Source organism: Xenopus laevis, chromosome 8L (genome assembly GCF_017654675.1).
Source record: "Xenopus laevis strain J_2021 chromosome 8L, Xenopus_laevis_v10.1, whole genome shotgun sequence".
NCBI classification, from domain to species: Eukaryota; Metazoa; Chordata; class Amphibia; order Anura; family Pipidae; genus Xenopus; species Xenopus laevis.
This window is the reverse complement of record NC_054385.1, coordinates 69,377,500-69,521,678: the sequence shown is the minus strand read 5'-3', so window position 1 is coordinate 69,521,678 and position 144,179 is coordinate 69,377,500. Positions and strand designations below refer to the sequence as shown.

General features: G+C 38.2%; 2 protein-coding genes and 1 long non-coding RNA gene across 6 annotated transcripts in view; all 3 read left to right on the top strand.

Moving 5' to 3' along the window:
- Window positions 1–12,589: 12,589 nt before the first annotated feature.
- Window positions 12,590–22,868, top strand: LOC108698609. Its single transcript, XR_001932683.2, has 3 exons — window positions 12,590–13,131; window positions 14,788–14,994; window positions 22,026–22,868. It is a non-coding gene; the product is annotated as an uncharacterized LOC108698609 (long non-coding RNA).
- Window positions 22,869–50,639: 27,771 nt separating this feature from the next.
- On the top strand, window positions 50,640–128,290 carry ltbp4.L (latent transforming growth factor beta binding protein 4 L homeolog). 3 transcript variants are annotated; one of them, XM_041572931.1, is made up of 33 exons: window positions 50,640–50,711; window positions 50,815–51,112; window positions 55,210–55,406; window positions 85,333–85,548; window positions 86,570–86,805; window positions 88,116–88,218; window positions 90,359–90,433; window positions 95,693–95,815; window positions 96,433–96,597; window positions 99,452–99,625; window positions 99,870–100,049; window positions 100,154–100,279; window positions 103,009–103,134; window positions 103,558–103,683; window positions 106,206–106,334; window positions 106,764–106,889; window positions 107,884–108,003; window positions 108,081–108,203; window positions 110,582–110,707; window positions 111,036–111,158; window positions 112,839–112,970; window positions 113,245–113,370; window positions 114,033–114,164; window positions 115,116–115,241; window positions 115,984–116,127; window positions 116,249–116,455; window positions 119,606–119,668; window positions 121,514–121,642; window positions 122,064–122,207; window positions 122,305–122,457; window positions 123,322–123,852; window positions 125,154–125,303; window positions 126,716–128,290. In XM_041572931.1, exons 2-33 carry the CDS (start codon window positions 50,817–50,819, stop codon window positions 126,862–126,864), a joined length of 5,076 nt encoding a protein of 1,691 aa, XP_041428865.1. In that variant the 5' UTR covers window positions 50,640–50,711; window positions 50,815–50,816; the 3' UTR covers window positions 126,865–128,290. The 3 variants fall into 3 exon arrangements, with proteins under 3 accessions (XP_041428865.1, XP_041428866.1, XP_018085716.1); XM_041572932.1 differs by lacking the exons at window positions 50,640–50,711; window positions 115,116–115,241 and having other exon boundaries at window positions 50,802–51,112; XM_018230227.2 differs by lacking the exons at window positions 50,640–50,711; window positions 50,815–51,112; window positions 55,210–55,406 and adding an exon at window positions 63,891–64,352.
- A 12,655-nt stretch (window positions 128,291–140,945) lies between these two features.
- akt2.L (v-akt murine thymoma viral oncogene homolog 2 L homeolog) overlaps window positions 140,946–144,179 on the top strand; it is a 31,798-nt gene continuing 28,564 nt past the window's right edge. The window contains exon 1 of one of the 2 annotated variants that reach the window (XM_018228622.2): window positions 140,946–141,070. The gene's annotated coding sequence lies outside the window, so the exon portion shown is untranslated. 2 annotated transcript variants of the gene reach the window in all.

Below are 144,179 nucleotides of genomic sequence, written 5' to 3'. Positions count from 1 at the left end.
GCTTACATAGAATATGTGCTTTCTCTGCTGCAAACTCCAAGGAATGCATAGCCCGTACAATGATTTTGGTTAAGTGTCAGGTTTTAAAATAAGTAAAAGAAAAAAAGAACTGATGTGGCACACACTGGTGTAATCATGGCTAGCAGTCAGGGTTTCACTAAAAAAAAGTGGGAAATGGAGGCCTGACAAGAGATCTTTTTTAAAGAATTTAATAGAAATACATTGTTCCTATATGATTCATGTCACCCTCCCCATTTAAAAAAGTCCCTTCCCAGGTCTCAGCTGTAGAGAGTACACCGAGGAGTTTTAACACATATGTAACAATCACTGCCCGGAATCCACTGCAGTCTCTCACGGAGTTTACACAGAGGAGTGAAAGATAGAATATTCTGTCAAGAAGGCTAGATTAGATGGAGGAGAAATGTAGGATCAAAAACCGACTCTTGTGGTTGGTGCAGTCAGTATGGAAAGATGCTGAAGGAGGAATGAGTATATCATCCCTTAAGGGGAAACTGTATTCCTAATGGCGGTTTCTAAACCTGTGCGTCCTCATATGTGGTATATTGAATTAGGGACCATGTAGCAAAATGTTAATATTAATAATGTTGAAGAAATGACGTGTAATCAAAGATGGATTTCCTAAACACAAGGCAGGGATTAGGAATAACCTTTTTAATGAGTTTAGTGAGTAAACTCGATCCTTGAATCAGTAGCTAATCTGAGGAGGGATGAAAAAGAAAAATACAGCTGCTCTGGAAGAAAGTATGTTGGAATGGAATTAAGCCTGGTCTCAATAAGCAGTACGACTGGAATTCGTTTTTATATATGATGATGTAAAATTAGGTTTTATTTTTACATTTTTATTGTAAGTATAGTATAACAAGAATACAAAATATCATATGGGCTTTGTATTGACAGATAAGTGGCTTTTTAACATTGTCTCAAAGCTGTGTTTCAGGAGGTTTGAGGCAAGTGGTAAATGGGATGTGGGGCAGTACTTAGACTAACATCTTGAGCAACAGATCAAGTGGAAAAGTACATGAATTGTTTAAAAGGGAATGTTGATGTCATGAGCAGCCCTGGCTTTACTTCTATGTGTGCATTAGTTGAGCTAGGGCAAGTATTATGGCAGAGTTATTTTGCGGGGTTCCTTTGGGCCTAGTCAGGTTTCAGGGGAAGAAAGTAAATTCATTCTTTTTTTACTTTATTTTATACTGATTTCCATTTATGTGGGAAAAAAAGGTCAAAACTGGCACCCAAGCTTGAAAGTCATGGAAGGGTATTTTTACATTTATTATTATATATTGAGCTTTGCTGGGATGACTTATCACTGTGAATCTGTTTGTATAGGCAGAAGAGAAGGCATGGCTAACTGTGACTGCTCAAGCAATGCTGAATTATATCTTCCAGAAAGTGCTGCTTGTTGCGGTACAGTAACCAGTGAGCAATCACTGTCTGCCCTGGGGAAAGTGCCAGGTGCTCCATGCATCAGGTAACGTTATAGCTCACTTATATAGCACCAACATAATCTGCAGTGCTGTATAAAGGTAACTCTTTATTAAAAAGATTGCTTGGGTGATGCTGATAAGCTCATGGGTGTCCTCCTGCAATACAAATAAAGCTAAGATTTTGTACCAGTATACTGGTATTAACAAAGGTAACATTTACAAATAGAGTGTCTCTGTGTATAGAAAGTGAGAGACATGCTGGACATTTCTGGGAGAGCTTTGCATGCTTATTAAATAACAGGCCTGTGGTTAGTGGCAGAACAAGATGGGGCATCCATGAAGAGTCCCCACTTTATATTTTCTGAAACAAGTATTTCCATAAATGTGAAACTAAATATAAGTATAAAGGTGGTTGGGCGAGTGGTAATTCCACATTTGTGTTAGTGGCCCAAGGCAAAGATCCCACTTGTGTCCCTCCTTAACATATCCCTCCTCTCACCCCAACATTTGTTTTGTTTAGATCAGATCATATAATAAATGATTACATTTCAAATAAAATATTTCATTTAATCCATCCATGCAATGTCACATTTTGTATAATTATGACTGTACTAACATCAGCTCATCTGAAGGTGCGATGTATACATAGGTGCCATCTCAGTCACAAATGGGACTTACTTCACAGCAGTGTTTATCCACCTCATCACAAAATGGAGTATATGCTTCATTCAAACGTTATTGTGTTTAATGGTCAGAGGTGGGCCCTCTCCTTGACCCTGAAAAGAAGAGCAAAGGACCAATTGAAAGAAAAAAAAACTGCATTACTGTGAATAAAAACAGAGGGCTGTCAGGCTGTTTATTATCTGCTCTGCTCCATATCCTTCCCAGCCATCCACAGCTCTAATATTTACTTCACATTCTTTCTCATCTCATTCTTTGCCTTTGATTTCTCCTGAGATCTTAATAAACCCAACAAGGAACCCCATCAAATGCCTTCCAATAATGCAAGTATGGCCAGGCAATTTATCATCCTAACCCTCTGAGATAACAAGAGCAGTGCAGTGCACTAACCCTGAGTCATTTAAAATATATCATGAGTCTACAGTCCTATATTATAACTCAATAACTCAGAGATATGCCGGCAGCCAAGGACTTGTATTGCTAAACTGTGCTCTAATCCCTGATATCACTAAGATAAGCTCTTGTGTGGTCAAATGGGATTTTGTCATTAAAGGAAAACTATACCCCCAAAATGAATACTTAAGCAACAGATAGTTTATATCAAATTGAATGACATATTAAAGAATCTTACCAAACCGAAATATATATTTACATAAATATTGCCCTTTTACATCTCTTGCCTTGAGCCACCATTTCATGACTCCATCTGTGCTGCCTCAGAGATCACCTGACCAGAAATACTACAACACTAACTGTAACAGGAAGAAGTGAGGAAGCAAAAGGCAGAACTCTGTCTGTTAATTGGCTCATGTGACCTTACATGTGGTTTGTATGTGTGCACAGTGAATCGTACGATCTCAGGGGGCGGCCCTTATTTTTTAAAATGGCAATTTTCTATTTATGATTACCCAATGGCACATACTACTAAAAAAGTATATTATTATGATAATGGTTCATTTACATGAAGCAGGGTTTTACACATGAGCTGTTTTACTCAGTATCTTTTAATAGAGACCTACATTGTTTGGGGGGTATAGTTTTCCTTTAATAATGCTCTGCTGTGGTTGAATAAATATATTGTCTTTGTTATTCTATATTACCCCATGCTCCCTAGAATCACTAAGTTTCCCAGTGCTCCCAATCACTAAGATGTACAATGGTCACATCACACTTTACCTATCTTTACCTTTGTTTTTAATTTCCTAGTGCCACAGTTAGTTAAAACTCTATCCAGTGCTATGGTCATTGATAAATTGGCAAATAAGAGATGTGGGGAGCACTACTTACTCTCTTCAGGAGTTGTTGCATAGGTTGGTGCTATTCCTTAGATGTACGGCCACGTCCACATTCAACAATCTATTCACGATCACTTCACCACTTCTTGCAGTGCAAATAATCCTATGCAATGTCTATATAAATATATGTGGACTTTAAATGGACATTAATTGGATGAGATGGATTAGTTGGATATCATAGGTGTTGGATTGGTGGGGTGTTGGAGTGAATTTTAGGACTAATCTGGCTCACTTGTGTAACCTACGAAGGGAGGTGCAAACCCCCCGAAACATTGTTCTGTACTTGGAGTGGTAAAACTGGCTAAAATAAAGAAGTGGTGAAGTGCTTGCCTTTCCTGTGAATAGATCATTGATGAATTGGACCTTAGGAGCATATTTACTCCTCATCTACGTCAGGCATATTTTCACAATGACTGTATATTGTAAGACTGTAAGTATGCTGTTGCAAGTGTAATGTGCTGACATTTTGCTGCTTCTCTGTGAAAATTCACCTGCGTATTTTCCCCATTCAATTCTAGGACAATCCACAAGAGAATTGACACCATGATGAAATGACGCATGAGGCATATAAGCATTAAGGATATGACATAGATGCAAAAGTGTCTTCTCTATCTTTATAATGGTAGTTCACCAGCCAGAACCTGGCATAAATTAGTTGTGTGGTTGATAGACTAGTGAAGTTTCACATTAGCGAAATTGACAAAAAAATGCAAATGTGCGACAAATTAAAGGGGTTGTTCACCTTTACATTGGCTTTTAGTATGATGTAGAGAGTGATATACTGAGACAATGTGCATTTGGTTTTCATTTCTTCTTATTATTATTATTGAATGCTTTTTCATATAGAAGTAAATGGAGGGGGTACAGAAAGGGGGGGGGTACCCACACTTTCTTCATTTTTCATTATTTGTGTTTTTGAGTTATTTAGCTTTATATTCAGCACTCTACAGATTACCCTACCAGCCATGCATTGATTTGAATAAGATACTGGAATATAAATAGGAGATAGAAATATGAGTAACAAAAAGTAGTAATAACTATATAATTGTAGCCTTACAGCACATTATTGATGGAATCAGTGACCTCCATTTGAAAGTTGGAAAAAGTCAGAAGAAGAAGGCAAATAATTAAAAAGCTATAAAAAAATTGCAGTCCATGGGCTTAAAGGAACTTTTCAGTAAAAAAATGAAAACTGGGTAAAAAGATGTCGGACATTCTGTAACTGCTCTTTATAGGTTATTGCTACCTGGGCTGCTGCAGGGGCTTTATTCCTTGTTCTAGTCCTGTCCAGGTATGTCCGATCCAGTGTTCTGTTCTAGTGCTAATATTACCTTGAACCTGACAAAAAAAAAACCCCAGTAGGATTTGATTTGCCATCAGTCTGAATTCAAAGTACCTTTGTAAATAGCAAGCACAAAGTACTGTCTTATTATTATAGAGAATAAGCAAAAAAGGAAGAAACTAAAATTGTTTATATACACAAGACACTGTTGGAAATAATATTGATATATTTTAGAGCTTTATGGGTAACAGGTTTTTGTATAGAAGATCCCATGCCTCTCGCAATGACTTAATGGTCCATAAAATACTAACATTTCATATATTTCTCAATTCTATTTAATGTACCACGGTATACTATTGCTAAGCTGTGCTGTGGTCCCTAGATGTTTTTTTTCCTGATGGTAAGTGCTTTGCGGACAATCATAGCCAAATGGGTCATCTCTTTTGAACAACATTGCGTTACTAATTCTGAGATACTTGGCTGGTTTCTGTGTCCCTTAAGGCCTGATCTAGCAAAATACTTAAGCTCAGCAAACATTGAAATAAAGGGTAGGTGTCACTAAAAGTAGGCCACTAGAATGATAGAGGGTCAGCAATGTATAAAGCTAAAATTCAGATGAGACATAAGGAAGATGAAGACTGTGCATATCACTGAAACATTTATGTTTATACAGATTAACTAAGGCTAAGAGGGCATAATATTTTTGTGGGAAAATTTTTACAGAAAAGGGAAATTGGCTAGTGTAGGGACATAGTTAATCCCTATAATGTGAATAAGTCTCATAGTAGAATGCTCCTAGTCACAAGAGGGCCAGAAACTTACATGTAAAGTATCATTTTTTTGCTGGAAAGTTTAAGATATTCCCTCCTGTGGGTAAGATTCTTTTACTGGTACAGGCACTGCAAATGACAGACATGGCACTGATGTTCCTACAGAACTAAAGGTAGGCTGGGGAAGCTGCTTCTTTAAAAGCCAGTTCAGCTATTAAAAAAAGCTTGACTAAACCCCCATGCCCTATTTTGCCTTATTTATTAATAAAATAACTTCAATAAATTGGATCAGGAAAAAAAACCGATAAAATCGAGCGGAAAACAAAATCGTAAGTTTTTTTTGGACCTTTTTTTCCCAAAGCGCTCAAGTTTTTTTGGTTTTTGCCCAAAAACCCTGAATTTATCGGATTACCGGGCTAACCACAATATCTTTAAATTGGGATGGGGACATCTCCAGGTGTCTTATATATGACCTCGACAGGTCTGAAATTGTGGATTTTTTGGATTTGGGCTTTTTGCACCATTGGGGTATAATCAATCTCGGAAAAAATGTAATTCTAAAGTTTTTGTGCCAAAAAGCCAGACCAGATAAATAACCCCCAACAGTTAAGGACACAAAATGGAAGGCAAGCAGTTCCAATTCCATATATACAGTATGTCAATTACAGACAGATAGACTGTCCAGGAGAATAGGTAAGGTATGGCCCCACCTGAGCTGGGCTAAGAGGAGTGGCCTGGTGGTCCATCACTGCCCAGAGACACCCATTTGTGGCCTGCCAAGCTACAAGGTGTCCAGAAGGTGACAGATGCTTCTGTTTAAAGTGTCAGAGCTGTTTCTGAACTCCAGCCAACCACTTAGATCATACCAGTGAGTGAAGACAGGTCTTGTGCTGTGCCAGCTATGTGGGAGCAACTGCCTGTTTCCCAAGGAGAAGTACTGATTGGTATCTTAAGAGCCCATGGTACTGACCCCCACGTCCCAATTGCAGGTGCTGCTTTACTGTACTAGTAAATATTGTATTTGAAGTATCAGTATTATACATAACCACCAGATGAGCACAATCTGATTGCTGCTGCCATCAATTTCATTATCTCTGTCAGTCACATGGCAAGAAAAACACCCATTATGGGGCAGATGTATTAAAATTCACATTGGGAATTCCTGAGGGATATTCAGCCCTGTCAGATTATATCCGATTTATTAACCCTGACTGTCAGAAGAGTTTTTTTTAATGAATTGGCACATTTATCAAGCCTTTCCTTATTTGACCAATGTGCCAATTCATCTGAATTGATTTGATCACTTAAATAGTGAAAGTCAATTCTTAACAATAGGATGTATAGTTTAGCAGAAGAACCTTTGTGTGAGCATTCATTTATGATACATGCAACATCGGCTTTTGACGTTTTTTGCAAGGACCAGTTTTAGTCTTAAAATTACAATGGCCTATTTTGGGTATTTAGAAGCCACAATTTTGCTACCCTATAACTATGCAGACCATTTTTTCTAAAATCTTTTCAAATATATATGACATTCAATGGTAGGGGTATTTGTCGAGTGTTTGTTCCAGGGGGGGTTTATTTATAAACATAGGCGCTAGAATGCAGTAGTCAAAACAAAGCAATCACCAATTCGTTTTGAACACTCAACTATGAAGTAGGTAATGAAAGCAAATACCTGATTGGTTGCTATTGGCAACTATCTGTCAGTTACCAATTCTATTAGTATTAGTATATTATATTTGGTAGTAGTGACAGAAAAGTCAGCCTCTTTGTACATACCACATACGTTTGGGTTCATTTGGTTTATCACAGCCAGGTATGCTATTAGAAGGATTGTAGAATTTATTCATGTCATGATACCAGAGAACAGTAGGACAAAAGTTGCTGTTAAGTTTAATTGTTTAGTCCATTTCTGAAAATGATGTTAAAGTTTTGCTATTGCTAGTAAGCACACTGTTTTATTTTGTCATTCACTGGTAAACATGCATAAATCTGAACCCAGCAAGCCAGTCACAGCCCTCCCTTACTGCCATTATCTGTTTTTGTTGATATTAACTTCTGTAACTTATATGGAAAACTCTGCATATTCTCCCTCCTTCTTTTACCCCTCGGACATTCTCTTTTCCTGACTATTTCCCTTCTCCAAGTGCCATTCTTTTCCCTACACCTTTTACCTGCTTCTGACATGACAAGCTATAACAGTGTTGGACTGGGATGCCAGGGGCCCACCAGAAAACCTTAGGCTGACGGCATATTCTAAACTATTGGAACCTCACTCAACCTCTTTATTCTCCTAGTGCCTTTATCTGCCCCTTTCAAGTTTTCCACTAGCCCCAAATTCTCCCATGTGGTATTCTGTCTTCCCAAACTATTGCCCTGTCCATACACGTTTCATTCATATTTATCACTTCCCCCCATTTCCCATTTTCTCTCATCAGTGTGCATTTTGCCTCCACAGCTCCACACTGCCAGCATAGAAGGCTGCTGTAGGGAAAACTAACTTTGCCTCTTCCACTCTCCCATTGTAACTTCAGTGGCTTGCAGCTCCTTTAGTGGCTTTCATCTCCATTCAGTGGCTTTTGGTTCCATTCGGTAATTTAAAAGGAGCTCCGTTTGATGGATTTCGGCATCATTCAGTGGCTACCAGCTCCTTTTGCAGCTTTCAGCAGGTTTTGGCTTAAATGTAGAGGAAGCTGACTCCGCTATCTGGGCCGCCCTGTAGCCTGGGCCACCGGGTCTGCTTCCTCTATAGTTATTGCTCAAGAAATGGGAAGGCGGCACTCCAATAAGATAAAAAAGGTGGTTTATTCCAACAAGTCACTGACCAACATCACCTGACCCGTTTCGGGAGTAACTCCCTTAATCATAAGCTTACAGGCAAAGTGGTGTCACTTCCATGTAACAGTGGCCTCTACAGGTCTATTCATAAAATTACAACATATGTGTGACTTAACCCTATAGGTAAACTAATTATTAAAAATTTCTTTATTTAAGCGATTAAAATCTAGTTAATGTCCGTTAAAAAACAACAACAGTATGCTCCAAAAGGAGCCTTTTTTTACCATAAGCTGAGAAATATGCCCATGAATAATTTTTAGATCTCCATTAGGATATATATATATATATATATATACTGTATACACACACACTTGGGAGTATAGGGCTTCCATATTTTTAAAAAATAATATGCTGTTATTTTTCTGTGCCATATATATATATATATATATATATATATATATATATATATATATATATATATATATATATATATATATATATATATATATATAATGTGCTATTCTTTATATAAATCCATATCTCACTAGATAAATGTAATTACACACTAATCTCTCGATCTCTCGTTTATAAAGCTCATGCTGTCTTGACAATATATACAGTGTTTTACTTCTGCTTACCAAACTAAAAGTTGTCCACAAGAAAGGTCACAAAATATCACAAACTGTTCACATTTTGTCATATAATTGAGAAAATGATCCAGAAAACATTTAAATAAATGGATTAAATCTGTGATACCAACATTTTGGAAGCTAGATTTTAATGGCAGCACTTTAGGCACTAGCATGAACTGAAAATTAGCTGGAGGTGGTTACTGTGGAGCTAAGCATCTGTGCATGTCCGTGTCCAGTACACTTAGAAACCTCACAATGAAAGCTTGTACATAAATTTACCACCTTATCAGATTACATTGGACAAGTGTTCTATCAGAGGTACAAGTTTATGTTTGCACATTTTGTGCTAGAACACACACTCCGTGGCAAGATTGCCCTTATTAAGAGAATTTATTTCCTCCTTCACATTCTGGGTTAACCTCGTTAAAATAAAATAAAAAGCTGATATTGATCAGCATCCTATTATATAGAAGCCTTTCCTATAATGTTAAGCAATATATTTGCTAATTGATTTGCAGAGAGAAATACTGCACTGGCTATTAATTACAGCTTATTCACCCCCTCCTCTTTATTTTGACATATACATGGATTCTGGGGTTTACTGTGTAAATAGTGCTGAGGGTGCAGACTGATTTTAATGTAAATATCTGAAAGAAGCATTCAAATAAATTGAATCTCCCAGCCATGTGTCTATTTTTTGCATTAAAACCAAGCTTTACACTTTATTGCCATTGAAAATATTGCACTGCTATAGTTAGGTATTTAAGTCTGTCTTGCTCTGGGTCCCCAGAACAACAGGACACACAAGTAAAGAAAAAATACAACCAGAGAAATGGGAGAAAATAAGTAAATGAGAAATAAAAATGAACAAATCATTTGTGCTGAGCCAATGTAGCATTATTAGGTAGGTAAGTAAGTAAGTATTACTTATTTGTTAATTATTAATACATTTATAAATAATTTAATAATAAATTAATAATTATTAGTATTTATTATTTAAGTTAAGTAAGTAAGTATTGTAGCACATCTATGCCTTAGAACTTATTTATTGTGACTGAAGGCAATGAGCAGGACTATGATCGTAAGGGAACCCTATACTTCTGTCTATAATAATCATGCACAAATAAAATATAATGCAAACTCAGCATCTATAATGATGCACCAGTAACGTAAGTAGCCGTCGCCGGGCCCAGGTGCGATCTTGTTACCAGCTACATTGGTGAATGATCTGCAGGCGGCCCTGATGGGGTGTGGGCTCTGGTCCAATCGCACCCCCTGCTCCCCCTGTAGTTCCACCACTGGATGCATCCATGGTGCAGATGCAAAATACATCAGCATGTGCAAATTATTTGAGGCCCCAGCCTTCTTCCATTGCCTAGGTCACTTGTCCTCAAACGGAGGGCTGAATGACTTAGGGCCTAAGGGCTTGTTAGAGAAAGATTTGGGTAGAATTCACTTCTAGATATACCTTGTGTACCGGTACTGGTCTTTATGTATCTAATTCTGTATGTTCTATGTATGTACTTTATGTGATTTCTTTGTATAAACACATTTATTTTACTGTGCTGTGCACTATGTTGGTGCTCTAAAAATGCATTTTAATAATACTAATAATAAAAGTCAAAATTTAAGGTCAGTTAAGGTGGGGCCATTTATTTGCCTATAGCCCTATTTTTCCTTTGTTATTAGCTAAGGGGGGGTGTCTGACCAAAGGTTAGTCCTGCAATGGGGACTTGAATGGAAAAAGATAACCACCTATAACTTCCTCTTCTCTAAATTATGACTCAAAATTATATAGTAGCTGAGATTTAAGCCTGTTCTCTTACATTCAACCATTTGCCCAAGTAAATCCTCCCTTTTTTCAAGTTAAAGTTGAAGGAAAAAAAACATATGAACCTGTCTCTTATTTCCCCCAGGGAAAAAAAAATCCTTCCTGACTGTGAAGCAACTGAACCAGTCTCTGGATCGCATTATACCAAGAGACATAATATCAGTTGCGTTGTATTTTCTGATTCCTGTATTTCCAGTCTTGAACCTTTTTTAAACATTGTGCAGTTGAATAAAATGAGACGTATGTATTTCTGCTTTGTGCTTGTGTGCCAGATCATAGAACATTCAAAATCTGCACTGATCATGTTCATGGTATTCTATATACAGCTGATGCAGTTTTGGCAGAAATATAAATATATAGTATGCACAATTATACACACACCATCATACATAATTCACATATTTATTTTTATGTTAACATCCTTAATTTAATTATGTTCATGTAATTATGTGTAATATTTATTTATGTTGAGAGCGTTTACATGTGTGATAGCAGGTACATCACTGCCTCTACACCAGAAACATCTTTACACGTATGTCTAGGCATGTGTGCCTGTAAAAGTATGATTTTGTGCGTACTGAGGCCTAGTTGAAATTCAGAGCATCATTCCCAGGAGAAGGTTGCTAAGCAACAAGGTCCCCTCATCACAACGAAGCCAGATGCAATAAGCTGACATGGATGGGGGAGGAAAGGGAGGGTGGTAGTGCTGGGGGTGAACAGTAATAGGAATTCCCAGTGATTTCTCTACTCAAAATTGATCACATACCAATGTTCGTAGAGGGGAGAAAAAAAACAACGTACAAGATTCAAATACAATTCTCCCCCTGACAACAGAAAAATAACAAATTATTTTAATTAATGACTTACAACTGGCCTTAACAATAAGTCAGTGATAAAGAAATGTTTCTTAATATCTATATTTCTTCTATTGATATGTAATATTTAGCATAATACATAACAGGCTACCCTGTAATTTGGGAAGTGATTGAGATTACAAAACATATTAGCCTGGTCATCAATTGGATCATCCTGCAAGTATTAACTCATACTGGAATCTTTAGTAGATCTAAAGGTATAAATATAAACCAAATCCTGCTAGGCATTTTGTACAATTGGTAAGGGATGGTATAACTGTCCTGATTTCATATGCATGCAATGTATACTTGTAATTTATTTACCAAAATGTCAAATTGCTTGATAACAAAGCAAACAATGGGAATGCAAGCTACAGGGATTTGATAATAAGCATACACTATTGAATATAAAATATGTGCTATAAATGCTGTCGGATTCTGATTGGTGGTAGGTTTCCAGTTTATACTCACTTGCTGCTCAGAGGAACAGACTCACTTAGCTTTGGCACAAGAGCAGTTAAGAATGATTAGCAGAGGAAGGTTGGCATTGCTTTGCAGAAAACTGATAGAAGCTAGGAAAGGAGTTGCAGAATAAATCAGAAGGGATGGTAAGACAATTTGAGGAGGAGGTGGGCGGATTGAAAAAAGAAATGAACACAAAATAATGAGTTGCAATTGACAGGAGCTGAGTAGAGTATTGGGAGGTAAAGATAGCGAGGGGAGGGATGAAGCTATTAGGAGAGAGGAGGGGTAAGGCAAGAAAACAGGTTGCTAGGAACAAGAGCAAGAGACAGAAAGAGAGAGAGACGATGAGAAGAAGGAAAAGGAGATTTTGGAGAAGGGAGAAAGGGGTGGGGAGCATGTGAGCTAGCAAGAGAGGAAAGGGGATATAGTAAAAGCGTAAAAGAGGGTATATTGAGGCTAAAGAGTATATGATGAATATAAGAGTATAGGAGTTGAATAAATTTGGATCTGAGCTGATGAGGACAGAAAGGGACTTGTAGAGGCAGGGATGAAATAGAAAGATGATAGAGAGGGGGGTAACAGCAAACCCTGGAGGAAGCAGATAGATGAATAAGATATTCTAAAGAGAGAGTGCGGGAAAGCAAATTAAGAGAGAGTTCCCAATGTTAGCAGAGAAACAGATCAAGCTTTGTGCTTATCATACCCATTCCTCCCAAGAAAGCTACTCTTCTAGAGGAGGAGGATCTCGGAGGAGAATCCAACCACCTGTGTAAGTGTACTGAGTAAGGAGCTGTTCTGAAAACCAAGGTACTGGATTGAATGGCCTGACCAAAAAGCTTTTCCTACGCTTAGAATTATGCATCTGTAAGTGACGGAATTTTCACAACCAACAAGGAATACTCTGCTGATATGTAACGTTTGCAAGATGTTTCATATCCCTGCATGGATGTTGCAGAAGAGGGCAAAGATGCACGGTACATTATAAGCAGGCAGGCAGAAGACTGCACACGTATTTGCACAAGGAGCTTTTCAATTCTAGCAAAGTCTGCTGATTTTATGACTGGTAGTGCAACAATTCTGCCATAGCATTTGGTAAGCATTAATATTAAGTAACAATGCTTCTGTGTAAAACTAAGTCATTTCATTTAAGTGCATACATGGTGTAAATGGTGCCTTATTTGTTGAATCAGATATGAATCAGTCTGTGTGCTTTGACAAAGCTTTCTATTATGCCCCTAGTAACTGTACAGTATGTATTTGCAAAGACTTCTCTGGCTCATAGGGTGTTCTTTACATGTATGTTATTAAACATTTTTTTTCTAATTGTACCTGTATAAACATATGCTTTTGCGTGTATATCTGCCCTTGTTTTCAGAGAGGCTTTTATAATATCTCAAATATAAATATGTTATTCATTTCCATATATCTACTAGTACCTATATCATTTCCCCAGCTGAATATAGATACTAATAATCTGCTCATACTTGCACAATAAATATAGATATAATAAATCTCCTTGTGTAAGAATTGTTACTACATGTCACAGGTATGAGTCAGACCATCAGAAATCCACATGTTACTTTTGGGAGTACAGTTAAGATACTTAGGGGCTACTGTGGTTTTCAGAGTCCCAGGAATGTATAGTTGAACCCACTATATACTCCTGATGACTGCATTGGTCACTAGTATTTAGTAATAATATGTCTCTGTCTGAATTATTCTTATTGCAAAAAGAGCAACAAAGAAACACATCAAATCAAAAGCAAATTCTACTCTAGGTTTGTCACCATTTAGAAGCCACAAATCTTTTCTTTAAAGGCTATGGTATAACTGGGGTTTTAATAATCAATAATTATGCAATTTGTCCCAGGTTTCTTCCAATTCACCCAGGTGCAAGTTTGAGGGTTGGTTACAGGTTCTGAGCTGCAGTTGGGGCGAGTTGAAGCTTTCTGATCGAAAGCTTAGTGGGTATATCTATCAAAGAGTGAAGATCACCACAGTACACTTGAGTGAAATTCCGCCACTCTCCATTCATTTCTATGGGATTTTAAAAAGAGTATTTATCAATGGGAAAAAGTGAAAATTCACCCTTTGATAAATACGCCTTTCAAAATCCCATAGAAATGAATGAAGAGTGGTGGAATTTCACGCTGGAGGATTGTGCGACCTCTAACTTCACTTTTTGATAAATATACTCCAAAAGACTCACCACAATTGCACAGCTGCATACCTATCACCTGTAAACATGACCATCAAAACAATTGTGCAGGTGGCAGTTGCAGTTGCACACCATGCTAAGTAACTGAAGATAATTTCACATGTATTTTCCTAGTATTAAATTCATCTAAACAACTTTCAAAGGCTTCATAGCCCAAATAATATTAAATTAACATATTTACTTCTCTACAGCTGGTGGCTAGCAATACATCCTACGTTGGGAAAAGTTATGACTCCAAGTTCAATGATATCTTCTCCTAAATATACATTAACTCTGCCCCCTCTCACTGAATAGCTCTGAGTACCTTCCTTTGCAAGATATTCTCTCCTTTATCTTCTCAAGGAATAAGCCATGTGAGCAGTTAAACATTCCTCTATATACGTGGAAGTGAGCCATTTTCAGCAGCTCATCTGGATGACTTTATGTAAAGAACACCTTTCTAATAGTATTCAGCATAAACTGTTGTAAGGGTGCATCTGAAGAAACATAGTGGTGTTTTAAACCCCCTCCTCCTTTTCCTTTTTCACCAGATGTTCAGAAATTTTGACCAGTATTAAAAGATTATCTGTGCATGTTTCTGGAAGGAGTTTTGAATAAAAGAAGAGGATTTGGTGAATTAAGAATTGCCTTACACTGCATAAATCTTATTTAAGAAGTTAGAGAAGAGTGGAAACCATGCCAAAGAGGATACCAGCTGCCAGAATGAAATCATTCCACAGAACCTGACACATTGTATGGTATGTAACCATTGGATTTTTTTTTATACATTACCGATCGGATTAATCAAGTAAATACACAGTTCTTTATTGAAAGCTGACCATTTTTATACAAGTTTAAAAGGCCTATTTATTTAAAAGAGTAAATGTTGCAATCTTTTCTCTACTTAAAGGCAATTATATATATATCCATAACTGATATTAGGTCTCTGAGGGTGATGAAACTTTAACAACTTGCCTAACTCAGCCATATAATACAAGACTCTTTGGAAATCAACTTTCAAACTACATCTACTGCTAACGTCTGTTTAACATATTATTAAAAAACACTTGTCACTAAGCCACTGACATTTAGGGGCACATTTACTTAGCTCGAGTGAAGGAATAGAAGAAAAAAAAACTTCGAATTTCGAATGTTTTTTTGGCTACTTCGACCTTCGACTACGACTTCGACTAAAAAATCGTTCGACTATTTGACCATTGGATAGTACTGTCTCTTTAAAAAAAAATTCGGCCAAGTACTTCGCGACCTAAAACCTACCTAACATCAATGTTAGCCTATGGGGAAGGACCCCATAGGCTTCCTAACAATTTTCTGATCGAAGGAAAATCGATCAATCGATGGATTAAAATCCTTCGAATCGTTCAATTCGAAGGATTTAATCGTTCGATCTAACGTTTTTTTCCTTCGATCGATCGATCGTAGGAAATGCGGTAAATGTGCCCCTTAATCATAAGGAATACTGCCCATTTTAACATTAGTCTTAAACCCTCTTAAAGGAGAACTAAATGCCATATTTTATATACTGAACCTATTGCACTAGCCTAAAGCTTCAGCTTCTCAATAGCAGCAACTAGGACTTTAAACTTGTCACAGGGGGTCACCATCTTGGAGAGTGTCCGCGACACTCACACGCTCAGCACATGCTCTGAGCAGCTGCTGAGAAGCTAAGCTTAGGGCCATCACAAATTATCAAGCAGAAAATGAGGTTGGTCTGTAATATAAGTTGATGCTACAGGGCTGATTATTAAATTCTGATGCTAATTGCACTGGTTTCTGTGTTGCCATGTAGTAATTATCTGTATTAATTATTAACCAGCCTTATATTGAGACATTTATATTCTATGTGTACTGTATATTGTGAGTCGGTCCCTAAGCTCAGTAAGTGACAGCAGCAGAGAGCATGTGCAGTGAATCAGCAGAAAAGAAGATGGGGAGCTACTGGGGCATCTTTGGAGACACAGATCTTCCCTGCTAAAGGGCTGTGGTTGCATTGGGCTGGTACAGAAGCTTAGAACATAATGTACAACATTTCTAGCCTACAGTACTTCTTTAGTTAAGCTTTAGTTCTCCTTTAAAGAAGTCAAGGAAGAATACATTTTCTGTTGAAAAGGCACTATCCCCTATATGTAATAAAAGGAACTGAGTTTGCCCAGTAGCAATAACCCTTAAGTAATGTATACAATCTTTGCTTTTAAACAGGTGACCAGTAAATTCTACCTGCTAATTGATTGCTATTTGTTACTGCACCTGGGCAAACATTTTTCTTGGGTCTATAGTGTGTATAGGGTTACTTACAGCGTCATCAAAAGTGTCAGAGAATTCCCCTTAATGTAATGTTTTCAAGATTTCCCAGCAAGTCCAGTTGCTTTAGACATTTAAAATGTGTATCATGGGAAATGAGGGCATGTGCTGGTTATTTTCTGCCAAAGGTAAATGGTTTATATATTAAAGTGTCCCCTTAGGTCCCAGATGATGGATTCTGACAGGGAAGCAAGCCAAAGCTGCCAATAATCAATACTAATGCAGGAAGTACATCTTTCCATTTACAGCTCCTCATCTCCTATATTAGAAGCAAGAGCATGATGGCAATGGGAGTGGGAGTCAAATATACTTCTACATTTCTAATAAATAAGCTTAAGTTGCCATATTGTTTTAGGTAAACATGGTGTGCTTGTGTATGTGGTATGTAATTAAAGGAGGGGATGATATATTTTAAAATCACATTGCAAACAAAATCACTGAGCAAAGGTGCATCGCGGAAAAGCTGTTGGAACAAAACAATATACACTTTTCAATGTAAAAAAAAAAAGATTAACATAAATCCAATATATAAGGTTGTAAAATGAACTGATGTGATGATCTGATAAGATGAGAATGAACTGAGATGAATACTGGAGCTAAATTCTGTCTCTTCATACATTGACTCTCCTGAGATGAAGTAAATATAAATTAGCCCAACTTTGTACATGCAAATAATTCTATATGATTTTATTTACACAATAGCCTTTTCAAGCTTTTCATGTAACCACCTTTGCCAGTACCTCTCCCATAGCTCTAGCCTCTCATTTTGTTGCATTTTTATTTGTGTTTGGTCCCACTTGTAGTACATATTCAAAATAAGCACAATTTTTCCCAAATCTGACCCAGACTCTAGACTAAACAGAATCTGAGAGACTCTGGAGGATGGGTGTGTGTTCTGTTTTCTCTTCTTTACAAGTTTTCTGAAAAGCTGTATCAATTTACTTTACACAGGATTCTTCCAAATGTTGCAACAAAGAAGCAACAATGTTCATACATTGTAAAATCTGTGGGATTATTGTCATCAGGACATTATAAGTGATGCCATCAGAAATAAATGTGCAAAGTCACTATTCCCTTGGCATGATCCAATGTTTGTGTCATTACAGATTACAAGTCTGTCCCTAGTGGGGTTGAATTGTGACCAATGACTAATCAAGGTTCCTGTATGGCAGATCTGCCCAGTGTTTGTAAATGAGCCTTATGGGGTTATGTAATAAAAGGCACTAAGTTTGCCCTGAGGTAGTAACCTATAGCAACCAATCAGCAGTCGAAAAGAAACATTTTATTGGTTACTGTGGGTTACTGCTCCTGGGCAGACTTAATGCCTTTTATTACATATAGGGTATACATATGTCGATTATTCGACATACATGTAATTTGATTACAACTCTGCCAATCCCTGCACTGACTTGCTACGTTGCAGAAAAAATTCTAATTAATGACCCTAACATTTAAAGCACTTTATAACTCTGCCCAACCTTACATCTCTGAATTCATCTCTATACACTATACTCACCCAACTGCTTACTACACTCCTCTACTGACCTGCTACTCAACTCTTCTCTTATTACTTCCTCACATGCTCACATTCAAGACTTTGCAAGGGCTGTACTCTTCCTCTGGAATACTCTCCCGTGGTCTGACTTCCTCCAAACCTTTTTGCTTTCAAAAGATCTCTTAAAACGCACTTATTTAGAGAAGCCTACTCTCACTCTGCTTAACTACCAAATGCAATACCACATACAGTACTACATCTCTAACCCACTTCATTCTGATCTTGCCCACTCCCACACCTGTGTCTTATTGCCTTCCCTTTAGATTGTAAGCTCTTTTGCACAGGGCCTTCCTCACCTTTTGTACTGGTGTTGGTTGTGATGTATGTAACTTCATATGTTCTACGTGTGTAATTCATGTGATTAAGCTGTGTAAACATATTTACTTTTTACTTTACATGTAAATAATAATAATAATTAGAAGCCAATATATTATTATGGTACTTTGGGTAAAAGATAAATAAAACAGCAAAGAAATTTTTATTATTAGATTTAGACTTTCCCTTACCTGACAGTTTTTGTTCCCTTTTGACTCAGCAGTGGAATTCTTGCTTTTAATTGCTCTGGTGTTGGCACAGCCGGGAAATCACTACATTAAAGAAAATTAAGGTATTGTTTAACGAACCAGAACATAGGAAGTACTTGAATGAACATGTATATCGCAGATGTATAAACCTGATGGCTTGTATGGATCCAGAGGAGTAGCTATAGAGAAAGTAGAGCCCTCGACTGCTGGGGCCCCCAGCTTATGTTTGGGAAAAAATGTTTTTTTCCCACAGTGCTTTAGAACCCAGTAACTACTAATAATGCCAATGCATGGATCTGTAGGAGTTTACAAACTTCAGTATAGCTGTTCAGTATAGCTATGCTGTTCAGTAAAGTGGAATGAGAGAGCTAGTGTGAGAGAGTGAGAGCTAGTTGGCTAACGCTCACTCTAGGCTACTAAGCTCTGATATTATAACAAGATCAGCATTGATTCACAATGATATATAGTAGCCATGTGATAAATAGCTGGTCCAAATTATTGGGAAGGCAGATCACATAAAAAACAGATGAAGCACAGAATTTTGGACATCTTTTGATGCAGTCAAAGGAATAATCTGCATTACTGATGAATAGCAAGATGAATAATTAAACATTTCAAGTCCCGGGAAAGGAGTGGCAACCAGTACTACATTTTATAAGCAGTGAATAAATGGTTATTTTTATGCTTATAAGTAAACACATCAAGCAACGTTTTAGCCATGTTTCAATAAAGAATGGGGTTTTACTTGTTGGTGGTCTACAGAAACACATTAGTGTGCTGGATCAGTCATATACATACCTGAACTTCCCCTACAGCAGGAGTGCCCATACTTTACTAATGCGAGATCTACTTTTAGTGATGTTGTCCCATTTTGATCTATATCCATAATAGTATTGTTTGCATTTTTTATTACTTAAATATTATATTTATGGGAAAACTTACATTGCTATATTTAAGAATGTAATTATTTATTATGTGTTATTGTTATAGTATTGTATAATTATTTTAATTATTTATTATTCTTATTAACTACTTCTGATGTAACCTTAACAGAATAAATATCTGAGTAAAACTAGAGGGTGATTTAGTCAAGTTTTTTGTTGACAGTGTCTTGTTTTGTGGCATTTTTTAGTAGTTTAAGGCACAAAATGTCTCAATGTCCTAAATATATAGATAATGGGTTGAGTGCAGAGGACCTCTTGTATTTGTCTATATGTATTTTGTGGTCACAGCCTCATTGCACCCCCGCCTTCTGGTTTTAAAAATCTGTGAAACATGTTTCATTCACTATTGGATTGCTGTTGTAATAACATTTATTGGTAACTACAAAAAAAGCTTATCACCCTCTAAGTGAAACAAACACTGGGAAACAAAGTAAAATACTTAAAAAGAATGAGACAACACACACAAAGGCACATGACCAGCACCAGTTGGAATGGGGCATGTGTCTCTATTCCTTTCCAGTTCTGAATTTAATTTAAACATGTTTTGGGTGGAAAACTAGCAGACAAGGTGGTAATAATTAATTGAATCTGTTCCATCATTCATTCTATCACAGTGATAGATAACACGTGGCCCTTTACACGTTGTTGAATTACAATTTACATCATTCAGTTGTCAGTGTGTTTCTGAGTGTTGTAGTTCAGCAACATCTGGTTATCCACCATATAGCTTTGCAACTTCCCTCAGTTCCCTGAGTTATTCCTGAGATGTATTAGCATAGATTACAATTATTTCTATTAGTGGCAGTTGTTCTTATTAGAGGCTTTCATTGCCAGAATACCAGGAACAGACTTCAAGACAAATCATTTAGTTGTACATGCTAGTGCAAGGTTGCCATGTTCAAGGAGTTTGCTCTGAGTATAGAGATTTTTCTTCTAAATAATTTTACAGAATAATTGCATTATTCAGCAAAGACTGTTTGCTAAATAGTGTAATACTTTGTAATGTTTACTATGAAAGAAAACCATGTAATAAACAGTTAAACCTGTATTTATCTGGTGTTTTTAAAGCATCAAACAGAAGTGACTTTCTGTACCACTTAACATGCCTAAAAGAGAAACTTAGATTGGATGAGGATCATGGCAGCATATCTGTTTCCTTATGTCCAGCTGTAATTATATGTTATCCCAGCTGACATTACTATTAGTCAGCCAAATAATCCATGCTCTGGAAGAAATGGAAGTTGTTTCTCTGCCTCTTAAATTTCTACTACCTAGTAAAATTGTGTATTTCAGGCACTGAACATGAGAAGTAATAGCAGTGCAGACTAATCTCATCCGCTAGCCTGCTATGAAATCTCAGACTCCATTAAAGCATCTTTCTTCTCTAGCCAATTGCACTGCTAGGAGTAAGACTTGGCCTCTAAAGTGAAAATAAAAATATATTCTGTTATCTTTTATAATAGATCTGCAGGCCAGCGAATGATAACGGCATATTTCCCAGAAATACTTTAAAGGGATACTGTCATGGGAAAACATGTTTTTTTCAAAATGAACCAGTTAATAGTGCTGCTCCAGCAGAATTCTGCACTGAAATCCATTTCTCAAAAGAGCAAACAGATTTTTTTATATTCAATTTTGAAATCTGACATGGGGCTAGACATATTGTCAATTTCCCAGCTGCCCCAAGTCATGTGACTTCTGCTCTAATAAACTTCAATCACTCTTTACTGCTGTACTGCAAGTTAGAGTGATATCACCCCCCCCATTTTTCCCCCCAGCAGCCAAACAAAAGAATAATGGGAAGGTAACCAGATAGCTGCTCCCTAACACAAGATAACAGCTGCCTGGTAGATCTAAGAACAGCACTCAATAGTAAAAACCCTTGTCCCACTGAAACACATTCAGTTACATTGAGAAGGAAAAACAGCAGCCTGCCAGAAGGCACAAGTCACATGACTGGGGGCAGCTGGGAAATTGACAAAATGTCTAGCCCCGTGTCAGATTTCAAAATTGAATATAAAAAAATCTATTTGCTCTTTTGAGAAATGGATTTCAGTGCAGAATTCTGCTGGAGTATTAACTGATGCATTTTGAAAAAAAATGTTTTCCGATGACAGGATCCCTTTAACTTTTTGCTTTAGACAAAATCAGTTCTGCATATTTCCACATTCATTTTCAAAATTGTCTATTCCCTGCTGTCATGGATGATCATAGAGTAGAATAATTATATTTAAAGAAAATCAGGAAATTAAAAGTGAAACCACCTTCTTATCCTCTGCTGATGGTGTTCCAGTGTATCTCTTTGCAAATGTTACAGTATTACTAAAATCAAACTTTTAACAATTTCTCCAGTGAGAATTAATTCACTTGTAATTTCATTGTGTTACATAGGCTGCTCCACTTTGAACTTTTGATCACTCATTGTTATTATCTCTTTACTGCAGGTGTTATTCAAAATAAGTGTGCAGCAAATTAGACTGAAAATGACACCAAGTGGCCGGCGAGAGGCATTGAATCCCATTATTCAAGTGGAATCTAATGAAGACCGCGAGGAACGTGTTCTGGCTATGTTGGGGATCATTGGGACAATCTTGAATCTGCTGGTCATCATCTTTGTCTACATATACACCACTATATAAAGAGATGGAGTGTAGAGCCAACTGCTGTTTAACTGTAGACCAGTGTGACAGTGAATGGTGACCCATGTAGCAAGGCTACAGCCAAAATGCAGAACATACATATAATTTATCGAAACCTAGAACTACCCACACACCATCATCAGGTGACAATGGATAATTCTGATAAACAACTCCATTGTGAGCTAAAACATTATACTACAAACAATATGAAGGTGTGCCAAAAGCCTGTGAAGTCAAATGTATGTTTAAATACTTTACTGCTGCAGGTAATTTCTTCAAAATTAACAGATTTAAGCACAACTGGGATCAGAAATGCTGCATCCTGCAAACCATCTCAATATTCAGCAGGCATCTCCAATGGATGTGAACAAATTCTTAAAATGACTCGGAAATGCTCAGCTCTGAGATGTTTGGAGCACTAGAAATGATCTTTATGGATCTAATTTAGCCGCTAGTGCAGGTTTGAGTTCTACCAGGCCTTTGCTTGCTTTGCTTCTGTATCAACATATTGTGCATAATTTTTTGAAAGTTAAAACATTTTTGAGACACAGCGGTGTCCCTTATCATGCACAGAACAAACTGAATGTCCTACTGCAGATGATGTGTTGTTGGGACAACAGCAAAAAATAAATATGACAGCAAACGTTTTGTACAGTGATGCTGGATTTCACTGCAGGATCTGAAGCTCTTAATAATCTATTCTTTATTAAATACTGTTCCTTCAGAGAAGATACAATAGTGTTTATAAAACACCATCACACCCATGGATAGACTTTGGTGTTAGGCAAGAGCACTCCAAGGGCAGTAGGTATGATATTAGCTTGTATAAATAGCCAACTAATTGTTCACTGTGCAAAAATGTTAAGTATCGAAAATGTGATACATTTGCAAGGGCTTCCAAGTTTAATTTAAAAGAGACTGTGCAATTACAGTATTGTTAAAAAATCGTCTTGAATTAAAGCAGTAAGGGCACTTTAATGAGTAAAAAAACAACAACAAATGTTAATGGGATCCTTAGATGTGTAACTTGTGAATGAGATCTGAATACAGTTACAGACTAGCAATGCCAATTTAACCACCTACAGTATGTGTATTCAGGTTCCCCCCCTGAAAGATTCTTAAACTGAAGCTGTAGCCAGCAATACAATTTATATGTGCCTTTCTGAAGTGCTTTCATTTATTTCCAGTAATAAATACAGGCCTTCCAAACCATATATAAGTATGTGGTCTATTATCCAGAGAGCTCAGATAAACCGTTTCCCCACAGGGTTCTTTTTTGAACAATCAATTCTTAATTTTCATTGATTGGCTTTGTCTCTGTAACAGTAAAAGGGATACATTTAAATGTGCCACCACATTTGATTGGTGATCCTAGTTCAGCTCTGCTACTGGATTGGTGCTTGGACATTATAGACAAGGCGTTGCTCATGCACAAAGCCTGCAGATGTTCTGCAAGTCACCCCCCTTCCACTTCAGTTCTTCAGGGGCAAGCAAAAATTATTTTATCAAGTAACAACCAGACAAAAACTACTTTCATTGTGACACCTAATTATCCTGCAATAGATGAAAATCTATTAATAAAAAAAGACCACCTTGTATTGGATAGACTAAAGGTGAGCCACATTCATATCAGTGGTGTCATCTCATCTAGGCTCAATGTGATAGTCCGTACCAAAATTACCATGATGTACCAATGCAGAACCCACAGATTGCCAGTCTGGGCCTGCCTGATGTCTCTCTACTCTACTAGCCATCCTACAGCATTGTACCCCTACCAGATTATGGGCCAAATTCAATTCAGTGAGAAAAAGTTATCTCATGGTTTATCACATGAAAAGTAGAGAACAAGATTTAATTCAAGGAGAAAAAACTTTTCTCCAAATTCAGTTCCAATTTTTTCCCATAGACTTCAATACAGATTTCACGTGATACACTGTGAGATAAGTTTTTCTGAATTGAATTGCATCTCAAATTGAATCTCGTCCATGATTTTTCACATGATAAACCCTTTTCTCACTGAATTGAATCTGGCCCTGTGTTGCAAATAATGTTACTAATAGGGTAACAGCTCTAAACAGTATCTAGTAACAACAATGGTATTTTCAGCAAAGCAAAGGGCTTTTCTAATACAAGGGGTCTTGGTTAAAGCAATGTGTAAAGTATATACTGAGCTTTTGGGCCTTTATCAGGGTGACAGTGGATGTCACCTGCTGCACCTTGATTTCTCAGGGAAGAGGAAAAAATATCCTAAATATTTTTTATAGGAATAGTAATGGTTGAGATGAAAAAGTGTAACATTCAGGGTTTTAAGGAGTGTATTCATAGGAATTAAGACATGAGACATGAATGATGTTCTCTCTAAAGTGGGTCATGTACAAGGTGTCACTGTAGGTTATCCAATGCTCACCCCATAAAGGGCCGTTAGTTGACCATAAATATAGATGGTTTGCACTACCTATAAGTTTTGCTCTCTGGTCATAAATGTCTAATCAGGAAAGCCCTGCTTATATTAAATAAATGTATTTCCACTGTATGAACATTCATCATACCTATATCCCTCTAAATTGGTCTTTGGAACCAAACCCAATATACATAACGGGTTGTAACTAGTGAGCTGGGATCAAAAGTGATCTCCTGCAGCTCCCACCAGTGGCCATGGCATCCATTACCTTAACAGATTTAGATCCCTCACTTTATAGAGCAGAGAATAAGACCCCCCCCCAAACTCCATGCAGTTTAACCAAGCACCTGGTAAGGCAGTAAAGCTACAGTGTTTGCTGGATCAAGCATTCCCTTAATGTAAGAGGAGATTTTATTTTTATAAGAATAAAATGAATGAAGTTTCTTTTCTCCCTTGTAGCATTTCTAAATCAAATTACTATATTACTTTTTCTTCCGTCCATCTTTTCTTTGCTAATAAATGAACAGAAATATTGTAAATATTATAACAGTCATGGAAGAAACAGTGGTATTTGAAGTTCTTATTGACACTCGGTGTTAAGGCATAATATTATGTAACATTGAAAATGGTTAACTGCGCAGCATGTCATTGTCATTTAAAAACAATAAAGATAATAATACTAAAAGATTTTTTTAGCCTTAAACAAAAAAAATGGAGTCATCTAACATGAACATTTTAGCTTTATGCATAGAGCTGCTTTAAGCATGCGCTGATATACCATGTCTTTGCACATTCATACTAAATTCAATATCTGTTTTCCAAAGTAAAGTTGAGCCAAAAAAAGTGAAAAAACAAAACCAAATTAGAGAATGGTAAAAACTAGACACTTCTAGAAAATTGACCGAGAAGATCGACACTGACTGCATTTCATTTAACTGCAATAAGTCTGCAGTCAGGGCCTCCCAGAAACGAAAGCGTTATTAGAAGTGTTTTTACATTTTCAAATCATTTAATAAATGTGAGAAGGAATGTAATAAAAGTTGGTAGCACAAAAAATATTCGCAGTGCAAACATTTATGCCTTTGTGGGAGCAAATTTTTATTCGTGTGAATTTCTATAACATTTGCGAACCCGAAAACTGTTTAGTGACCACTTCTAAACTTTATGAAATTTCACGCAAATCCATGGCTGATGAAAAAATTCACTCATCACTAACTGGAAGAGCAGAATGTAAAAAAGAACCTGCTCTACAATTCCATTTCTGCCAATGCACTATATACTAGCAGATATGGAACATATTCAAAAAAGACTTTAAAATAGGCCTGAGCCCATAACAAAACTATATCCAAATAAATATTGGATATAGGTTGGATCATCTGTATCCAAAATTATTTAGCAAATTTTGTTTACATCCCAAGCAAATTAATGCACCATACTGACCCATATCTATATTATACTGCCTTTCAATGAAAAGACTAATTATTTGCTGACATTTCCACAGAGAGGTGTTTGAAAATTACAGCATGATCACAACTAGCAGACTAAGGGAACATTGATTATAGCTGAATCTTCCTTTGGAACATTCAGTAACATCAGCTTCTCATGTAATTGCCAATAATTGATCTCTACTATTTTGCTGACAAGTTGGGAAACCTTATTTATAAGTATAACACAGGGAAAGTTCAATGCACAGTTTGCCATATGTGTTCACAAATCCAACACAGGTTTCCAGAGGAGCAAGAAGGTAAAGAATTTGCTTTATAGATTAGACTGACAAAAAATGCAGAGCCAGGCCAAGAGGTTCTGACACCCAAGGCAAATTCCTCTTGCACATATTCCTGCACACCACCTCACTCACTTGCCTGTCTAAATGCTGCCTCACTATAACATTGCTGTTTGCACCACCCAATAGTCACTACAGCCTCCCCCCCCCCATCATAACATAATGTATTACAGATATGGGACCCATTATCCTAAAGCTCGAAATTATGAGAAATTCATCTTCCATAGACTCCATTTAAATGAAAAACTTCAAACATTTAAAAATGATTTATTTTTTTCTCTGTAATAATAAAACAGTATATTGTACTTGATCCCAACTGAGATATAATTAATCCTTAGTAGTGGCAAAATTATCCTAATGGGTTAAATTAATGTTTAAATGATTTTTAGTAGAGTTAAGGTATGAAGATCCAAATTATGAAAAGACACCTTATCCAGAAAAGCCTAGGTCCCGAGCATTGACACATATATAATATTATATTTAACAAGCAAATGGTGATGGCACTCTCGGGATTAGTAGAGAAGACAACTTGGAGATAAAATAAAAGATTTTATTAATCCAACGTTTCGGTCCCACACAAGGACCTTTCTCAGAGAAACACAGTGCAGTGATAGACATTGTAATTTATAGCCAAAGTGAGGCTGAGTGATGATAGAGCCCACCCACATTGCTGACATCATAATGATGGCACACCGTGACAATAAAAAAACCCACTGGTTATAACACTGGGCCCTGAATGTTGTTACCCTTATAAAGGCCAACTCGAGCACCCAAACACCCCCAAAATAGGGGTTGCAAGGTGGCTGGGCGACCATGGCATCAAGATGCCTGTTAAAGTAGAGGTGGGCATCAGATTATGACAATACACACATAACTCTCCTTTGCCCACAGAAGTAATAATAGTCCTATGATCCATAGCCTCAGGAATATTTGTAGTAACGCCAAATACCATAACAGGTGTTATAGCTGTATTACCCAGCGGTGCCCACGCTCAGGGCCTACCGTGGAATAGGATAAATGCCCGTGTGGCCCGGATGGGCCTACCCACGGCAAAGGCTAGGTCCTAAGGTCACCAGCAAACGTGTGTTTGTCGATTATCCCTGCCCACATACATGTAACCTCAATGGTCCGACATGCCCCACAGCATTGTAGCAGGTGCATCAAGTGCCTTGGCCAACTGTCAAAATCAGGAGCCTCTTACGTGTGCCCTAAACCAAACGAGTCTTAAAACAATAGTGTGGGTCAGCCAAGAAATGCAAAGCCATATATACAAAATTGAATGGTCCACCCCAGATACTGCAACACAGTCATGTACACATATAGAATTGAGCACAAAGGGGTATTCAAAGTCCAGCAATTAGAGTAGTAACTCAATATGATGACTGATGGAAAGTCCATGGGAGCACTGCAGTGGAAAACAGATCATAACCGCAGAAGTCCTAAATAAAACAACCCAGTGGTAGTGACTCCTTGAGGCCCCTGGGTGTTAGCGTGTCCATCGCGATTCCCTACGTAATAGTGCATTGTCCCTGTCCCCCCATCTGTTCAGGGGTGGCTGATGGTCGATAGCCATACACTTAAAGGTGGGAAGACCATGGCCATTGTTATGTTTTGGGTAGCCGAGGATGAGTAGAGTATAACAGTGCTTTATTCGCAGAGTCATGCAGGCATTATACAACATTAAGCTTTTACTTTCACTTTTAGGCTACCAGGATGTATGCACAGTAACTCTTGTAGACAGTGAAACCTGCAGGCCATTAGTATAAACACCACATATTCCCCCTATAGTAGGAAAGCATTTGGACAACTATAATAAACAGCAACAATTAAACAGTATGCATTTTAAAACAATATTATACATTCTTCACATAACAAAGTCCTTGGTCCATGCAGGTAGTTTTCTGATTCTCTCATTCACAATGTACAAGTCACATTTTGCAGTATTTGATTCAAATTGTACAGTCACTGGCAAGCAACCAAGCACAGGGATTGGATCCTTTAAGTAACTGACCAGTTTCAGGGCAGGTGCAACAAGTGGATCTTTTGTAAAGTATTTCGAGAAAATATCCTTTGGTAGTATAGAAACAGCTGAACCTGTATCAAGCATCAGGTTAATGGAGTGTCCCTTGTCAGCAGAAGCAGTACTGACACTGACAGTGCATATAAACTTGTCTGGAATAAATGTACCAGCTTTATCCACTCTTAATACTGTGACATTTGTAGTGAACATCTTTTACAGAACATACGGCAGATCTTAGCAAAATGTCCTACTTTTGTGCAGTTGCGGCAATGTGTAGCTTTTGCAGGACATGTAACATGATTTGCAGTGTGTTGTGTTGAACCACAGCAAAAGCAGTATTTTCTATTTGTATTTGCTGCACGGTTTTGCAGTGTAGATGAATCCCTTTCGTTAGCACTGTATTTTGCCTGTGATTGTGCATCATTAAGCCACAGTGTTGAATTCACAATCTGTACATTCCCAGCAGTTCCCTGGCTGAGCGTTTTAGCCTCTGCCACTGCTGTTTCAATTTGGCCAGCAACTGTAATAGCCTTTGCAAGGGTTAAATCCTGCTCTAGGAACATTCTCTCTCTAATGCGAGGTGAGTTTGTTTTTCCACTATTTGGTCTCTTAGCATTTCATCTGTTAGATTCCCAAACTCACAGGTAACAACCAGCTCTCTCAAAGCTGCTACAAATTGTTCTGTGGATTCGCCATTATGTTGTCCACGGCAGAATTTATATCTTTCAGCAACCACATTTACTCTTGGCACAAAAAAGTTCTTTATAGCAGTAACAGCAATTTCATAAGTATCATCAGGTAAAACCCTGAGTTTTGCAGTAAATGGCGTGGGATTTTAAATTGTTCTGTTCTTTCGATTTAATCCTATCGGTAGTTGAGCAAGTGGGCAAGGAGCCATCGACTATTAGGGATGAGATTAAACACTTTGAGGAACAATACTTGGACCCTTTAAAAAATGACAATACCACTGATTGGCTCACAAAAATACAGACTTTAATTGAAAAACAAAAAAAAGATCTCACCAATTTCAAGCAGACTAAACTCAAAAACAAAAAGGTATATGGTTGGTTCATTAGTCTAAATAAGACCAATCGCAGGGGCCCCCTCATGAGGAGGAAACGTCTCCCCAAGTCCTTACAGGCAGTAGACAGCTCCGATCAATCGACCGATTCTGATTCCGGCACCACGAAGCAGGAGAATGTGATTTTCAACTTGAGTCACCATGTGCTGTCTCCTGGTGAGATCTCCTTGCTGAATAAGGGTCTTACTTTTGTTCCTAATCAAAAACCAGACACCATTGACTTTTTAATTGACATCCACTGCTTCCAAAGGAAACTTAAGCCCAAAGAACACTTCAGGGATAAAGCGGAAAAGTCTACTCCTCCTTTCAGGAGTAAGAGCAATTTCGATCCACCCAATACACCAGCAGCCATAAAACTTTCACTAAGGTGTTGAACAATGAAGCTGCCAGGATCACCCAACAGAATTGTGGGTTCCCCAACCTCTCACACCTAGAGAGGGAGGCCATTGGGTTAAGAGGGACAAGAACTTGGTGATCAGAGCAGCTGACAAGGGAGGTGCTATCGGGCTACTTGACTATAAATTTTATTGTGAAGAAATATTGTCACAACTCTCGGACCTGTCTACATACAAACCCCTGGCTGGTGATCCTACCCACAAATTCAAACGAGAGTTGGACGGCTAGCTGAACATGGCACACGGGGCGGGTTGGATCGATACTAGTACCTTACACTACATGCAGACGTAGTATCCACGGACCCCCAATATCTACACGTTGCCTAAAATACACAAGTCTGAATCAGCACCCCCGGTTAGGAGCATTATCTCAGCAGTAGGCTCATTGTACCAGCCTGTTTCCACTTTAATTGATTCGTTTCTGCAGTACCATGTAGTATCCATGCCGTCCTACACACAGGACTCCACTCATGTAATTAGGAAACTATATGATCTTGGTGACATCCCTGCAGATTACCTCTTAGCCACCATGGATGTTAAGAGCTTATACACCGTTATTCTGCATGACCAATGCATTGGGCCTACTACAATTGCTCGAACTTACACTAACCAGGAATTTTTTCCGCATTGAAAACTCTTTTTATTTACAGATCTCCAGGACCGCGATGGGCAGTGCCCTGGCACCTTCTTACGCCAACCTATTTATGCTGAGCTTTGAAACCGCAAATATATCACCACTGTTGGGGGACCTCCATCTACATTGACAATCTATTTCTTGTCTGGAATGACAGTGAATCACCTTTGAATGATTTTCACAATAGCCTCAATGCCCTTGACACCCCCATCAAATTAACTCCTTGCTACCATGAACAAGAAATCAACTTTTTGGACCTACATATATACAAAAAGGAGGGTGGACTAGGCACTAAGCTATTTCATAAACCAACTGATCGTAACTCTTTGCTCCATGTATCCAGTAACCACCCCCCGACCATGGTGAGGGGTATTCCATACTCTCAATTTATGAGGGTCATTAGGAACAACAGCGACCCCCACTCTGCTCGGGTTCAACTGCACACCATGTATGACAAATTCCTGGAGAGGGGCTACACACGGAGTCTTCTTGACACACAACTCAATAAAGCCATGCGACTGTCACAGGCCTCCCTACTCAGTAAAGAGATGACTAAACCCAAGGATTCTATGCCACTGATTTTATACCACCACGTATACGGCTGCAGCGAATACTTTTTCCAAAGAAATCAAATCTAACTGGCCCATGATCTCCATGAACGACTCTTTGTCTCTTTTTCAGGCACCCACTCCTATGATGGGCTACAGACGAAACAGAAACCTCAAGGATATCTTGATGGTCACAGACTTTAAGGGGCATGGGAATAGTCAATCAGATTGGCTCTCCACGCATAAGAAACTGGGATGCTACAGATGTCAGGACTGCATCACCTGTCGATGTTTACTGAGTGGGCCAGACTTCCCACACCCATACACTGGCAAAAGACTGAAAATCACACACAGACTCACCTGTACCTCCATTTACGTAGTGTATATTATCATCTGCCCTTGTGGCCTGTACTTCGTCGGGAAGACTACTACTACATTAAGAGAATGGATCCGTAATCACCGCTCGGCTATCAGTAAAGCCCTAAAGGAGGGTAAAGCCACTCAACCAGTAGCCAGACATTTTCTAACCCATGGACTTCCCACCTGTAAGTGTGTGGCTATCGACCATCAACCGCCCCTGAACAGAGGGAGGACAGGGACAATGCACTATTACATAGGGAATTGCGATGGATCTTTAAACTGGACACTCTAACACCCAGGGGCCTCAATGAGTCACTACCACTGGGTTGTTTTATTTAGGACTTCTGCGGGTATGATCTGTTTTCCACTGCAGTGCTCCCATGGACTTTCCATCAGTCATCATATTGAGTTACTACTCTAATTGCTGGACTTTGAATACCCCGATATGTGTACATGACTGTCTTGCAGTATCTGGGGTGGACCATTCAATTTTGTATATATGGCTTTGCATTTCTCGGCTGCCCCACACTATTGTTTTTAGACTCGTATGGTTTAGGGCACACGCAAGAGGCTTCTGATGTTGACAGTTGGCCAAGGCACTTGATGCACCTGCTACAATGCTGTGGGGCATGTCGGACCATTGAGGTTACATGTATGTGGGCAGGGATAATCGACAAACACACTTTTGCTGGTGACCTTAGGACCTAGCCTTTGCCGTGGGTAGGCCACACGGGCATTTATCCTAGTCCACGGTAGGCCCTGAGCGTGGGCACAGCTGGGTAATACAGCTATAACACCTGTTATGGTATTTGGAGTTACTACAAATATTCCTAAGGCTATGGGTCATAGGTCTATTATTACTCCCGTGGGCAAAGGAGAGTTATGTGTGTATTGTCATAATCTGATGCCCACCATGGGCTCGCCCACCTTTACTATAACAGGCATCTTGATGCCATGGTTGCCCAGCCACCAAACAACCCCTATTTTGGGGGTGTTTGGGTGCTCGAGTTGGCCTTTATAAGGGTAACAACATTCAGGGCCCAGTGTTATAACCAGTGGTTTTTTTTATTCTCACGGTGTGCCATCATTATGATGTGTGTGGGCTCTATCATCACTATATATAAATTACAATGTCTATCACTGCACTGTGTTTCCTTGAGAATATTTTATTTTATCTCCAAGTTGTCTTCTCTACAAATCCTGAGAGTGCCATCACCTTTTGCTTGTTATAATTTTATATGCATATAATAATCTAATCTACTATTAGGGTGTGCGGCCCATACATGTTGCCTTTAATATTATATATAAGTAGACATTTATCTGATAATCTGCTTCATTAGATTCTTCTCATTGCTTTTATTTTTCAGATTAAATTTAAAACTAAAAAAATACCACAGTAATGATGTTGTATGTTTTACTAGGGCAATGTAGACTTGTAATTAGGTTACAGTTTCTATGGCACTGTCACAGAACCTAAAACACAAAGCTCTTGGCGGACTGAGAAAAATCAAAACTTTGCATTATCAGTGAATCTCTAAAAATTTAATTTTTCTCCACAAAAAAATACGAGTTTTCCCCCTAAAAACCTCAACCAGAGAAATTAGAGGTTTAATAAATGGGCCCTTAAAGTCAAATAACTTCAAATGTATGAATTCATATTCCTGGGTTTGGTGTACCCCTAGTTAAATCATGTATCATTTATCGCACTGCAAATCAGTTAGATCCGAGTAGCAGCAATTAGCACAAATCACTTTAACTGAGACGAGTATACAAGAAAACACATTTCATTATGACACAAATTAAAGTGACACTTTCAACAAGCAATTTCCATTTTAAAACTGGTATTTACAAAATGTAAATAATTCAGAGGAATGATCATTATACAATTACTTATTTTAAAAATGTTTTACTTTGCTCTACTGGGCACTCTGTGCTACGACATTTGAATACATATGAACAGTAAGAACCCTGATCTTTGTAAACTTTAAAGAGAGTTGGATGTACTAGGCCCAGATAGTCATAGGCACAGTTGGCAGCTAATCCCTTTGTTAAATGGATTGCAGATTATAGTCTGGATTTTGTACAACACATACATAAAAAGAACTTCACCAAAGCAGCACAAGAAGGAATCTATTGCTTTTCTGACAGGGGTGTAACTGCAGAGGAAGCAGACACTGCAGCTGCAGGGGGGCCCAGGAGGTATAGGGACCACATGAGGCCCTAATTAATGAGCAATTTCAATATATATTGGTGAATATTTGCTGTGGGCCCAGTAACATCTAGTTATGCCACTGTTTTCTGCCAAGACCTGTAAAGAGGAAGTATCAAGTAAAATTGTTATTCTGAACTTTAAACTACAGGTATGGGACCCGTTATCCAGAAACCATTATCCAGAAAGCTCCAAATTACAGAAGGCCATCTCCCATAGAGTTAAAAGAAAATAATTCTTGTTTTTAAAAATAATAAAACAGTACCTTGTACTTTATCCGAAATAAGATTGGGTTTAATAAATGTTTCAATGATTTTTAATAGACTTACAACAAAGGTTGTAACTCCAAGCAACCTTCGGCAACAACTTTCACAGGGTCTCGTGTTGGGTGTCGCTGCACTGCACGCCTACCCTTTATATTTGAATGATGATGTGTGTATACATGACAGAATATGCCATGCATTGCTGGCACACAATAAACTTTGTGTAAATAAGGCAAATAAAAAGGGTTTTGTAAAAGGTTAGAGAACAAACTCTATTCTGAGTCTTTGATACTGCACTGATTTGGAAGCTGGGAGGGTAGTGATATGTGTGCTTTAAAATCAAGAGAGACTTCCTGCTATGAGAGGGTGACAGAAATCAGACCATAGGACAGCTATTACCTACTTAGCTGATAATGACTTTATACAGCAATGCCAATATCCCTTTGTTTGATTATACAGACGCACAGTGGCAGAAACTACTCTTACAACCTGTCGGGGCAAATCTATTAAAGGGCGAAGTGGCTGACGCTAGCGAAAACTCACCATTGTGACGTCATTTCATTACTTCGCTGATTTGCTAACGGGTGCTGGCGTAAATTCGCTAGCGAAGTGGACCTGCTCTAGCACTACTTCGCACCCTTACGCCAGGCGAAGTTGCGCTATGGTGAAGGGCCGTAACTACGCTAATTCACTAACTTGCGGATTTTACTGAATGTTACCTCTTGCGCCAGACTTGCCTTTGCCACCTCAGACCAGGCAATAGAGTAGATAGGGCTTGCTTAAAAAAAAGTTGAAATTTTTTTCTAAGTCCCAAAAAATGTAGCGTCTTTTACTTTTTTAAGGGTGATAGGCTGAAAAAGATCGTAAATTTTTTTGGGGGCACCTTCCTTCCACCCTACATTTGCTTACATATGGCACCTAAACTATACAGTGGGCACATGTATAGGGCAAAATAACAACTCTATGTTATCTTATGAAGCTTTCCCAGCTTGTGTAGTGTAATGTATTTGCTACTACATATACGTCCATTGTACATTAACTTGGCTCCGTATGCAAATTTGGCATCGCTAGCGTAACTTCACTTTGCCTGACGAATTAACGGTAGCACAACTTCGCTACCTTTCGTCTCCCTGATAGCAACTTCAGATTTTAGTGAATTATCGGCACCCTGGCGAAACTTCACCTGGCGAAGTGTGGCGAAGCCAACACTGGCGCAACTTCGAAGGTAAGTAAATTTGCCCCATAGTCTTTTAACTTGTCTGTAGGGAGCATAGGGGGTATGACATGTTGTTTATGTTACAATGTAGGTGTACCATTAATGAACAGCTATGTCAACCAAATGCAACTCCCACCACTCAATAAACTGTTGCTCTATCTACCATCATACTCACTGAGTCTGTATTTTCCTGTGGTGACAGATCAAAAACTGTATATACATGTTGCACAAGTTGCTTCCAAGTCATTATAGGTGTTGGCGAGGGAAAGACATTCTGCCCTCAATCTGTTGCACTTTAGTTGCCACAGACAAAGTTTGGCTACGATACCAAGAGGGCAAGGACAACGCCTTGCAACTCATACAATGGCAGTAGTAACAGTAGAAGTATTAATGCTACAAGCTAATAAGATTTCTATGCATTAATTCAACGAGTGCAAATTTGCATCCACCAAGAGCTGCATCTGCTAACAGTAAATAAGCCCTTATAAGTTTCAAGTAGAAAACATGAATTTTAATTAACCAAGCACAGGTTTATCACACATTTGTAGAAATGGCTAGACAACACCAGATCACTGGGCATTTCCCTTTTCCATCTGTTGCACTTAATTGCGAATCAGCCTTACATCTCTTTATCCTATCGAAGGTAATCGGACCAGTTTGAGACTAAGGTTTTAGGTCCCTAGGGTGGGAGCTCATGAAACCATGTGTGAATAGTATGGATTGGTCTTTTGATGATTCATGATGGTCTTTGCCCCTCACCCTTCTTTCAGTCTTCCTTACAGGCAGCTACGATTGGATAAACCGCTTCTAAGCCATAAGAAAATAAGGGAATAAATAGGAAGTAGGCTGCCTATATTAAGGGGCCCAAAGAGTGCTTCAAAACATATCTGCAGGCTTGTAAGTCATTTATATTATACCATAAAACCAAATAATCTTTTACTCTGTCCCCATCTTTTCTGTCAGTAGTTCAAAAGAAGCATATGTAATATTTTCTAACACTTGGGCTACTAGATAAGGTTAAATAGGAAGTTCTAAACGGGCATATAATTATGTTTTAGTGGAATATATTTCTGTTTGCAGCTGTTTATGATGTAGCAGGTATTTACTTTTGTAATTGGTAGGCATATTATTAAAATTAGCTTCGGCAGGTTGTCATGTGGGATGTACCATAAAACAACATTTCCCCAGGCTAAATTAGGGTACCTATGTTTGCCAAGGTTTATGCCTAAGCCTGATACCCAGCCCACACATTCTGAGCCCCATGCAAACGACAATTTGTTATTTTTTTATTCTACATTTGTAATTTATCAGGATGGGCTTTGTATGTTATCCAGCTTCCTCCCTCACTCCAAAAACATACAGGCAGGTTAATTGCCCTACTGTGTGTAAATGTGATAGGGACCTTAGAACAGGGAATGATGTCAATGATCCTATGATAAGATCTGCGGAATATAGTTGATGCTATATAAATAACAAGAAATAAATAAGTATCACAGATAAACTCCTCAAAGACGTTGCTTGTCTAATCTTGGGTTGACGTATGCATTTATATCAAATAATGCTTTTATTTATCACCCTCAATGACGTTCTACTGCAGTGGGCCATAAAGAGTTACAGTAGACTGAACAATTTCTCCTGCCTCCCACCAATTAAAATGAAGGGATGCACCATTTCATATAGCAATCAATGCAGCACAATCAGTATTGTCTTGTTACAATCTTCCCTACAAAGAGAATCTCGTTAAATCAAGCAGAAAACTTTCACAATGTGTCTCCCTTGTCGCAATAACTCACATTGACCAAGAGAGATGTGTCAAATCCCAAATGGTGATATTTCACTTCAGGGAAAGCAACAGAAATTGATTTTCACTGGAAGATCCAACCAGAAACTGATCAATAAATTCGCAGCCAAGAATTTACACCTGCTGGTAGCAAACATTTTCAAGGCAACATTCCAGATTCATGGACCTAATAGTCAATTTACCTCTCTACATAAATGTATTTGACTCCATGGACCTTTATGAAATGATCTAATGAAAATTATGGTTTGTTCCCTTAGACCTTTAGGGTCAGATTCAGGGTCGTTAATTTTTGTGTTTTACACGATCTTTTACTTAAATGTAAATAAAAGCCTGAACACATGAAACCCAACCTAAAAACTGAAAATACTACATTTTTATATTTTTCCACAACAAAAAATTGTAAAGTTGTAAAAATAAATTTCTGATTTACATAAATTGCTGCAAAATACTAAAATGTATAAATCTGGCTGTTACACCGCTTTTGACATATTTCTTCCCTGTCCTTGTTAATGAGTCATTCACATAAAATGCAATTAATCTTATCTGTGTTGTGAAAACGAGGCTCTGATGAGTATATCTAGAACCCCCATCCACATAGCAAGCCTGGGCTTCTGTAATTTGCCAAAAAGAAATTGTGACACGAATACTAGGAAATTAAGTATTATGCTTGTGTATTTTTCAGTAGTAACGTAAAACATTTTCCCAATGAATGCACTGCTTAAAACAATATTACCTTTGTTTTCAGACAAATTAAACACTATTTTTCAGATAACAGTATGTCTTTAAAGGCCATGACTGATGGGGAGACTTTTTCTCCCACAATAAATTTGCGGTACTTGTGGGCAACAAATCTCCTGAAAAATGCTTCTCCCCTAGCAATAATTGAAAAAAGATGGTAAAACCGAGAAGTCCCAATGAGAGGCAACTTTGGAATAACTAAGCAACGCACACATTTTATCCACAGGCAATTTCAATTACTGCTGGCGGAGAAGCATTTTCAGGTGATTTGACGCACGGGTGACAAATCTCCCACTTGGCTATTATCCAAAAGGTGTAATATATTAAAACGGAAGTTTAGATGTGTATGTCCAGAGAGGCAATGTGATTTTAAAATGTACTCTTCAAAGCAAGCACATATAACAAATATGCAGATAAAAATAAGACCTAATTTCCATTGATAAATAGAAGGTAGAAATAGTTCATATGAGATCACAAATGCAACCTATATAACATGGCCCAGGGCCCCAGGGACAAAATAGATTGGAGTTTTTTGTGGCGCCATTTATCTGTTCAAACTAATATGACAGTCAAATGATGTGTTTGAATTTTTTTTTGAACATAATACATTGGGTGTCAATGTATTACCATACATTTTTGCAGTGGTTTTGCAAAACTATTTGCTGATGGCAAAATGCAGAATTTTGTAGCGAACACATACCTGACAAAAACATTTGCTCATCTTTATTTATTAAGCCTTTCTTCCGTCCTGTTGTTATATAGGAGCCATGTTACTGTTAAAAACGGAAAAATATTACTGCTTGGGGAACCTGCCACCTTGTGGTTAAGTTCTGTTTAATTATTTTTTCCAAATACTGTATCTATGAGAAAAGCAATTTGGTTGACGAAACACCATCCTTAATGATATGCAGAGCAGAAGGAATTCTGGGAAAACCCATAATTGCTCCTAAAATGATCATTTGCCTGGAATACCATGCTAGTTGAAACTGATCAGATTTCCAGGTACAGTACAGACCATTTTCTCCCTCAATGGGCTTATCAGTGCAGTACATGGATTTGAGATCAGCATACGTAGAGCCAGGGAAGTGGATCCATGAGAATTGTAGTTGGGAGTCTGACCCAGTGGGTGAGTTTCAGCTTCTAGGGAATTCCATATATAAATGGACATTTTAGAGCAATAATGTGGCTTTTCCCCAGAATTCCTTCTGCTTTTCATATATGCTTTTCATATACTGTAGCACATTTTTTATAAATGTTACAAGATTTCATATAGATTAGTGTTTTCCAAAATTATCCACATTGTGGGTCATATATTTATTATAGATGGTGTTTAAAAGACATTATTATGAGGTAATTCAATTAGGTAAAGGAGGAACTGTGAGGTCTGTGAGGTCTAGAGGCAATTTATCCAATCTGTGACCTCTATTTGGTAAATTATGGGGCATAAAATGCAAATACAGTTTTAGAGAATAGTGATCTGAGGGGGGGAGTAGTGATGGGCGAATTTATTCGCCAGGCGCAAATTTGTGGCGAATTTGCGCAATTCGCCGGCAGCGAATAAATTTGCAAAATGCCTGCGAAAATTCGCAGCAACAATTCGCCGGCGGTAAAAAAAATTTTTCCAAAAAAACGGACGCCAGCGTCAAAAACGCAGTTTCGCGAATTTTTCGCCGTTTTGCAAAATTCGCAAATTTTTCAGCGAAACGGCGCAAATTCGCCCATCACTAGGGATGTAGCGAACCGCCGATTTGATGTTCGCGAACACCGGCAAAAAATGCGAACAGTTCGCGAACTGTTCGCGAACTTCGAACATCCGAAAATCGTTCGATTCGAACGATCGAAGGATTTTAATCGTTCGATCGAAGGATTTTCGTTCGAATCGAACGATCGAAGCCATTCGATCGAATGATTTCATTCAATCCAATGGCTTCGATCGTTCGATTCGAACGAAAATCCTTCGATTTTAGCGATCGAAGGAATCGAATGGTCGAATGGTCGAACGATTTTTGACGCGAACGCCTATTGGCGAACGTCGCGCGACGTTCGCGAACATTCGGCGGACGCGAACTAGTTCGCCGGCGAACAGTTCGCTACATCCCTACCCATCACTAGGGGGAGGGATAAATTAGTTATTTGCTACATGGCCATGAGCTCAGTCCACACTTAAGGTTCAATATGCAGTCACTTTGCTTGCTCATAAGACTAGTGATTACATTGGGAACTCAGGTGTGACTAAAATGACTGGGATATAAATGACTGGGATATATATACATTATGGTATTACCATGTAGATTGGAAGTACTATGGGTCAGGGACATCCTTCCAACAGTCTGTTAACACTTGCTACTTCATCTTAGTTACTCTTTTTTCATCATTTTATTGTTTTTTCTATCTGTCTATACTGTTAATGAGTTGCACATGCACAGTGCTGTGTATATAGCACTTGTGTATATGCAATATAGAGAAACACACATTAGCTGCAGGAGTCATTTCTGTAATGTAATGTTCTCTCATGATTTTTATGGTGAAGTTTTTATTCCTAAATTACACTGTTTACAATGCAAATAATTCACATTACCATATAAATTTTCATTTCTAATCCAACAAGTGTATTTTTTTTTAGCTTTAATGTAATGTTGGTGTGTAGGCAGCCATTTTGCCTGGTCATGTACTTTCAGAAAGAGAAAGTGGAACTGCTTTCTGACAGGCTATTGCTTCTCTTACTTAATGTAACTGAAGGAGTGACAGTGGGGATTTTTACTATTTAGTGTTGTTTTTATATCTACCTGGTTACCTTCCCTTTGTTCTGTGGATGGGCTGCCTGCTGGGGGGAAGGGAAGAATGTGATATCACTCTAACTTGCGGTGTAGCAGTAAAGAGTGACTGAAGTTTATCAAAGCCAAGTCACATGACTGGAGTCATCTGGGAAACTGACAATACATCTATCCCCATGTCATATTTCAAAATTAGATATAAAAAAAATCAGTTGCTCTTTTGAAAAATGGATTTCAGTACAGAAGTATGCTGGAGCAGTACTATTAATTGATGCATTTTGAAAAAACATGTCCCATGACAGTATCCCTTTAACAGGAAGGAAACCCAATAACACAGTAAGATAAAGTAGCAGAGAAAACAGAACAACAGATTCAACATATAGCCTTATACAAAAGAATCTAGTACTAGAACACCATCAGCAGATTCAACAGGAAATATGTGCACATTTACTTTTTCTCATATTTAACAGCACTAAATAAGGAAAGGGTATACATACATACTGTACTTAGAAGTGAATCTGAAAGTTATCCTTTCTCTCCATACTGATCCCTTGCCTTCATTATCACTTGGATCATCTGTGATTACAGCTCATGCGAAAGATTATAAAAAAAAAAATATATATATATATATATATATATATAGATGTGCTTTCTATCAGATACCTCGATTTGGTTTGGAAAGCAAGAATTTATGACCCAAATTGAACAAAAGACAATTTTTCAATATTCTGATTATCTACAGTAGCACAGCAAGACTTTGCAGTGGTATATGCATAGGATATTGGAATGTGCAGCGGAAATTACATAAATACACGAATGAGGGAGCACACAGTAGGTCAAATGCTTCCTTGGCCTTTGAATGTAACCTGGATTCAGTTCTGGAGTCATATCCTTATTACTTGTATTCATTCAAATTGCAAATATACCTCAGTCATGAAAAAAAAAAAATCAGACTGAAAGACAAAAAATGAAGTATACAAAGACAGACAGAAAATAGAGGTGTATTTGTGTTTCATATATTTCATGTAACCTTTTTTCTGCAATGGGAATAACTGGCAGGAAATGACACGGCTTTGTTCTACCATTGTCCCTCCATATTGACATATAAATACTGTCAACTATTTATACACAGAATCAATTCAGTGGTGGTGTCCATTTGGCTAGCATATCCTTCCTTCTTTATCTGCTTTGTAAAATAGAGATGGAGATCTATAGATGGGCTCATCTTTAAACACTAGGCAAATTTGCAGCTGGGCAGTAACCCATAGCAACCAATCAATGATTTGATATTTTGAGCCAGCTGCAGGAAGAATAATGGAGGCAAACATCTGATTGGTTGCCATAGGTTACTGCCAGGCTGCAAATTTGCCCAGTGTTAAAAAAAAATAACCCCCCACTTAATATGCCAATGTGTTTTCCCACTGCAAAGCATATAAGACTGTACAGGAATTTGAGTGTGAAGGATTTTGTGCCACTCTCTGCTCCCCATTCCATAGCACGCTGCCTCCTCCCCTTCCCCCCTTAGATTGGGTTTCTTTGTTCAAATGCAGCGTGGCTGAAAGCGATTGTGAGGTTTTATTTCATCCGCCCCCTTTGTGCCTTTGTACCCACATAACTACCAACTGCTGCCACCCCCTCCTTTTCCTAAGCAGTGTGGGAACAACCATATTCTGGCACAAAGTGGCAGGGGATGAAGGATCTGCTGTCAGACTGAGGTCTTTACATTGCACTGTTGGTATGGCAACATATACAGACCTAGACCCCTTGATCCCAGCCACAAAACCATGAATGCCAATGATTTTATTGACTTACCTTGAACATGCTTTCTCATTCTCAGTCATAGAGTTAAGTAGAATGCTTTGTAAGAATGAACTTTAATGGGACAACAACTATTCTTTTTCTATTGCTTTTTGGGTTGTATTTACTCTGCTGCCCGGTTTACATTAATCAGCTCTCTGTATACTTATTTCATACTTTTGTTTGATATCACAAATGAGCTAGTTTCTCACACAGTCCACTGTAGTAACCATAGAACATATTCTATATGGTCCTCTACTCATTTATTAATCACGCAACTTAAAAACGTGGCTGCTCAGCCTACCACGCATTTAAAAAAACATATACCACCTACAACTAATAATTCATCCTACATATACACATAATTCATTGCAAAGTTATGTAATAAAGTATAAGTAGGGAATCAAGTATTGTATATGGTTGTATGTATTAGCCTCTTCTTTGTGTGGAGTAGGGTTAGTTGCCTACTCTCTTCTAAATTTTATTTTTCAATATAGTAACCAGCACACAGTTTTGTCAAAGCCTAGTAACCAATGAAATATTTGTTATAAGAGTCTAAATGCAAGTTTCTGATTGGTTGCTATCAGTTAAGAAAGCAGCAAAATTTATATCTGTTACTTTATATCTGTATATCTGTTATTACATTGCTACCTAAACATGGAACAGAATATAAAAGCGTAGCTAAAAAAAAAAAGTCTTAATTTGACATCACATTTCTTAATCTTCTGATCATTTTCACTGTTCTGTCCCTATGCTAGTAGTGTTGCCACATGGCCGGTGTTTTACCAGCCTGGCCGGTAGAAATGTTGCTTGATGTCAATGTTATTTATAGGAAAAAAACATAAAAATATAGGAAGTCCGGTATTTCTTTCCAGAAAAGGTGGCAATCCTATATCCCAGTAAGTTACAGCGTGTGTGCCTCCTTTGCACAGGCACCTGTATCATATATCCCTCCTTCCCAGTTTGATGATTGAGTTAAAAGCAGGAGGGGCTGTTCTGCCATTGGTTAGCTTAAGGAAGTATCAGTGCAGGCAGAGGTAGGAATAAAAGGGATTTATGTGGAACAGGGGGGGGGGGGGAGAGAATGCTCCATATGGATTTGAAGGAATTGGGCTTACATTCTTAAATTGCACACTGCCCCTTCACTTAGTTTCCTTCCTACAACTTACATTCCTTCCTTCTCCATACTTAGATCTCTAGATTCTCTTCTTCATTCCTCTCCTTCAGTCCCCGTTATCTAACACTCAGTCCACTCTCTGCCACCCACCCTCTTTATCTTTGCTGTCTCCCTAGTTCTCTTACACTCTCACCCCTCTTGTACGTTTATGAGCTGGCCAGCAGGCACATGTGAAGATGGCTATTCTTCTGTGTGTGACAGTGCAACTTCTTATACACTCCCTGGCAGTGTCACAGCACTTAGACATAGTCACAACTGGCCAGCAAAAGATGCAACATAAGGAAAACCAAAATGTGCAGACAAAATCATCGACAATCTTGCCAAGTGTGGGTCAGTCTATATCAGACAAACCCCACAGTCGGCAGGTAGAAGCAGCTGTAATCCAGAAGGTAAAGAAAGGGAAAAAAATACATTACAAAGGATCTATACATCTAAGGTAAGTTGTTGAGATATGAAAAATGCAGAATTCACCTGTCAGTCTGTTTATGTGTTTATAGGTGTGTATAAGAAGAAATGTTATTGTCAAGAAGCAGCCTGTCTGTGGAATAGGTTTGGATCAGGGTTGGTATATACATCACTGTGTTTACAAAAAATTATAGCTGTGCATTGTAAGTAAAGGGGGAGATATGAGAAATAGCAGGCAGTGCACACTATACTAAATGGAGTTGAAAACTTGCACAAGTGCTGTAGACAGTAGCACTACCAAATAACCAGGTCTTTGCTTTCATTTTACAACTTGTAGTAGACTGTTTCAAACTGATTGCTGATTGATTGGTTGCTATTGGCAACTGCAATTTAGTACCTAGATTTGTCAATCAGCCTCATATTTGAAATGTCTTAGTAAAAAGATGAGCACCTGAACTATGTCTACTAGGAGCATGGGATAAAGGTGTCTACTGAAAAAATCCAGAATGAACTAAAAACTGTCTCAGCATCTGTGTATTAAGAGATCCTTAACCTATGGATTGGGATTTATAACTGGATCCCCATGCTGTTTAGAATGGGTCTCTATTGGCATAAACTATTAAAATTAGTTTATTTTATTCATAAACAGTGTTTTTGGCTGTGAAGCCAATGCCCTTACTCGGTTTTGGTCTCATAAAAAAGTTAAGGAAACCTTGCTTTAAACTTTTTATGGTACATGTGTATTATGAGATGAGAAGTAGCTTACTTAGCTGTCTATGTATTAGAAGTTGAAAGCTAGGTGCCCTAATGTATGTGTATTAGGAGAAAGTAGGAGAGGTAAATTCCCTGATACATAAAGAGATAAGAGCTAAGCATTCTGATAACTGTATATAACAAGAGGTATGCTTTCTGATGTCTGTATATTAGGAGAGGAGTTATGCTTTCTGATGTCTGTATAAAGTAATATTTAGAAATAGGCTCCCTGATGTCTGTGTGTTAGCAGAAGCTGATAGATATGCTGTCATATTAGAGTGAAAGAGGTAAGTATCAATATCTGTGAAGAGAAGTGTAGATGTTGGTGTTCTGATGTCTTTAGATTAAGGTGAATCTTTTTATTAGGTGTAATGTTAAGGCTTTTACCTTATATAAAAGAGATTGGTGCACTAATTTCTGTATATAATTAGGAGAGCAGTGTCATATTGAAAGTAATTGTATTATTTTGCTTTATCTATATCAAACTCAGGACCCCCAGTAGTGCAAGGCAGAAGCAGTGTTTTGATGTCTAATGTATTTACATTAGGAAAAAGTAAGAGGTAGACAGAGGAAAGGACAGATGCAGTAGGGGTATTTTATGATGTCCCCAGGCAGAAGTTCAAGGGGCTGTAGATCATGCCCCTTAGTTTTCATGCAGAGAAGATATCTGGCTTTATGTTATGTGTCTTGTCCCTAGGAAAACACCATATTTTAGGACCAGTAGGGTATGTCTGATGTTGTCTGTATGTGACTGGAATATGTAAGATGTAGATGCCATAATGTCTTGTAGAAGTTCTAAGACGTGGTCACTTTTATAATACAAACTCCTTATGTTTTTCTTCCTTGGTCATGACTGAATAGCAAAGTGCAGGATTATGATTTAGATGTTTCCTAGATACACATTCCTCTTTGGCAAAGAGGAATTTGGCTATTGCCTGCCCCCTTCTGCTTTACCATTTACTCTCAAAGTCACTGTAGCCGTTATACCACCTTTGTCAGTATTAATATGGTTTAACATGGCAGCCACACAGGAATCTAATCACAGGCATTCAAGGTCATCACAAGCATTCAAGGCTTTTAAATCATCTCCATACTGGAATAGCCCAACAGCTAAACCAGAATGATTCATCGGTGTCTTAGGGCAGGATCATTTAAACCCTGACTGGTGCAAACCAAAAATCATGCCTTCTTAGCGAGACGTTGATGGTGCGCTGCACTCTTGGGTTAAACAGTTGAGCTTAATCTTAATTTGGTCTCTAGTTCCCAGTCAATAAAATTTTGCTGAGCATGCACTACACATTGTAAATGTGTGCACAGAGGTGTAGACAAAGGTGAACATGCACATGGAGTGCATTACTATAAACTACAGACAATGTGGCGCAAGATAATGGGGATACTGACCATACTGAAGAATCCAGGCCCTTTTTAATAAGGAAGATTTTAAAAGCAATATCCTAGGCAGCTAGGAAAGTGACTTTAGAAGGGTGAGAACAGGAGTTAACCTGGAAGTGAGCTGAAAACAGAATGCAAGGGTATGATATGGTCCCTTATTCCAAGATATTGTGTTTTTTCTTCTTCTTTTAAGACCATTTTCATTACCTAGTTTACAGATGTTCTAGTAAAGTGAATCTAAGGTTACTTGTATCTGTATACAATCTCAGGTCCAGAAATAGTGTCTGTTTAAATTGTCTGTGACAAGATAACACCTTATTGCAGTAACAGCTTATGTGAATATTTCATTAAAGTACAAAGCCTAAACAGAATGATCCATTTTGAGCAGCAAGGTTTTTTCTTTTCCATTTTATTACAAGCATGTGTAACGGGAACAGGAAAGGATATAAAAAAGCAGGGGCTCTGATAGGTAAATCTTCTGTAATAAACCCATGCTTGGCTGCAGCGTTACTTAAAGGACCAGTAACATCAAAAAATTAAATTGTTTTAAAGTAATAAAAATATAATGCAGTGTTGCCCTGCACTGGTAAAACTGGTGTGTTTGCTTCAGAAACACTACTATTGTTTAAATAAATAAGCTGCTGTGTAGCCATGGGGACAGCCATTCAAATGAGAAAAGGCTCAAGTTACACAGCAGATAGCAGATAAGCTCTATAGAACATAATGCTATCTGTTATCCATTATTTATCCTGTGCCATATAGCCGTTTTTCCAATTTCCGCCATTGCTACTCAGCAGCTTGTTTATATGAACTATAATAGTGTTTCTGAAGCAAGCACATCAGTTTTACCAGTGCAGGGCCACACTACATGATATTTTCATTATTTTAAAACACTTTCAGTTTTTGGTGTTACTGTTCCTTTAATGGCACAAACAGCTGGGTTGGATCATCCCATATACATGGCAGCTTCCCTGAACTGAAATATAGACAAAGTTCAGGGAACAAGTACCTACTAAAGTACAAATGTTTTTATAGTATCTATGTTTATTTTAATTATTGTACAAAAAGTAAAACTTACTTTTAAACAAATAGGCTTCAGGGGAGTTGTGGCATGCCAAAAAAGTATGGGATTTTATTGATTATGTGGAAGAGGTCAAATTATTTCATATTCTGTACTAAATTATACTAAGGGTCACCCTTCCTTGCCATTAATCTGCACCATTGTAAGATTAGAATAACAATACAATCCCAGCATCTGAATAGCAATGTGTTACTGGTGAGGAATAAATACCTTGCCTCTAGTAGCTAAGCATTAGTAACCAATACAAAGCAGTTTTTTATGGGAACTCATTGTATATATCCAATTTTTGCAAGTTTAAGTGTTATGAATGTGTACTGTGACATTGAGGTTTCTAAACAAACCTGTCTGCTTTAATGTGCATTATGTATGGCTGCTTTAGGTGCTTTAGGTATGGGCTGCTGAGAGTGTTTAAAGGAAAAAGGTTAACTTTCCCTCTTAGCAAGGTAATTAAAGGGGTTGTTCACCTTTAAATTAATTTCTAGTATGGCGTAGAGAGTGATATTCAGAGACAATTTGCAATTGGTCTAATTTTTTATTATTTGTGGTTTTTGAGTTATTTAGCTTTTTATTCAGGAGCTCTTCAGTTTGCATTTTCAGCAATTACCATAGCAACCATGCATTGCTTTAAATAAGAGACTGGAATATGAATAGGAGAGGGTCTAAGTAGAAAGATGAATAGATGAATAATAAAAAGTAGTAATAACAATTTATCTTTAGCCTCACATAACCTTTGTGACCCTCATTTGAAAGCTGGAAAGAGTCAGAAGAAGACGGCAAACAATTCAAAAACTATAAAAAATAAAGGTCAGTTGAAAAATTGCTTAGAATTGACCATTCTATAATATATTAAAACCTAAAAAATAGTTAACCTAAAGGTGAATCACCTCTTAAAGTGGCAGCTGAAGTTAGCGCTGCTACTGCCAGTAAAAGAGGCGTTCTTCCATACCTATGGGCTCTCTTATGTGACTGGAGGAGAGACATGGGTCTGGTCATTACCATGGTGTAAGAGGCTACTGGAGCCTGAAAAAGAGCCAATGGGCCAGAGAGGAGCCTGTGAAAGAGGCAGCCTGCAGAGAAGCAGGTGCTGTGACAGTTTGTGTGCACTGGTGCATGAGAAGGTGTCTCTCTGGACGGCAGCGGAGAATAGGAAGCTGAATGCCTATATTGTTTAGGGTGGAGAAACCCATGTCGATCGCAAGGAGTGAGGGTCAGTCATCTGTTTTACCAGAGACTGCAGAAACAGTTTTTTTATAAGTACATTTTCTGTTTGACTTGTACTGTTACTTGCCTCTAAATAAACCAATAAACAGACACATTAATCAATGCGTATACTGAAAGGCAAGGTTCTCATGGTTCCAAACCACCACATGGAACTTTGCTCTCCAAAAAAAAAAAAAAACAGCACTGCTTATGGCAAACTACTTCTAAATGTGACATCACTTAGAAGTTATGTAGTTCAGCGACACAATTTTATATAATCCTGCTTACATACCTGTTGCAGGTTGCTAGTTCCAGTGTGTGCTCTTGACTCGTTTCCAGTTACACTTGGCATACTTAGTACCCTCTGTGTCCTACCAACATCATTTTCATAATTACCAGCTTGATAGGGTCCCTGTTCTTAGGAACTGACTTGGTCTCTCTCCAGACTGTGACAGTGAGACAGCTATTCAACTAGTCCTCTGTCTAATGTGCAGTACTCTTGCTACCAAACTGATGTCTATAGTGTGAGTGGTGCCATTGCCTTACCTTGTGGGAGATTCCTTGTTTCATTAGGACCTGTTTATATCCTAGTATCTGAGAATCTGAGTCCTAGAATCCTAGTGCTGCTTCTCCATTTTGAATTGCCCTATGTATGATACAAAATGATATGAATAATACTTTAATATTTTGTTGATAAGATAGAAGACAAAGTACATGTTCAGCAGATCAACACCAGACAGACACATTTTATGCCTGCTGTAAAGACGATCAAATTATTATGGATTTGTACTGTTCCTCTGCTATTTGATCTATTACTGTGTTCAGTTCAGTGGAATTATTTGCTAATACACAGTGATAGCCCATAATTTCTTTATGCGTTCCACCCTCTTTATACCTCTGCATCACTGTAATATAGTTGGTTTATTTAGCATTTAAAAGTTCCTAGCATGTAGGTCAATCTCTCTCATGGGCAAAATTCAAGTACTGCCAACACAGTAAGTACATGGCTGTAGGGATCATTTTGAGGCATTTGTAATTTCTAATCTCTGAAGAAGAAATAGTCACAGGTGCTGGTGGATGCTTCTATATTGGTGAATAATTAGCCCAGCCACAAGAAGAGGTCAAGTCACAGAAAAAAAGCCTAGGAGGAGTGGAAGTCTGCTCAGCATTTTTTTCAAAGACACTTTTACTGCACCACTGAGAGAAGCGTAGGTGGATGAATGCATTACACAGATGGGTGATAAGAGAATGACTTTTTCTTTTCCAAATAAAAAGCCTTTATCCTTTCTTGCTGGACGTTGGAATGATGAGTCTGTCACTTTGAGAAAGGAGACAGTGATAATAAATGCCAGTAAAAGACTGTGCTGTCTGTCTATGCTTTGATGTGTAGAAATATTAAACATTCTTGATCCTGCTTATCCTACTTTAAAATGTCTTACTTAGTATATAATACATATAAAATAGATATATGCACTCTCATCATCTGCACAACAAAATATATTAGTCCAGACAGTGGCAAAACTAGATGTTTCTAGGCCCCACAGCAAAATAAATTTAGGGCCCCCAAAATATCCAGAGGTTGTCCTGTTTTACCAATATATATTACATGTACTCATTAATTAGGGCCTCATGGGGCCCCCTATACCTCCTGGGTCCCCCTGCAGCTGCAAGGTCTACTTCCTCTATAGTTACCGTAAGCCTCTGCCTCCAAACCTTCCTACAGGCAAAAATACAAATACTCAGATTTCCCTATAAATCATCCTAAAACAAACTGATGCCAAAGTGCCTGGCTGCTATGGTAAGCAACAGTAAAAAATAAATAATGTACCTCCAATAGCAAAGTACAGGTCTGGTATCCATTATCCAGAAACCTGTTATCCAGAAAGTTCTGAATTACAGACAGGCCATAGGCTCCATTTTACTCACATTTTTGATGTGATTTAAAAATAATAAAATGGTAGCTTGTACTTGATCCTACCTAATATATAATTATTCTTTAATGGAGGCAGAATAATCCTATTAGGTTTCATTAAATTTTAAATGATTTTTAAGTAGACTTTCAGTTTTTGAGATCCAAATTATGGAAACATCAGTTATCAGGAAAACTCCAGGCCCTGAGCATTCTGGATAACAGGTCCCAAACCTGTATAAGGATATTATGTCACCAAGGAGTCCCATGATTATATAAAAACACAAGGCCTTTCTTTAGCACTGCTGAATAATTGTTTAGTATGATAGAAGATGAAAAAAGCCCTCTCAGGGTGGCTTTGAGCCTGCCTTATTACACATGAAGAGAGAGAAGTTCTAGACTATTCCTTAATATATTAGATTTATTTGTAATGCTCTTTATTTGCCTCTTTGGTAAAATATTATTTTTGGTTGTGTTTTACAGAGACAACCTGTGTGGATCAAAATGCTGCTCTGCCCCGAGGACAGCACCTAAATCAGGGAAGTGTACCAGAGGTATGATTGGTAATTGTAAACCATTTTGGACTGTATGACAATCCATAGTACATGGATAAAACTGATTTTCAAGTAATTTTTTGCATTGCTTTTCTTTTTGCAGTTATGTGCATGCAAAAATGCAAAAATGGATGCCGTAAACTGCAGACTTGTGTATGTAAGAATGGCTTCAGGGGCACGCGATGTCAACATCAGTCTTTCCCTGGTAAATCTGAAACTGGAATCCCGAAGGCTGATGTAGTTATTCAATTCACTATGGTTCCAACTCTAACTCCTGCTATAAGCACAGCAGGAAGTACGGTCAACACAGACGTCTCAACTGCTGAACTAAAATACAGTGACCCAAAGGTGCAAATTCATTCAGATAAGAGCAAAACCTCGCTCAGATGGCAGCCTCTATCGTAAGTACCCATAATACCCTGGGTTTCTTGGAGCTGCTGCATAACCACCAAAGCATCAGCAAAGCACAGATTTTGTGGAATTCAAAAATTCCATAGCAGAGGGTACCATGTAAAAATAATCTTTTTTTATCAATGGTGCTTTAGGGTCTGATGCAACCCAACGGTCACCTCCGATCACATGGAGCAGGGCAATCAGAGGGAGCAAATAGTCCAGTTTCTCTCTCTGCACTAAAACAGTGTAGTTTACTGTCCATTCCTAAATATCCAGCCCTGCTATTTGCCAGAAAACCAAAACAGCTCACCTCAAGGAGACTCAGAAATCTCTTGGCATAAGGTCTGTACCCCAGTGTAGATAACCTACATAGCTACCAAAGCTATCAGATCCTATATTAAACAAAGCTCTGTCAATGAACCTTTAGGGCAGATCATTATCCTAAAGTTTACAGCAGAGCACTTTCATTTTATTAACAGTTTTGCTTTTGCCATATCTGCTTGAAATGTATGAAAATTCATAAATCTAGTGGTGTACCTTTAGATACATCATTCAGTAAGTTAGTGATCATTTTTTAGTCTAAAGATGCTGATAGCTGTAGTTCCTATTACATGAAAGACAACAAATATAAGCCAAGTGACACAATTTAAAAGCCTATTTTAGTGCTTAGCTACTTGAAACTAATCTAGTAATGGCAACTAGAAAACTTGCCTAGCTATTAAGAGGTACTAGAGCCAGGACAACTGACACAGATGGAGCACCAATATGCCAATACTATCTGCTTTGATACATATGGTGCTCCATGCAAGCTCAGGGGTATATAAACACAAGTTATCCCTGCAATTACCATCTGTCTTGAGCTGCTCCTTTTGTGCGTTGCATCTACAAGCAATGGCGTAACTAGATATTACAGGGCTCCACAAGAAATTAATTTTGAATTCCCTCGAAATTTTGTTACATTGACCTATTTTATCACTACTTATTGAAAATGCTCATTAATTGGTGCCCATCTGGGTTCTCTACATATTTGCCCTCCTCAATCTGCAGGGTTTGCTTCCTCTATAATTACACCCTTGTCATCAGGTGCATAATATGTCTATTTAAAAGGTATAAATTGTGTTCTATTAATCTATATGTAGAGCATGGACCATATCCCTACTCTACAGCAAGGCTTTGATGCTTCCCAAATGAATTACACTGGCTGGCCAAATTTCACAAAGGAAGTATATGATTGTCCCAAGAGGTCCAGGCATGTTGAAAAGCAGTTTTTGACAACCTTGCAGCATTACCCCTAGAAAAACAACAAATAAGGGGCACTGCCATCAAAATAAAGTTTGAAAATTTGGTGATGTATACTGAATTTAGAGTAGCACTTAAAAAATCAATTTACTAACATTTTCACAAAACAGATCTAAGCCAGTTACATCTGCACCAAATGAAGTATTAACATTTAATAGAAATAGGGAAGTATGCAAATAATTGCTATAATGACCAAAATAAATGAAACCATTAATAGCAACAAAAAAATATTCTCAGCTGTCTCCCAGATTCGCAGTCTGTGTAAGTTGCAGAAATGAGCAGCAGAGGGCCTCATTGTATAACTGCAAAGTTATTCATTCTCTTTTATAATAAACCAGTGAAGCTACTGAACCCTTACTGTTGTTCCCAGTGATACTTTTCTGTATTCTTCAACTATCCATTAAGTGACTTTGGCTCTTGCCATTATTGGGGATGTTTAACTGTATTGCCAATTCTTCCCAGAAAGAAAGATAATTATTTGGGCCGGGGGGGGGGGGGCAGAGGACAGTTGAGATACTGGAAGGTTTAAATGCAATGATACATTAGAGCATAGAGCATTTCCTGTGTGTGATAAAGTGCCAGATTCTTCTGCATTTTTGCACAATTATTCATCAATGGATCCAGAGCGGAAGGTATTTTTGGGCACTGTGACACCCAAAAGAAAGGATATTTCCGGTGGGGGACAAATAGATATTCAAGTTACAAGGGCTCCTCTCTGGGACTAGTACATAGCAGTCTTATCCCCACGTGAGCCTCTACTTACAATACATTATGGGACTTGGCCCCAGCATACTATAATGTGATGTGAGGGCACATATTTGCACCTATGTATTTGTTCTTGGGCTTACTTTATAATGCTCTTGAATAACAAATCCTGATATTTCAGGAAGACAACATGGCCATAACAACAGAAGAAGCAGATTGTATGCATATGTGTGGGCCCCAGGGATTCCTAACTGGCTCCTGAATGATGCACACTGTCAGTATTACGGGTGTTTAAAAACAAAAAAATACATGCCAAGCACATTTAAATGTTTATATTGCATTGGTATGTTTTTGTTTTAAACACAGCTAAGTGCATTTTTGTGAATATAAATGTATCTTACTATTCTATTTTATTATAAATGTAGATCAAGCTCACTAATTTGCACCATGAGCATGCACAAAGGGAGGGGCAGGGGGGGCAAGGTGGCCAGTCAGGTTGCCAGCCGATGGGCCACCACTGTTTAGGTGCACTCAAGCCTGCGTCTCTAGCCAGAGAAAAAGAACCCACCATGTTTATGAGTGTATGAACCCTTAGGGGCATATTTATCAAGGGTCGAATTTCGAATTGAAAAAAATTCGAAATTCGAATTCAAAAAGACCAACCGAAATTAAGTCGAAGTGTTTGTTTTGGTCAAATAGGTCAGTTTTCGATCGAGTAGGCCGAATTTGAATCGTACTAATCAAAGGAATAGCGCATTTGATCGAAGTTTTTCCCAAAATAAAACTTTGATTTTTTAAAGTCTACCAACTGACTCAAAACAGGTTCTAGGATGTCCCCATAGGCTAAAACAGCAATATGGCTGAATGGGCGAAATCGAATTTTTAAAGAGACAGTACATGATAAATTTTGATATTCTAATTTTTTAATTTTTTTCAAATTCGAATCGAATTTGGACTATTCCCTAGTCAAAGTATACAAAAAAAATAGCTCGAAATTCGAATTTTTTTCATTCGAAAATTCACCTCGACCTTTGATAAATCTGCCCCTTAGTGTGTGAAATTGTCTTTCCCCAAGTTTGAGGACTGTGAACAGGATCAGACTTTTTAGAACAATCATGTTGTAGTAATAATATAAAAGATATATAAAAATAAAACTGATTCAGCCCTACAGTTCATATTTGTCGCATGCACTGATTTTATGCTTTTCCAAACATTGATATTAAGTTCTGGATCATTTGATGGTGAGAGATTTTCGGAGACAATTTGCAGTCGGTTTTCATTTTTTTATTAGTGGTTATTGCGTTATTTACAGAAAAGTTTATATCAAAAACTATATAAGTCCCAAGGCCTCTTCAAGTGAAAAAAAAAAAAAAACTTGAAGAGGCCTTGGGACTTATATCGTTTTTGATATAAACTTTTCTGTAGTTGAATGCCTTTTTGAACTGGGGCGAGTCCCTTGGGCCTGGCTGAATAACTATATGGACTCCCGATTTTGAATTGAAATATTGCGTTATTTAGCTTTCTATTCAGCAAGTCTCCCGTTTGCAATTTTATCAATCTGGGTGCTAGGGTCCAAATTACCATAGCAACCATGCACTGATTTGAAAAAGAGACTGGAATATGAATAGGAGATGGCATGAATAGAAACACGAGTAATAAAAAGTAGCGATAACAATGGATTTGTAGCCTTATGGCTCATTTACTTGTTAGATGGGGTCAGTGACCGCCATTTAAAAGCTGTAAAGAGTCAGAAGGCATAAAAATAATTCAAAAATAATTTATTAAAAAAAAAAACTTAAGGCCAATTGAAAATTTGCTTATAATTAGCCATTCTATAATATACTAAAAGTTACTTAAAGGTTAACCACCCCTTTAACTTCATGTCTTTCTTGGATATTAACACAATGGCCTGTGGCTGATATCTTTTAAATGCACAGTATTTTCCACAGACTTGCTTGGCAGAGCGCCTACAAGCTAAAATACATGGGAAGTTCTATAAGTATATATTTGTCTTTACATTATCGAGGAACTAGTTACTATAATTGCAGACAGTGTTTTGTTCTCCAGTTCAATACTATATGAATGCAGTTTCATCTTCCAGTCTACAGGAGCTTCAGTCCATTCTAAAGCGGAAAGGCTTGGCCTCACATGGGAAGATCACCAGTTTACTCACCACACACCTGGAAACACAGAAACGCTTAATAGGCAATAATGGTGAGAAAGAGAAGCACTATGCCAACAAGACTATACATACCCCAAGGAAAGAATATATGAATCATAAGCAGATCCACAAGGCTGGTAAGCAATATGTCTCTAAACAGCATCGGTTTATATTTGTAGTAACTATGGCGAGAATCAAAATGGTGACCCCCAATGTGGCAAACATTTAGAGGATTTTAGGCTTATTTATTACATGCAGGTTAGGAAGTCTGCACCCTGCATTTACACCTGGGGTTTACATTAGACCACAGGGCTTATTTTCCACCACAGCCACAAAAATGGATGCAGTGGTTGCACATATATCTATATCCCTATAGCTGCGCTCAGCACTGGTGCATCCGTCTTCCCTTTTGTTGTGAATTGCATGCAAGTGCACTGATTGATGTAGAGGAACCCCTCTGGAATTTCCACAGTACCCACTTCAGGCTATGTCACTATGTAGAAGACTTGTAACTAAAGACTTAAGTCATTTAGACACCAAGTACAGGAAATCAAGTCAACCAGGCAAATTTCAGGGCAACTGCATCCAATTCAGTTGCTTGCTTTTTGTTACATAAGGGCAATGGTACACAATTCACCCAGGAAAAATCTCCTCTTCTGCGGCTGACTAATCTCCTCCAAAAGCTTCCCCATTGGCGATAATGTAAATAATTGATGGTTAAACAAATGCAGCGCTTCGTTTTACCTCGCAAAGTCGCAAGGCATTTCTCAGAGTTTCCATATTGCCAGTCTGAGATAAAGCAAACTTACTCAACAGACTATGAATAGTGTGTGACCTAAAATGCAATGGTCTTACATTCTAGTATTTACTTTCTGTTTATAGGCTTTGGGCCAACGATTTTTATAACAGTGGTGATATACAAATGAGTCTCATGTAGGCTAGAGCTGTAAAACGCTTGTAGGTCCCATGCAAACATCAAGAGCTAGACTGCCCTGCCCTTCATAAGTCATGCAAAGTATAACAAGCAAATTCTTAACTAACTGCTTTATGCTGAATACCCTCCTGTACACAACTGTGGTTTTATAATGTATGAATAGAACTCCAGAGTGACCATGGGGAAGTATGAATCCAGGTCTAAATTATAATTATTTTTCCATGTCTGAAAGTTCTGCATCAGACATGAGTTTGGTCACTGAGTTATGTGCATTCATATTTACATGTGGACTCACAGCTGTCAAACGTCATATGGTTGTTACAATTAAGAGACTGTCTTCCAAATGACTCAATACAGTGTCCATCTAAACTTGATGGTGTTTGTGTGCTTAGAATTGTAGGGTCACCAATGTGTTTCATGCTTAATTTTCTTCCAATTGAAAGTCCATGAGAGATTTTCATGTGATGGACACAAGTGGTTTCAGCAATAACTTCCTCCTTTAAATAATATTTTTGCATAGAAGTAAAAGTAAACTACAGTGTAGTAGTGTGTGTGGATTACAGACCTGTGCACATAAGTATTCTATTTTGTGTAAACAGAAACCAGTGATCAGACCAGTATTGGCTATACAGGTGCTCAGCTCTTCTAAAACAGTTATATCCAGTTTTAGCATTAATTGTACCCTTTAATACTCTTGACTCATTCTTAACATTGTTTTCGACAACAATTCTACATTTTCTGACTTTTTATGTTGTATCTGCCTCTGGGACACTTCTGTGGTACTTTGCATAACTCTATATGACCAGACATATAATTTTTTTCTTGAACCATCTAGCTTTCTTTCCTGTGTCAGCCATTAACCTGTTCTGTTTGTTTATCATTGCTGTACATCTTTCCCATGTTGGAATACTATATACATTTTTGCTTAAAAATGATCTTGGCTGCCCTACCATATATCACTTGGTCATGTTTATTATTGTGCCCAATTCAGAGTAACTCATATCATTTTGATTGTCCTGTGGGTGTGTTTTTATGGTACTGGGCAAAGTGCTAGCATATGGACCTCAGGCAAAGAAGGGGGCCACCCATTTGGGAAGCTCTGAGTGAAGACTGATCTGGCCAAGAGTCATTTTGCTGAGTTCTCCTGATAAATAATACTATGGTGCTTAAATTAGTATTTCACCTTTTATTTAACTTTTTACATGTTATAGAATGGCCTATTCTTGGCAACTTAAAATGTCTTAATTTTTAAATTTATTTTATAATTTCATTATAGTTTTTGAATTATTTGCAATCAAAAGTCTGAAGTTAGGGTCTCCAGGTAGAAAGTGATTACTCACCACAGGAGGGAAGAGGCCCAGGTGCACCGACCTGAGCCCTCAGCACAGAGAGCGGACAATCCAAAAAGTCTTTGGAGCAGGCACTCAATGAAGACAAACTTCCACCAGGCAATTCGTTCAAAGTGAAAAGAGTTTATTGTGTTCACAGCCTTATGCGTTTTGTGTCATACACAAGGCTATGGTTAAATGTTTATGTGGACACAATAAACTATTTTCACTTTGAACTAATTGCCTGGTGGAAGTTTGCCTTCATTGAGTGCCTGCTCCAAAGACTTTTTGAATTATTTGCCTTCAGCTTGTAATTTACCCCAGCAGCCAAACAAATATTGCTCTGGGAGGTGACAATTTTATTGTTATTGTCACTTTTAATCACATAACACGTTAACATTGACAGATTATATAAATTCATAGCCCAGCATTACATATTTTAGGCAGCACAACATTTAATAGGCTACAGCAGTGTTTACATTTGTAATCAGCCTATGGAAGAATTGCCCAGCATGACCAAGAAACAGAATGGCCTCTGCAACGTGTTCCCCTTTGTGTAACAGCTGGGCTGGGGGAGGCATTGGGGCAACAGCTATTGATGCATAGACTCCCCCAAAAATGCTGACACATTGTTATGGATTTTCATAGGAATGTGTCAATATCTTTTTGTCTTTCTATGCAGACCCTGTCCTATTCGTCAGCAAGTTGTTGCTATGTTAAATTGGATCCTAGCAATCAGATAGCTAATGAAATTCCAAACTGTTAAATAATCAAAAAGTTAAATAATAGTACAATTCGGAGACAACTGGCTTCTGGTCTGTGTACATCATACTAAAAGTCAGTTTAAATGTGAACTATGTCTTTAACAAGCTCAGAGTATAAGTTTGCATAAAGCATTCTCTTCATCCATACTGGTGTATACAATTCTTCTAAAGATTTTGTACAATACAACCCCAAACAACCTATTTGGCCCAGTGCCTCACCTTATCAACAGCCTAATAGCATATACCCACTGTAACTCCAGTCTATGTCCTGTTATTGTTTCCCTCGTCTGCTCAAGACTTGAGACCTGAAAACGCCCAGCTGAAAATAATATTATTTACACTGATAGGAGTTTCCTGCAGCCGTTGAAAGAGAAAATGCAATAGCAGCCAAGGGTCTCTCTTCCCACACCCAATTTGCTATGGTCTCTTTTACTGTAAAAGAAAAACATTTTCAACCTCAGTGCCCTGCTCTAAATGCTTGCACAGCATCAGCCTGCCCTAAATTCTTCATGTGTCTCTTCGGCATTAGGCTATTAGGCTTTTTCACCCTTTAACTGAACTGCTCTCAAGCCTCAATACAAAGTTGGCAAATTTCCCTCCCTACTCTAGTTAGTGCCAACGTATAATGAGAAACTTTGTGTCAACTATTTCCAAACTAATCTTTGCCACATTTGTATTAGTCTTTCATTGAATGTGTATACCTGTCAGTCTTATGCCCCATGTCTAAGGTGTCAGTGTTGTAATAGTACGTACTGTGCTTCTGCTTGAAATATACAGCTACACTGCTTTTACAAGAAAAAGTAAATTGCTTTAATGTCTACTCTAGCTCAATTTCACTTGATTGCAGGAAAAGGGCCTTCTAGTCTGCCAGTTCTTTAAACTGCAGAATGATCCATTCATGTTACCCTCACAGCCAACCCAAATACTATAATGTACTGGCCATTGTGTTTCTGTTGGAAAATAACACGTGACGTGCAAATTCTATGCCTTACACATTTCTCTCTTGCATCTCAATGAACCTTTTGATACCTCTCTAAAATGCAGGGGAAAAATCCCTGTATATTTATATTAAAAAACATTATCCATCTACCAACCACTTCCCTGCCTGTACAGTTATACAATGCTCTCATTTGCTTTTCTCCAGGGTATCCTTTTTTTTGCCAGTTAAATATATGGAAAATTATCCTCTTCCTATTCTTAACCGAGACAGTTTTTGGCCTAGCTCCTTCTCATACTAGATTAATAAAAAAATAACATAAGCAGATGCATACAGGAATCCTTTTATTAGGTGGGTTTGATGGCTACAAAGTTAATACTTGGGTTTTACTACCCCATTCGAGACGTGTGTATAGAAAAATGTTGCGTTGTCTGAGGGGAGAATAAATATTGGAAAATGGCATGTCTTTTGACCTGTCCATAAAATACATGTAGAATTTTCTACATTCTTGGGGACAGAAGTCAACTCAAACATGGACCTTATATGGCATGGTTTATCTCAAGTATCTCCTGGTTTAGTGTTCATATTAATGTACTGTTAGTTTGTGCTACATTACATTGACTGGCAGCAAAACAAAAGCATGTTTATATGAAAAACAATTGTCCTATTGATACATTCATGATTATGGCCCAAACACTCAATGCAGTCTTGTGAAAAAATGTTCTTCTTAGGGTTTGGGGTGGGGATGGCAATTTAATTGTTGATACACTCAACCTTATCAATCCTAGGCAAGGAGATACAACCAAAGTATTGGACGATTTTTTTTTCTGCGTGGCAGATCAAACTTCTATAACTCATTAATATCCTTTATTTATATAATGCTAACATATTCCACAGTACTCTTACCAGAGATTATACATTATTTACATCAATCCCTGTCCCAGTTAGAGTTGCCACCTATCCGGTTTTGACCAGGACAGACTGTTTTTTTGAGTCCCCAAGATTGACGTGATGATTGGCCAATCACTCGTCGCCATGTCATAGTCCAGCCCCTGATGTCACCAGACTGCCCCCCATATGTCATTGGTCCGCCCCACCATGCAACTATCCATCTCCATTTACGTCACTGTCCCGCCTGGAGTTACCACCGGGAAAATGTGGCAACCCTAGTCCCAATGAAGCTTACAGTCTAAGGTTCCTATCACACACACTACAGTCAATTTTATAAGGAGCAAATTAACTTGCCATATGTTTTTGGCCCAGAGAGATACAGAACAATCGAAAAGTTACCAGTTTTTTTCACAGCTGGGCAATTGCCACAACCTCAGGTTTTAAAATGCAGTACTTAATTACTTATTATTTATTAGTTCACCTACACATACACCCATTTAATGCAGAACCTGTGCCAAATAGTCCAACTTTGGCCCACAAGTCTGCTTGGATAGTCCTATCATTTATAGAGTGGATATTGATATGACCTGACCAACTTTCTTCTAAGTATTTTCAATATTCTACTATATATACTGTACATAGGATACACAGATCCTTCAGAAAGATGACCAAAACATTGAACTTTGCATGCGATTAAATGGTTTATTCATGCTTGAGGATACTAACTGACTTCTAGAGCAGCCACCTTTGATGAATTATCCAGAAGTGTTCTTGAAATTCTTTATAAAGGTATACTTGAGTATAATTCAATGTCTTTGCAGTACGAAAGCAAAAGACTGACTGTCATGCTATACTGTATGACAAAGGGTACCCGAGACTTGCCCTTGTTTCTCTTATGTTCTTGTTCCCTCATAACCTTATTTTATGTCCTCAAAAGCACTTTATTAGAAAAATCAGAATCAGCAATTTATGATTAGAATTATTGACTAAAGAACCAGCTGACTGGCATTGAGTTCCGTGCATGTTTTGGTTGGAAACGTTGGTAATGAAATGTCCAGAAAATGTAACCATCATCCTGTAGCTAGAGTGTATTTTATTTCTGCATAGATGTTATTTATTATTTAACAGAAATAGGGGATATCTATGAAGGTTTTCATTAATACAGGTTATGGTATAGCTAGTATAAGTAAATCTAGAACAACTGGACTAGATTTACTCGTACTAGATATAGAAATAGGATATCATTGTCACCCCACCAGATGATACATTTCAGATAGATCTGTTTATACTATGCAATGAAATTTAGAATTATACTGCTTGTCAGATAAAGATGCAGCATGATACAGATTTGTTTGTTCCAACCAAAGCAATTGGGTAAATAGTTTTATTCCCATTTGGCTCATAGCAATTTTTACAGTCAATTTAAGACAAATGGTTGGATGCAATGCAATTCATTTGAGTCAATTGCAAATTGCATATATTCACATAATGATGTGACTAATTGGATCCAACTTTCAGTCTGACACAGGGACAAAGATCTGCAGTGTGCATGAAGCCAAAATCACAGGGCTGTCACCACTACAGAATGCATTTGGCCATTTAAAAAACTCATAAATATGCCGGTGTATTGAATAATTAGCATTTTAACCCATCTCAGTGCATTCTTGGGCAGAACATTTTGTTACATTACACAGTTTTATGCAAGAATCCTCGTAAGTCACAACACAAAGGTACATTAAGTCCATGGAAGGAACAGGTAAGACGTATTGTTTTTTTAAAGGTCAACCAAAGCACTAGAACAGTGTTTATGGGACTTTTTAAGTTCAAGTCTCCCTTGTAGGTCCAACCATTGGCCAGGGCATCCTATATTTTGTAATATAATTAAAGATATAGTAATACATTGGTATGTCAATCATCCAGCTAAAGTTTCAAGAACATCTAGGGCAGTAAAAAAGGTTTAGCAACTCTTGCCCTTACTGACATTCAGGTGTATCTATGACAGCAAAAGGGGGTTTTCTCCCCAATCTTACTCTAACTTTTATTCAAGCCAGGATCATCCTACCACTCAACAACCCAGGGAGGCTCAGCCCCGTAGGGGTATTCGCTTTAAACTTATCTTAATTGCAAACCAGGTGGAAATCCAGGCTATTGCAACAGGCTGCTGGACAGTGAGGTCTGACACGTTTTGGGTGTGGCACCCTTAATCATAGGCTCACAACATTGTAATTACAACTTACTTAACAACTACAACAGCAACCCCTACTGGGCACTTCTTGAATAACACATCTATACAACCTGCACGTTTATATACATATACTTATATCAGTAATATGGTTTATTATTGCTGTTGTATTGTCTATTTTAGGAAGCTGTAATTACAATCTTGTGAGCCTATGATTAAGGGTGCCACACCCCAAACACACCAGGCCTCATTGCCCAGCAGCCTGCTGCAGTAAACCACAGTTTTTTAGCCAGGAGTGGAAGGTGGCCAGGATGCCGGTGGTAGAGCATTGGTGAAACCCCGACTTTTTTGGATTATCAAGCGCAGATCATGATGTCAAGAGGGACATCTGTCATTGACTTCTAGATGACTTCGACAGGTTCGAGATGGCGTATTTTCAGATTCAGATTTTTAGCAGTATGATAATTCTCTAAAAATTTGAGTTTATTTTTCCATGAAAAATAAGAGTTTTCCCCCTAAAAACTGAGTAAAAATTGAGCTGTAATAAATGGACCCCCGAGTCTTCAATTTTCTTCTGTACCAGTACAAAACAACATGCAGTTTACCCTAATTTAGGGATTTGCAAACCCAAGAATAGTTTTGCATCTGGAATCATACAAATCAAAAGGTGCAAAGTCATTGCTGATTGTTCGGCAAAGCATATTGCTGCAAGCTATTTTGAGGAAAGCACACATATTTTTCTTTTTAAGAAGGCATGTACGCTTGTTATCATACAGTACTTGCATATGCAGCATTCAGAAATGTATTTTTTTACCCTTAGATTAAAGATTAAAGTTCTACATTTTGTATTTGGTTCATTGTACTAATTTGGGAAAACTGTTAACCATTTTAATCAGCCCATCTGGAATGTGCACTTGTAAATCTGTGTTTTATCAGGAAAGCTTTCTCTTTTGGGCCATCTGTTACCTCACTAACAAAACATTAGATAGGTCATGCACCGGCAGAGAACCTTGAGACACTCCACTTGTTACCTGTATTGTGATGACTATTTCAATCAATTACACATCTATGGTACAAACCTAAAGCATGTCCTCAACCCTTAAAACTTAACTCTTTCTGATACTGCGTGAAAAGCTTAACCAAAGTGCAAAAAGTCTTTGTCAACTGAGCCACTCTTATTTAAACTGTCAAAAAAATCTATTCAACATGATCTTTACTCAGTAAACCCATGTTTTTAAATGATGCAAGTTACTTTCTCTTAAATATGTGAGCTAGCATAGACTAGCTCTAGCCACCCTGCCTCAAACATTCTGATTATGAAATCACAGAGGTAGAAGGCAGAAGGGGTTAATCAGAGCAAAGTAATGGCTGATGGGAGACCCATGTAAACATTGTTGTTGGACCACTGCCCAGTGAGTGTTTTTAATTAGTCGATCCACATTTCATATCATGGCCAGCTTGCTGTATAACCCTGCATGCTTTCTGTCACTCCCTCATCCGTCCTCCCTTTTCTTTCTTTCTTTCTTTTCTTTTTTTTTTTTTTTTTTTTTTAACGTAACATGCTCTCATATAGTGAGACTGTCACTCGATCTCCACTTCACTCTCTAACATGAGAGAGATGCACAGAGCATTACAGGACCCCTAAGAAAGCAACGGCATCCAGATTCCCCCCCAAGTTCCCCCCTTCTCCCTCCCTTCGATTTACTACAGGCAAGATTTGCAAGAAGGCAAGCTTTGCAAAAACTTACAGAGCCCAAAGCAGAGAAACCATCTTGCTAATATTAAATCCCCAGAGCTAACAATCTAGCAAATTGTTTAGAATAGAGTATGGCAGGGAAACTGGTGCTTATATTTCTGTCTCTGTATTGCTTGTGGTGGACACCAGCCTCTGGACAGGTGGAGAAGGTCAAAGTGATGTTTACTCCAATGGTTTGCCGTGTACGATGCCTAGGGGACAGATGCACTAACCAATGTGAGAGGGGAAACATGACCACTATCTATAGTGACGAGCTGTCCAGTAACAATGGGGAACATGGCTTCAGAGCTTGTAAGTATTCCCTGCGGCAGAAAGCTGCAATAGCATGATTCTCTGTTCCATTGTGCTTTTAAATATTGAACCTGGGATTTTACCCGCCAACTAAATTATAGTGCACAAACTTATCTCATGCTTTGCTTCTAGGAAAACTGCTTATTGCTAGATTAACTGTGTTCCTAGTCAGCACTGCCCCTTTGCAGTGGGAAATTATTTTTAAAAGCAATAATTGTTACAGTATTATTTTACACTTCTTCAAGGTACACAACGTTAATTGTGGAAATGTTTAAATGCTGGTAAAATTAAATCATTGGGCAATTGGAACATTACAAATAGGGAGGCTTTGGGAAATCCAGATTCTACTGCAGATTAATTAACACATTGGTGTTCTGGTTTGCATATACTGGATGTGATTAGGAAGATCTGAACCATTTAGCATCCCAACAATCGTAAAGCCACAATAACTGTGTTAACTGAAGTCACAAACTTTTTTAAAGCATGTTTTGTTTTTTTTCTACCAGTGCCAAAAAACTCTTGTTCGATAGCTAGATAATGTAATTATGTAAAAATAGAACAGAATTAAAAACTATTATTATTTAACTGTCTTAATGTATTGAAAAGTATCATTTGTATCCTGTATTCATCATGTATTTATAATGAATTTTCTAAACCCCTGGACGAGAAGAGTAGGGCATATACAGTAAAACAATACTTGCAGATAAATGTAAATGAAAATGGTGACAACTTGATTTCGACTCTAGAAGGAATGCTAAAGAAATACCAGATGGCAGCTGGGGTTAGTGGGAAGTTGGACATGAGGGATCACATCACAGACTTTCTTATCATTTAAAGTAACAGTAGCACCAAAAAAGTGCTTTAAAGGAATGACAATATAATGTAGTGTTGCCCTGCACTGGTACAACTGGTGTGTTTATAGTTTATATGAACAAGCAGCTGTTTAGCCATGGGGCAGTCATTCAAACAATGGATACACAACAGATAACAGAGCTTATCTGTTATCTGCTGTGTATCCTGTGCCTTTTCTCCCTTTTCAGCTTTGAATGGCTGCCCCCGAGGCTACACAGCAGATTATTTATATAAACTATAGTAGTCTTTCTAAAGCAGACACACTGCTTTTACCAGTGCATTCTACTTTCATTCTTACACACTTACAATTGTTGGTGTTACTTTTCCTTTAAGATTGAGTGATAGATTCTCCAAAAGTATTGTCCTGTATCCTCCTGTGATGAATAAGCTTCTCATATACTGAGACACTTGCAGGAATTATTCAAAGTGGTCTTTAAGAGGTAACATTTGTTTGTTAATGGTGGAGTTCTAAGCTCTTAGGTTCCACTGCTGGCCTGGGTGGAGATTGGTCAGTAGTGATACTGGGTGCTATGGCAGTAAATAGCTATGTTCTAATGTGCTAATACAGCTCCACCCCACTTCCAGCAATCTTCCTGCTTTGCTAATTCTACTGACTGCAGCCTTGTCCTGACTAGACTTAACTACATCAGATGGGGCCAAGCCAGGAGACTTAATCATCCATCTGGCCCAGGCTTTGAGGGAATATGAGTGCTAGGAAGAATGAGGGTAATCTACAGCAAAATCATTTTAAGAGATCACAAAAAAGTTTTTAAAATGAGATCAAAATCTGATGGAATATTAAAGGGAGATGTGCAAGCTAAAATCTTGTACGCCTCTTTAGAACTAATGAGTAAGAAGGTAAATAGAAAATCTAACAGAGCATAGGAAGTAGTTAAGAAAATACTTTTGTAATGGTATGCACAACTTTAAGATTAATAAGAGTAGTTTACATTTCACAGAATAGTACTAGTTGACAGCGTAGTAATAGGAGATGCTGAGGTAGAGGAGGAGCAAAAAAATGTATGGTCCTGGCAGTGATATCCATGTCATGCAGTGGTGATGTCTGTTGAAGGAAATGCTAAATACTGAAGATGGAAAATTCTGAATTTTGGTCACTGCTACATGTGGTGATTAAAGTAGTCTCCCCGGACAAAGGCCACTTCTGTTTCACCAAAAATTTGAAGAACTTAGGATAGCATTGAACCCTCATTTAGTACTTGAAAACTCACCATTGCAAGTTTCCATAAACTAATCATGGGAATGGGAAGCAATCCCATAATACTCACTGTGACATGATGGAGGAATTAGTTCGCTGATGACATTTAGTATGTTCCAGACCACACTATGATTAAGGCATTGATTGCAAATAAATGTCTGAAAGAAAAAGAATGACATATAGTGGAGTTGTTAACCCTTAACAGAAAATCTTTGAAAAGAGGCGGCGACCTTATATGTTTGTTTAAAGGGGTGGTTTACCTTTAAGTTAACTTTCAGGCCAATTCTAAGAAGCTTTTCACTTGGCCTTCATTTTTATTTTTTTATAGTTTTTAAATTGTTTGCCTTTTTCTGCTCACCCTTTCCAGCTTTCAAATGGGGGTCACTGACCCTATCTAAAAACAAATACTCTGTAAGGCTACACATTTTATTGTTATTGCTACTTCTTATTACTCATCTTTCTATTCATTCCATCTCCTATTGATATTCCAGTCTCTTATTCAAATCAATGCATGGTCGCTAGGGTAATTTGGACCCTAGCAACCAGATTGCTGAAATTGTAAACTGGAAAGCTGCTGAATAAAAAAACCTAATAACTCAAAAACCACAAATAATAAAAAATGAGAACCTACTGCAAATTGTCTCAGAATATCACTCTCTACATCACACTAAAAGTTAATTTAAAAGTGAACAACCCCTTTAAGATGACAACTTTCTGATCACTGGAAAATGATGCATTTACTTGTAAAAGAGTTTGCATCTCTGTTTAAAGCAGGATAAAGAAATATCTATTAAAACTATGCATATACCAAATTTGGCATATATATCTGAGTTTTACTCTAACCAAATATTGTCCTTTAATCAATTTAGTGTTCCAAAATCTTCAAGAGGTTCATTAAATATGAAAGAAAAAGGGCTTGTTACAGGGTAATGATCAATAATTGCTTTGTAATAGTTTATTTCTAGTATGGAATGTCTTTGTCTGTAAAGGGTGAAAATATACTGGGTCATGTCATTCATCTTAATTTATCACACAGCCTATGTAGCATTAAAGGCACAGAACAATCCCTTATCCTCTGCCTGTACTGAGGTAAGGGAGCATACATCTGTAGCCCTGTGGACAACCAACTTTCCAAGGCAAGATATGTACATATTGGAGTCAAGGGACTGCTAGCCTACTAGGCACAAGGCATGGAAGGTCATTATTATCTACTTTAAATTCAAGAAAAACAATAATACCGAGTCTTGTGTTCAATTGTAGTAACAAATAACATTAATTGTTTTTTTTTTTACAATTGGTACAGTATTGGGATTTTATGGTCTGCTGTTGAAAATACTTTCCCTGAGTATCTTCCCAAGCCTTAATTGGACTGGGACAAGGACAATTCTCATGAGCCCTTTCCTATTTGCATCATAGTATGGTCTACAGAGTGGGCCCTTAATGTCAGTTTCTGTGGTACACCCGTCCCTAGCAGACCCAGTTCAACATTGAATGTAATTCTCATTTGTTGGTGTTTATCATTCCCTTTAAACCCTCCCATGTGCATGTCCCATTCTGACTTCTAAGCCACTGTCTGGTTGCTGTGATAATTAAGTTGTAGCTTCCACGTAATGACCCCAGTAGCACTGTGGAAAAATACTGTGTAAATAAATGAAATATCACAAAAAACTAATAACCAATTGTCTTAGAATATTAATAGATGCCCCCCCCCAAATTTGTAATTTAACCTATGTTACCACTATACTGTATATTGAAATTGCTCATTAATTAGGGTGTCATTTGGCCCCTGTACAATACTGGTCTTCCTGCAACCCCAGAGTCATTTTTCTGTATGACTACGACCTGTATAGTTCTAGTTTACGTTACTCATTATATGTTAACTTTCTGCTGTGAAACACTACTTTAATATTGTAATCAGAACCTTATAAAATGTTAAATATGAACATGTGCTTTCTGTAGTACAATTTCCACAATTTCCACAGCATTTCTCTGTAGTCTACTAAACATATATACCAAACATATTTTAAAAACTGCGAACAAAAACACTATTTCACAGGACAAAAAGGTTCTTCGAGGTTCTTTATCCACTTTTTCTACAATAAATCATTTTGGGTAGTTGTGATACTGACTAGACTACTTTGTCCTATATAAATTACCCCAGTTTTGATGGAAGCATTTATGGTATCACTGAAGGGCATATTTTTCAAACTGTGAAGAAAACAGTTGATTTGCCTGAGATTGACTTGCACTGAGGAAGAGCTTGCTTGGAACGTTACCTATAACTTGGAACTTTACCAAACCTGAAAGGCACTTGCTTATAGAGTATAGAAATAAAAGTTAATGCAGTCTAACAGCATTATGATACAGTTTGACCTGTGGCTTCAGCTGTGCCGATTATTGGGAGAACAATACATTGCCACTTGCCGTTACTGACTCCTTCCCCATGGCTAACACTACCCTAATATGCAGGTTTTTTTTAATGTCTATAAAGAGCTCAGAGTATAATTACTTATTAATCACAATCAGAGCATACAGGGTGTTGGAAAACAGGAGTTTAATATCATTAATTGTTCTCCTAAATTTAAAGTCTTAGGGACCACCTTGCTGTTCCTTTTTTGTTCCTTCTGCCCCACCTTACAATGGAAATGGAAATGTGGGTTTGATTTTAATACAAATCCCAGTTCTGTGTGTGCAATTCTGTGGTGCTCTATCTGGGAACTCTGCTGCTCAGGAGTTTCATATAAAACACAATTATATAATGGCAATCAGATGGCACCCACTCTGCAAAATGTGCTTACAGCGTTTCGGGGGCTCTACCCCATCTCTCAAGTGTTACAGTAGTGAACAGGAAACAAGTATAAATAAGCAAAATGAAAAAAGGCTTCACCCTCCAATTAACAACAACTTTAAAGTGCATGCCCCCATCTCTTAAGTTCAAATAGTGCATACCTGTCAGTGACAATCAATTATAACATATTGTAATAAAAAATCCAACAATATTCTGACCATATTCAATGAAGTTTCCATCTGCAGTTTGTTATAATCTCCACCTCTACAACCTGCAGTACCATCCACCTTAAAGGAAAACTATACCCCCCAAACAATGTAGGTCTCTATAAAAAGATATTGCATAAAACAGCTCATATGTAAAATCCTGCTTCATGTAAATAAACCATTTTCATAATAATATACTTTTCTAGTAGTATGTGCCATTGGGTAATCATAAATAGAAAATTGCCATTTTAAAAAATAAGGGCCGCCCCCTAGGATCGTAAGATTCACTGTACTCACAAAAATACCAACAAACCATACATGTTAGGTCACATGAGCCAATTAACAGAGTTGTGTCTTTTGCTTCCACACTTCTTCCTGTTACAGTTAGAGTTGAAGTATTTCTGGTCAGGTGATCTCTGAGACAGCACAGAGACCATCACAAAATGGTGGCTCAAGGCAAGAGATGTAAAAGGGCAAGATTTACTTAAATATATATTCCAGTTTGGTAAGATTCTTTAATATGCCACTTAATATGATATGAACTGTTGCTTAAGTGTTCATTTTGGGGGTATAGTTTTCCTTTAACTGTTTACTGCTATGGCCCTGTATTTGTACCAAATCCTCCATCCTTCTGTAAGATCTCCCAATGCTTATATAAAATTGCCCTGATATGATCTGAATTAGCATTGTAAGTAGTTACAAATTGAACCCGATCCTCACGTTTAATTTGTACTTTTCCTTTCAATAAATCATCTTTTTGTACACCCTTTACTCTTTCTTTCTGTGATTTAACCAGCCTCCGATCATACCTATGCTCTATAAAGTTAGTAGACATCTCCTCTAGTCTTGCTTTACACATTCTATCCTGAGACACAATTCTTTTAACCCTCAATAACTGGCTATAAGGTAATCCCTTCTTTGTGTAGAAGAATGAGTCCAAGAGAAATCAAAATGTATCCAATGCTTCTCATTCACACTCTGTTTCCTGATCACATTGATCTTAATATATACAATTTCCTTCAAGATTTTTTTTTTCTTATTATTAGGTCTACTGATTCATTGTCTTTCCATAGAGTTTTCATAAGTAGACCAGAGGTGATACCAAATCACAAAATCATAAATACCATCTCAAGGTTAAAGAGGCACACCCTCAAATTAACTGTTTGACAAATAACAACCCACCAAAAAGTGCTCCACACTCCCAGGGACACTCTCTATTTACATGACTTAGGTGCTTCATATTTCCCCCTACATATAGTTTGCAACATATGTGTTGCAGTATAGGATGAGCAAATGTGTCATTCTCTGCAGCCATATAATAAATAAACCACAAGGGGCATATTTATCATTATTAGGACCTAGTTAATCAAATTGTAATCGCTGGTGTACAAAGATGCAACTTATCTATAACAGAGGGGATTGTTCCATTTATGAGACTTTCAGTCCATTTGTGCAAACACTGAGGGGCTTTACATCTAATGAGATCTGGAAATGAAAACCACCCATGTAAAAATGCCTTTGTTCATTTAAGTTTAAAGCTGAGGTAACACAGTGGGAAATAAGGAAAAAATCAACATCTTTATACAGGTCCCATACATCTTGTTGGCATATCCCATGTTGCAGCCAGATTTGCTTTCTATAGTGAACATTGGTCATTAGAGGAGTTGTCAGTTTGCCATTAACCCATTATGTTTTCTGCATAGAAGTATATGTACATGTATATATGAATAGAGAGTCTTAGTGATAGCACTAAGCCACTGGATACAAGGACAAAACAAGAACTGACAAAAGGGATTGATTTATTATTATCATTATTACTATTATTATTATTAATAACGCATATTCAAAGCACCAGCATATTCTGCAGCACTGTACAATATATGGGTTTATACAAAGAACATACAGAATTACATACATAGCGACCAATATACAATACAAAAGGTGTAGAGGTCTCTGCCCAAAATAACTTACAATTGAAAAGAAGACACAAGGTGTGGGAATGGACAAGATCAGAAGTAAGCATGGGGATGTAGCATAATGCATTGCATTTAGCCACACACTGAAGTAATGCTAAATTAAATGAGGGTAGGTTTCTCTAAATAAATGTGTTTTGAGAGATCTTTGGAAGACAGAAAGACTGGGAGAAAGTCAGGAAGACTGTGGGAGTGATTCCAGACAAGGGGTGTGGGGGCAAATCTGGAATGCAAGTGTGTGAGGAGGTAATGAGCGAGATGTTGAGGAGCAGGTCAGTAGAGGGGTGTAACAAGCGGCTGAGTGAGTATCTAGAGATGAGTTCAGATATGTAGGGTGGGATAAAGTTATAAACTGCTTTGAATGTGAGGGTCATTAGTTTATATTTTATTCTGAATGGTAAAGGAAGCCAGTGCAGCGATTGGCAGGGTGGCATGGCAAATGATGAGTGGTTGCTGAGGTGTATGAGCCTGGAAGCTGTATTGATTATAGACTGGAGAGGTGACAATCTCTGGCAGGGAAGGCCAATTACTAGAGTTACAGTAGTCCAGGCATGATATGATGAGAGAGTGAATTCAATTTGGGCAGCATCTTGGCTGATACATTATTGTATTTTGGAATGTTTCTTGGGTGCAAATGACATGATTTAATAAGTGACTGGATATGAGATGTTTTAGATAATAAGGTGAGTGACCCTGACAACCAGTTAGCATTTTCAGTTCCGTTCAACTCTTGGAAACTGATGGAAAAGAGAGAGCATGCAACATACTCTTTAAAGTACTAATCTTAGCCAACCCCCTTGCCCTATTATCACCCCTTCCTACACCTATCCTCCCCAGTTTACCCTACCCTGTTCTAATATGCTGAATTTGAATATCTCTTTATTTTGATTGACCACTGTAAACAATTGAAACACTTTAATGCTGAAACAAAAAAAAAAGTACATATGCAAGAAAGAAATGTCCCCCCTGCATATGTAACACAAAGGGGCAGATTTATCAGATGTCGGAGTGAATTTTCGAAGTAAAAAATGTTGAATTTTGAAGTAATGTTTGGGTACTTCGACTAGTCCAACTTCGATTCGAATTTGAAAAAACGTAGAAATGCGAAGGTCAAATTTTTTTGAAGTACTGTCTCTTTAAAACTTTGACCATTTGCCACCTAAAAGCTGCCGAAGTGCTGTTTTAACCTATGGGGGGCCTCCTAGAACCTGAATGGAGGCAATTGGGGGGAGTTTGGGAGATCGAAGCTTGAAGTAAAAAAAACTTTGAATCGAAGTACGATTCGAAGTAGGCCCACTTCGACCTCAAAAACCTTTGACAACCATTCGATTGGTCTTTTTGAATTCGAAGTTCGAAGTTTTTTTAACTTCGACCTTAAAACTTTGATAAATATGCCCCAAACAGTATGGAAATTTGTATGTACAGAATGGTATATCTTACAAAATGGCCTCCAGCAGTAGAACACTGTCTTTTAACCATTCCCGCCTTTTATTAAAGTGGTGAACTTGAAATTCTGTAGGATCTACAGGCTTAATTGTTTCCAGCTACAAGAATGTCTCCTGAACACATGAACACAGCCCAGTTCTGTCCACCTGCTTCAGGATAAGAGCAGACCTTAGAACAAGAGCAAAGTGCCAGAATGTTACCAGGGCACATTATTTGTTTCTTACAAAACACAAAAGAGCTGAACGGGAAGGGGGGGTTGGGGCTCGGCTGCTGACAGTATGACTGGATAAGTGCCAATGATGTCATTGCCTTAGCCTGAGTGGTCTCCAGCCCCTCCTTTCCTCTGAAATTCAGGGGGGTAAAGTAAAATGCTAAAAAGGGAGAGTTGTAAGGCAAAGCTTGGAAACTAAATGTGGGATGCCTGCAAGTTTTCCATGAGCGCACCAGCTCGGCCAGTGGGCAGTAATTTGGTGGTATGGGTGGAATGTCAGAGCACTAATGAGAGACAGACATTTCTTAAACATGCAGTTCTCTGCTAGAGAGGAAAAACAGGCTAAATTCTGGTTCTCGGTTGGTACTGTGCCTAACCCTGCAGCAAGCCTTCAGAGTCAGAAATAGTATGTGTGCATAGGGCTACAATAATATAGTAAAAATGAAGAAAAATATATCTATACACTGGAAAATTGGCTGTTAGACCAGTTCGACCACCGCAACTTTGTCCAACTGTCATAAAATGTCATAAGTAAACAATACTGAATACTTCTAGTTCTATAGTTCTGTATGCTAAAGGGGGCCTAAAACATTTCACACACATTGCCCGGGGTGGGGGTTCTGGTGTTGTGCTTAATTTCCTTACAAAAGGCATGGAAATCAATAATTCTATTGCCTGATGACATGAAAGGTCATTAATACAGAATAGGCAGTGTGAACATTCTGATTCAATGCAATGCATAAACTAAGCTTTTTTTGTACCTACCCTTACTTTAGTTCTTGAGTACAGATGGTATTGCTTCACGGCTAATATACATTATCTGTAGGCTAGGGAGGCAATGTTCAGCAGTAAAGGCTTTCCATATAACCCACATACACACTCTTGCTTTCCAGAGATGACAACCCTTCATGTTATTTTAGAGGCAGAACAGTCTTTGCTTGTCCACTACTAACAAGCACAAAATGAATGATTAAATAACAAGCCACTAAGTAAAATATTATCTCGAGCACACTGCTTATATTATCTGGCTGGAATGCCCAATCCATTTCTGACAGGAGATCAAACATCTAATTGAGGCAGTAAAACAAGACATTTATTTTGGCCAATCTCCACGCCTTGCCATGCCAGCATTAGTGCAGACCTTATCTGATCCCTGCAGGACAGCCATTAGTCACTGCGATTACCAGCTGTCAAACTTCTTAGTCACAATCACTCTGATCCTATGAATAGCATGCGGAATATCTGTAAAGCCGTGTAAGACAAAATCACCAACCATAACCACTATAATGTCATGGTTCCCCATGTAAAATAATGTGTAGATATAAAACTAAAAGTAATGATATTATGTAAACATGTAGCCAAGTGTAAAATGAGAAGATCATGGTCACAAGTGTAGGTGTGAGATCATGGGTTGCATGAGAGCAGATGGTGGAAGGGGCCCATAAATATGGGGGTCCTAAGCAGATGGATGCCCTGTCTTGTTCCAGAACCAACAACAGTATTACACACCTCAATAGACATTGGTAGATCACATTACCCAAAGTAATACAAGTTTGGTCTGTGATCTACCGATCTTTTGGCAATTTAGCATAACAGTCTATTGGAAGTATGTAAATCAAGGCTTACTAGAAATGCACTCAGATCAAAATATGCATGGCAGTTGCTTGTTTAAGGAGAAAATTCTTTGTCTGCTTTAAAGAGAAGATGCTCATTTATAAACACTGGGCACTTTTGCACCTGGGCAGTAACCCATAGCAGCCAATAAAACGCTTGCTTTCATTGTTCAACCTGCATTTGGCTTAAAAAGCTAATCACTGATTGGTTGCTATGGGTTACTGCCCAGGTGCAAATTTTCCCAGTGTTTATAAATGAGCCCATAGTGTAAATCATTTGCCATTGTCGTGACCGTGTGTTAGGCTTTAATTTTTTGTGCCCAGAATATATAATTAAATTTTGAGGTGGACAGCCAATTGAAAGAATTACAGTTTTGATTATTATAACCTATTACATGAAGATATTTCTCTTTTAAAAAGGGGACCATAGAGACCCAATCTAAACAGGTCCTATTTTTGGGCTTCAACTCGCTGGTTAACAACAGCAATATAACTATAACTCCACATAACATCACATAAAATGATTAACAGCTACCTTGACAATAGCATTCTCCATAGATATAGGGCTAATTTACCAGTCTCATAGCAGCAAGTATTGGAGCCCTAATGGGAATGGAATACATAAGTTGCAACCTGTGGGGCCAGGGTCAGACTGAGCTACCAGAGTACCAGAGGATCTCCTGCTGGATATAGGCCTAGGAGAATTCCCATCACCCCATCCTTATTTCTACCAAGGCTGTTTATAAAAACCTGACACATATTCAATCGGAATATGAGATGTGTGCTTTTATTGAAGTCTATATAGATGCAAATGATGTAGTAGCTCATATTCACTGATAATAATGAATACAAAGAAGAAATTATCTGTTCACACATTATTCAGTGATGAGTTAAAATATAAACAAAAAATTTTTGAAAATAAAGTGGTGGTCGCTCGTTAAGTTACCTGTCAATGTTTTCTGTCATAAATAGGAATATTGTCTACACCAGAGGTCCCCAACCTGTTTTGGTCCTGGGACCAATGTAGAGACAAATTTTTTTGCAAGGACTGGGGGGGGGGTCGGTCGGGGTCGGTGTCCAATTCGGTGCGCCACGTTAATTGGTCACTAGGCTCGGCGGCCCAGTTCAAGACTGTCTGAGGCCCGGTTCTGGGCTGCGGCCCGGCGGTTGGGGACCCCTGGTCTACACAGTGGTGAAAAGGATCAAATTAGATACAGGGTGGTACACCAAAAAAAGGCCCCTAACAGCTGATCCTCAGTTCCAAAATACTCTAGTTTCACTCAATTAAAGAAAAGTCTGTAAGTGGGTGGATTGATTTGGTTCCTGGGAAAAATGAGGTTTATTGGAAAAATGAATGCCATACTTGACTAATGTGTGCGTGCCTGTAATAAGTCACAAGTACGCTGTAGGCTTTTTTTTGCATGTAAACATTTGCTGCATCCCTGGAGCAGTGGGTTTATTGCTTAGTAAAAAGTCATCTTTCTTTAGAATAATTGGATACACAAGATTCAGTTTATCCTCGATTGGTAGATCTTTCTTATTAGACACGAATAATAAAATAAAGCTATTTATATATTTTTTTTTTCCCTAAAAAACACCATTTCATAAGCTTGAAATGATATCTTGTGGCTAAATGGTTAAATTAATGAAGCAGGAGGTCTGGCTATTTGTGTAAACAACATTTGTTTCCATTTGGAGCTGGGCCTTAGAAAATAGAATGTGCTGTGTTATTTATTCCCTTGTTGATGTGTATACAATACCAGGCTTTCGAAAATTATTATGGGGCCATCCTCATAATAATGTCAACATGCTAAGCAAATAGATAGCAGGGAGTGTCTTAGCAACAATTCCGTTTAGGACACTGTTGGCTAAAAGAATCGTTTCACATCAATGAGTTAACTGAGGCAGCTACAAGTCAAAAGCAGCAACAGAAAAAAACACAAGGAATCCAAACTCAGGAATCAGCAGCGGGCATAATGGATCCTGGATAAATCTGGAGGAGACAATAACTGATCCTTTATGGAATGCACAATGATGGCCTTTACCAACACTGAGCAAATCTTCACCTGGGCAGACACACATGACAACCAATCTTTTTTGCTTTCATTGTTCTATCTGTAGCTGGTTGAACAAAGCAAATTTCTGACTGGTAGCTATGGGTTACTGCTCAGGTGAAAATTTGCCTCGTTTTTTTATTATAGCATATTATTATTATATCAAAAAATGATTGCCCCTGATGAATCAACTGATCATTCCTTTGTGCATTTGCAAAATGTTAAAGCCTGGTTCAATTCCTGGAACAAATTCCCAGGTTATGCCAGGTTATGGAATGTCTGAACACAGTTGTGGGAGTTTTAGGTACATGCTTTATGTGTTATTACAGTTTTTCTAATGAAGGTGAACTGCCGTTTAAGATGCAAGTCACAGTTTCCCCAAGACACTTGTTTATCTTATTATTTTGTGTTATTAAATGTGTCTTTGCTTATTTTAAATAGTTACAATTGCATTTAAGTGCAGGTGCTGAGTATTCTGGGCTATCTACCTCTTATTTAATTGTATCTTTATCAAACGGACAGTTGGGAGGTATGATACTATAAGAGTTTCACTACCCACAACTTAGTAAACATAACACCTAAATAGTTCCAGACTGGCAGGCCTAGTAAGTGGATAATGGGGCATCTGAAGAAAAACGTTTTCCTTCCAGATGTTTCTTTTTCCTATTTCTAACAGTACTGCAGTACTTTTATCTCACATTTTTTACCCTTGGTTTTACCAGCATCTGTAGAAGCATCCCTACCAATATTAGAATTTAGGCTTTGTTTGCAAACCTTACTGTTATAGGATTGTTTTCAAAGACCCAGACAAATATCTGTAACAAACCAACAACTAAAATACAATGTTGTATCTTGGAAAAAAAGAAATATTTAGCAATCCTTCATAAAAATCGCTAAAATCACCACTACCTTTAGGAGTATGCCTGAATTTCTCTACAGTTTCCATTTTTACCACAGCAGTGAAATTTGATTCCTAAGGGCCATGACAGATGATGCACTTCGTTGCCTGGCAAGAAAATAAGCACCCATTAATACCTGCCTCTCCATATTTATTGGAATTATTGCATGTAAAATATATTATGGGGGTCATTTATCAAAGGTCGAATGTTAGAGTTTTTTATACATCAAATGAACTTACACCTCGAATGGTTTCTTATTTAAGAAAAAACTTTGATGGAAAAAAATTGATTCTGCAAGTTTCAGTTGCGAAACCCGAAAACTTGAATTATTTGAGTTTTCCACGGGAAAAAAACTCGAACATCATGAAGGCTATTTACATCTTCATATGGTTCAAGGGACCTCTGCCATTGACTCTTACATGACCTCAATAGGTTTTAGATTTTCAGATTCAAGCTATTTTCCAGGGTCGGGGTATAATAAATCTCGAAAAATTCGAGTTTTTAAAAAATATATTTCAATTATATTTACTAGATAAAAATGGTGTAAAATCCAGGAAAATGTAAAATCAGGAAAAAGTATTATGCATAATATATAGGTGGGACCACAAAACAACAATGTAAAATGAGGGAAAACTTAAAATCAGGGGGTTCTACTGTATAACAGTTCTTCAATCTAAATAAACTCATACAACTCACTGTGCTCACACACAAACCAAGGGCACACATACTTGCTAGGTTACATCAGCCAATGAATGGACATTCTTTTATTTCATTGTTCTTACTGTTTCTTCTGAGGGAGCACAAAAAAAATGAGGGAGCACCATCAAAAATGGTGGCTCAAGGTAAAAGATGTAAAATGACTATATCCATATGTGTTGGTTAAGTCTTCATGCTAAAGGTATAGTTTTTCTAGTTTTCCTTTAATGTGCATTCAAGATGCAGGTTTGAATTATCTTTGCACTTTATTCTGCCTGTTTGCACGCACAATATAAACATTTAGCATTTAAGCACAGTTCTGGTAAACTCTGATTTCACTATGTAAATAAGTCCTTTAGAATTCAGCTGCACATGGGCCAAAATTGTTGGTCATTTTTGTACCAATTTTGACAGTGGGCCTAAAACGATATTATGTATGCTGCCACTGATCTCTATTTTTATGATTCTATTCCTATTCCAGGTTAAAATACATAAAAAATGTGATTACCTGGGCACCGACTACACAGTATGTTTTTTTTCTTAAATCTTGGCCTCTGCAGGACTTATCAGCATCAAACCTTGTTAATTAACTGCTGTTTTTTAGGTTAGATTATGTTCTTACAGGGTCTTTTAGATTTGCTCTTAAAGCTGTTTTAATCACATAGCAGGAACCATTTCTGTATCATATTTTTCAATACTGCCACCCCCTGAAGGGGTGAAGTAGCAGGATTACAGCAGGCAAAAGTACAGAGAATTTGGAGGAGAACAAGATAATCATCAGTTTTAAAGCTGCAGAAAATCTGATTTATTAGTAAAATGACATGGGTTTTGGAGCTGGCAACAAGTAGGCCATACTCATTGCCAAATGGTAGATATCACTCTGGAGAGCCAATTTCTTTGATCAGTAATCAGAATTCAGAAATGCACAACATGTTTCGGATCTAGAGATCCTTCCTCAGATGCTACATACACTGTGGGTAACCATAACCATACTCATTGCCAATAGTTTTCCAGATTATAAAACCATACAAGTCATCTTATAACATTTTCCATTTCCTTTTATTTGCTGCATTTTATAACACATGCTACCATATAAATACAGCAGCAGCCTGAGTGCTGGTATGGTACATGTGTCAGATGGAAGCAAAAATATCTTGTTCTGTTCTTGTTCATAGGCAAATGTAGTGATGGGCAAGCAACAAGAATGTTGAATCCAGGAGCCCATAGTATAAATAATCATTTTATTTTACATTATTATTTAAAAACAACAGCCTTACCCATTTTGTGTAACAGAAGTTCACTTAATCATAGGCTACTTATATTACAACAAACATGAAGTATTTAAAGGGAAAGAACCAATCATAATAAACAAAGGTGGAGTTACAAAAGATGACCAATCAGTAGTGCATTAACTATATTGGTTCACCAGAGTAAGCATACTATGTATAGAAACAGTATTTTATACCAATTTACATAATGTAAACTAGAAAAAAATACAGTAAGTAAACACCAAAAAAGTATATATAAACGGTTTCTATTAAGTGTAACAAGATACCAAATTCAAAGTTTAAGCCCTTTGGTTGCCTGGTACCTAAAGTGAAAATCCATCTTGCTTCTTTTCTTAAAAGCTCAAGATTTTGTTGACAAACATACCAGGACTTGTGTTAGCACTCAAAATATATAATTTATATATTCATTCTGTTTATTTTGTAAATTTCAAACCCATTTAATTGCACCACAATACAACATCAGGACTCCAAAGCACGTACAGTATCTGTAAATGGTCTGTAAGTAAACCACTTAAGACAAACATTAGCTTTACTGTATGGATGCAAATACCTGAATGATCTGTCAGTGGTTTGTACATAAGCAGCAAACCTTGGAAAGACATAGGGCAACCCTGAGCAGGGATTATTATGGAGATTTATGTCTGATCTGTTTCACTAAATTAGGATAGACCAGATGGGCTTGTAATTCTTTATCTGTAGATATCATTTTTACATATGTTTCTATGTAACACTGGGGCCTAACCTCATACAAGGCTGATAAACGTAAATGTATTATTTTTCCATTACAAGGCATCAGAGATAAGAGTTGCAAAAAGCCAGGCACCCCTGGCTGAGACTCAACTGTTGTATGTTACATTCTAATCTATTTTGTCAAGATGCCCATCTTGGCACAGTATCCACATTTTACACAACTGAGGTCAATATATATGTATATATTTTGTCTGGGACTGTTAGCTTAGATATGTTCCTATGGCATGAGTTCACAAAAAGGGCACAGAGATGTGAATATGTTTTGAAATACCCCTTGAGAGGCAATTATGCTCACAGAGGGTTTATTTTGATAAGTAATCATACAGATAGGTTCCCAGCTTTCACAGCTGGTAGAATTATTGCCAGAATAAACCTGCTCTGAATATCTTACAGCGGAAATGTCTGTCGCGGCATGAGCATCTATGTTGGCAACACTAAGCAAGAGGAGAGGGAAATCAGCGTTAGTCAATTATCGTTATATGGGTTGGATGGGAATGGTAAAGGGTACGAGTTAAAGCATATTTATAAGCACAACAGTGCATCAGTATGGTATACACAGAAATAAAAAGGTCCATTTAAATCTAGCAAAATTTAGCATGTATTAAGCTGTATCTGTATTATTAACAAAGCAGGATGTACTATACACATAGCAAGCACTGTTGGATTTAAAACTGGTTCATCCCTAGGCCAGCCGCCAACTTATCCTTCCCCCCCCCCCACTTAGCTATGTTTATACCACAAGGCTGGTCCCACTGTGGCAGCTGCTCTGATTACATTAACCAACCTCAAAATAAATTGGCTCCACTGGGGACTGGGCAGGCATGAGATTCAAATGGCTGTTAAAATCTCCCACCTAGTCCTTAATGCAGTGCAAGCCGTCCCCTTGATGCTCTAGAATGATTTTGTGCCCCTTAGTGTTGTTGCATTTCTGTCTTTGCTCTAGTTTCTTTGCTTCTCTAGCTTTCATTCTTGTGGAAGCCTATTTATTAAAGGTCTGATTTTTGCGGTTTCAGAAGTTTTTGAAACCATGATTAAATTCATTTTCTCTAAAACCACAATCACATTTATTAAAAGATACAAAAAAAATAAAGAATGAATGTAAAATAACACTGGGCGAACTTGAAAAAAATACAATACCCCTAAATTTCGAAAAAAAACCTCTAGAAGTTCTGATTGATTTAAAACTGTCCAATAGGATCAGTGCAGCTCACATTGGCTTGTCCTCGACAACTTTTACCTGGTGAAGTTTTGTATTGTGGTTATCGTGGTTTTTACACTTATTATATCTCAAAATGTAGAGACTAGAGATTTGTGGCAAAAAAAAAATTGAAATTCGATTGTTAGTAAATCAAGTCTGTCCTTGCTTTGTCTGCTAAACATGGTCTTTTGAACACTTCATATTGTAACAATCTCCCTTCTTAAATCTATGTAGATTTTGTTGTTCTGTGTACTTTGTGTTTTACACAATAAGGGGAACAGTCAAGATAACATGGGTGTTATGTGTAATGCAGGGATGTTACACATTATGCCACCAGCCTTTATTGGCATAATGAAACATAATGAAACAAGCTAAACATTGCTTATTTATGGAAGACTCACAATTACTGGCAATAGAAAAGCTTAGCTTTGAATGAATATATTGCCGTTAGGACACATTTAGGACAAGTGGAAGTACACATACAGGAGAAGAAATATATGTGGTGGTTGTATTATAAAAGCTGCAAAGTTTTCTACAAGACTAATCATCTCTATCAACCACTCAGCGGTTAGCTTTTACTGCTCACTTGTTTAAAAACAAATATCTAATTGGTTGCTATGGGTTACTGCACTTTTGTTACTAAACTTTGTGCCTTTTATTACATATACGTAGTAGTAAATATTTATATGAACCTTTCTTTGCTTTGCAATGAATACATGTTTAACCTCTATAAGCCCAACGGACATCATCACTCTCTGCACCACTCTTTTATTGAATGCAAATATATAGAATTTGTTGTTCCTTGGCGTTCTGTGGAATATTCTGTCACAGTGTGATTGCTCAACATATAATGATGGATTATATTGTAAAGAATTGTAAATAAAACAGTGGAACATAACGTGGACCACAGTTTTGTCTAAAATAAATATGGCTCACAGGTCCCAGTCCTTGTGTTTCACATTTCACAAAACTCCTGTAATGATACTAAATTATCCTGGTGGTCCGCCATGTGCTGCCTACTCCCTTCAGTGCCGGTTCTGCTATGGCGCGCGCGGCCGTGCACTTCCAGGTTTATGTGCCGGCGTGATGACATCATCGTGCAACGCAGCGAAATTCAAACTATTTATAGGGGCCTTGTAATTTGCCCGTTGTTAGGTTCAATTAGTTTGTTCCTGGTGCTATACTTTAGTGATTCCTATTGATCCTCTGGTGTTTGACCCTTGCTTTGCATGACTATTCTACACTCTCCAATCCTGATTCCGGCCTGTCTGACTATTCTACGCTCTCCAATCCTGATTCTGGGCCTGTCTGACTATTCTACTCTGCTTGTGCTGGCCCAGCCTTCCTGTTCCACGCTGAGTTGTCTGTTCTACCTTCCAAGTTGTGTTCTTCCATCCAGTATCCTTGGTGAGACGATCATGCACCTTTGCTTGTCCAGAACCTGTAGCTTTGCTCCTCTCTTAGTAAGACCTGGCGGCATCCAATTTGCCGAGGGCTTCTCCCGAGGTGAAAGGTGGCTGTTAAAGGCAGAAGCAAGAGCCGAGACCAGGGAGCTTAGCACTGGTTCTGGATTTAGGGTGCCGTTCGTGACAACTCCATGAGTGACGTTTAGCTATGATTTCATTAGAATTAAAGTCGCTTAAGCTTAAAACTAAGATCAGATATTGAGTATACAGAAAAGTTTGTGGAACTTCAAGGACTGAATTTAGCAACTAGCTACTCAATAGTTTTTGCTCAGAGAATGTTTGAGTCATGTACTTACATTGGCTGGTCTAAAGTCAAATAGTGGTTAGGGTTGGGAGATGCCGTAAGTAGGTAACGTGCAATGAGAGAGCAGGTTTATATACAGTTTAAACGTATGTTTATATAAAACTGCATGTTATTGTTGCTTCTTTTGCTTCCCATCTTTACACACACTGATCAGACTCAATAGTGCTGGTTTAGTGAAAGCCTGCTTCTTGTCAAAAAAGCATAGCACTATGAAGGCTTTAATGAGGCAAATGGGCCAAGTTCCAGTGCAACAGGAATTTCTTGGACCAAAATTTGCTCTGTCTGCTTCTTTTCACTGTCAAAATATAGTCATTCCTTTGCATAATTATGATCATTCTCGTTAGCAGTAGAAAATATTGCATGAAGGACTTGTTATACTCAAGGTCTATGAATGGAATATAGCAGAAATGAACATTAATCCGGCATGAGATATGTATCAGTGACCTCACTTTCAAAAACATCAGTGCTTGCCTTTGTGATACATCACTCTTGGTGGTCCCACCTGTAGGTTTGATCTTAGTGCATTATTGTTCACATTTTTGAGTATAACGATATCCATTATAAGGCAATGCAGAATGAGTAATACTAAACCTGATATACCTATGGTCCCGCAAAATATAGCCACAAAGTCAGCTGACATTGACTTAGTAATGATTTAGTAATTGAAAGTATGACCTTTGTTCTAGTACATATATTTATATTTCTTAGTTGTCTTCTTCACCCTGAACAAAGATACACAATGTAATCCATGATCTATTTTTGTGATATCATAAGGACCCATTGTGTCAACACTGCCTGGTAAGATAGTGGTGGTCATTTCTAGGTTGTCGAGTACCAAGGTCAGGTTTAGCAGGAAATAATTATTTACATCATTTAGATTGTTCTTAGATTCTAAAAGGAAAAATATTAAAGGCTTAATCCAGTATTGCACATTCAATTTCCTATTTGCACTAAAATTAGAAATAATTTCAACTGTATTTTTATTTGCAATAAAAGATACTGTAAGTAGTACATATCCACAATAGCAAAATACAGGTCTGGTTGTATAATGTATACAGCACATGGGATCAAATCTACTACATACCAATTGAGAAGCAGTGGTTACATTATGTGGTTCAGTACAGAAGTTGTAATTGTGGGACTCGGAGGAACCATGTCCCTATTGGACAGTCTCCGGGCCTTCTCCCTTAATGGACTGCCCATCGTCCCATTCTCCTTTGTGTATGTAAAGCCATTATGAAAACACTTATGCCCAAAACCTGTTATAGTTATTTGTTGTCCTTCAATTCATTGTAATAAATGTTCCACAAGAATCCTCTTCTAATTCTAGTGGTACGCTATGTGCTAGGGCCGTTAGGTATTCCATCCTTCTTACATGTTCTATTCTATTTAATAGGTCCCAAAGTGATGGAGGTGATGGGTCTTTCCATCGTGCAGCTATCACCTTACTGCTGTGAATATACAGTTTAGGATTTTTTGTGATCTTTTCCCAACTGCCTGAATCAGGTTTCCTAGCAAATGGGTTAGGGGGTTGTTTAGAAGCTCGAAACATGTGGCTTTTGTTACCAGGACCTTCAATGTGGACCATAAGGGGAATTAAGGGACATGATCAAAATATATGAAACAATAGCTGCTTCTTCTATGGAATGGGAATTGAGTTGAAGAATGGACTTTAACAGCTGAGAAACAGAACCGCATGATGCGCCATGTTTTATAAATAAATGATAAATAATGTTTCCTTGCAGTGAACATGTTAACTGAGGGCATTTATGAAGTACCAGTTAAACCTATAACTAGATATAACAGTCTGGTCAGTTTTAAGACTTAGTCAAAAACTTGCCTAACGGACGGTTATACAAGTGACAGGGAGGTATACCTTATTTTGGATCACAGCTTTATATTTAACAGTTTATGAAAAATATGTTGATGTTTAGTGTAAGACAGTTCACCACTTTTTTTTGTCCTGTATATAACCGAATATCATATTATGTTGACCTGGTGCCTCTTGTCTCTACATAGTTGTATGTCCACTGCTTTGCCAGAATGGGGGTGTTTGCCTGAAGAAGGATAAATGCCTGTGTACACCAAACTTCACTGGAAAATTTTGCCAGATTCCAGTATCACCTGATGGTTGGAATAGTAAACAGGACCACAAGAACAGCAGTGTGGAGCAGAACACAATGACAAAATCAGTCCATACACTTCCACTGGCCAACTACCACCCAGAAAAAGATGGTATGGCTTAAAAATTATTAATTTATCTTACATGTATACATTTCTGTTAAATTGTAAAGTCGCAGAGTTCTCAGAGTACCTTGTGGCTAGCATGTGGAAATTAGATATCATGTGACTGCAAATTTACAGTGTATTTACAGTGGAAGACTACAGGATCTCTTACATAGCTCAGGGTAGAGTGCAAAGTGTAGGAAACAGATGCAAATGGACACTTGCAATTCTTTGCAAAATATTGACAGATATATGGCATTGCTATTTTCATGAGGACAGGTTTGGATGCTTTTTAACTTGTTAGTCATTCAGACACACTTCCTTCGGAGTACTAACAAGTGCAGTGGGCTACAGAGCCCTATATTTACTGCTTGCCTATGACAGGTAGTAAGTACAGAGCTGTGTTGTACCCCCAGCAAAGCACCTTGCTAGATATACAGTAGCATAAGGTGTTGGCTGCACTGAAATCTCTTTTTGCAAGTGTTCCATAAATGAGCACTACACTAAGGGGTGCAATTTTGCCTGTGTTTGTTAAGATGGTATGTTTAGACTTCTATGTAGCTCTTTCCTTTGTCTTTCTAAGCTTTACATTATTCACTCTGATAAATTGTCTCTGATAAAGAACCAAAATAGAGTAGAACCACGCTTCTCAAGGGAACATGAAACAAACATAAATCCTGGGAAAAACAAACAAAGTGTTCAAGGGTAGGACCTCAAATAAACAAGAATATTCTGGGAAAATATACATTCGGGGGATGTAAAATCGGTGTTCTACTGTAATTCAGTAATGTAAACAATGAATTTTAGTCCACATGCTTTACTCAGTCTGTGATCAAGCTATTTATGGTAGTCAAAATGCAAAATCAAGAAAATAAGCAATATAATAAGGGAATTCTCCAATGTTTCAAACATCTCTGGCAAGTACAAATTTAAGGGCCCAGATTATTACTCTCTATTTGTGGTTGCAATGTTCTTTTTCACACACTGGGCATTATGTTCATGCTTTTGATACCTTATGCTTGTACTATAGGAACTGCTTCTATTGTCAAGGTCCATGTGGAGCACCCCCCAGAGGCCTCTGTGAACATTCACCAGGTTGAGCGTATAGATAGGCATAGTGGCCACATAGTAAGAAATCAAAATCATGAACAACAAGACACAAGGATCCCTCTGTTTAGGGTACAAGCTCAAAATAGCCCTCGCATTAATGGCTACACTGAAAACTCAGGATTTGGATACTGCTTCCGACGCTTGGAGAATGGTCAGGTAAATATATTGTTTCTGAAATCCATAGTTAATAAAGACCAGTAATATATGGTATATTTGAACAACTACATCACTTTATGTTTGTCTTAAATATCACACACACATATGACCAAGAACATTGTATTGACATTTATACTACACTGCTATGCGTGGTTAAACATGTTCTTTGATATTGTTCAAAAATGACTGATGCAATTAAAACACTTACTTTTTCCCTTGATCCTAGGATAATATACATAAATATTAAATTAGGTTAAAAAACACATCCTTTGAGTTCAACCTTCTTGACTAAATTAAACCTACCTCATCTGAAGACTCATTTTTGCATCTTGATATGACACCTTCTTTCTTTTAATCTCAAGGGATGCCTTTGTGCCTTCTAGAAGAGACCCCTGGTAAATAAAGCATCAGAAAGTTTATTTTATAGTCCTATTTATATTTATACAGAGTAATCGTGCCTCCCAAGAACCATTTCTCCAGTGTCAGTGGTGTAACTAGATGTTACTGGGCCCCACAGCAAATTATTTTTCAGTCCTCCAAAATGTCTAGAGGTTGACTTGTTTTATCGATATTTATTGAAATTGTATATGAATTAACTCCTGGGCCCCCCTGCAGCCACGGGGTCTGTGTCCTCTGTACAACAAACAATTCCACCTTGCCAATCCTACCTTTTGTACCCTTTATTAACTTAGTAGCCCTTTTTTGGACTCTCTCTAATTCAATGTTGTTGCTGCTGCTGACGTTACTTGTTACAGCTAAGTTTATTATCAGGGTACATTAGGGTGACTATTTACTAAGAGCTGATCCGAGAGTAGACTAATTCAGAGTGAATATTCATCCAGCTAATCTGAATGAAGCATTTGGAGGTTAGAGTAATGGGGCAGAGCTTCTCAGCAGTTTCTTATTTGTCTGCATTTTAGCTCACAAATTTTTTCTCTTTCTGAATCAAGCTAGCCATTTCTAACTGTTCATCCCTTTCTCCCCTTGTGTAATATAACTAACCCTTATGTAAGGGGCTGGGGGTGGATCTAATGATCTGCGCAGAAAGATGTCATTCCAAGAGATGACAACATTGTCTCCTGAGACACCATAAAAAAGAAACATCCCCTTTAGACAAAGATCTCTTGCTTGATTTCTGAAAAGATATAAAGGCATACATATGTTAAACATGTAAATGACACCAGTTTCATTACTTCCCCATGAGATTTCCCCAAGTTTCTTACTTTCTAGGTTCAAGTTATCTCATCGCCTCACTCTACTAAACAGCTGCTTTCCCATGAAGCTGACTTTTGTTTTTGCTTGGCTTTTAGTGTGCCTCGCCTATCCCTGGCTTGAGAACACAGGAGATTTGCTGCCGTAGTTCAGGAGTGGCCTGGGGGGTCCATGACTGCACTCCATGCAATGGACACCAAGGTAAGATTACCTGCTTACATTCTGCCAAGCCTACATAGCAGTTAAATTGGCCAATCAACATGACTAATGTCATGATTAGAGCCCAGAATCGGCTTGTATTTGCTACTATATGGCAGAAAACACTCCTTTGGGTTTGTATGGTAGCCTGGTAGTAAAGCAAAGGCCTGCCTCTTGGTGGGCTGTGCTCTTGGTAGGCTGTGCTGCTCCTCCTTTTGACAGCTAGTATGTATGCAGATGATGAAAAACATGGTCAACAGTTTAATAATATTTGGCACACATATTTGCTTTGCATTTCCTTCATAAATAAGCCGCAGCAAATTTAGGGACAAGTAATTCCTACGTGCAAACATTGTTAAGACCTGAATACTAATTCTGCTACACTACACTGAATGTATGCTGTTTTATGAAGATAGTAAACAGGGATTTCATTTTTTTAGGGAACAGTAAATAAATATAATACATGACAAACTGATGAAACTTACAAAGGATCTTCCCTCATATTGGAGAAAATTTTAGGCCACAGTAGCAAAGGACATGGTGGTGGTGGTGGAAATAGTTAAATTCCATATATTAAGTACATATAACAGTTACAGTCAGGGGAAATCCATATAAATAACTGATTTGTTGGCCATGCTTAATGGGAATCTCTAGCTTTTCATATAGGAAAATTTAAGGCAGTTAGCTATAACAAGTAAACTAAGTGCGTTTCTGAAATTGGGTTTGTGTAAATGTACAAAAGATAACTTTCTACTATTCTTATTCATTCAAATTCTGTCTTTGTCCTTGTTTGGGGAATTTACACTAACCAAAGCAAAGCAAAAACTTCCCCCTAGCTCCCCACCTTGCGCCTGTGACAGAGCAATCTAAACTGACAGAGTTAGAGCCAAAGCTCTTAGGGGGTGTCAGTATCTTCCAGTAAACGCCCACACCATCCTGTTGAAGGAGACATGCCAAGTAGACATCTGTCCCACATCAGAATCCAGAATACAAAGAGGTCTTACGTCCATCTGTGGTAAATAAAACAAGATTACAAAACAAGCGTTTTCCTCGGGAGGGATACTTTAAATAGGCGAAGAAGAGATTGCCACAGATCTTCTAATTTAACCCTTTCATTTCCCCAGTGTCCTTAAATCTCTTTTTCAGGGCAAGTATTGCTTTGCTTTCCAGATATCCAAGAAATATCTTACATAAACTTCAAAATACAGCATGCAACACATTAGCAGGAAAAGTAGAGCAGTGTATCTTGCACACTTAGATTTAGAGCAAAGTGTACAGTTACAGGCTATAAGTATTCAGCAAAACTCAATGTAGATTGCAGCTGTAACTACACTGTAGAATCCCCTGCTGTGTAGTGAAATCTCTGTGACATCATAAGTGCAAGAAAACTTCACTGTGGTGAATCATCTTCGTCCTGTGCATCATTACAGTAAATCCCTGGAGCTACTGCAACCATTGAACCAAGCAGTAGCACCAGGGTTCCCACAGCAGCCTGTGTCAATGGCTGCAAAAATAGGCTGCACCAATGACTTCCACAGCAAATGCCAGAAATGTCACCAACTGGAAAATTTTATGGCAATTGCATCTGACACATATCAAAGTGCAAGCACAAAAAGTATGACCTATTGCCTGGAATCCCACATGTTACCACAACCATGCTGGGATCATAGATAAAAGGCTGATTCTCCTCAAAACTGCATTAGCCCACTGCACTTGCAGCCATAAATTACCCTTACTTGCAGCCATAAATTATCTTACAGAACAATACAGCAAGACCTAGGGGATTATTTAATAAATGACACTAAGTTTGCCCAGGTTCAGCAGCCTGTAGCAGATATCATTTTCTAGTCACCTGTTTAAAAGCACACCTTATTGGTTGCTAGGGGTGACTGCACCTGGGCAAACTTAGCGCCTTTTATTACACATGGGGGTGAGGGTGTAATAAAAGTCACAAATTCTGCACCAGGTCAAATCTACAGTAAGCTTTTGCAGTCACAACAGCTCATTGGTTGTTTGGTGTTACTAGATCTTGTGAAAACTGACTTTTATCACACTATTCTGTTTCCCAACTGCTATTAGCCTGCAGATCACTAGATTCCAGCTCCTGAATCTGTTCTACTTCATTCATAAAGTGTCTTTGTAGGTGATGTGTTATCCGTGACTGTTATTGATACCCCCTGCCCAAAGGGATTCGAAAGAGTCAATGGTACCTGTACAGGTAAGTGTTCTTTTACCTATGCCCAGCTATTGTCTTGTAATTTCTAATTTTTGTAAGATAAGTATGATTGTTCAGTATGATTTGAAACCCAGTATTAAGGAAGAAATTGTGATGTTACAGAGACCCTCATATAATTGAAGAGAAAGAAGCTTCTATTGCAAATAGAAAAAGTGGCAAGCTTGGGACAACACTTACTAGAAATGGAAACAATTGTATAAACTTTCTTCATGAAAACTTCATGTCACTTATTTCTAAAGGTGGCCATACACGGGCCGATAAAAGCTGCCGACAGACTGTGTCGGCAGCTTATTGGCCCGTGTATGGGGGCCCCCGACGGGCTTCCCCGAAGATCTCGACCAGATCTCGATCGGCCAGATCTCGATCGGATGGGTTTAAAAATCCCGTCGGATCGCGGCCGCATCTGTTCGTTGATGCGGTCCCGCGATCCGACCGCCCGTTTGCGAACGTGAAGGATCCGATCATTGGGCCCTAGGGCCCACGATCGGATCAGCCCGATATTGCCCACCTCAAGGTGGGCATATCGGAGGGAGATCCGCTCGTTTGGCGACATCGCCAAACGAGCGGATCTATCCATGTATGGCCACCTTTAATGTTTAGGACCACACTATGGGGCAAATTCACTAACCTCTGGAAATTAGCCAGCGGCGGCTTCACTCACATCGACACACTTCGCCAGGCAAAAATTCGCCAGGCAAACACTAATTCACTAAAATGTGAAGTTGCGTCCAGGGCGCCGCATGATGGCGAAGTTTGGCAAGTGTTAATTCGGCAAGCAAAGCGAAGTTGCGCTAGCATTGGTTAATTTGCATACGGCGGGAAGTTAAATTTCAATGGACTTATATGTTGCAGCAAATAAATTACGCTACACAAGGCAGGGAGGCAAACAATTGCAAAATAGAAAAAGGCTGGCACAATCCGGATCACACTCCACAAGTTGATGCAGTAAAAAAGTATTTATTAGGCAAAAAACATCTCAGCAAAGAGCCTTACGCGTTTCGTGCCTAGAGGCACTTAATCAGCTCTGTAAAGGTGTTCAGTGGCTGATGCAAATATGGTACTTAAATGCCAGGGGCCTAATAGAATACCCCCTCGGGCACTAAGTTCAGTTTTAGCCAGACCACACAGATTTTTTAGCCTTGCTTTCATTTTGTATGGTACCAATATACTGGAAGAAACCTGTTGTAATTCCAGTATTTAATAAGGGATCACAATCTCAACCTGGCAATTACATGCCTCTAAATCTGACAGGGAACACATTCATATTATATTTTGGAGAATGGCATTATAAGTAGTAATCCACATAGGTCACAGATTTTATGATGAGTTAAGTGGAAACTTGAACAGTGGGGTTGCAGTAAATGTGGTATACTTGGATTTTGCCAAAGCTTCTGACACAGTGCCATACAGATGCATTTTAAAGGAGAAGAAAACCCTTTTGCAAAAAACCCTGTACCCCCCACCCCACGTAGACCTCCCTCCTCCCCAGGCTAACTACCCCCCCCCCCGGAGAAATGCCCCATACTCTATACTTACCCCTCATAGCAGATTCTTCCAGCAGAGTTCCACGCGTCCTCTGTAAGCTGACTGGGAGATCAGTATTTTCTGTGCATGCGCAGTTGGAGCAGTTTGCCGGTTTGCGACAATTGTGCATGCGCGGAATTACACGGAAATTGCTGATCTCCCAGTCAGCTTACCGAGGAGGCAGAAGATGGATGCGTGGAACTCCGCTGGAAGAATCATGCGACGAGGGGTAAGTATGGAGTATGGCCCATTTCCCGGGGGGGTAGTTAGCCTGGGGGGAGGAGGGAGGGGGTCTACGTGGTGTCGGGGGTATGGGTTTTTTTGCAAAAGGGTTTCCTTCTCCTTTAAGCTAAGGTCTATTGCAGGAGTGCCCATACTTTACCAATGCGAGGTCTACTTTTAGTGATGATGTCCCATTATGATCTATGTCCATGAAAGTATTGTTAGCATTCTGTTCCATGAAAATGTAAAATAGAACTAAATGTATAATGTTATATTTAAGAAACACCCATTTCTTATGTAACCTTATCAAAATAAATATCTGAATGAAAAGCATGAAATAGGAGGGTGATTTAGACAAGCTGTTTGTTGACAGTATTTTGAGATCTACTGCTCACCAGCTAAAGGTCTACTTTTAGATCCCATCATCCTTTTGGACACCCATTGTCTATTGGTTTGTATGTGGATAAAAAACTGGCTAAAGATCATGTACAGAGGGTGCATGCCAATGGAACCTTTTCTGTTTGGAGAAAGGTCCTTAGTGGGGTGCTGCAGGGTTCTGTTATTGGTCCACTTGTACTTAGTTTGTTCATTAATGACTTAGGGGAGAACATTGTAAGCAACATATCTGTGTTTGCAGATAACTCAAAACTATCCAGGCCAATTAATTACAGGTTGATCTGGACAAACTGGACAGTAGACTGGGTTTGTAGACTGTTGCAGATGAGATTTAATGTTGATAAATATATGGCTATGCATTTTGGATAAAAAAATATACTAGCAACTTTTAGGATTACGTTATACACTTCCTTGATGAATAAGGATATGGGGGATAACAAAACTTAGATGTACAACAGGGTCAGGTCAGGAAAGGTATTGTTACAAGGGGTGTAGATTCACAGCATGAGAGGGTCAGTCTCCCTCCTTACAAAGCATTGATAAGAATCCATATAGAACATGCAATGCAGTATTGGTCTCCAATCCTTAAAAAGCATATTAATAAAATAAAGTCCTAAGAGCTACTAAGTTGATAAGAGAAAGGAAGGTCTCAATTATAAGGAAAGGTTGGCTTAGTTATGATTGTTTACACTGGAGAAGAGGTGGCAAAGGGGGTATGATAGCTATTTATACCAGGGGACCATACAATAAACAATGTAATACTTTATTCACCAACAGGTTCTTCCAACTAATATGAGGGCATCCGTGATTCCATCTTAATATGTATACAAGCTGTGAAGTTGGAACTCTCTGCCCAAGGCTGTTGTATTGGCTGATCCATTAGATCGTTTCATGATATGGTTGGATTTGCCTTTTTAGAAAGTGGGAAAATACGAATTTACTGAAATTAACTCTTGGACTAGTTCAATTGCCTCTTGGGAGTAAAGAAGAAACATTTTGTTTCGCCTCTGAGGAAAAATGTAGATTTTTTAAATTTTTTTGCTTTCTGCTGATTCAACTAGCAGTTAAACAAGTTACACTTTAATTTTACACTCTAATTTTAGAAATTATTATCTGTTAGAACATAACCTTATCAGAAGCACCAACAGGCTTTTAACTCATGCATTGATGCTACTATGCCTTTAATTAGGGGCACTGATTGTTAGTTATAATGTGAAAAGTTTCCCCTGCCTTTAAAAGATGTGCTCTGTTTGAAGCAGGGTCCTGCTTCCGTAAACATAAAAGTCTCTGAAGTGGATGACTGGGCAATAGATAACTCTGTGATGCTGAGATGCTGTCCTAAGACTCTGGACAGAGGTTTTATTCTCTATAATTTCATATAGTATGGGACATCCCCTTTTTGTGATCCATACTATAGAATTACTGATGACTCATATTCAAACTTTTGCTCCTATTTCTTCTGCAACACCAACACCATCTACAGTGACTGCATTTAATACTACATAAAACCTCTCTCCTGCTGGTCTCCATGGACTCAAGAATTCCATCACCTCTTTACCACAGCAGGGAACCATAAGCTGGCGCTTTTTCCTAAATTAGAGCTGGCTACAATGTGAGACATTTTTCTCTGTATGACTCAAGGTGGGTCACATTATTGCCCTGTTATTTCACGTGACCCTGGCATATCCTCTTATTTTTCTGGGAACATAAAAACCCTTTGGTAAATTCTGTGTTCTCCTGATTAAGTTTCTTTAACACTTTCTTAAGTTCTTTATAGCTAGGTGAACTAGTCGGTGTGTAAAAACAATACTAATAAGTATTGTACCAAGAATACTGAAATGACGTGATCCCAGTACTGCAGTTCTTTCAGGCTCTGACTGACCATTTAAAAGGATGAACTTGTTTGTTTTGATTAGCTTACTATCTTGCAAGAACTTTTAACCTCCTTTGTCGTGATCACTAATAGATTTGTAAGCAATTACTTGAAAAGTAAGCATTCTTTCCATATGCTCCTTGTTTTCAGCTGAAAGGTGCCCAATGCCATTTACTGTACTACAGCAACATTGATTTTCTTTCCTTCATTATTATTATTAACATATATTTTTAGAGTGCCAACATATTGCGCACCTTCTGCATAAACTCTGCAGAAAGTGAAGGTGTAGAAACTCACTACTACTCCATAAAAGAAAATCAGTGTAGGTCCTTCAATGAGACCTCTGTCTGTAATGCTATTTCTAAATATGTACTCTACACAGAATACACAAAACACAATCTGGTGTGTTTGCTTAGCTGGAAAATTTGAAAAGCAAGGTAAAAATCTGGATACATTAAAGTCAATGGGAAGGCAGATTTTCCCTACCTTGTTAAAGAAACTCCTTTCCACTATGCTAGAACTGTTTTTCTTCCAAATTCTTCCAATTTCTCCCAAACACGGCACCCAGTCAGCAGGAGGGCTTCAGTAGCATCAGTTGATGTGGAAGGCAAGAGATGTCTGTTTTTTGAGCAGGTTCACTGAAAGAAGTTCACTCATTCCTAACTATGTGCCCTTTACCAAATATATAAACAGTTACCTGTTTTTGGTTGTATAGAAAGATTTACTGTATTTTTTTCTTTTGTTGTCCTACTATGGCAGATTAAACTAATCTGCATGCCTTTTGGTCCTTGCCTCAATCCACAAGGATCTGACAGTTTGCTACCAATAGGGAAGTTTCTGACTAAACATTTTAATGCAAGGTGAAGCATGATACTTAAAGGACCTCTTTCCTTCCTTCTCTCTATCTCTCTTATTCATTTCATTCATCTTGTCTTCATTTTCCTTCTTCTGTTTTCCCTTTTCATGCCTCTCCTTCTGTTGGGCTTAAAAGTTCTCTAGGGTACTTAGAGTGACCCAACAATCCCATTCTTTGCCATTCTGTGATCCCTGCAGATCAAATCATTATTCTCCATTGCCATATTCACTCTTTAACAAAGTCTCTCTTTCCACCCTTATTTCATCTATACCACCTCCCTTCCTTGCTAAATACAGTTACACGTATTTTGCATACTGCATGTACATGCTTGCAGTTTTATCTAGCGTCTCCTTTCCCTTCAAATTTTCAGATATTGATGAGTGCACTGATTCTACACTTTGCGTGAATGGAGACTGCACCAATACTAGAGGGAGCTATACCTGTATGTGTCGTGAAGGTTATTTGCTGGATTCCTCCAGGAGCAGCTGCATCTGTGAGTGTTACACACTAAACATACCTTTCAATACCACAGACAATTTTGCTGAGAGAAAGTTGTAGGCATGTTGTAGAGCATGTTTTATTTCTTTGTTAGAATGGTGTCACTTCTGGCATGTAGCATTAAAGGAACAGTAACACCAAAAAATTTTAGTATTTTAAAGTAATGAAAATATAATTTCTGTTATCTACTGTGTATCCTGTGCTTGAATGGCTGCCTCCATGGCTAACCGACATCTTGTTTATATAAACTTCAGTAGTCTTTCTGAAACCAACCCACCCGTTTTACCAGTAAATTACATTGTCATTCCTTTAAAACAGTTTCATTTTTTGGTGTTACTGTTCCTTTAATACTGCGATTGCCATTTGATTCACTTCACACAAGTCAGTTCTAATGGAATAATGATATTACAGCCAGGTACTGACTGAAGTTAATTCCAATTTCTAAATTGAGACAGTGTGTGCTAGTCCTCATATCATTTTATTTAAAAAAGAATGGTAGTCCAATATCTGAGAGCAAGAACTGATTAGTTTATAGCACTGCATGTAAGGCCTAACACTGTATAAGTGCAAAGATATAATTTGTCTTCTAACTAAGACATCCTTTGCTTTTAGCACATCATGTAATCTCAGAAGTCAAGGGTCCATGTTTCAGAATCTTACGGGATGAAAAATGCTCCCTCCCCATCCTCCGTAATATCACCAAGCAAATCTGTTGCTGCAGCCGGGTTGGAAAGGCTTGGGGCAAGGGCTGTGAGCAGTGCCCTCCCTTTGGTACAGGTCAGAAAACATAAATACAGCTTTTCTAATAATAACATATCTAGTGGCATAGTTATCACAGTTCATCAGAGGAAAATGTTTACAGCTCTCTATTCACTTATATTGTAGTGATGTGTGGTGTCAGTAAAATCTCAAACCATATTATACTCCTGCAAAACCTTAACCTTAATACACCCCCCAATTCTAACCTTCAAAATTTTATCTTTTTAGGACCTGTGCTAACCTGTACCCATTTTTTCAGCGGGACAATCCCGCTTTTGACAGCTCAACACGCAGTCCCACGATTGTACTGAAAAGTCCCTACTTTCTCTGCACTGAACAGCCAAAAAAGATACAAAGTTTCTAACTTAATTTGCTTCTTGCAGAGAGCCCAGAACAGCCACCAGGTGCAACTAAGATACTTTGTAACAATTTTGAGATAAGCAAATAAGTAATTGTAACAATTTACATAAGGAGGTCCCTTGGGAAAAGTTAGACAGCTTAAAGGGCAATTCACCTTCATTAGCAAAACTGTAATAACTGTAATAAACACAAATATGTTTAAACTTTAATAACCTGCCAAATTTTGTAAAATGAACATAGTTATTAGGGGGTGTGGCCACAAAAATGGGCATGGTCATTATTTCAAAAATGTTGGAAGGTACGCAGAGGGTCCTGCAACTGCTCATTGTGGTGTGTGCAAGTTTATACAGGAACACTGGGGATTATGTGTGCAGGAGATTGTGTGCAGGAGAAGGAAAGCTATTGCCAATAGATTAGCTGCAATAGTGCAAGCTAGAATGCTATATTTATTCTGTAAAATGTTTTACCATACCCGAGTAAAAAGCTCTAAAAGCTCTCTGTTTGTTTAGGATAGCAGCTGCAGTATTAGCTTGGTGTGAAATCAATTCCTGCCTGAGTCTCTCCCTGCTCACTTATAGCTTTGGGCTCAGATTACAGTAAAGAAGGGAGAGGGGGGAAGAGGAGCAAACTGAGCTTGCTCATTCCCGGGGCAAGGAGGTTTAAGCTGAAGGTAGGAAGTCTGATACAGAACCCCATGTGTACACAATAGAAGGAAAGAAATGCAGTGTTTCTTTTGACAGAAAGCATTACTTTGAGGGTTTACTGGTATATTTAGGTGGACCTTTAAGGCTTACGTAGTTTTAACCTTTACTTCTCCTTTAAGGAGCAGTCAAATCTCCTGTGCATCACCAATGTTCTCTGCGGGTTACAGGTTGGGTTGCTACCCGGCCGGTATTTTACCGGCCTAGCCGGTAAAACACCTGCCAAGGCCGGGGCTGGTATTACAAATTTACCGGCAATGTATAAAGGTGGTAACCCTAGTTACAGGTCAACCCACACATCACTATCATATCAGCTATTTAACACTTTCACCCTATGCTTAATACTGTATGCCATAAAATCCTAAGGAATTGAAAAGAGATCTGTGAAATGTTCCTTGGGTAAACTGTGGCAAGCTGCATTCTTGCCCTTTGACATATTATATACATTACCCCAGCATTCTACTATATAGCTTTAAGAGAAAACTAGAACCTAATCTTGCACACACTGAAGGAAAAAATGTCTGCATTTAATAAAAATATAAACAGTTTGTATAAAGTATAAAGTAAGGATAAGCTGACATGCCCCATCAAGGCAGTGTCCTTGCATCAGTCCTAACCTAGTGAAAAAGAGTGTTTTGTTTGGGGGGAGAAAGACCATACCTGCTTTTCGGTTTATTTGGCATGACCTCTTCCAAAGAAACCATTCAGCTTTTCAGCTTATAAACACCTTTGTCTCGCCCTTACATACAGGTCCAGAGATTTGGCAGAGTTAAAAAGTACCAGTTATCTTAAGTTGTCTTATTCAGGGCAAGCTGATGGACTCTAATGAGAATTGAGTCATAGGTCAACAAAAACTGGTTGGCACTCGTGGTATTTTGTCATTTAAGATTCAAGGGACATAGTGAACATTTATAAATTAAGAATAAACTCATTGCACTCATTGCTTTATGGCAAGTTAAGCCAGCCATAGACAGTAAGACCGTTCAATTGTTGTTTTAAGCAAACATTAAGAAAAATCTATGAAAAAACAAGTAGAAAGTGTTTAGTTTGACATTCCACAATTTCTATAAAAAAGTTACTGCATTGTGACTGCAATCCAATGATAACTTCCAAAGATGACACTGACTCTCAGGAATAGTAAAACATCTTTTAATGGTGAATGTCGGTCAATCATTTGTGACTGAAATTTTCAGACTTAAGCAATCAATTTATAGGTCGATATTATCGGGCTGATCGTTTCTCCATCATTAAGTTTACAATAGTCAACGTCAATAGTTTAACGGTACATGACCACCTTAAAACAAAAGCAAGTATTTAATCTTTTTCATTGGATAAAGCTACTCTGATCAATCATTGCTGCTCCCACTTATATGTAGAAACTGAAATATGCAGAACAATAGAAAAGCTAGTAATACATAGCTTAAGGGCTCTTATAGACGAGCGTTTTTACCTGTGCTCCCCTGCGTTCCGTTTTTCTGCGTTCAGCCGCAGGGGAGCGCAGCAATAGACGCATTACATTTTTTCCAATGGGGCTGTACTCACACAGGCACGTGTAGGCGCCGAACGCAGGAAAAATGCAGCATGTTGCGTCTCAACCTGCGTTAGGCGCCTACACGCGCCTGTGTGAGTACAGCCCCATTGGAAAAAATGTAATGCGTCTATTCCTGCGCTCCCCTGCGGCTGAACGCAGAAAAACGGAACGCAGGGGAGCGCAGGTAAAAACGCTCGTTCTATTTGTTCTAGTGTAACTGCATATATAGGATTACTTATTGCTTGATGATGAGAAACTGACTGAATGATCATCATTACAGAGGGATTTAAAGAGGCCTGTCCTGCTGGGCCTGGATATCACTATTCTGCTTCAGACCTGCGTATCAACACCCGGTATGTGGGGCAGGACCAAGCACGGGTGCCTCTCCTTCGACAGCCAGCATCCAGAGGATTTCTATTCACCACTACTAGCCCAATCTACCATGCAGTTACAGGTAAGAGATGGAGGCCCTTGGTGGTCCTAAAATTCCTTTACCCCATTTAGGATGCAAAATGCAACCCAACATTTCAGGAACCATGCCCTTATCCAGAAGACAACTGCTTCTGACCTGTCAGATTTTGGCATGAAAGAAGTGACCTTAGTGCACAATAGTTATATGTTATTAAAATGTATTTTATTTATAAGGCCTATTTAACAATCTGTGTTTAGTAATTTACGCTAACTTGTATTTATCATAGGCCATATCACTGTTGTGGACAGGCAGCAGGATACTGACCAGAGTAAAATAACGACACCAATCCAAAGAGTACCTGCCAGGGAACCAGTATCAGCCAACAGATCTATTTCTGGGCCTGACAGGGTTTCACCATTGCCTGCTCCAGTTCCAACAGAAACACAAAGAGAAGCTCCTACTCAAGGTATGTTCTGGATATGCGATGCCCATGTCGCACTATAAATGGCTAAATAATATCTGTGTCCAAATCAATATATATGTATATTCTGTTGTATGGATGTATTTCAGAATCTAGCGTATGTGAGCTGAATCCACAAATTTGTGGCCCAGGCCGCTGTGTTCCACGTTCGGGCAGTTACACCTGTGTGTGTAATACTGGATACTGGCTGAGCACACAGGGGACACATTGTATTGGTGAGACTGCTCTTTATTTTATACACAATTTTTACTGTTTTATAACCGTAATCAGTTCAGTCTTTTACTGATTAATGAAAATATAATAGGAATCCCAATTTTGCTGTAGTCAGGATACATACGATCCAATGGCAACAATCTACAGATCCATTTATTGTTAGATATTTTGGCTAATGTAGGGAGTTGCAGTTCTGCAGTAGTCGGACAGCAATCCCCCACCCACTAGCAAACCAGTTCGGGCTCCAACTCACTAGTTAGGCACTATGAGTCAATTGCAAACAGATATTAAAAAATAACTTTTAATAGGACCGTTAAAAAGACTAGGATCAAAAAACACACTGGGCAAGTGCCCACACAGCACACCAACATGAAAACATACTCACTCCTCCTTACATCAGGTGTGGGACCAGTGTCCCTATAAAACATATAGTTAAAATAGAATGACAAAGCATAGGTGGACCAGTGGTAGTTATTTAAAGCGGTAAGTCTATACAGTTAGAGGGTCACCACCTGACCACACATAGTTATGCTTAGAGACGGACCCCAGAGCCCTCCCTTCCAAGTAGTACCCCACGCACCACAAATTTCTACCTGTCTACGTGGGGAGCAAATGGGAGCTAGTCCCCCACCGTCCACCTATGCCACCTATGCTTTTAGTTTTTTTCAAACCTGCGGGAGTCCTCCAACTCTTTCTCAATTGAATTTGGCTCCTACCGCTTTCTATATTGATATTTTGGCTGATGTCAGATATTAGAACAAGTGCATAATACAAAATATGCATGCTATCCTGCATGTTTTTCTACCCATGATGCACAGCCATTTAACAAAAATACAGCATAATTATGGGTGCTGGCAAAGATGGGTGCACTGCGCTTTGCATGTAATATACCAGAGTGGATTGTGGTTGTGTCAGTATGGGTTGATACTGGTGCTAATTACATATGTCCCACACCCAACGTGCTAGATTTGTCTGCTTTACTGATTCAGGTGCAAAGTACAGTGTACACAGACATATTGAATTAAAACCTGCCATAAGGAAGTGGTATTTTCCAGGTTTTCTTGTGTTAATTCAATATGTCTGTGTATATAGTACTTTGCACCTGAATCAGCAAAGCAGACACATCTAGCAAATTAGTGCAAGGTGAAAGTATAAAGGAAGGTTTTTTCATACAAGTACCTTTTCAAATTGATGTTATTTTGCTTCTACATTTGCACTTTGCAGTGCACCTTAAAGGAACAGTTCAGTTTGAAAATAAAAACTGTAAATAGACTGTACAAAATAAAAAATGTGTCTAATATAGTTAGCTAGCCAAAAATGTAATGTATAAAGGCTCGAGTGACTGGATGTCTAACATAATAGCCAGAACACTACTTCCTGCTTTTCAGCTCTATAACTCTGATCTAGTCAGCGACTTGAAGTGGGGCCACATGGCATGGGACATTTCTGCTCTGTGAGTTTGTAATTGACCCTCAGCATTCAGCTTGGATTCAAAAGCAACAGTTGTAACCCATGTGGTTCCCCCTCAAGTCTCTGATTGGTTACTGCCTGGTAACCAGGGTAATCAAGCTAAAGGAGGAACCGGCACACAGGAGCATATGCAAATGGGGTTAACCCCTTACGTGTTTATTTACGTCAAAATGATGCATAACGTTTCGGGGGCTGGCCCCTTCGTCGGGTGATGTGGCAGACTGTCTGTACAGCCCTTAAATAGCCTAATAGGCCCTCGCACCGTGAAGAAAAAAACAAAAAAAACTACAATATATACAAAAGTCCAAAATACACCGAAAAAGTCCAGCATGGTGAAAGAAAATTGTTAACTTGCACTTGCTAACTTAAATAACAAGCATATAGCATATCTCAGGGTACAAATTTTTACCTACTGAAGTTTATTCATATTCAGTTGCTATATGCAAAGCAAAGGGATACAAATTTAAATATTTGGTCTAACACAGACAATGGGACAAACCAGGGTAATCAGTCAGTGTAAACCAAGTGAGGTGAAAAGCAGGAAGTAGTGTTCTGGCTATTATGTTACACATCCAGTCACTCCGGCCCTTATATATTACATTTTTGGCTAATTAACTATATTAGAAATATTTTTTATTTTGCACATCTATTTACCCGGTTTTTATTTTTACACTGAACAATTCCTTTAAGAAGCCATATTTTGCTTTTGTACAGGGAAGATATATCAGAGATAGTCATTCAGTAGATCCCAGAATCCAAGGGAAAAAGCCCGTAACTGTAGCTCTCATTAACTGAAGAATAAGCACTGCTAAATAAACTTCTACTGGTGCTCATTAATCCCCGTCACCTTCAAGCCAATACAAATAAAAGGTGAAGGAATATCATACTGATTTTTGGGGAGAATAGCACCTTACAGCATGTATTGAAAATCAGAATACAAGCAAATCTAAGCATTCAGTGGCTTAAGGATAGCAATTGCATATGACATGACCATTTACTCTTATCAACTTTGCCATTCTGTACCGATTTTTTTCTAGTGGTATTGACACCTTAAATAGATTAAATCCAGTATTGGGGATTTTAGCCCCAAATGTACTAAATACAGTGAGAAATATTTATTCAAATGTTTCAAAATGAAATGTTGGTAATTGGTAATAATGTACAGCTGAAGAACCAGCTGTACACCAAAGCTAACTTCATAGTTTACTTGCCATGTGCCTTCATGCACATACTCAACTCACTTTGTTCCTACTCGAAACAGACATGGATGAATGCAGACAGAGACCAAGTCTTTGCACCAATGGGCGCTGTGAGAATACTGTGGGCAGCTACCGCTGTGCTTGTTCTGCTGGATTCAGTACTAACCCACAGGGCACAGACTGTACAGGTCAGACAAATCATTCAGTTGTTTCTTTAATGCTCTTCATTCAATATATATATTGAGTACCGAGATTCAATGTCCAAGGTGCTTTGAGTTGTGGGCGTTTGGGGTTTGCCAGGGGAGACCTTTTTAATTTAACTAAATCCTTTGCAGGAGACTAACCATAATCCAAATAATTAGTGATGTACAAGTGGTTTTGCTTCACTAGACATTATGTCATAAAAGATAAAAGGTATAATTCTGCTTTAAAACAAGCTTTTGCAAATTGTTTACAAACTTTTCCAAAAAAAGAATTTGTTTTCTAGTGAAACACAGGTCTATTTATTTACCCTATTATCGGATACCCACAAAAAATGCTATAGAAAGTCTGCTTTATTAGTAAGATAGGGAATCTGGGTTTGCACTATATTGTTTGAATTTTCTTTTCAGACATTGACGAATGCAGGACTGAACAGCACCTCTGTGATAATGGCCGCTGTGAAAACATGCCAGGAAGCTACCGCTGTATCTGTTCTCCAGGTTTTACCCTGAACCCCCAGGGCAAATCTTGCATAGGTAATGAGTCCATTGACAACAACATGTACAGTTATTAAAGTAATAACAGCAGTGCCTCAGGGCCAGCATGTAATAATAACAGGAACAATGTTTACAAATATTCTTTGCTAAGGCACTGTATACTAATGGAAGTGCCATGTTTTTAGGACAGTCCTCACTGGGGTCAAAATGTTCTGCTGATGGTGACACATCTATAGGCCTGCCTTTTTTTGGACCAAAGTAAACTAATGACACATGTCGGTCTTTTCCACCTTGAAAGGGAAGTTCACCTTTAAGTTAAATTTTAGTATGTTATCGAATGTTCTATACAAATTACTGGCAGTGTACAGTAGGGATGCAACAAATCTGGTACTTAGTTCAGGATTTGACTAAATCCAAGCACTTTTGCAGGATTTGGATCAGTGGCGTAACTAGATATTACTGGGCCCCACAGCAAATAATTTTTCAGGCCCCCAAAATGTTTAGAGGTTGACTTGTTTCTCCAATATTTATTGAAATTGTATATGAATTAGGGCCTCATGGGGCCCCTATACCTCCTGGGCCCCCCTGCAGCCGCAGGGTCTGTTTCCTCTATAGTTACGCCCCTGATTTGGATCAGTGTTCACTGTTCAGCCAAACCAAATCCAATTTCACAGATAAGGCAATTCCTTTATTTTATTCACATTTAAATATGCAGACTAGGTTCAAATTTGGTATTCAGCCAAAACTTTTGCGCATGATTAAGTATAAGTGTGAATCAAAAAATTAGGGATCTGGTAACTCCCTAGTAAAAGAGTACAGTAACCCTATCACCCTATCTCCCCATCTTTTAATTTAGCATATGTATTATGCATCTCACTCTCCACTACCTGTCACTCTTCATGCTGAGGTCTGGGTCAAATTTTGATTAACAGCTAGGCCTAATATGTCTTTTAGGGGGGGCTCCCTTTCTTAGCAGAATAACAAATAACCAACTACAGCACAAACAAAAGGCAACAAAATAACAGGCTCTGGCAAACACTCTGCACACAGAGAAACAAGATTTCCTTCACAGCCGGTTATTTCTAAAGAGTGAGCACCTTGTTTAAAGGTTGTATTATACCTGTCAATCAAAAACTGACTTCTCCTACTGCATGAAGACAGAATGAAGGGGGAGAGTGAAGAGTAACTTGATTATTTCATAAACAGTACAGAATTTTTAATATTATATTAGATTATATTTAGATCATTTCTTATTCCAGCTAGATTAATTTTATATTACATTACATTATAAATTATAAACAATGTACAGTATATGCATCAGTAAATACATACGTTGGGTTTGCACAGAATGTAAAAGACTGGTAAAACTTTAGTGCTTTGATCTCTGGTGTTAGGTATTCTGCTTTTTCCTTCCTATACAATTATAGCTCAACTGAATCTACATTATTACATCAGATATTTTTCTAGGCAGTCCCTGGAATAGCTTATATTATAAAGAGTAATAATTAACAAGTTATGGTATTAATGATAATACGACTATATCAGACCTAAAATAGCCTACTAGATACACCATATCGGTGTAATGTAATTAAAGCCACACAATTTGCACCAAGTCCAGTAATCCTTAGAAACCAATCAGATGTTTGCTTTCAAACAGTTGATGAGTAAAGGTTATTGACTGATTTGTTGCTGTGGGTTACTACACCTGGGGGATACTATGGGGCAAATTTACTTACCTCCGAAGATGCGCCAGCGTTGACTTCGCCGCACTTCGCCAGTCGTAGATTCGCCAGGGCTGCGTAAATTCACGAAGTTGCGCACAAGTTACCAATCGTTTGCGAAGTTGCACTAGCGATGTTACGATCAGCAGTTTGAAGTTACGATAGTGATTGCAAATTTGCATACGGCGTGCAGTTAAAGTACAATGACCGTATATACAGTATGCAGCAGCAAAGACATTACACTACACAAGCCTGGGAAACCTTCATAAAATAAAATAACGCCAGCATTTTTTGTCAACTTTTTTTAAGCAAGTCCTATCTACTCTATTGCACTTCGCCTGGTCTGAGGTGGCGAAGTAAAGTCTGGCACAAGAGGTAATGTTCACGAAAATTCGCAACGTAGTGAATTATCGTTGTTACGCCCCTTCGCCATAGGGCAACTTCGCCTGGCGTAAGGGTGCGAAGTAGCGATAGAGTAGGTCCACTTCGCTAGCGAATTTACGCCAGCAGCCGTTTGTAAATCAGCAAAGTATCAAAATGACGTCACGATGGTGAATTTTCGCTACCGTTAGCCACTTCGCCCTTTAGTAAATTTGCCCCTATGACTTTACCCCATGCATGGAGGGGTTGAACTTGATGGACTTTGTCTTTTTTCAAGCCAATTTAACTATGTAACATCACCCCATGCATCTTCTTGTGCAGCAAACAAACAATACAGTGCAGTACAGTGCCTATACTTCCAAAAGACTTTTTCTGTATACAACTGGAATCTATAGTAATGAACACTGTAATTTACAGAAACTCTGTTTTGTACTAATACTCCTCTCTTTTGTACTGAAGACATTGATGAATGTCGACTTAGTCCAAGGCGCTTCTGCTTGAGTGGCCAATGTGAAAATACTCCTGGGAGCTTCCTTTGCATTTGTCCAGCAGGGTATACTGCCAATCCACAAGGCACAGACTGCCAAGGTAAGCAACACTGCCCCACCTAGACCTTCCTATGTAAATCAGTAATAAGTCAGTTTAAGCCCTTTATCCTCTACTAACCCCAATAAAAAAGGAACATTATAAATACATTTATTATATTTATTTAACCAGTAAGAAAAAAATAGAAACCCTCAAAACTTACATTTTGATGAGTGGGTGGCTTGCTTGTCCCCTGTGATTTTTCTCTCTCTTCAGACATTGAAAGTTGCTTTGCCTTTTGAAAAGTATTTTAGCACGTATTCCCTTAGTCATGGACAGGTTCTCTCACTTTAACTCTAAATTTAAACTAAAAGGCATTCTGCTCGAGTTTTGAAGCTCATCAGTAACTTTCAATGGCCTTCAAACAACAGTAGGGAAATTATCATATGTGCATTTTGAAACCAAAAACTATGCTTACAAATCCTCTTCTAGACACTGATGAATGTCGTCAGACTCCTCGGATATGTGGATCTGGTAGATGTCAGAACACTCCCGGCAGTTTCCGTTGCTCATGTCCAATCGGATACAGGCTGACACCACAGGGCAATGACTGTATTGGTAAGGAGAGACACCTCTATTTTATTTTTTGGCATATAGCATAGATAAAAGTCCATCCTAATATTGTAGGCAATATTGAATAATATATGGTGCTGGTTTCTCTTAGGGCTAAAAGTTAATACTTTTAATAATGGCCCCTATATCGGACCTCCCTATAGATCTGCTATGGTTCATGTCTATGTTTCAAATTAGGGGTGGGCATGTCCTAATGGCCCTTACCAGAAGCACAGTAGGAGGGAGATAGCCAAGCACAGCACAGCAGTCGCACCAGCAAAGACAGGCTTCATTTCCTTATCAGGTCAGCCTAGTTGCTGATTGGTTTCTATCCTACAGTACAGTGTGCTGAGTGCCACTGGCTCCCCTGCACAGCCTGGGAAAGGAGGCAGCAGGAACAGTAGAACAGATGGGATGGATTAGTAGGGTGTTTGTAGAAATGTTCAATAATGCATCTGAAATCACCACTTTTCTAAGCACATTCCTTCTATAGTATAATGCACTGGCACATTCTGTTTCTTTTTTTACATAATATGCCTCCTTTAATGCAACAATTATGCTATGGTACAAAATATTCTCAGGTTATGGTGCAATAGTTTGGGGCCGAAGCCCAAGCTGCTGGGGACTTATGCCACACTAACCATAAGCAAATATAAACATGGCCTGTCCAGTTGTCCTACACCATACACAAATGATCAGTTAATTGAATATACAGTATGTCTCATACAGTGACTGGCCAGCCTACTAATTCATAATTAAAAATAAATTGTTCACAAAATTCATTAAATGAGCTAACAGATTGTAATAAACATAGTAAATAGTACATAGTAAATAGACTCATCAATTAAGCAGTATCTATTATAATATACGTCTATATACGGCTAAAAGGACTTGTAGTAGTAGTTTTGTCTCATGGAGTGTGTATGTATATATAGTATAATATCTGTACAAGTAATGTACAATGAACAATCATATTTTTAAATATTGCTTTTCTCTTCAGATATAAATGAATGTGAGAATCCTGGAGCCTGCGCTGGACAGGAGTGTCTAAATACACCTGGATCCTTCCAATGTCGGCAGTGTCGTAGTGGATATAAGCTGCAGAACCGGCGTTGTGTGGGTAAGTTGCAACTTCTACTTTCCATTTCTACTGAAACATACTGTGAACAGCAATGATTACCATTCCCTTTCTTCTAGACATTAATGAGTGTCAAACAGAGTCTGCTTGTGGGCTTCATGGAAAATGTATTAACACAGAGGGCTCCTTTGAATGCGAGTGTCATCCAGGATATCGCCTTAATGACAGAAACCGCTGTACAGGTCAGACTACATTGCTAAGGAAATAACTGTAGTTCTAATCCATACCCTTCTCTAACTGACTGTATCCAATCCCCTGCTCCATCTCCCATAAAGGTTACAGATTAACCTCTTCATCACACTACCCTATGTACATCCCTAGTCCACTATTCTCCAACCTCCCTCACTAGATGCATAGTTCAGCTTTCTTCCAACCACTTACCTCAGCTGAATATTTCATGGCATCTTCTCCCTATTCTAAGGCCCATGGGAAAAACGGAGGATAAGCTCCCAAACAAAAATGTTGTGCAGTTTAACATAGCTATTCATCCTTAATTTCTTTTCTGACTTAATACAATAGGCCTGTGTTGTATTAGCCTATCATCAAACAGAATGTTTTCTGGCTTGGAAAATATGTGTTTGAATCACTTATTTACATGCACAGTGTGCACCTGGGAGCAAAGATTTGGATAAGTGTTAGTGTTCAGCACTGAGCACTATTAGTCCACAAGGCAGAAAAGTGTTTGATTGATCAAAGTAAAGCAAATTCAGTCATTAACACACATGCACTATATGGCCAAAAGCATCTAAACATGTTCATTGTTGGAACATTCACTGCCATTCACTTACACAATGTTTCTAGAGGCAGTCGGCACAAGAATTATTCATAGGCAGCGTGGGGTTTAATGAGTGATCTGAGGCAACCAAACTTAACATAACCATGTATGATGCCAAGCATTGTCTGGAAAATTAAAATACAGCACTCTGGAGCAGAGAAAAAGTATCCCCTGGAGTGATAGATGATATTTCACCATCTGGCAAACTGAGGGTCTGGGTTTGACAGATGCCAGGAGAACACCACTTGCCTAAATGCATAATATTGATGGTACCGTTTTGATAAACCACCATTAGCAGGGAATCCTTGTGGATATCCTTGTTTGATCCATAATAAATCTCATGCTCCAATCACAGAAAAAGGGCACTCAGACAAACCACAAAGGTCACCAAAAAATGTTTTTTTAAAAAAAACTTTTCTATTCTTTTCTATTGCCTTACACATTTTGTGCTCCACAAGCACTTAGTCAGAGGCTAAAGGAGACCAACAAAAAGTAGCCATTACATCCACCAATAACAACACAGATAGAAAAAAAGCTTTATCTGTGTTTTTTTTAGTGGACGTTTGTGTAGATAGATTTTGGTCACATTTAGCCTGTTACTAAGTGCCCATGGAGCAAAAAAAAAACGGTAAGGCGATTGATATGTTGTTAAAAAAAAGTTTCTTTGTTTTAAACGTATTTTTTTGTGATTTTCGTGGTTTGTGCCTAACTCCCCTTTTTCTGTGCTTAGAGTATACAATTTTTCGGCAGCCATGCTGGGGGTCTGAGGTTGGGGCACCAGGACCACATTATATTTTTTCATAATTTTTATTTTCACTATGGTACTGTGTTTTATGTTTCTTTCATAGTTTATTTTTGCATGCTTTAATAAATCTCATGAAAATGAAAATTTATTTTTCGCACTCAGTAAATTACTTCATATAATCACTTAATTAAATCATTAATTAATCATTGGAGTACCATGAATTGAATTAATTAATTGAGGTTTTTTAATTGCATCATACAAAAAAGTGATAAATACAATACAAAATTAATTCATAAATATATAATTAATTCACCAAAATTCATGTGTATACAATCCATTTCATGTTGGCACCAATTTTTTTAAAAACACTAATTATAGCAGCTTTCTCATTAATTAAAATAATAATGAGGCATTAAGGAGAAAAAATGAACACATCATCTTATTTGGAATTCCTTATTATTTAAATGATTATTGTCCAAATTACTGAACGATGTTTTATCAAAGTCACAGTACAGTGCTTGTTCAATGGTTCAAACCATTAGGCCAAAGTGTATTTAATTCATAAATCCACCTTAATTCCTTTTGAAGCAATTTCCTATCAATTTCTCCTCCCCAGATGCTCAATGAAACTTGTTCAATTCCAAACATCTTTAGATTTTTTAAGTCTCCACCATGCACATTTCTAAAATGTCTTGCCACCGAGCTTTTTTGTACATTACGATTAATATCACTGATATGTTTAAGGATACGTTTACCCAAAGGCCTAAAGGTTTTCCCGACATATCGCATAGGGCAACTGCATTCTATAACATACACAACAGCAGTGGTTTGACAATTTATGAAATTATTTATCTTATAATTTTTTTTATTTTGTAAATGTGTGAAATAAATCTCACCCTAATTGTATCTTGTCCTTCGTTATTAATCTGCCACCCAAGAATAAGCAGAGTTTTTAAAGGGCTATGATTTGTAAAATGAGCAAATGGACCAGTATGCAGCCACCTTCTATATTTCTTTTTTCCCCTCATGTTTTTTTTCAGATATTAATGAATGTCTGGAAGGAGAGTTCTGTTTTCCACGTGGAGAGTGCCAGAATACAGAGGGTTCTTACACATGTGTATGTGCAGAGGGATATGTCACTACTCCCGATGGTGCTTCCTGTGTTGGTAGGTTTTTACAAAACACCCACTAAGTATTCAATGGGTGTACAAGTAGGGTTGCCACCCGGCAGGTATTTTACCATCTTATTGGTTGCTATGGGTTACTGCGCCTGTGCAAACATTGTGTCTTTTAAGAAGGTGGTATTAAAGGAGCTTGTTAGCACTTCCTCGTATATGACTGCACTTGTATACATTAGCCAATGTGTACGGATGTTTGTGTTTATTGGGGTGAAACATGCACTGCCACTGTATATGAAAAACTATTCTATATAACTGTGAGGCAAAGGAGGAGAAAATATATGAACTGAGCATTTTTTTTCTTTTTACTTGTCAGATAAGGATGAATGCCAACAGGGTACTCTTTGCCAAGGGGGGAGATGTACCAACACACAAGGGTCATTCCAGTGCCAATGTCCTACTGGCTTCAGAGCCACTTCCAACAAAGCAGCCTGCACAGGTGAGACAAAGGAAATAGAACATACTTGGAATCATTTACCAAGACCCCAGACAGAAGTACAATAGCACCACACTGGCCTTTGATACAATACACACAGTTGGCCTCAAGTCCCTTGTAAAAGCTATGTGCCTATACTTAGGGGCCTATTTTATCATGCTGTGTAAAACATTGGAGACAAACATCACTGGTGGGGTTGCCCATAACAACCAATCTGATTTTTGCTTTTGTTTTCTAACTTGTAGGTGACTGTTGAAATCTAATTGGTGATTGGTTGCTATGGGCAACATAACCAGTAATGTTTTACTCCCATGTTTTACAATGCATGATAAATAGGCTCCTTAGACTTAACTGGGCATGCCCACCAAATGACACCCTATTAGGCCAGCAGTATTAGCTGTGATTGGCCCCTGTTCTGCATTTACAACAGGGGCTGTTCCTTTCTGGCTTACAAAGATGGCAGTTAAGAATTCCAAATTGTTAGTCTTATACACATGGAAGATCACAGACCGCCCAACTGTAACCATCACAGCTGTACCCACATGTACCAGTGACCAGCGGTAGCAGTGCCCAACCCTGGCACCATCCACAGACAGATGTGCACGCTGGCTAACATTGAATTGGAATAAAGAGCCGCATTCCCTAAAGGAGTTTTGTGTGAGCCCCATTTTCATCATAGGGGTTAATTCTTGGCGTCTTTATCCACACATTAGTCCAGTGTGGCAATAGTCTTAGGAGGCACTGAAAAGTAGGCAGCCCTATACAGGGGGTGCATGAAGGGCTCTGTGCACGAAATTCAGTGCAGAGACTTGTGGCAATTCTTCTACCTGCAGGGAACAAAGTGCAAAAAACATAGCGGATTGTGTCTGTTTTTTTTGCACTTTTCATTATGCCCTGCAGGAAGTACATGAGCCCTAATAATGATTAGAGTCAGCCATGAAGTGTGTATAGCAAATTCCTTACAAGTCTTTATTGTCTATTGGTTGGGAATTTATCTAAATTTAACAACTGCTTTTTTTTTTATAACTGTTTATTTGTGAAAGTTATAAGCATTCATCAACAAATGAATAAAATCATAAAGATACATTATCATTCCTATGGTAGTTTAGTAAGAAATTTTTCCCATGGTGGCTATATGGATGTATGGCGATCAAGTTTGTCCTCCAAGAAGGCAGATAAATAATGCACAGACTGGATAAATTTAAGCCTATTAATAACATGTAAGATAGGGAGCCAACCAATGAAGAGCTATAATCCAACGTGCAACTGCTAGTATTTGGGATATGGAGCTAGTTTAGGGTAGGGTTGGGACTTAGTGCTGACTCCATGGATGGTTCAATGGTCACCTCCATTATCTGAGAAGCCATTTTGTACACTTCGGTCCATAATGCTGATACAATGGGGCAATGCCACCAGGCATGAAGATAATCTCCCCCTGTCGTGCATCCCCTGAAGCAAGTGGATGGGAAGTTTGGGTTAATGGCATGTTTACAATTAGGTGTAAGGTACCAACGAAACAACACTTTGTACACAGTTTCCTTAACCCCTACATTAACACCTGCTTTTTTAAACAAATCCAAGAAAAGAGGCGCCTGCTCCTCCACTCTACAATGATAGAAACAATGATAGAAAAATACATCCAAGAAGAACCACAGAAACTAAATTTTTATGCCTTTCTCCTAGATATTGATGAGTGTCAGGAAAGAGGAACTTCCCTTTGTGGCGCACAGAGCTGTGAAAATACTTTGGGCTCTTACAGGTGCATTGCACAATGTGATACAGGATACAGGCTGACAGCATCCGGTGACTGTGAAGGTACAGAGTGAAGAGTGCTACGCATGTCTCTCTGAGCTAAAAGAGTCTCATGGAAAACATATATGTGGCTCTCCAGTAACCTAAGTAGATCTGCACATATGACCCTGTAAGCAGGGTACCTACAGTGTTGTCTAAATACTTTATGCTGCAGAATATGTCATAGTTCTAGATTTATAATCATGGTTTTCAAAATGCAGCCAGTTACAAGGTCATTGTGATGAAATAGTTTATAGAAAATCAATGAAACTCTTCATTTTACATCTTCTGCTTACAGATATCAACGAATGTGCAAATTCTACAATATGTGGAGACAATGCAGTATGTCAGAATCTTTTAGGTTCCTACCGCTGCACTTGTAACTGGGGCCATGAGATGTCCAGTGAGGGCCAGCACTGCATCGGTATGTGATTTATTTCTAGGTCATGTTGGATTAGAATATACAAGTAGTGAAGTTTATGGGGATCACAGTGAGATTTGCAGTATAAATGCAGGCCACTCCAGAGTGATGGAAAAACACAGTCCATTTATTTTTCAACTCAAACAGGATTTTTTCAGCAACCAAAAGTCCAAAGTGAAACAAACAGCTTACTTCAGCAGTTCTAGCGTTTGGTACACCAGGAGACAAAACAGGCTGGTCTGCTGGGGAATATAAGAGCAGGATAATCTTCCTTATTATCAGACCCAAAACTCCTGTCTCCTTTCCATTCAGTAGGTATAGCACAGGCAGCTCCCATGTGCCGCTTCTACTCACACACTACACACCTGCTGCTCACTGCTTTAACACCCCTTGGCTGTCCAGCCCACCCTCTGGCTGGTTAACTCTCTGGTCCCTCTTAAATGGATGGCTCAGAACCTAAAGACGGGGGATACATATCTGCCATCCATGATATATCCCCTCTGGCTTGTAAAAAGTGTTAATTCAATAGAAAAAGTATATAGTTTACATGCCTAAAAAAGTATAACCATATTTTTAGGACATTAGGAAATTTACCTTGTTTTACAGTAGAAAAAGGTATTACAAATAAATCATCTTGTTCTCTTATTCTATGTCTTTATTTCCAGATGTTGATGAATGTTTAGAATATGGAAGATCTATCTGTGGGAATAAACGTTGTGAAAATACTCCAGGAACCTATAGATGTATTAGTGACTGTGAGCCCGGTTACCTGTTATCACCTTCAGGAGACTGCACAGGTGATGGATATAAAATGTTGCCCTAGCAGTTATAATTGTTATTACCATGTATTTATATTGTATAGCCCCAAGAGTGCTTTAAAGAGAATGTTCAAAATGAATTTCAGTCCCTGCCCAAAGGGAGCCTACAGTTTCCCATTCACACAGGGGCAATTCTAGGACAAGAGCCACCCTGAGGTGACTCCTGCGATGCTGCCCTCCCTCACCCTCCAGCGCTAACCTTTCCTGTGCTGGAGATGGTCTGGTCCATCACTAGTGCAGAGAGTGCAATTGCGCCTACTAGAAGAGCCTGCTCTTAAAGAGATACTGACATCAGAAAATAACCTTTTTTATTATCTATCATAACAATGTCTTTGAATGTTATTTATAATTTTGCCATAAAAGTATTTGCCTGATGCTTTTACATTACCTTTCTTACTACCCTGTTCCTCTATGAGGGGGCTGTCACATTTGTGCAGCAGTAGCCCGTTAGCATTAGAAACGCTGACAGGTTAAGAAGAGACAGTCAGGTAGGCAAAACAGTCAGGTTTAGGAACTTCAAGTGACAATTACTTACAAAAGCAGAACTACCAGTGAAAAACGATCAACATGACCTACAGGTAACTTTTGATGTAGATTAATATTTTGAAAATAAATTTTTTTGTATTAGTATCTTTTTAAAGTTACATGGAGTGGCTTTTTGCTGCCCCTGGGTAACTAATGGGGTGCTGCCTTCTGAGGCGAGTTTCTCAAGTCACCACATTGCAGGAGTGCCCTTGTTCACACACTAGTCAATTTGATCGGAAACTAATTATCTTACCAGTATATTTTTGGGGTGTTGGACAAAACCAGAGTGTCTAGAGGAAAGCCAAACTTACATGGAAAAAACATACAACTCCCTTGTAAACAGCATGCATGACAATTATAGCAGAGATACTTTAACAAAATGCCTACATTATTTTCGTCTGTCAGATATCAATGAGTGTCTGAACACAACTGTCTGTGGTGACCATGCAACTTGCCACAATCTGGCAGGGACCTATCAATGCCTGTGTGACCAAGGCTATGAGGGGGCAAGGGGTGAACGCCACTGTGTAGGTGAGTAATTTAACCCTTTAAGAGATGCAGAGACATATTTATTAAAAATGTGAAAAAAAGAACCACATGGCATTTTCAACACTCTCTAATCACTTGTATAGGAATTATATTTATTAGTGGGTTAAAGTAAGTATTCACCACTTAATAAAAAAAAATCCCATACAAATGAACAAAAGGCATTAAGATTTTCCTCTGGTACATTGTGGTGAACTCTATTTTCCCATCCCTATTTCACCCTTTAATAAATATTCGCCAATGTATATAACATTTTGTACAAGCCACAGTCTGTTCCTCAATCTGTAATGTGTAATGCTCCTTCAGCTATCAGTGGAGTAACTCCAGTGGAGTAACTAGGGGAAGCAGACCCAGTACCTGCAGGTAGGGGGCAGGGTGGTTCATGGGTCCTGCTTGTCTATAGGGGGTGCATTTAACTAAAGCAATTAAGTAATTAAGTTCAAGGGAAAAAAATGGGTCACGTTTTCAATGAGAAAGAAATACAATTGACTGGTCAGTATGTATGTATGGGTTATCATTTGGCCCAAGTCATAGGCAACAGGAGTTTATGCCGTGTAGAAACTGTGACCTTATTAAAAAATATTTTATACATTGAAGTGTGAGTTTGAAAACAGGCCCTTCAGAATAATCTCAGAAAGGGAGAGGACTGATTATTATATGTGCCAATGTATTTGACAGGTAGGGTGGTTTCTGATCCAACATTATATTTTCTTTCTGCCACTTGCAGATGTCAATGAATGTCTTACCCTGCAAGGTGTTTGTGGAACAGCAATCTGTGAGAATGTGGAGGGCTCCTTTCTCTGTACATGTCCAAATAGCAAGGAGGAGTTTGACCCAATGTCTGGAAAATGCATCAGATCTAACTCTACTGGTAAGGAACAATAAAGTAATCTCTTGACAGTTAGTAGTAAATGCCAGACCATATTAGCTGTGTCATTAAAGGTGTCTCCAAAAATGATACCTGAGACATTTATCATTCATTTGTCTCCTAGTGCGCCCTGTGCTGCCCAGCCATCCTAGAACAGCTCAAGTGGATACACTGACTTCAAGTCACAAGGAATGTTATTACAATTTGGAAGAGTCAGAAGTTTGTGGGAATGTCCTTGCTAGAAATGTAAGCCAGGACGAATGCTGCTGTAGCATAGGTGAAGGATGGGGCCAAAACTGTGAGTTTCAGAAATGCCCAACAATAGGCACAGGTAAGAGAATGGAAGTATTACATATTTTGTACTTGGCATCATTATAACAACTGTTTTGTATATACAGTATGTTGCCCCCCCCTCCTAGTGGCAAGAAAATAAAGAAGAGGTCCACAAAGCAAAGAGCTACTTTGCACCAGTGCAGTATCCTAGAGCTACTAGTCAGAAAATAGCTTTAAATTAATGAAACTGATCTGATCAAAGCCCATTTCTGATTGGCTGCTGTGGGTTGCCAATAGGAGTTGTCCTAGACAAAATTGAAGCAATTGTTTTGAGTTAAGTTGTTTAATTTTTTTTTCGAGAGTTGGTAGGCCCATTGAAAGTGATGTGTAGAATATGAATTTGCTGCATTTGTGTTTTTTTCATAAAAAGGCATACATTTGGTAAGTTTATAAATTAAACATTTAAGAAATAAAAAACAGTAACAATTACAAAGTCAGATTTTGATATATAAGCCACCTCTTCTTCTAATATGTCCAGTTTTTATTGTAGCAATAGTTTGGGAACAAATCCGCACACACACGAGATTATGCAGTCAGGGGGTTGTGCCCGTGGGATGGTTACCTTAGTATTCTATGAAATCACCCTGCAGTTCTTACCAGTAAAAAAAAAATGAGGAAGGTAGGATTAAAATCTATCTTTCAAAGGAAACACGTGAAACTAAAATTCTCATTGTGGCCCTTGGGAGTGAGTGTTTTAAGCTGCCAAATCCAAAAAGCCTCCCGTCTTAATAAAGATCTTTTATCTACATTACCTTTCTCTCTATGTATTACTTCCAGGATTTGCCATCTGAGTTGTGAGATGTTGTGTTTAGCATTGTAAAAATGTTTTGCTAATAAGGTATCTTTTTTTTAAATCTCTCTTTTTCTTTCTCTTTTTTCCAGCCAAAAATAGTATCATCCCCTCTAGATTCAAGTCTAAAATTTCTTATTATGCTCTTATGCTCATTTATTCTGATTGTAAAGGCTTTTGAGGTCTTTTCAACATAGCAGAGACTTGAGCAAATACACAACACCTTCAGTATCACATGTTGCCAAATGTTTTAATTTAATATCATAGCCCAAAGAAGGGTGTTGGGATACTTTCCCTTTAATGACCCCATTGCAATGGCCACAATGATAACAAGTATGGGTGTCTTTTTTATTAGATATTAGTTTTCTGTACGTTTTTTAAAATCAGTTCTAATAATCCCATTTGCTATACTTTTTCTTAGCTAAAAAGCGGTTTGATATCAAAAAGTCTACCAAAGGTTTTATCCCTTTGTAAGATAGGCCAATGTTGCAGTATGTTTTGTTAATAAGAAGTGAGACAGACCATAAGTAGTCACACAGACCGTATTTTGTTTTTTATTATTAATATCTCTCTTTTTAGTTTCTAAAAAGTCTTTTCTATCTATGCCTTGCCTTTTAAACCCTAATTCGCCTCTTTTATAACCCCTTTCCTGGAATTCTTGTACCAACTCATCTGCTTAGTTCATCAGATGAAGTAATCCTTCCTTATAAACTGACATTTAGGTAGTCCTATGGTGACCCCTACTGGATGAAAACTATCCTTATGTAATAAATTATTTCTATCCTTCTTTTCTTGTACAAGTCAGTAATAAACCACCATCAGAAAATGTCACCTGTACATCTAAATAGTTGACTGTGAGTGGACCTGTTTATAGTGTCATGTATACCACTTAAGAATGTGAAAAACTCAGATAATAGTTCTCTGCTACCCATCCATATTAGGAACATATCATCCACGTAGAGCTGCCACATGGCAATATGTTGTTTAAATGACAGATGTTCCAATATGTATGAGTGTTCAAAATGGTGCATATGCATATTGGCGTATGCTGATGCCATATTTGCCCCTGTGCTTGTGCCCTATATCTGCAAGTAATAGTTGGAATCAAATCGAAAATACTTACGTTTCATCGTAACCGCGATGATAGACCAAAGGGACAGGAACTACTATACAAGGAGAAGGAGGTAAAAGATCTAGTCATAAACTTGTCATCAAAGGCTATACCCCCTTATGAACTGCTTTAAACAAGGGGTTGGGGTATGTTCCCACTGCTAAATGTGACTCATTCCTGGTTCAGGTAGAAATGTATAAATTTAAGAGATCACTTAAGTTATATATCTCACAACTCAGATGACAAATCCTGGAAGTAATACATAGAGAGAAAGGTAATGTAGATAAAAGTTCTTTATTAAGATGGGAGGCTTTTTGGATTTGGCAGCTTAAAACACTCACTCCTAAGGGCCTCAAAGAGAATTTTAGTTTCATGTGTTTCCTTTGAAAGATAGATTTCAATCCTTCCTTCCTCCTTTGTTTCATTACAGATAAGAACTGCCGGGTGATTTCATAGAATACTAAGGTATACTAGCAATCCCACGGCAGTGAGTTATTATGTTTCCATACACCATAAATGTTGCATGGTTTAATTAATTTAACTATTTTCATTGTAAATTTTGTTATATAATAAATGTAAACTTTTTCTCACTTACAATGTTGGGGTATAATGAATGTGGACTTTTTCTTGTGATACCAAGTTACAGAGATGTTGTTATACCCCAATCGATTTGGTATATTATAGATTTGGTGGCAAACATTTCCAGGATTGCATGATGGGAAATGGAGGTGGGGTTTGTTGGGTTTCAATGGGTCTGTACACTTGTATCCTGATGAAGGGAGTTTCCTCCCTGAAAAGTTGAATTTCTGGTGGCACATTAAAAGGGGTCAACCCCCCGACTGCATAATCTTGTGTGTGTGCAGATCTGTTTCCAAACGATTGTTGTTTCTAAGGGACCCGGCCGGGCCAACAGAGGACAAGCACCACCATTACCAGTGGCAGAACTACCGGGGGAGCAGGGGGTGCGTTGTGGGCCGTACGGAGGGGGGCGGGGGCCCAGCTGCGCATCTTAACCAGGGCCCGCACCCCTCTAGTTACGGTACTGACCATTGCAGTTTAAGTGAATTACAGGTGTGCGGCGGAATAATTACATTTCATTCAGTTTTTATTGTAGACAATATAAAGAATAAATACATGACAATTATTTTTTTGTTTTATCATGCAGTTGACGCATGTGTCAAAATGCCTGTACTGTGCCTTTTACTGTTTTCTGTCTCCAGATTGAAATATGTGTTGATATTTTTCAGTTGAATACCAGGCCTTGTGCCCACAGGGAGGTGGCTACACTACGTCAGAACAAGGGTTAAAAGGTAAGGTATCATACTGAAACGAATAGGAAAAGGTAATCTAAAACAATGATGTGCATTTGAAATGTGGAATAAGGAGCTTATATTCCTAATGCAAACATTATCCATTTAATATAAAACCACTACTTCAATAACATTAGATGGGTAATGACAAAATACAGTGTAATTAAATACAAAAACACCCAATCTAACCTAATATTAAAGGGGTTTTTCACCTTTAAATTAAGTTTTAGTATAATGTAGAGAGAGCTATTCTGAGACACTTTGCATTTGGTTTCAGAGTTTGGTTTTAGAGTTATTTAGCTTTTTATTCAACAGCTCTCCAGTTTGCAATTTCAGCAATCCGGTTGTCCAAATTAACCTAGCAAACATGCATTGATATGAATAAGAGACTGAAATATGAATAAAAGAGGCCCTAAATAGAAAGATAAGTAATCAATAGTAGCAATAAATATAAATGTGTAGCCTTACAAAGCATTTGTTTTTAGATGGGGTCAGTGAAAGCTGGAAAGTCTCAGAAGAAAGCAATTTTAAAAAAAAATGAAGGCCAATTGAAAAGTTGCTTAGAATTAGCCATTCTATAACATACTAAGGGGGAATGGAATATATGTTTCATCAGCACAAAAAAACTGCGCAAAGACGATTGTAAACATTAGCAACCATGTTTGCTTCCTTTTTGACTGATTAAAGACCTCAACGACTTCAGCACAAAGTTTTGCGACTTTTGCAAACATTCGCAGAGTATGTAATTACATTTCGCAAGTGCAAAGTAGTTTTTATTTCGACAAAATATTTAACGAAACTCTAGAGCAATAATGCACAATGTAATATTCGCCATTGAATGATTTTACATTGTGAGCAATGCTAAACATTAATATAAGTTAATTTTAAGGTGAACCACCCATATAACTAATATGTGAGCTACCTACTCCAATAGGAGAAGAGACCATGATTGGTCAGGTGTAGGGTACAAAAAACATTAATCCTATTCTTTATCAAGTTTGCTGAACCCATTATGGCTGTTCCATCTATATAAGTATACAAGGTCGATGGCACACAAGGCATGTTGACCACCATATCCTTTAATAGGAAACATTATGCCAAAGATACTAGCATTAGAATTGATAAGAACATGCTTTGAGGCTTAAAGGAACAGGAACACCAAAAAATGAAAGTGTTTTAAAGTAATGACAATATCATGTAGTGTTGCCCTGCACTGGTAAAACTGATCTGTTTGCTTCAGAAACACTACTATAGTTTATATAAACAAGCTGCTGTAGCAATGGTGGAAATTGGAAAAAGGCTAAATGGCACAGGTTGAATAGGGGATAACAGATAACACCATTATGTTCTACAGCGCTTATTTGCTATCTGCTGTGTAACCTGAGCCTTTTCTCCTTTGAATGGCTGCCCCCATTGCTACACAGCAGCTCATTTATGTAAACAGTAGTAGTGTTTCTGAAGCAAACACACCAGTTTTACTATTGTAGGGCAAGTTGCATTACATTTTTATTACTGCAAAACAATTTTATTTTTTTATGTTACTGTTCCTTTAAAACTGGACAACTATAGTTTTCAGTCCAAAAGATTCTTTTTTCCACAATACTGGCTTTTTGGATCCTGCTGTGTCATTTGCCTTCCCTGCTCTTCCAGTGACTCCCTGTATGTATCATCATCTTCTGTGGTTCTGTAGTGTTGATTATTCACTGGATACAATTCTGTTAGAATAGATACATGTAATATCTGGCCTTGCCTTGTCCTTTGATGCTGACAAAAGTGATACTCAGAAATTTGAATGTAAATGATTCACAGAGAATTTTTGATGAATAATTTCTGATTTTCTGATAGATATCAATGAATGCCAAATCTTTGGGACCCAGTTGTGCAAGGGAGGTTTCTGTGTGAACAAGATCCCCTCTTTTTCTTGCTACTGCTCTAATGGGTACTACTATGATGTACAGCGGCTTGAATGTGTAGGTAAGATTGCAAGGAAAAGAACCTAAGTGCACCAATCGTTCCCTTATCCACAGGCTATTCAGCTAATCTAAACTTAATTTTTAAAAACCTTCACAAACTTATAGTGGTGAAACATGAAATTCAATTAATGCTTTTAGTTAAATCTCCTTCATAATCTGCACGAACTTCAGAAACATTATTTGTTCTTCATGCTTTGTGAACCTAAATATAAAAACGTTTGATTTTTTTAGGTAGCTCTTCTTATATATTTGATACAAATATCTTACAGAAAGTTTTCATTATCTCCTGTATAATAAGGTAGCATTAGTTAAAATTAAGTAGTACAATATATTCCAACATTTGGTAGTGTTTTGGTTTACGTATTATTGATGATATCCATTTATTACCATTAATTTATACTTTCTTTATAATTGAATCTCAGATAATGATGAATGTCATGAAGAGGACTTGTGTGTAGGGGGGAACTGCATAAACACGGTAGGATCCTATTACTGTACCTGCAACCCCCCACTGGTGCTGGATTCGACCCAGAGGAGGTGTATCACCAACACCAGTCAGGCTATAGGTTAGTAGAAATAGCAGCTGTATACCCATACACATACACTATATAGATTTATCATTATGTAATGTATACAGAGCTCTAATGCTTCTGTTTGTCCTAGATGAAAATCTCTCCTACTGCTGGCAGGAGATTGGAGCAGATTTGTTGTGTAGACGCCCTCTGCTGGAAAGACAAACAACTTATACTGAGTGCTGCTGTCAATATGGAGAAGCCTGGGGATTAAACTGTGCACTGTGTCCTGGAAGGGACACTGGTAAGGATATGCTGAGCAGAAGAAAGGGATATTCATTCTAACAAATTATTATTATTCTTTATTCATATAGAGACATTAGTCCCTGCTCTAGTGCAACGTTAGAGTTCAGAAAGCAATAAGCAATGCATACTTGAAAAAAGAGAATAACATTAAAAGAGAGAAAGACCAACACAGTGTATAGCAGAGTACAGTGTGCAAAGTGCAATTTGGGACACAGTTTTTCAGGTGTCTTATCTATTATGCAGTATTCCTCTCCACAATTCCAGCATTGTTGCAGATTTGAGCCAAGCACAATAAAACTTCTGTGGTTTCACAAATCCGACCCAACTGGAATCAGAATTTTTAGAGGGGGCATTTGACTGGCTTGGCATTGCTATGACACCTATTGATTTAGCCATCAGAAAGAACCCTACAATTATCACCATCTTTAAGGTGGGGGAACCTCCAGGGGTTCCCTGCATCAATAAGTGAGCTTGCACAAGATTCAGCAGAACAGACTGGACTGGGACAATGGGGTTTGCTGCAAATCTGCACAGGGATTGTGTTCAGGCCCAATTGCCTTTAATAAACAGCGCCAATAAGTGCAATGACAGCATTCATTTTTTGAGATAGAGAGAGGGGAAAAGACAGTGTTGACCAAGGAAGAGATTAGAAAAGAAAAGCAACATAGGGGTTATAGAGAAGTTCATAAAGAAGACCTGAAACTACAGAGATTCAGTTTTAGAGATTCAGTGGATATATTATGATGTAGCTGAACTGTAGCTCTCTAGACATAAATTATTCACAACATAAGAATAATAAGTGTAATAATCTGCTTTATGTTTTATTATTCTCAGCTATATATTCTCTGATTTCCATTTCTAGATGATTTGGAATCCCTTTGTATTGACTGGAGATCTCCAGAAGCTGAAAACCCTGGCCCACCACAACCTAGCCTTTATGATTATGGCACAGAATATGGAGGTTATGGAGTTCCATATGGACCTGATACCTTTGCCAACCCCCCTCCTAGGATAGTAAGACCAGGATATGATTCTTACCCTGCATCTCCAGGTGGAATGAGTTTTGGTTCAAGGCCAGCATTACCTTATGGCCCACGTGATTCACTCTACAGCCTCCCTCCTTATGAATCCCCAGACTTTGATTCAGATATTTACTACCCTGACCCTTCTATTGAAGAACCAAGAAACCCATTTCAGAGGACAGATTCCCCACATGATCCACGTCTTTATCCATCTGTACCTCGATCCAGGTTGAGAAGTCCTGATATCTCCCCTAGGTTTGAACTTGAGGCAGGGGGACGTAGGGTTCAACCACGAAGGCCTGGGTCCCGTGATCCAGGGAGTGTTTCTTCTATATCAAGCTGGAGAGGAGACCCAAGAGAAGCATTTGATGGTAATAAAAAGATCACATAAAGGCCTCAATAATGTGCCTTGTCCAGTTATGCAGAGACCATTTACATTATAAAATAAGATTATACTGTCTTGTATTCTAACTTATCCAAATATGAGCAATTTATTACATACAAAAATGGAAATTGCACATTCCCTGGTTCTGTTTTAATGGCAATGTTTAGCAAGTACATACATTTTTCAACAAGTTTGCACATATGGGTTTTCCTTTGATGTGTTATGGTGGCTTAAAACTTTCTTATCATAAACTTCTAATGAAACACCCTACAACATATACACCTGCAAAGATTGATAATTGCTAGGGCATGATTAATAAATCAACCCATTACTTTTTTACATGTGTGAAGCAAATCTAGGTTTTTGGCGCAATTTTCATAATGAGGGTTGTGACTTACAGTGAAATTTAAAGGGGAGCACAATTTCCCTGGTCACTTTTAGAGATCTAACATCACTGAAGTAGTAGAATGAGCAGGAATAAGCAAATAAACAACAACAGTACCATAAAACACAGAGTGAGAAACCTTAAGGGTACAAGGTACATATTACAAATGACTGAGCAAAGCTGGGGTCACACTATTGCATGGAAATCAGTGTAATATAGCACTGAGTTTACTGCAGCAAGATTGAGGAATTTACAAATAAAACACTTAGTACTTTTAAAAATAATATTGATAGAATTTTTGTCGACAGCAGCTTCTGATCTTATGTATTAAGTGTCAGATACACTGAACCTACTGAGTGTGCTTTGGGCTGCTGTTAAGAAGCTAAGCACTGGTGTCAGAGGAAATTATCAAAATACTTTCTGAAACTGAGGTTATATTTATAGATGCTAGCTGATTATAATTTCTGATGCAGAATGGTCTCTGGGTTAATTTGAATCTGAATTTTAAGTATAAACTTTATATGTCGGTCCCTAACCTCAGGTAACTTAGTGAACCATTAGAAAAAAATCAATAGATATTTTCTGTTAGAAAAAAATCAATGCATATTTTCTATTAAAAAAAAACACAGAAAAATAGATGGGGCCTACATTGGGCATCTAAAGATCACTGGTAAACAGGGCCAATTCTGCCATCAGTGCAGCCCTGATGTAGCCTATCTGATGCACCCCCTCACCTCCCCAGATTTTTAACATTGGAAAAGCTAGGGAAGAGGCTACATCAAACCTTATTGCTGATTGGTTTCTATGAATTCACAGGTGCTTGTAATATGCTAAACAGTTTGTATGCGGAGAGCTACTTGTGTATCACAATACTGAAAATATGTTATGTTGTGCCCATACAGATCGGTATGAGCAATTTGAGGGTCTGCAGGCTGAAGAATGTGGTATACTAAATGGCTGTGAGAATGGCCGATGCATCAGAGTTCCAGAAGGTTACACTTGTGACTGCTATGATGGGTACCGACTGGACATCACTCTGATGGCATGCACAGGTAAGAAAGACAGAGGGATGCAAAAGTTAGTCATAGTGTGATAATAATTTGCACAGATTCAGCATAGTCACAACAAGTATACAGATGAACCTAGGGAAATATACATTCCTTCAAACGCTTCTCCTGTTACCAGTTCACAAGAGAGAGATATATAGTCATATAACTCTTTGGAAGGGAGTAAATTATTCCCTATATCTAAGATAGTTAAGTTATAATCAGTGATATCAAGAGTCTAGTCAATTAAAAGCTAGGGTGCCTAGACCCTAGATTTGCACTAGGTCCATTATTTTCTCCTTCGGATCTAGTAAATGTTACTAATCCATCATAGCACAACATTTCAATGGGAAAATGGGTATGAATGGGTGTACTACATGCTTCACTTACATCACATATGCTGCATTGGCTTTTTTTTTACCTCAAATAATGCTTTTATTCCTATGCAAGTATGCTGCATAAAGGCACAATTCCTGCACATGTAGAGGGAAGGATGAATAAAACAGGGTCTGCGAAGGTTCAAGGGCAAGCTGAAAGATGAGGTCAAAGAGTGCAGAGCAGTTGATCCTCACATTCAATTGTTAAAGGGACAGTGTAACCCATGTCTAAGTAGGGCTGATTATACTTCAGCTTCTTGTAAATGCTCAGTAACTCACACTGGTACAGGGAGCGATGTTTGCTCTGATGAGGTAACATCACCCAGAAAAAGACAGAATGCTTGTTTGAATTTGGAAATAACTTTAAACAAAATGTTTTCAAAAAGGTGTTACAGCTGGACAGTAAAATAATACTGCAAAATGCAATAGAAAAAGAGTTGACATGTTGTGCCACAATATACTAGGCTGCTGGACGGCCGCCGAGTACTGCATGAGATGGGTCATGTATCATATCTATAGAAATAAGTCAAATCAACTGGACTTGCTTTGTTTTTTTTTTCTCTCGAAGACGTTTCACCAGTCATCCAACTTGCTTTCTCAATTCAGAATAACGTGTAAATAAGATCTTGCTTCGCTTTATATCCTCTGAGAATTTGGATGGCTGGTGAAACGTCTTCAAGAGAAAAAAACACAGCAAGTCCAGTTGATTTGACTTATTTCTATAGATATACCATGACATGGATGAATTAGAACTTTCACAAACCTCATGTATCATAGTTTTAAATTAAGATAAGAAATATTACCTTCAGGTTAAAATGTTAGATCTAAAGTTTGAGCATTAGCGTGTAATAAGAAAAGTAATGATAGGAACAGAAAAAAATGATCTTGTATCCTAAATATAAAATAGCTACAATCTAAATATGTGTGTTTTACTGTAAAAATATAATTAGTAGGAATATAAACCATGTTCTAGCAGCAATAAGAAATAAATTAATAAGTGACTAGGGAATAATAATCTTTCCTTTACTGATATTGTTATAGACATCAATGAGTGTGATGAAGCAGAGGATCTATCCATCTTGTGCCTAAATGGTCAATGCCGTAACACAGATGGATCCTATGAATGTGTTTGTCCCCGAGGCTATGTCCTCTCCCGCCATCACAACTACTGTCTCCCCATCCAGCAGTGAGCACTGCAGACATGATCCACTCTTCAAGGAACCAAAGACTTTCTACCATGCCTTTCTGATGCCTACTTTATCACATGGGCCACAGATCGACAAGAACCTGGCAAGAGGAGGCAATATATTTATTTTTATGTATATAGTTGCAAAGGTTTTATGGCCTACTCAGGAGAAATAAGTTGTGGGCAATGGAGGAGTGTCTGATAACCCTAAACCCTTTATCTTATACTATGTGTTAAAATCGGCCTTGGATATAAAAGGGACATTTGTCGATTATTAAATGGTATTTGTTTGACGGAAAGTAAAAACTGCACTGATTTAGCTTACTGAACCTGTCACATAGTCTATAGGTAACATATTCAAGTGAATACCAAACAGCCATCAATGTGTGGCTTAGCCTGGTTGAAGATATATTATATTAATGACATATAGCAGTCTAAATAAAATATTACTGATATGTGTGCAAGGTTCATGCAGTGCAATGTCCTTCTGAACTTCCAGCATTTATGTCCAGCCTGTGTTTTTCCTGAATCCCTATCCTTTTAAATAAATGATCAGGAATAGCAGTATGTTAACATTTATCTTTAACAGTTAAAATATGTTTGCTGATTTTTGCTCAACAGAACCATGAATTCAAAAAGCCACTGCAACCAAAATCAGTTATCTCCCACACTGGCCCATGATGTTTTTGATATTCTAATCTACAAATAGCAACCTGAAACAAAAGTGTGATTTTCTGACATCTTATATCAACAGCCATGCCCTCCAGAGCAGGGAAGTTATTCTTGTAAGGACCTTGACTGAGACACGTTATCTACCTGTGCCTCAGGCACCAAATATTATACTGTAAATTCTAAATAGCAGGAACATAATTTAGATGAATAATTCTGCCCACCAAATGTGGTTTGCAGCAAATATTATATACGCCCAAATATACAACATACAATCTTTTTGACAGGGTTGCCTCCAGCTGTAGTTTACCAGTAGCAGGCTGCAGACATACCCCTGACTTTATAATAAATTGTACCTATACACAAGATACATTCACTTAATTCCATTAAATATGTAACAGGACAGGCTTGATTATAACTAGCCTTCATAACTTTTGTATATGCCACTTCTCATGCACATTATTGAGCATTCAAGATTAAGTTGTTTTATGAAAATGAAATTTCCTGCAGGAATATCTTTGAGACCTTATGATTCACTAGTGCTAGCCAATAGGAACCACTCATTCCAAATTGGAAACTAACCAATGCCCACGCGTCCCAAGCATTCATAGTTACTATGCCTTTCTTATGCTTTTGAAAAGGATAACCACATTTCCTCTGTAAAAGACTGACAACTCTTTCTCACCTGCAAAAGTATATCTTTGTACACTTCCATTTTATAGACATTTTGAGGTAACAAACAAAATGGAATAAAAATGATTCTATATATTAAATAACCTGTGTGTGACATTTATGCAAATAAGCGGAATAAAGGGTAAATGTAAAAGTAACAATGACAGGAGCTATACAGTATAAATCATGGAGCAAATTAAGCTACAGTCTGGTTGAATGAGTCAACACAAAGGTTTTTTTTTTATACTACTGGATTCTCTTACTTGATCTCTTATACAGTATGGAATAATAAGTGACCACGGCGGCATGGCTATTCAAGATCAGGTGGTTTTATACAAAGGATAGAAATGTAATAGAATGCATCCCATATTCATTACCTTATTATAATTATCTTTACATCTTTATTTAACTGTGAGAGTGCAGTGGCCTACCAGCTCTATTGAGTTCTTTTCTTGTTTTTGCTCTTAGAGAAAAAAAATATATATTGCCCCTTGTAGATAACCCATGGAAAAAGATTATATAAAAATATAAAAATCTATTTTTGTGTATTCAGAAAAGGCCATGGCAGAGCTAAGATGTTGTCATCTATTCCACAAGCATCTCTGACAGCATATGCTTATATATGCTTTGGAAAGGTTTCCTAGTCTACTGCCGTTTTGCTTAGTGTAAACAGCTGGAGAGTGAAAACAGGAAAGCACCTGCTATTTTCTGCTGTTGTTCATTGGTGGGACCAGAGCACTAGTTCCTAGTAAACACAGAGCACTTACACTACGCACCCAAACAGGTGGGGTATTTCCACCTCATTAGGATATTGTGCAAATGTTGACTCTTGCTCATTCTTTGTGTGTGAAAGAGAGGTGACAGAGGGCAGGTTTAAAGTCATTATTATGTTGACTATCAGGGGGGAAAAAAGTAGGCAGAGATTTCAGATTTTACAAACATAGTGCACACAAGCAGAGTTTCAGAGAAGAACTAGCTTTTACTGATTCTGTTGAAATGTAAATGAAATAAAATCACCTTCTCACTTGAGGGCTTAGGCAGGATGACCTCCTGTTCTCTTATTCTGCTTCATCTAAAATATGTTATCCCCCTGAACCCTTTTTATAATCTATGATACATCAGGTCTTCATTCCTCCAAGCTAATACTTGGCTCTTTTAGGGACGTATTTATTAACACTGGAGACATGCTTCACCAGCTCATAGCTCATCAGATGTTTGCTTTTGTTTTTTAGCTTGTGGGTGACTTTATGGGCAGTTTGAAAAATAGTTTTGGCAATTAAGGACTTTTTATGGCAATGGCACACCAAGAAATTAATTGCCACCAATACATCTCTGCTTCTGCAAGAGACTAATATTCTGTAAAAACTTTCCCATAGGCAATAATGTGAATCGCTGGTGGTAAAACCCATGTGTCGCTTCAGTCTCTCAAAATCGCTAGAAGTTTCTTCTTGAGGCAAACTGTAAAGAGGCAATGGTCAGTTCAGGCAGCAGACAGGAGTTTTCAAGGACAGACAAGGGTCAAGGAACAGTATATCACACCCAGGAACTATCTAGAATAGAATAGTTCCTCCCAAAATCGCTAGAAGTTTCCTCTTGAGGCAAACTGTAAACAGGCAATGGTCAGTTCAGGCAGCAGACAGGAGTTTTCAAGGACAGACAAGGGTCAAGGAACAGTAAATCACACCCAGGAACTATTTAGAATAGAATGGACAAAGCGCCTTAAAATATTTGAATTTTGCACCACGTGCAATGACGTCAGACAAAGCACACCAAATAAAAGGAAGATGAGGCACATCATAATGAAGAGAGCATGTGCGACTAGGAAGAAGAACACAGAAGTCCCCTCCTCCCCACTAGACCAGCAGGTATTGTTACAGCTAGTAAATGCATATGCATGTATCAGGCACCCTGGTTTCTTGAAAAATTCTGCTATTTTTAAGGGCTAAAAGTTAAAAAATAAATAAACATATGATTTAACCCAACAGAGCCATGGAGCACACATAGAAAATAATGCTAACTGGCAGCTAAGGCTGCTTGGAAAATACTCCCTGCAATATCCATCAGTAACATTGTCTTGTGAAGAATCTCATTCCTTTATGATTTATTAGAAGGATATTAGGTATATATAAATAAATGCTCATTAAAATAAAAAAGAACAAAGGGAAGGTGTTGACTGTTATGAGGAGTAGATGCGTACCGTGCAGCAAATGTCCTCATCCTTTAGACCCATACCTACACAAAACTACACAAATTAAACCATGTAATAATTCCTCACTGCTCTAGCTCTCATATAGAGAGTCACTTTTATTAGAGGGTCAAATTTATTACAGAAAGGCCAAGGAACTGACATCCAAGGCAAATATGATCATTTCTAAATCATTCCAGCTTCTTTTTCACTTCAGCCCACTAAGAAACACATATTTTTAATAAAAATTGTCCTTTTTCTGGCAAGCTAATTTAAGACAAAGAAAACAAATATCCCAAGGGAAAGATATCATGTTTATTTGTCTGCATATTCCAAATATATATATTCTAATACCACATGTATAGTTGAAAGCAAAAGTTTGGACACCTTGCCAAATGAAATATTTAGTTAACTTTGTATGTGAGAAGTAAACAACTACTACAAGAATCCAAAAAAACATATTTGCAACTGTTACCGTACGGTTACATTTCATGTCACAAACATAAGCACTAAGAAAATAGTAACTGTGGCATGTGCAAATGTTTGGAGACCCTAGTAAATCAGAATTTAATTAATAATTAATCAATAACCCCTTTCAGAACAGATCACATCTTGTAAACGGCTTTTGTATCCACCTAAGAGCCTTTCCTCATTTCAGGGATTTTTGCCCACTCTTCCTTGCAGATTAGTAATCCGAGATACTATTGGGCCTTCTTGAATGCTTAGGACCTACCTATGGAGGTTTAATGACATTTAAGACAGTGGACTATGCAGGGCATTTCATAATGTTCAGCTTGCTTTTCAAGCAGCTTTTGGTATTCCAATTAACAGAAAAATCCAGGAATCAAGGTAAAAAAAACTCACCAATCAAGGCGTGGAGGTCCAAGTGCACATACTGTAGCCCCAGACATTACAGTTTATGACGCACATAGGGCCAGAACTAGGAGTAGACAGGACAGGCACAATGGTGGTGAGACACATGCCTCTTCTGTTGCCTACCCCTGGTTCAGGACCTTGACTGCTCATTGTTTAACTCCCTCTACCGAGTTTTGACAGCACTTGTTCATTTGTGTACATGTACTGTTCTATGGCCAGCATGTGCACATGACAGGGGGTGGGGTTGCCAGGCAGCTTGCCTAGGGTGTCCAACCATCTTGGCCCAGCATATATACCAAATTTCAAAAGAAGTAGGCTGGCATTCTGGAACATGTAGATAATGCAACACAGAAAAATGTAAAAGAGTCTCACATAAAAAGACTTAAGTTTTTAATGTCTCGATGGGCACTTATGGGTAATATTTACCATTGCAACAGCAATTCAAAAGTAACCTACAAGTTAGAAAACAAAAGATCTAACTGGTTGCTATGAGCAACAACACTGCAATGTTAGTAATTACGCTCCTTAGTCATATGCTAATAACATCCAGAAAGACAAAGCTAACCAATGGGCAAAGTAACATGCAAACAAAATCAATAAACTCTTATTGAAATACATGTTTAATACATATTTATATTCAGAAATTAGACTTTATTACTAGAAAGTACATAGTATGATATTCATGCATACACTACAGAAGACAAAGGATAAATGAAAAAACACTCCACTATTGTAGGCAATAATGAACACTACATGGCATTGGTTTTACTTTAGACAATTATCTTTAAAAATTTCCCCTTTATTGGAGCTCCCTATAGATCTGCTATGGTCTCTGTCATTGTTTCAAATGAGGGGTGGGTGTGTCCTAATGGTCCCTTCCAGAAGCACAATTGGAAGCGGATAGCCAATCTAGTAGCAGAACTAGTAGCGTTTTTGCAGAAATTATCAATAAATAAACGTGAAAACTACTTTTTTAAGCACATTCCTTCTATAATTAAAAACGTCTAATGTACTGGCACCGTTGCTTTTCAAACAATGGGGCAAATTCACTTACCTGCGGAGATTCGGCAGACTTGCCTTCGCCGCACTTATCCAGGCGTAGATTCGCCCGGGGCTGCGCAAATTCATGAGTATGCGAAGTTGCACTAGCGATGTTACGATCGACGGTTTGAAGTTACGTTAGCGATCGGAAATTTGCATACGGCGCGGAAATTAAGTTTGAATGGACGTGTATGCTGCAGCAAATACATTACACTACACAAGCCCAGGGAAACGTAATAAAATTATATAGAGGTGTTCTAATGCCCTACACATGTGCCCACAGTATACTTTAGGTGCCATATGTTAGGAAATGTAGGGGGAAGTTGGGCACCCTAAAAAAAAATATTGTACTTTTTCAGCCTATCACCCTATGAAAAGTAAAAAACGCCAGTGTTTTTTGGGGACTCCTATCTACTAACTCTGTAAACTCTGGCGAAGGAGGTAACGTTCAGAAAAAACTTCGCCAGCGTGTCTACATCACTAGCGAATTTCCGCCAGGGTAACTGTTAGTAAATTGGCGAAGTGGCAAAATGACATAACACTGGCGAATTTTCGCTAGCCTTAACCACTTCGCCCTTTAGTAAATTTGCCCCAATGTGTCTCCTTTAATTGTATTACATACAGCATTTAATCACAAGCCAGCAACGTGTAAAGCAATATGTTAGACAAACTGTCCCCTGCCCTATAGCTGGCCATATACGCATGAACATAATCATACAAAACAAAGTTTCTTACAATTTCCACGTGTGGGCTCCAACAATTTTCATACCTATGCAATCGTACGTTTAGTTGATCAGACAGGTTAGAAAATTTCTTTCGGATAATAATATTTTTGCATGTATTTCCTATCTGACAATATCCATGGATGACTGTCACTACTATTTGTCAGACATAACTTGCTGTCTGTCATTGAAATGACAAGAACATCATCTGATTTGTTATTTTTCCTACTTTAATCCTAGTTTAAATCTGAATGTTAGTTTTAGATCGCATTAAAATGTATGATCGATATCCGAAATGTTCACCATACAAGGACTAACATCTGAATGTGTACGACCATCTTAAAAGAGAATGAAGGAACACATATCTAATATCTGTACTGAAAAAAAGTGAAACGGCAGTTGCTGAGCACTTTGCTCTGTAGGTAAGGAAAAGATTAAATTATTTTCCAGAGGAGGTAATATAACAAATAAACTAGACAGGAGGTTACACTGAACTAGGGACTAGGCAACCTTGTTCTACAAGCTATGACTTTTAATGTTTCTTGCTACAACTAATTACATAAATATATATTATACATATTTAAATTAGCACCTAGTATGCTCTATGACAGTCCTGTCCAATCGGTGGCCCATGGGCTGGACACCCCTTGTGTAATCCTCCATTGAAGTCTGGTTTCTTTGATTGCTTACCTGTGTGTAAATTTCAGAAGGTATCAGAACTGAGGTTAACTGACCCCTGCATTGCTCACACCTCAGATTCAGGCTGTAAAAGCCCTGCATTGATCACACTTGTAATCCTATGTATTCTTCACAACTTTAAGACCCTGTATTTTTTACACTTACGAGGACCTCTATTGTTCACACCTGTAATACCCTGTATTGATCACATCTCAGACTGCCAGTGCCGCATTGTTCACCTGTTTAAACTTCAGACTGTGGAAAAGCACAGTCATTGTGTCACTGTACACAGTACAGTATGCACTGTTAATCTTAGAGAGAGTGGTCTTGATCTATCCTACTTGTATGTGCCTATGTGTGCCATACTCTTCCTGCCCTATGCTGCCTGTGTGTGCCATACTCTGCCTGCCCTATGTGGCCTGTGTGTACCATACTCTGCCTGCCCTATATTCTCTGTGTGCCATACCCTGCCTGCCCTATGCTTCTTGTGTGTGCCATACTCTGCCTGCCCTATGCTTCTTGTGTGTGCCATACTCTGCCTACCCTATGCTCCATGTGTTCCATATTCTGCCTGCCCTATGTTCTTTGTGTGTGATATTCTGCCTGCCCTATGCTGCCTGTGTATGCCATATTCTGCCTGCCAGGCCGGGCAGGAGCCTCAGGTGACCCCTCCACTGCGCGTACATACAAACAAGCGCAGGACTGCAGACGAGAGCCAGACTCTGCAGACTGGACTGAGGTAGGCAGCAGTGAAAGGTACGTGCCTAGCAACCCCAAGCTTTGCACCCTAGGCACATGCCTACTCCTAGTTCTGGCCCTGCTGCCTGCCCTATGCACCCTGTATGTGCCATACTCTGCCTACCCTATGCTCCCTGTGTGTGCCATACTCTGCCTACCCTATGCTCCCTGTGTGTGCCATACTCTGCCTGCTCTGTCTGTGTGTGCCATACTCTGCCTGCCCTATGCTCCCTGTGTGTGCCATACTCTGCCTACCCTATACTCCCTGTGTGTGCCATACTCTGCCTGCTCTGTCTGTGTGTGCCATACTCTGCCTGCCCTATGCTCCCTGTGTGCCATACTCTGCCTACCTCAAGCTCCCTGCGTGTGCCATACTCTGCCTACTCTGTCTGTGTGTGCCATGCTCTGCCTGTGGGAGGTGAACCTGGTGGGGGTTGTTAGCATTTGGAAATACTTGTTAGGGGGTCCCCAATGTGTTGATCATGCTCTGGGGAGTGCTGTGTTATTCACAGGGGAGGAGGAATACTGTATGAATTTAAGGATATGCAATAATGTTTTAATGTAATGAAAATATAATTTACTGTTGCCCTGCACTTGATGTGTTTGCTTCAGAAACACTACTATAGTTCATATTAACAAGCTGCTGTGTAGCAATGGCAGAAATTGAAAAAAGGCTATATGGCACAGGTTAAATAGTGGCTAACAGATAACTAGAGATGCACCTAATCCACTATTTTGGATTTGGGCAAATACCGAACAGAATCTGAATTTGCATATGCAAATTAGGGGTGAGAAGGGGAAAACATTTTTTACTTCCTTGTTTTGTGACAAAAAGGCACACAATTTCCCTCCCCTAATTTGCATATGCAAATAAGGATTTGGATTCAGTTTGACCAGGCAGAAGGATTCGGCCAAATGCAGTGCAGGGCAACATTGCATTATATATTACTATTTTAAAACATTTTAATTTTTTGATGTTACTGTTTCCTTAACATAACATTACATGATAACATGGGTGTGGTTAAAGTGGGTATTGTTTAAAAAAGGGGGAGTGGTCAACACTGGCTTCCATTATCTCACTGAGGCGGCTCACAGCTGCTCTTTCAAGCCCAAGGGGTCCACACTATTTTACTTTCTGTGCTAAAAGAGCCGAGGAGCTTGCAGTAATCCAGGGACAGACTTTGAACTGTTACAATTTGTTGCATTAGCTTGCCTATTGTTGGAAACATTTGTGAAATATTAGCAACTAATGTATCAAATTAGAACAATTTATGACCCCCCCCCCCCTCTAGCTGCTCCAAAGAGACAAGCCATTACTGCTGGTGTTCTGTCTGAAATCAACTGAACTGAATAAAAAGGGGAACAACTCCTTTAACCTATGACTGTGTACATACAGTATTCAGGCACAAAACACAAAAGGCTTTTTATGTGAGATTTAAATCCTAATTTAAATAAGTTTTTCTGCATTCACTTATCTACGTGTTCCAGAGTTTCAGCCTACTTCTTTTGAAATTTGACTTTTGTTTGGAGGTATGTTTAGGATCATTGTGGTGTTGTTGTAGGAGCCATCACCTTTTCAGCTTCAGTTCTTGCCTGATTGTTTCACATTGTCATCCAGAGTTTGCTGATATTTAGTGGAATCCATTCTTTCCTCGTTCAGTGATTTCTGCGTCATTGGCTAACACACCACCTTAAAGAATAATGAATCCACCCTCATGTTTAACAGTTGGCAAGATGTTTTTTTTTAATCAAATGCTACTCATTTTTTCTCCAAACCTTTGGTGATTGTGGCCAAAGAGTTAAACGTTTTGACTTCATCGGTCCCACAGCACTTGTTTCTGAAAGGCGTCTGGCTTGTCTGGATGCTGTATTGCATGCCTCAGACATTGACGTTTGTGATGAGGTCACAAGTAGACTTACTTTTGATGACTCTTCCATGCAGATCATGTTTGTGCAAGCAACACCTTTCTGCACGACCTTTGCAGCCATATGACGTTTTGCCTCCCTGACCAGCATTCAAGTAGCTCTCTATGAAAGTTTTCTTTGTCTTTCAGATCTTGCCTTGACTTTCACAGCTCCCTTTAACTGCTATTTTTTAATGAAATTATGGACAGTAAAAATTGTGAGCTAGTTGTGTTTTTCAATAGCCTTTCCCTGCATCAAAAAGCTATGTTTTCACATTCTTACTAAGTTGAGGAGTCCATGGTTGTTAAGTGACAGCCCAAAGTTCAGTGATGTTATTAAGCTCTGCAATGTCAGCAGATGACAACTCATAATGTCCTCCTTATGCCCTTACTTGTTTCTAAATTGAAATAAAATGTAACTGTACAATAACATTTTGTTTTTCTAACACTGCAGAAGTTGCATACTACTATTCACAAAATGAATGCGTAAACGTGTAATTTGGCAAGGGGTGGGCCAAAAGTTTGCATTCAACTGTACATGTATATTTTATAATATGCTTTTGCTGCATATTCAAAACACATATTGCTTTCATGGACAAGACAGAGTAATACACTTTGTACTGTTTACTTCTTCTCAACCGTTTTTCTCCCATTGCGAGTTTTCTCCTTTATAAAATTACATGTGCAGTATTTAAGCATTGCAGTTCTGCTATTACAGGTGTGTGGAAAGGATAACAGACCCACATATATAGCAAATGTCAGCGAAAATGTTTAGTAGCTTCAGCACCTGGAAGTGAAATCAATGACATATTCAGGAACAGAATTCATCTGTGTCTGTTTACAGATCAAACGTTAGATTTTTAACAAAAAGTGCCAAAAGGATTTGTGATTTTCTCTTAAATTTAAATAATCTAGCTCATATACTAATGATGCCAGGCACCTTACCTTATATTTTTCCTCTGGGTTATTGTTCTCTATAAAAAGTTCAAGCACATATAAATCCATATGAAGCTACTTAAAGAGCAATACTGTACAGTACCATACGTGATGTGTAACTCAGCTACACTGCTAAACAGATTCTATTCCTTGGTGTACAATCCACTCTCCTCCCTTTTTACACATTGTAGGTGTTTATTAATTCTATCATAGGCTGGATTTTCAGATAACAATGTGACTTAACCTCTTAAACAGATTAAAGCCAGATGGTCCACTACTAATGAGCAGCAGAAGACTAGTGGAACCTACTACTCTCAACATATGAGTCAGATTGCCAATCAGGTAATAATATTTTCTGACAGCCATTTCTTGAAAAGGTTGTTTAATTTCTGTCTCACCTGATGTTGTGTTTTGCAAAACAAGAATGTACTATTTAATGTACAAGTTTCACTTTGTTCCTGCATGGAACAAATATAACCCTGTTATCAGAGGTGGAACTAGAGGTATATGGGCATTGGGACAAAATTTCGGCCTGGGGCCTACACCTTGTTTCTCCGAATCACCAGCAGATTTTTCATCAATCTGATACTTTCTGTTCACCGTCCTATATATTTCTTAACTCCTGCATATATCAGTGTACATTGGGCACTAAATATTGCACATTTCCTGTGTGCATTTCTGCCCACATTTATTACCATGTTATAATCATCATCAATTTATAAAGCACCAGCAAGTTATGCAGGACTTATTATATCTAATAGTACAAAGTTTTACAGAGAATATTAATCTTTTATATAGTAATGCTCTACCTGACCGCAAAATCTAATATCCCACCCTAAGTACACATAAATTACAGAAATTAGGGTCAATTTTATCAGGGTCTTTTGGTCATTTTACGTCAATACTTAACAGATCCTTTTAGCACCAGAAATCTCACTACTGCTGAGATCCACAACTCCTAATATTAGAAACATCACTACCATTAGATCACTTTGCACTGTACTGTATATATATATATATATATATATATATATATATATATATATATATATATATATATATATATAACAAACAAGGGAAAGTTGTGCTCACCACTATTTTTTAAAAACCATTAGGCGGGGGTGCAATGAGGGTGTGACCACAAAATACATATAGTCAACTACAAGAGGTCCTCTGCACTCAACCCATTATCAATATATTTAAGACAGCGACATTTTGTGCATACTGATACTAAAAAATGCCTTACCCTTTAAACACAGGGATTGTTTGTCCATATATTGCAATATATTTAAGCTGGCCAACTACGTCAAAGTCATCCCATATCTGGCCAGTCCTACGCTTAATTTTCATCTGATTCATTACGAATTCAATTGCTTAATTATACATTTTACAAAGGGACTAAGTTTTACCTGCAACTTTCTAGCTGCTTTCAAAGTAAAACTCTAAAACTTGGCTGCACTTTTATTAGACACCAGTGGGATCACCTGACTATAGCTGGGAAGGGTGGGAGCTACCACCCAGTCCCAGTGAGGACCGAAACGTTGGAAAATGAACCTGTGAATAAAGACACTTTTATTTCACTGAATTTGAACGAGTGCGGGTCCTGCTTACTGAATTGTATTACACTTTGACCAACGCACCAACATCGATTGAAACAAATCCGGAAGGAGTGCGTCCACTGAACCGACAGTATATATATATATATATATATATATATATATATATATATATATATATATATATATAGAAAGGTTTCGGTCTCCCACATAGACCTTCATCTGGAGTAAAAAAAATAAGGTTTATTTTATATTAAAAAAAATAAGGAATATTTTATATTATTACTTTCTTTTTTGCATGCCGATTCTTTAAATCCTAAGAGTGCTGTTCCTGGTCCAATGTAATTTTTTTACACTAGCACCCAGGTTTTGTTGCTACACATGGTATGCACCCTTTGTACAATTATATATACCTTATATATGATCTAACTTGTTATTGTTTTTTTACGTCAAAAAAAAAATCATTAAAAAAAGTGACTGTATCACAACCGCATCTGAGAATGTACACATGCTTTTTTAACTCTCTGTTGATTAAATTGCACTTTATCGTTCCAGGTAAATAGTCATAAAACTCTCACATGGCTTTGAATGACATAGGAAAACACTACTGAGTAAATATTTTCAGGGACTGAATAGAAATAACAAACTGTGTGTTACTTATATGGGCATGGGACTGGGGCAGTGACAATGTACAGGAAGCAGGCAGTTTACACAGGTGACTGGAGTGCACTACACAAACACACGACACTACAGGTAAGCTGGCTGTTTATAAAAACACAATGCGGGCAATGTCTAGATGAATAGTCCACAGGCAAACAATGCTTTTTCCAGACCTGTGTATAAGATGGGTGGTGACAATGCCAGTTTTACCTTCAGGACAGACTTAATCAGTGGGTAAAGGAGGAATTTGCCAAGAATTCCCACCATAAGCTCTTTTGAAGAAGAATCTTCCAAAAATGTATGAACCCTATTTTTTAAAATTAGTTTGAGTAGATCTAAAGCAAATAATTTCAACTAAAAGGGGGTATACCACCAATTTAACAGAATTTCAGCATAGTCCAACATTGCAAAGGCACTATACAGCACTGTACCCCTGAATGAGCTGAAACCTTCTGCTTTCTTTCCTTTGAGCACTCAGCACCTACAAATATATAGTGGCACCCCATCGGTCTTCTTTAAAGCCATCTTTATGGAACATGGCACTGTGCACTGATTGGTTAATTCAAATGAACAATGGTATTTAAAGTTTGTTGGAATTGTATTATATCATCCTTGAAAAAGGTCCTAACGTGGACCAAAACGTTGGACTATGATATAATAAAAAAGTGAATTATTTTTACATGAGTATGCCGGTTCTTTGATGTTCTTGGATATTTACATATTTTAACAGTGCACCCCGTCTACACATTTTGACCTTGGAGTGTGGAGTGTGGAGTGTGGATACTCATTGGACTGATAAACACAGGAGGAAGTGTAATAAAAGTGATAAATGGAAAATAATGTAATAAATAAGAACAAAAACTTGAATTTTTCAATGTAATAGTCTTCTTTAGACAGTTTTCATCAGAGAATTTTAACTGTGCAAAGTACATTCTTAAGTTTTGCCTGATAGTGGCATATTCTTCAGTTGTAAAACAAAAACGAAAAACATTATCAGTAAGAAGTTTAAAAAATGTAAGTCTTTCTTCCACTTGCAGATGGGATAGCGAAATGCTTTCCAGGTTAGCAAAAGCTATTTTAAATTTTGATTCACTATTTATTCAAATCTTTCCTAGAGTACTGGGCAGAATACAAATGTTCTGAATTCAGTAAGAAATAACACAGAAACTACTAACAGTCAATATATGATGCCATCCTATTTGTTTTTCTAGAGGGGCTTAAACTTCTGTAAAACAGAATTATTCTCACACAGTTGTTGGCAATTCAATGCAATACAATTGTAGTGACAACTGGCTGTAAGAACTTCCCAGCGAGTAAAACATATCAAGCTGAGGAAATACAGGGACATTTCGTTTTCCTACTCATATTTCCTTTACAACTGGCTGACAGCTTCCACACACGGGCTCATGTTGCCCTAATTAAATATGGCGATTACCTCAATTCCTGTGATTTTCTGTGTAGAACGGATGTGGGCGGACTCTTTAGACTCCATTCTCTGTAGTGCTGGTAGTTTCGCTAGGAGGGAGACATGAGAGTGGGGAGCGGCCGAGAAAGAGGAGCCTGACCCCGGGAGGTAAGAAGAATGAAACCTCGAGGATAGGACCTGTCGGGGAGGCCTAGTGGTTGGGGGTGTTACGCTGTTAATACGGATCGAGCGGAGGGACATAAATGTGTTTGCTGCGGCAGAGGCCTACAGTGGGGCACTGGCAGGGTGGCAGGCAATTCTTCTTGTAAACAGAGGCCTAACGGTGTGGAGTGCTAGCGATACATTGAGGCCTAGTGCAGTGTACAAGTCTCGAACGTATCGCTAGTGGGCACATATAATAGTAACGTGTACGGCTTGGTGACAGGGACTTGTTAGCAGAAGTCGCTTTCAGTGCTGTGAGGAGGTATAGCCGCACATATAATGTGCCATGTCTACTCAAAGCACTGGCCTGCTGGGCTCTCTTCCTCACGACCTCACCTTCTGTCATTATAAACAAGTAAACCGTTCCACTGTCCTTTACATCCATTTAGTGGGGATGCATTTCCTTGTTTCCTGGTTATTGTGCCTATAAACATCTATGTACGTGCTGCTTATCCTCATATAATCTACTGTTTATGTCAGGTCTCTGCTCCTGAGTAAAGTTCCATGTTGCATTGCTGTCTGCTATGTGTGTTGTGTAACCTGGTAGTAAATGCCACAGTGCTATCTAGAGAGGTGGCAGTGCCAGGGGTACACATAAAGCAGCAGTAGCAGGGAATGGCAGGTAAGTTGAAGTTGGCCAGTGCTAAAATTAATGGTTTTACCTGCTTTAATGTTTCTTTTAATGGTGACCGCTGTGTCTGGTTAATGGGTGGCGTATTTATATTATGCATTTGTTGTGTTCATCCACTTCTCCAAAAAAAAATTTGGTTCTTCCAGTACTGAATCTTTTAATACTGGCCTGACTGTGCTGTGTTTTATAGCATGTTCACCGTTTCACTGTCTTTAAAGGGAATGCCAACCCCAAAATAATGTTTTCCCTAATGAATGAAATCTTAATTGTAAGCAACTTTGCATTATACATTCATTACAAATTGTGTGTTTTTCAATTTATTTGTATATGTATTACTATGGATTACAGTGTTTGTCCATATCTAGTCTCTGCACTGATGGCTCAGACTGTTGATACAATTTAAGACAAGGCATCTGATTAACAGACCTGTCTTTTGGGAAACTAAGACTTTTGCAACATTGTTTAAAAAGTAACAACCAGGAGTTAGAACAATCCTGATTTCAATAGCAATTGTTTTTACTAATAACTTTAAAGCACTGAAAATGTTTAATACATGTATTTTGGAAAGCTGTTTAGGATCATGTTTTCTTTTATTAGGCAAATGTTTATTTTGGGGTTGACTTGCCCTTTAAGGTTTGACTGGGTTAAGTATTTACTTTTTTTAGAGCATAGTACATTGCACCGGAAAATACATTGTCTAAATGCATTTTAGTTCATTATAAAAGTCAGTAAAGAAGATACAACATAAATATTTTTATAAAACATATATTGCTTACATATGCAATTGGTTAAAAATGTCAGTCTCTTGGGTTATTTCTTGCCGATCCCTTCACAGTCTCTCAGCTGTAAGAAAAAGTCCAGAACAAATGTATATGTATTCCCTAGGGAATGTATATAAGGAGATCAGCACCTGTGGCAACAGAATAAATATAATTATTTTTATGTTGCTAATTTGGTTTCATACTCAAAGGTGCCTACTGGTTTAGAAAACAAATATTTTTCATGGTGGGTACAGGGGGACACCCATGTCCGAGACTGCTGTTGGTCGGTTGGTTTAATCAAGCTGGCATTGTGTGATTCAGCTCAAATAAATAAATCCTGTTTTCACAATAATCTGTGCTAACATGTTTTCCTAATATAACTCCTTAAAATACAAAATAACAAGTGCTTGAATCAAGCCTTTGCACAGGTTTCTTCAACTGAGCAGACATGCTTAAAGCTCACTTGTTCACAGCAAATGTTTCCATCCAGTTGGGTGAAAAAATGCACTATGCATCTTATAGTCTGCCTCAGACTTACCTTACCATTTCTCACAGGTGCTAGTAGGACTGTGTGCTTATGCATATACCTTACACAGTGTATTTGCAGAAGCATAGAGTCCTGCTAGTGCCTGTGAAAAGCTTTCTAATAGCGGACTAGTTGGGGGGCTTGTTTAAGGCATATCAGTGCTGGGTGGCCAACAAAAACGCTTTATGGAATGTCTGTCTAAAATAGCCTGGGGAGAAGACCTAAATGTTACCTGATGCTAAATGGCATCTAGAAGCAATATTAGGCTGCAGTTTGTACATGAACAAAAGCCATAATGTAATGTTGGCACCTGCTCAAAGTAACCGAGTACCGTTGCTTGGTCTAATGTACTTTTTAAAGCTGTACAGTTGTTAAAGATACTACACAACCTGTTTTAACACAAAAAGGGACAACAATCCAGCCTATGTTCATATGTAAATTACTTACTATATAAATGAATTGTTAGTACCAGACTGTGGCCAATATACGTAAGCTCACTTGCCGTGCCAAGACTTCTACCTCACTGTACATGGATATTGAACTGCCTATTTGTGTTGTACATTTTATGACACATTTAAAATCATTCCATTTCCTGGTACTAATATGCACTGATACATAATAAAGCATTAAAACGAAATCACCATGTTTTTTTGCCGAAGCATGTTTTACCTTTTTTGAAATGTTCTACACTTTGCTGAATGTGTGTTTTTTTACTTCCATGCATGACCCCACAAATCAAAAAAAGTACTCCTCAGTTTTGAAGTTGAGGGTACAGACATAAAAATAATTTGTGATACACTATATTACCAAAGCTCCTGCCTGTCCAACATTTAATTCCCAAGCCAAGAGTGTTAATAGGAAGTTGGCCCACTCTTTGCTGCTTTAACAACTTTGCACTAGAAGTTGGAAAAAATTTGGAGACATTTGCTTACATTCAGCTGCAAGCAAATTTGTGAGGTTTGGTATGGATGTTGGCAATTCGGCCTGACTTGCAGTTTGTCGGTCAAGTTCTGTAACCATGAAAAAAGTGCCCGGAACATTATATCTTGTCAACAACATTTTACAATTGTCATGTTTTCAGACCAGTAGTGCTGTCCTGCAGTACTTCAAAAAGAGTTGTCCACTAGACTGCCAGAT

Bases quoted from the DNA above. Each gene is read 5' to 3' on its own strand.
- ltbp4.L (XM_041572931.1), top strand. From the start codon at position 50,817: ATGTGCATGCAAAAATGCAAAAATGGATGCCGTAAACTGCAGACTTGT. The intron at 90,434-95,692 runs GTAAGTGTTCTT...TCAAATTTTCAG, and splicing joins AGTCAATGGTACCTGTACAG to ATATTGATGAGTGCACTGAT. The intron at 106,335-106,763 runs GTAAGCAACACT...ATCCTCTTCTAG, and splicing joins ACAAGGCACAGACTGCCAAG to ACACTGATGAATGTCGTCAG.